Source organism: Oreochromis niloticus, linkage group LG3, assembly GCF_001858045.2.
Source record: "Oreochromis niloticus isolate F11D_XX linkage group LG3, O_niloticus_UMD_NMBU, whole genome shotgun sequence".
Lineage (NCBI taxonomy): Eukaryota > Metazoa > Chordata > Actinopteri > Cichliformes > Cichlidae > Oreochromis > Oreochromis niloticus.
Genome location: NC_031967.2, coordinates 71311101 through 71455279, shown reverse-complemented (window position 1 = coordinate 71455279; position 144179 = coordinate 71311101). Strand labels below are relative to the sequence as shown.

Genomic DNA, 144179 nt, shown 5'->3' with positions numbered 1-144179 from the left:
GAACAGTATTATGTTTGGACATTGCTTTAATTCCATATTCAGACTGTTCCATAGTTTCACCCCATGAACAGAAACACAAAAGCTTTTTCTTGTAGTACGTACCTTCCCTGATTTGAAGTTACAAAAACCCCTTAAATTATAACTTCCTTCTTTAAAAAAAAACATACTCTGAATATTACCTGGCAGTTCTTTATTTTTTGCTTTGAATAGAATTTGTGCTGTTTGGAATTTCACTAGATCATCCATTTTCAATATTTCAGACTGCAAAAATAGTGAGTTTGTATGTTCCCTATAACCTGCATTGTGGATGATTCGAATTGCTTTTTTTTGAAGAGTGAAAAGTGAATGTAATGTGGTTTTATAGTTATTGCCCCAGACCTCTGCACAATAACTTAAGTATGGTGAAACCAGTGAACAGTATAGAATATGAAGTGATGTTCTGTCGAATACCTGCTTTGCTTTGTTTAGTATTGCAATGCTACGTGATACTTTGGAATGAATATATCTTACGTGAGCTCTCCAGTTAAGTTTTTCATCTATTATTACCCCCAGAAATTTATTTTCACTGACTCTTTCAATATCAACACCATTTATTTGAATCTTTGCATTTGTATTTAAACTACTATTTCCAAATAACATAAGTTTAGATTTTTTCAAATTTAATGATAATTTGTTTTTATCAAGGCAGAACTTCACTTTACTTATTTCATTAGTCATATCCTCCAATAAATTCTGCAGATCATCACCAGAGCAAAAAATGTTTGTATCGTCAGCAAAGAGTACCATTTTTAATACTTTGGACACTTTACAGATGTCATTAATGTACAAGTTGAAGAATTTTGGACCCAAAACTGACCCTTGGGGTACACCACAAGCAATGTCCATACATAAGGAGCAACCACCATTTAATTTCACAAACTGCTTCCTGTCACCTAAATAACTCCGGACCCAATCTAAAACTACACCTCTGACACCATAACGTTCCAGTTTTCTTATTAATATATCGTGATCTATAGTGTCAAATGCCTTTGACAAGTCTATGAATAACCCAGCCACATATTGCTTTTTGTCTATGGAATTTGTGATGTATTCTATTGAATCTAATAGTGCCAATGATGTTGATCTGCTTGATCTAAATCCGTACTGACTCTCGGTGAGTAGTTTATGTTTATCTATAAATTTTTCCAGCCGGTTTTTAAACAGTTTTTCAAGAATTTTTGAGAATTGAGGCAGTAAAGAGACAGGCCTGTAGTTTGTGAAATGGTGTTTGTTGCCAGATTTGTATAGAGGTATAACTTTTGCTATTTTCATTCTATCTGGAAATCGACCAGTTTGAAGTGATAAATTACAGATGTATGTAAACGGTTTTATAATAGCCTCAATGACTCTTTTAACCACTATCATGTCAATATCATTACAATCCAAAGATTTCTGATTTTTACATTTTTTGACAATTTCAAAAACTTCATTTTCGTCAACGGCTGTAAGAAACATAGAATATGGATTTCTGTCAATCAGTGTATCCGGTTTTTCCTGTGCTTTCCCAGGATCAGTGATTGTTCTTGCTAAATTTGGTCCAGCAGTTACAAAGAATTCATTGAGACTATTTGCCACAACATCCATATTGTATTCTTCATGGTCATTACAAATGAAATACTTGGGATAGTTATTTTGTCCAGTCCCACGTTTTATAACACTGTTTAGTATTTCCCATAATCTTTTATTATTATTTCTATTTATATCTAATTGCTTCATATAATAATCCTTTTTACTAAATCTAAGTATATTAGTTAACCTATTTTTATATCTTTTGTATCTGATTTCAGCATCTTTAGTTCTCGTTCTTAAGAACTCTCTGTATAGAGCATTTTTCTTTATACATGCATTTTGCAGACCTTTTGTTGTCCATGGACAGTCCATATATTTATGTTTCCTACTATATTGCTTTATTGGACAGTTAGTATTGTACAGTAATGTAAATATTCTAAGGAATTCATTATATGCACTATTAACGTCCTGTTCCTGATATACTTCACCCCAGTTCTCTTTCAATAAATCTTTTTTAAATGCATTCATTCTTTCTTCTGTTCTTACTCGTCTGTACTCTTTTTTACTGTCCATTTTATTGATCTTGTAATTCCTATCATAGATTGTAAAAATTGGAAGATGGTCACTTATGTCGTTAATCAGGAGTCCACTTACAGTCTTATTTTCAATGTCATTTGTAAAAATGTTGTCTATGAGAGTTGCACAATGTGATGTGATCCTGGTAGGTCTAGTAATTTTAGGGAATAGGTTCATACAGTACATTGTGTTTATAAATTCCTCAGTGGTTATATGTTTATTTGGGTTCAGCAAATCTATATTGAAGTCTCCACAAATGAAAACTTTTTTGTGAGCTATTTCAATAAATGTTTCTTCTATCCAGTCTTTAAATGTCTCAATACTACTACCTGGAGCTCTGTATATACAGCTAATGATTACATTTTTACTTTTTTCTTTACAAATTTCAACTGTAATACATTCTAGTACATTATCAATCACCATCGTCATCTTTTTCACCACATTAAATTTCAAGGATTTGTCCACATACAAGGCCACTCCTCCTCCTCCTTTGTTTCGCCTAGTTATAAATGTGAATTCATAACCCTCCAGTTCAAAGTCTGTTCCTTTTTCCATATTGATCCAAGTTTCTGATAAGGCAATGACACTAAATGGATGTGAAAACTGGTTAAGATATTCTTTGATATGATTAAAATTAGCATAGAGACTTCTACAGTTAAAGTGGATAATTGATAATTTATTCTCAGTTTTAATCCTCTGATTGTAGTCTTTATTTGTATAGTAGCAGCAATTGTTATTGTTAGATGAGAAGAAGTTGATGTCTGGATCTATTTCATATTCCAAGTCCTGTGTATTGTGATCTATATAGTTAAATGTTTTCAGTTCCAATTGATCATATTCTGCAACTGTCTGGATGATGCAGCTGTTTCTTCCAGATGTATCTGAGTTCTTCCTTCCAGTGTGTGTCATAAGTGAGTGTGTGGTTGTCTGTTACCTTGTTTGCCGTCCAGATCGTGTTGTTCACTAATATTTTTCGAGATCCACCATGTTTTTAATGGTCAGAACTTTGGCTTCCTCTGGTGATCCGTTTAGTTTAATGAATATTTTACAGTTCGTTGTCCAAGTGCTTTGGATTTTTCCCAGCTTCTTAAGGTGTCGCGCTTTTTTGGCTATTTCAGCGTTGTGTTTGGTTAGATGTTCATTGATAAAGACATTGGATCCTTTTAATTTTCTTCCTTGTTTCAGCAGCGTAATCTTGTGCTTCCGATTTACAAACCTTAATATAATAGCCGGTATGTTGCCGTTCCTCCTGGGAAGAGGGTGGCATGCTTCAACAGAGTTACAGTCCAGGTCAATCCCTTTGGACCGCAGGAAAGCAGCCACCTGGTGTTCCGTGTAGCTAACTTCAAGCTCTCCAGGATCCTCATTGCTGTCAGCGGTCACCGCCTGAGCGTATGACCGGGGTTTAATATGGAGCCCAGTAATGATGACGTCGTTTATCCTGGAGTATTGTTCCAGGTCAGCGACCTTACTTTCCAGGTATGCAATCTTTTGATCTTTTTCGGCGTTTTGGATGCGAAGGAGCTTTACCTCCTTCGCATGTTGGCTAGCCTGCAATTACCTCGTTAACTCCGTTAGTCCAGTCCAATATCCTGTGTCAAAGTCTTAATCCAAACAGGGTTTTACCAAAGTTCCAACAATTTGAGTCTTTGCTCCAGAAATTGATAGCCAAATTTCAAAAATCTGTTCAGAGAGGTGTACTGTTTTCCCTCCTTGTAAATCTCACATTTGATGATGGACCACAGGTTCTCAATGGGGTTCAGATCAGGTGAACAAGGAGGCCATGTCATTAGTTTTTCTTCTTTTATACCCTTTCTTGCCAGCCACGCTGTGGAGTACTTGGACGCGTGTGATGGAGCATTGTCCTGCATGAAAATCATGTTTTTCTTGAAGGATGCAGACTTCTTCCTGTACCACTGCTTGAAGAAGGTGTCTTCCAGAAACTGGCAGTAGGACTGGGAGTTGAGCTTGACTCCATCCTCAACCCGAAAAGGCCCCAGAAGCTCATCTTTGATGATACCAGCCCAAACCAGTACTCCACCTCCACCTTGCTGGCGTCTGAGTCGGACTGGAGCTCTCTGCCCTTTACCAATCCAGCCACGGGCCCATCCATCTGGCCCATCAAGACTCACTCTCATTTCATCAGTCCATAAAACCTTAGAAAAATCAGTCTTGAGATATTTCTTGGCCCAGTCTTGACGTTTCAGCTTGTGTGTCTTGTTCAGTGGTGGTCGTCTTTCAGCCTTTCTTACCTTGGCCATGTCTCTGAGTATTGCACACCTTGTGCTTTTGGGCACTCCAGTGATGTTGCAGCTCTGAAATATGGCCAAACTGGTGGCAAGTGGCATCTTGGCAGCTGCACGCTTGACTTTTCTCAGTTCATGGGCAGTTATTTTGCGCCTTGGTTTTTCCACATGCTTCTTGCGACCCTGTTGACTATTGTGAATGAAACGCTTGATTGTTCGATGATCACGCTTCAGAAGCTTTGCAATTTTAAGACTGCTGCATCCCTCTGCAAGATATCTCACTATTTTTGACTTTTCTGAGCCTGTCAAGTCCTTCTTTTGACCCATTTTGCCAAAGGAAAGGAAGTTGCCTAATAATTATGCACACCTGATATAGGGTGTTGATGTCATTAGACCACACCCCTTCCCATTACAGAGATGCAAATCACCTAATATGCTTAATTGGTAGTAGGCTTTCGAGCCTATACAGCTTGGAGTAAGACAACATGCATGAAGAGGATGATGTGGAAAAAATACTCATTTGCCTAATAATTCTGCACTCCCTGTATGCCTCAGCTTACTCTTGGAATTGGGTGGGGACCTTAAGAGCACAGCATAACATGAAAAAAACACAACGTTCTTGGTGGTACTGCTTATATTATTTAGGCAGGTGATTGCCAGTAGTGATCCCAGATGAGCTGGGGATCACTACTGATCACTACCTGATCATGGATTAATCTCTGCCACAGTGTTGCTGACAAAGCAATGTTTGGTGAACAGGATCTTCTTTTCATGACATTGAACATCATTAACATGCAATACTTCACAATCTGCCCACGGTTAATGGTTTTCATGCCTCTGCAATTAGTTCACTAACCACATAACTTGTTTTAACCGCAGCAAACTGGAACAAACATACTTCAGCATCCTTCTTTCTTCATCTTGTCTAGGGATGGGTACCGGATACCGGTGCCATTATGGTTACTTGCCCTGGGATTACTACATAAATGGTAGTAACCACACCGAAAAGCAGCACGCATTTCGGTGCTTTATGTCGGTGCTTTTTTTCCCTGAGATGTCATACACTTTGGATTCTAGCCAATCATTTTGGTACGTACATTCTTTTAGAGCAGAGCTACAGATTAAAAACGCCCAAGGCGAAGCGGTCAAAAGTCTGGCTGTACTTCACAGCAAAAGATGCAAATTCAGCAGCCTGCAACAAGTGCTTTAACAACTAAATTTATTGTCTGATCACTGGTTGGTCAAACCAGAATCTTTTTTCCCACAAAAATTAAACTGTTGTCCTGCAACCTAGAGAGTTAATTGTCAGCATTGGATAAATTCAGCATTTGATAACAAGCATCTGTTAAATTGACACTATTTTAACACTGATGAGAGATAACAAGCTGATTCATTGCATGTGTGTTTGTGTTATTAGGCAGGTTTTATAGATGTCTGTGGAGCTGCATCTCCAGCAGGGCATGTTCTTAAAGCTGCCTTTCCTACACATTTCTCTGCTATTATTTGATCATTTTGTAACTAATGTGCTATGAGTCCACTGATCTTTGCATCACACGAGGTGACTTGGACCAGAATGATAAACAGACTCACATGCTCAAGATGCTGCCTAATCTTCATGAGCTCTCTTGTGTTTGTGTTAGTAGGGTTAATGCATGTTTTGCTTGTGTGTGTGATTTTGTATACGTTTCTTTTTGCAGTGGTTCAGATTCCTTCACAATTTTCCACTTAAGCAGTCAGTTTTCTGTTTCCCAGGTTTGCTAACCCAAATTTTGATTTCCCACATTAACACCAGCATTCCTCTGTGTTCTCACCTACTGCTCTCACTCTGTTGTCCTCTCCCACTTCAACAGTCCAACAGCCGGCAGTTCTCCTTCAGCTTTGTCCTGTGTTCCACTGTCTCTTCTTGCCATTTTACTTCGAAAGTGGCAAATGTCAAACTCCAACAGTCTCCTCAAAAGTTCTTTCCACATGCACAGTGAATTTGCAGCTTGTTGGAAACACAGTGCCCGGTGTCGTGGAAATTTATTAACAAAGTCTGCAGACATGATGAGCAGTTAAAACCCAACACTGTATTTCTCATGCACGAGGAGAGACGTCAGTAAGGCGGCACTGAGAGTTGTCTCTCACAATGAACAGTTCAGGTCCCTTTTAAACACAGTCACAGAACAAAAGGCTTTTACAGTTGCAGTCCACACCTTGGACCTCCCTGAGCCTGGTTCTGCTGGAGGTTTCTTCCTGTTAAAAGGGAGTTTTTCCTTCCCACTGTCACCAAAGTGCTTGCTCATAGGGGGTCATATGATTGTTGGGTTTTACTCTGTATCTATTATTGCAGGGTCTACCTTACAATATAAAGCGGCGTGAGGCAACTGTTGTAGTGATTTGGTGCTATATAAATAAAGCTGAATCGAATTGAATTGAATTGAAACCCCAGCCGGATGTTGTGACAGGGCGGCCCTTAGCAACTGGATTTACAGTGAGGAAGACCGAAACGAATGCAGTGGAACAACAAGTATTTATTTTTCATGCAGCTCTTCTCACAAACAATTCACATGTCGAGCTTCTTCACTGCACAACAATAATCTCTAATGACACCTGGCAGCCTTAAATACCTTTCAGCTGTCACAGACTAAACCATTTTCCCACTAACAGGTATGTTTTTAAATCCCAACCTTCCACCACAGTATATAATACATCAATTTGAATAAATAAATACATTTCACATTTTCACCTTAATAAATATTTGACACTTTCACCTTATATGAAACTATATGGCACCCTGGGGCGCCTCTGTCAGTGCGCCCCAAGGTGGCTGTGGCTACAATGTAGCTGTCATCACCAGTGTGTGAATGTGTGTGTGAATGGGTGGATGACTGGATGTGTAAAGCGCTTTGGGGTCCTTAGGGACTAGTAAAGCGCTATACAAATACAGACCATTTATACCAAACCCAATATTATAAAAACCCAAGCACAAAAGATTCCCCACACTCCCTTAACCCATGGTCTCTCCCGGAACCTTTAAATGGTGTCTGGACCCCTGGGGAAACATTTGCCCAAACACCTTGAAGAGAACACAGGAAAGAAAGGTAAGTAATCACATCTTACGATCACTTCTTTGCATCACTTTTATCACTAGATTTTCCACAAACACACTTGCATTAGTTTTCCTTACTGGTAAACCTTATTTTCGCTCAATCACCATTCCTTTCTCCTCAGAGACAACCACCACATTCCTTAATGAGGAACAGCTGTGCAGGACCTGGAATAAAGGCTACCAACTGATTTTTAAAATACACAATAAATATTCAATACATAATTCAACTTCTTGTGTGCAAATCTATGTCTAAAGTGCGATGCCAAAAAAAGGGCTTCATAAGGTGCTTTTAACAAAGTGAAAGGGTGCTGTAAAGTCCTATACAGATAGTATAAATAATCATAGTAAGGGAGTCCTCTTCCTTACAGATGGCCAGCAATGCTCCAAAACATAATGGCCTCCACATTGTGCCATGGGGACTAGGACCTGATGATCCTGTATGCTGTTATGGCCTACAGGGTGACCAAGCACAGTAATACAGGCTTCACCTCAAACTTCATGATGTTTGGCTTAGAATTGAGCAAGCCAGCGGTTGCAGGTTCACCCCACGATCCAGACAACCAACCCTCAGCTCCAGAGTATGTGTAGCAGATGCGTGAGTGGCTGGAGCTAGCCCACCTCATCACCAGGGAAGCCCTGCGTGAGTCATTCATTTGTGCAAAGAGACAATACGACAATAACTGTACAAGATTGGAGATAATGTGTGTTATCTCATCAAAGGAACAAGATCAAAAAGTTCCTCCCACTGTATGAAGGACCATTCTTTGTCCTGGGACAATTGGATGACCTAGTTTATCGGATCCAGATGAACCCAAGGTCTAAAGTGAAAGTTGCCCAGCATGACCAGCTAAAGCATTATCGCTGCTGCGAGCCCCTGGACAATACCTGGGTCCTGGATCAAGCTCATCATTGCTCACCTACGGAGGTTCCACCACCAGCTTTAGAGGATGACCCAGCAGACTGTGATCTGGGTCTGCACAGTCTGTCCTCCACTGCAACTGGCAATGACCCCAGCTTCTCTCGGCCATCCGCCTCAGTTGCAGCCGATCCTGCTGCGATTGTGCTTGTCCCATCATTCCTTTTACCATGTAGACCATGAGAATGGTGGGGGTGTGGTGGGTGAGACCATCTGGGCCAGCAGTTTCAACGACCAACTCACTTAGCTTGGTTTATTTACCACGGACAGTTCCAAGTAGGACTAAAGATTTAGTTCAAGTTTTAAAACTTGGGGACAACATGAGGTCTGTGTATCTTTCAGGTGACGGAGCCATGACCTGGTCCCCCTTAGCTTGTGACCTACTGACTGGCAAATACAACAAGAGAGCTCCCTGAGAGCTCAAGCAGCACAAACACCATCAATCTGAGCTCAGAGCAGCACAATGAGGCCATCTGTTACCCTGCTGATCAATACATGTGTGCGTGCAGGGCTACGCATGGCTGAAAGAGTGCCTCTGCAATGATGAGGGGAAGAAGCAGCTCATTAAAATCAAAGATCTCCATCTGTTGGCCAACAGGCTCAATTTCCTGTGGTTGGAAACTATTTTGTGCAACTTTTTTGCATTTACAGTTTTTTGAAGTATCGATAACCTTCTGAATTTTCTCTAATTAGAAATATATGTAAATAAAACAACAAAAAACAATTTCAATTTTTTAAATATTTTATTGCACTTTTTTTTTGCAGTTTATGTGGTTACTATGGACTTAATGCATACATATTATTAAAATTTGGGAAATAATGGTTGTGTAGCAACTTGAAATACTCCCCATAATGGCACTACAGCATGTAGAAATATAAAGATAAGCTCTGGCGGACTTGGTTCTATGGTAGGTCTTAAAGGGTTAAATATCCTCAGTAGATTAACTCCAGGTGAGGAGATGACAGCTCCGCCCAGGGGCAGACACAAGAAAACTACCAGAAGCTCAAACGGACTATGATAGTAACTGTTAACTCAATGAGTGTTTTCAGATCAGACCTATTTCACAGTAGCTATTTTGATATGAAATATCAGCTACATGTTATCAATTTCTTAAATCAACTGTCTGCATTTAAATAACGCAGAAGTTCAGTTATAGAAATTAGAAATAAGTAAACTTTTTCCTGTTTACTTATTTCAGGCTGCTGTGAAACATGTTTGTGCTCTGATGTAGTCATTAAAATAAGAAAAACCAACCATTAAAATGAGCTGGCTTTCAGTGCGTGGTCCTCTCTGCTGGAACAGAAGCTGATCATATCTAATGTTTGTTTACTCAAAGCAGCACAGAGATGCTATTGGTTCATTTTGCATCACAAACAAATTATTGAGGTGCTGAAAGCAGAAACAGTCAAATCTGCATGACTCAGACTTCTCACGCTCACCTTCCATTCATTACATAAATGCAAAGGTCAAGTCTTTTTTAGTGTTACATGAACTTTGTTCACATTAAATGGAAACTTTTTGCAGTGTAAACAGGAACACTTTGACTGACTCGGACACTGAGTCTAAGCAGACTCACTGATTCATACGGTGAGACAGTGAATTGGTCTGAAGTGTATGAAAAATCAAAACCGAAAAATGGTCATTCTTAGAAAATGCTGCATATTAATACAGTTTAAAAGCCTTCACATTATTTTGCATTTGTGGGAACAGCAGGGTGATGTGTAGAGTGCATTCACAGTTTTTCTTCCTTCTTTAGGGCTTTTTTAAAGGATTTTGGCTGTTAAGTAGGGCTGCCACGATTAGTCGACTAGTCACGATTACGTCGACGATTAAAATCGTCGACGACTAATTTAATAGTCGACGCGTCGTTTGAAGCTTTGTAAGATCCCAAAAGACGCAGGAATAAGTAGTAGTATTTAAGAGTGTAATAACGGACTGAAACAGAAGATGGCAGCACTGCATGTACAAGGATGCCAGCTGCCGTTAAACCCCGAAGAAGAAGAAGAAGAAACTGTGTTCCAGAATTCATAGCGCGGCCCAGCGCAGTTGTCAACAATGGCGGCAGCTAGTTAGTTTTAATATTACAATTATTATTCTTTCTGGGTCACAAAATAAACGTTTAACATATTTTCAGGTGAGAATGTAGCTGTGTAAACCTCAAATATCTGTTCAGTCTATCAAGACACCACATATTTTCAAAAGCGCTCCGACGTTTTAGGAGACGTCTGTTACCCACCAGCTCGATAGCGAGCCGGGGTTCTAGGCTCATTAGAGTCGGTGAGAACACCGGACTCCCGGCAAATCGTTTTAAAACTCACCGCCGTCTTTCGCTTACTCGGGTTAAACATGTAATATAAGTCACTTAGATAACTTAAAAATGTTATTGTTTGGCTTTTTTTTAGTATTTTATTTGTTCCTGAGTAAATTGGTTTGGCTGAGAAATAAAGTTATAGTTTTTGCACAGATGAATAAACGTCAAGCAGACAACTGATTATCAGAAGTGTGAGATGCTCGAGAATATGCTCCGGTGTCCTGTTATATTTTAGATAGCAAGGAGCAGACGGCTGAGTTTATTAAACTTCACTGAAACAATCTGCAAATTTCATTAAAAGTGTAATAAACTATCATCTTGTCTTTATTTTTAGTTAGCAAATACCTTAAACACTTCAAGCTGTAAGCTAATGATAGTTATATAAGAGCAGACGCATGCTGGTGCAATAAGCTGTACATTTTACGTCCAATGGATGCATGATCTGATTAGTCGACTAATCGCAAAAATAATCGGTGACTAGTCGACTATCAAAATAATCGTTTGTGGCAGCCCTACTGTTAAGGAAAATGAACTAAGCATTGCACACAAACTGAATTAAATGATGATAAAACAATCACTTATGTGGGCGATGTTTGAAACATCACATTTGATACAGAAATGTTTTAAAATACTGTTTGTGAGCTAAACAGATGGGATAAAATGACAATTTTCTTTGTTTTCTTTGCCTGACCCGTTTGATTCTTTAACCATCAGAATTGTTGTCTGAAGGCCAACAAAGATAGTCAACACATTTACTTTACCAAGTGGATCATCACAGCCTTGCCATACTGGTCCATTTGATCGACCTTTGTTGTTATTATTTATTTATTTTATTTTCAGTTGTTATAGATGGGACTGAAATGGCTGGCGTATGAAATGACAATTCTGCAGTAGCATCACAAAAATCCTAAATAAAGGATTACAAATGCTTTTAAACATGCAATCCTGAGCTTTACAGGAAGTCCAGAATAATATTTAAAGGGACAGCAGCAACAAATGTAACTATGCAAGAAGGAGGTCATTATAAACAAGCTAAAGTCTTAACTGAAAAACTCTTTATGGCCTGTTTACTTTTCCATGCTTATCATGTTACACGGCAACCTTAAATGTGTTATGGGGGATTTTGTGTGATAAACCATCACTAAGCATCCCAGGATTGTGAAGTAGAAGGAAAATTATCCATGGTGTTCAAAAGTTTTTACCATTAAATATGTGTAATGCATTTGTATTCAGCCCCCTTTGCTCTGCATAAGGCAGTCTTTTCAGACCAAACTAAACTTTTTGGCATTCATGCAATTCTCTGTGCTTTGGTTTACACCAGGCTTTTATTTATTATCACCCGTTGGACCAAAATTCAGCTGCTCTTCTGCTTTCTGAGCATATTAACAGAGTTTGGGCCTCTGTACATGGCTTCCTGCTCCTTACAGGATCCAATCTAAAATTTTACTTTTTGTTTTTAAATCACTCAACGGCCGAGCACCAGCTGACCTGTCTGAGCTCCTATTTATTTATGCTTCAGAAAGAACCATGACGTGCAGTTTAAAACTAACCTTAACTATTCCACGGTCTAAACTTAAATCTCGTGGTGACAGAGTCATCTCTGTGGCAGGTCCCAGACTCTGGAATAGTCTGCCTCTAAATATTAGATCTGCACAAATGCTGGAACATTTTAAATCGTTTTTATGATTTTTAACACACATTGACCAAAAATGTTTTGGTTTTAACAGCCTTAGTTGTTGTTGTTGTTGATTTTATTTATTTGTTTTTCTATATTTTATGGCATCATTGTTGTGAAATTTATTTATTTTACTGGCATTCTACACTGTTAAGCACTTTGTGCAGGATGGAGTGTTTTGAAATAAACACTAAGAGTAGTTGAAAAATCTAACATTCCACAGAAACGTGAACACATCATCCCCACAGTGAGGCATGGTGGTGGCAGCATTTCCTCAGCAGGGATGATGGATGGCAGGGCTCGCAAAATTTCAAAATCCCTGGTAGCCCTTCGGGCAGGGACTCTTCAGTTTTTGGTAGCCCAAAATAAATTTAAGTAGCCCGAATAAAAAAGAGAGCAATTTTTTGATTGAGGTTTTGTTTCCTGTTTTGTTTCCTTTACAATATTATACATTAAAGTATAATATTGTAACGGAAACAAAACATTAATCAAAAAAATTGTTGAAACACAAATAACAACATTGTATCAAAATTACAATCATCAACTCAAATACTTGGTTCTAATTGAACAGAAATTTCTATGAACTTGTAAGAACTGTAGAACATGAATCAGTCTGTGTCAGATCCTGAATTTGAAATTTCCACTGAAGTCACAGGTAAGTGGAACCAAGATCTAGGTGTGGTGTCGCGAAAATGAGATAACCGGGGACGGTTACTAAAGTAGTGACAACGCCACCTGGGGGAGAGCGCCACAACCCCAGGAAAGATTTCTCTAGCCAATGAGAAGACTGCACTGGCTACCAAAGCCCACAGACTCGTTATTTAAAGGCAGAGGTGAGACAAAGAAAGTTTATAATTCAAAAGTTTATTTAGAGGAACTACTAAAACATAACTAAAAGATTAAAAAGACACCTAGGGTAGCAGGGGTAAGAGAGTAAAATAATTAAAACACTTTATTACCGAACAATGATTAAAACGACATACTCCCTACCACAATGCTACACTAAAACAAGCACAATATGTTAAAAGAGGCAACTAGACAAAATGGTGGAGACCGGCCACTTGAGGAGGCAACCTACAGGGAGGAGTGCCCAAGGGTGCCACCAATTACTCACCCGTGTGATTTCACAGCAAACCTCACTCACACTAAACTCTAAATGGTGCAATCTGCCTATGCCCGGTGTGTACACTCGCATGCATCGGGGAGGGGATTCCACCTCACGTGCCTAGCCTCTAAACAAGCGGCCGCACCTCCACTAAAGCAATAAAAGAAAAGATAAAACGTTAAACAATCAATAAAAGATCTACATAAAACCACATCCCAAATCACTATACGTTATAAAAGTAGTGCATAACAAACAAAACAGCATCTGGCAAGACAGCAGCAGTCTAATGCACACCTGCAACAAGAGAGGGAAACAGTAGTCAGAGTCCACCCTACTATGCCACAGTATGATAAACAAAAGTCGCACTTACCACTCTCTAAGGGCAACTGAGTAGCTTTCCTTAAGAGATATGTGGAGCTCAACTGCCTAGTGCTGCAGCCACCTTAGATTGCCAAGACTGCCAAATGCCTTCTCTCAGTAGTGAAGCGCAGCTGTTTCTTATAGCCGGGTAATTGTCAGCTGGAAGGTGTGGATGTCAGTGGTGCGTTTATGGACATCATGTAACATCCCAACCCAGAATCTACTTCACTACATAGGCCATTTGCTTTTTGAAGTTTGCAAAGACTGCTAAATTTTGCCACATAACATTGCTCACATAACGCTCAGCGATTCTCTGCGCGATCAACCTCTCACATGTTTAAGCTTGCTGCGGGAGATTTCACTTGTCATGTTTGATAGTAAGCTAACGATTGATAAGACGATGTCAGAGGAATTGGTGCGCAAATTATCGTCACTCACCAATCAGTACTGTCGCTCTCTATACACAGTTCGCGCGATTGCAAAGTGAAAGCAAAAAACAAGCGCAAATTCAAACGCGATTTCAATATGTCACATATTGACAGTGGTTCACCGATCCCAATGACATAATTACCCGGCTACTTCCGAAAGAATGCAAAAGCATTGACATATATCTTTCCTTCCTATGATAGCCCGACGGGCAGGGCTGAGATAGATTTTGGTAGCCCGACTGGAAAAATCGCTAGCCCCGGGACGTCGGGCTAGCGATTTTGCGAGCCCTGGATGGAGTTAAATATTCTGAAAACAAACCTATTAGTGTCATGAACCTTCATGAACCTATGGTTCACACCATAGCTGGACTGGCCATCGGGCATACCGGGCATTTTCCCGGTGGGCCGATGGTGATTTTTCGTTATTATGGGACGATGTTTTGGTTTTTTTGTGTAACGGTATAAACAACGAAAGATGGTGCATTGGCCAGATGCTGGCACATGTGTACTACTAGCTAGCATGACGGAGTTTCTATACAGCTGGGTGGGTGCTACGATGTTACTGATAGTGAACTTCATTTTATTCATAAGGTTAGTTAGTAGAGTTGCCAACCGTCCCCTAAAAAACAGAATCGTCTCGTATTCAGAGAAAATATTACGCGTTTCGTATTGAGCCGCAAAGGAACACAGTTTGTCCCGGACTTCAGCTAGAATGGAAAAAAACACAAAGCTGGAGTTAGTATGCATCTTTATGCTGTCAGCTGCCTCTTCTTCTCTCATTCTCCCCCCTCCCTCTCCTGTTTCTACTTCAATCATGAAACTGATCAATGATCAGCTGATCGGCTTTTCTCTCTTGTTTGTTTATCGCCCACTTTGCGCCAGAAAGAGGAAACCAGCAGATGTCGTGCTAAACAACAGCAGCACGTTTAAGCTTGATCAGCTGTTGTTAGAATTTATTTAATATTAATTTCTAGTATCAGCTGATGTTTGCTGGAGCCACAGCTGTAAAGCTGCTGGCCATGATGTCGGTTTGGATATGTGGTGAGAGGGAAACATGAAGATGAAACCAGGAGATGTCCTTACTGAATCATCAGAGCTGAACAGGTGATGGAGAAACAGGTTTACCTTTTAGGTGACATGAATGAGTTGAAGGGAAGTTATGAACTGTTTCTGAGAGACAAATAACAGGATCCTTTTCTAAGTAGCTGACAGCTGGTAACTGTGCAGGGGCGGGTCTAGCAAAGTTTTGCCAGGGGGGCCAGGTAGGGCATTAACAGGGAAAGGGGGGCACAAAGAAATACTTTTCTTTCTTATTCTCATTTAAAATGTCTAGCTTTTATTAAATAATTATCTGAATCTTACAACCAAAGTTTTTATCTAATGTAAAATGTATAGAAATCCATTATATACAGTGGAGAGCAGAAACCAGAATGAAAGGCGGTTTCCATTGAGAGATGGATCTCAGAAAGGGAACAATGGAACAGGGAATTTGTATGTCGGAGACGGTGTTTTCTTACTTGGAGGTCCAGGTCAGAAGGCCCTGCGGAGGTTGTCCGCGGGAATGTTACCAGCATGTCCAGAATTGTCAGAGCAGGCAGGCAAGGAGGTAAGATGGAAGAATGAAGAATGAGATAACGGCAGTAGGTGAGTTCACTCGGTGGTTATGAGAAGCTTAGCTGTGAACAGCAGAACGAGCTCATGAAGAGTAGCAGGCAGCACCAGTTTAAGAAGCTATCTTGCTAATGATTGTAGATGAGCCCCAGGTGAGAAGCTGGCAACTCCACAGCCGAAAGGGTGGACAGAGAATAAGCCTGACACAAGTGGAAAAACCTAGCAACTCACAAGAACCATGACAGTTAGAGGTTGGGGTGAAGGTTCACCTTCCAATGGATAAATGACCCTAAACATAGAGCTAGAATTACAATGGAGTGGTTTCAGATCAGAGTATATTCATGTGTTAGAACAAAGTCCAGATTATGATACTGCTGAAAATTTATGGCAAGACCAATGCTCTCCATCTGATCTGGCTGAACTCCAAAGATTCTGCAAAGAAGAATGGACAGAAACTTCCGTCTGTAGCTCTGAAAAGCTGAAAGACAAACCACAAAGACCTGCTGTCACGGTCCTGGGTCAGTGAGCCGGGTTTATGTTTTGGACTGTCAGTAAATGATATTCTAAGTTGGGTTAGATTCTCTGAGTGGTTTCTCTGAATGCAGCTGTATTCATCAGTGGACCTGTACCGCCGGTCAGAGGAGGAGACGAGAGATTCAGCAGGTTGTTTGCACTGAATAAATGGCTTATATCAGCATGTGCTGACCACTCAGTGCATTTAATCAACAATTTTAAATTGTTTTGGGAACGCAGGCATCTGTTTAAAGCAAATGGATTTAATTTTAACAAGTCAGGGGTGAAACTGTTCACCTCCAACTTGTTTTATTCCACACCTGATCCATCTGTGCTTGGTGCCAAGGCTGAGATAAACGAGGAGTTACTCCAAAAACAGACAAAGCCCAGCAGAAACCTTGAGGAGGAGCTTCATCTGCCCCCACCCGGGAAGAGCTTCAGAAAGGAGAGACATCAGAGGCAAGAAGAGGGGTCCCTATTTTCCTCCAACTCTCTCATCAACAACACCAACGACCGGGACCAGGGACCACGACCTTCCCCAGTCCTCCAAACCCCTGACAGGCCATCACCCTCCTCCCCATCCCTTTCTCCCTCCTCCCCACACCTGAAATTCACTGAGGAAATGATGGAGCGGGTCAATGCTGGGCTCAGATCTACCCCCCCGGCCCAATCCCTTTTTGTCCCCCATAAACCCCCCACCAGATTGGCCAAAGGTTCGCCATCGAGCCCCGCCCTCAACAGAGCAATCGAAGTTACATTGCCCAGCCCCGCCCACCTTAGTTCCTCCTTACCATCTTCATGCTCTGTCTCCGCAGTCTGATGTGTGATGTGTGGAGGGTCCGGGCTGCGAGGATTATGGCAGTGGTGACTTTTCCCAGGAGAAGCTGGGACCCTGTTTATTAGAAGGTTTTAAAATTTCTGTACTTTTAGGTGACAGAAGGAGACATGTGGCCTGGTCAAAACACAAAGAGCTGCACTCTAAAAGATCTTTAAATATAGTAAACATACCTTGTGTGCCACAGACTGCTCCCAAACACGAGTGGGCAAATAATACCTCTAAAACACTTAAGTTGGCTTTATTAAACGTTAGATCTTTAGCTGGGAAAACATTTTTAATTAATGATTTAATCACTGAGCACAGCCTTGATTTTATGTTTCTAACTGAAACTTGGTTGGACCAAAGTAACAGTGGAGCTGTTGTCATTGAGACGACCACCCCTAACTACAGTTTTATCAATGAGGCCAGGGTGAGCAGGAGAGGAGGAGGGGTTGCTGTCTTATTTAATGACTCATTTCAATGTAAGCAGCTATCTCCTGGAAGTTTTCAGTCTTTTGAATATGTGGCTTTACAGCTGAAGGCCCCATCCAAAGTTGTGTTTCTTAATGTTTACAGGCCCCCCAAATACTGCACAGACATTTTTAATGACCTCAGTGAACTGCTGTCTGTGATCTGTGTTGATTTCGACTGTGTAATTATTGTTGGGGATTTTAACATCCATGTGGACAACCCTCAGGATAAAGGGACTAAAGACCTGAGTAACACTCTGGGCAACTTTGGGCTGACTCAGCATGTAACAGAGGCCACACATAATAGAGGACATACTCTTGACCTACTGATCTCCAAGGGCCTGAGCATTTCAAAGGTTACTGTGTCTGATGTGGGCCTGTCTGATCATTACTGTGTTTTCTTTGAAATTTAAAATTTCAGCCCACACAAATATATCAACAGCAGTGATCACAAAACGGTGTATAACTGAATACAGTTGTGAGATCTTTAACCAGGTCTTCCCATAACACCTGACCTGTCCAGAGGTTCATGTAATGGACACTATTGCTCCCATTAAGGTGAAGGTTATCTCTGGAAGGAAGAAGTCTCCATGGAGAAACTCCACACTGGTGAAAAATGAAAAAAGAGAGTGTAGGAAAGCTGAGCGCAGATGGAGAAAAACAAACCTCCAGGTTCATTATGACATCTATAAAGAGAAACTTCACAATTATAATTTACAACTGAGGAGTGCAAGGAGGTCCTACTTCTCTGACATCATCACCAAAAACAGTCATAATGCTCGGGTCTTATTTTCTACAGTTGACAGGCTAACAAACCCTCCTGTGTCAGTGGCAGCTGAACTTCATTCGACCATGGCCTGCAATGACTTTGCCAAATTCTTCACAGAAAAAATCCAAAAGATTAGACAAGCAATTAATACATCAACAGCAGATCCAGGAAATGTACTGTGTCCACCGAAAAACTGTTTAAACACCATCAAACAGTTTCACCCTATAAACAGCAAAGACCTGGAGGACATCTTAGGTCAACTGAACTCCTCCTCTTGCTGTTTAGATGTCCTGCCAACAAGTGTTTTCAAAAAGGTCTCAAAGACTTTGGAGTCAGACCTGTTACAGATCGTCAAATTTCTTTAATGTCAGGTGTGTTTCCACAACCACTAAAAACTGCTGCAATTAAACCTATACTGAAAAAGGACAATCTTGACAAGACACAAATGAACAACTACAGGCCGATCTCAAATCTCCCATTTTTAAGTAAGATCATTGAAAAAGCAGTTTCTCAACAGCTCAATTACTTCTTAACACAGAATAACTGCGATGATGCCTTCCAGTCAGGTTTTAGACAGAACCACAGCACTGAAACCGCTCTAATCAAAGTGTTTAATGACATTTGTCTAAATACAGACAGTGGAAAAATGTCAGTCTCACATGTGGAGTTCCCCAAGGTTCCATCTTGGGACCCCTTCTGTTTAACAGTTACATGCTCCCACTGGCACAGATTATAAAGAACAACAAAATAAACTATCATAGCTATACAGGTGACACACAAATATATATCACAATGTCACCAGGAGACCGAGGCCCTGTACAGGCTCTTGGTAAATGCATTGAGGAAATTAATTACTGGTTGTGCCACAATTTTCTCCAGCTAAACAAAAACAAAACTGAAGTAATAGTCTTTGGCGCCAAAGAAAAACGATTACAGATCACCAGAGAACTTCAATCTATACACCTAAAAACCACAAACCAGGCGAGAAATTTGGGTGTAGTGATGGATGCAGACCTAAACTTAGAAAAACACATTAAGACAATAACAAAGTTAGCTTACTATCACCTCAAGAATATATCAAGGATAAAAGATCTTTAGTAGGCTTGATTACTGCAACAGCATCTTTACAGGTCTACCTAAAAAAAAAAAAAAGTGGACCACATCAGTCCAGCTCTGAGGTCTTTACACTGGCTGCCTGTCTGTCAGAGGATAGACTTAAAGTTCTGATGCTGGTCTATAAAGCTCTGAATGGTTTAGGACCAAAATACCTCAGTGACCTCCTGACCCAGTATGAACCTTCCAGATCCCTCAGGTCATCTGGATCCTGTTTTTTATCAGTTCCCAGAGTCAGAACCAAACACGGAGAAGCTGCATTCAGCTTTTATGCTCCATATATCTGGAATAAACTCCCAGAAAGCCTCAGCTCAGCTGAAACACTCAGTTTATTTAAATCCAGGTTGAAGACTCACCTGTTCTCAGCTGCATTTGAATAAAATGTAACACGCAGACATTAAAGCAGTCGCGCCAGAATGTCATGCTAAAAAGAAAGATTCTTTAAAATACAAGGGGGAGCAAGCGAGTTAGATACCACAGGCACAGAGATGAATCAGGTCTGATCAGAAACAGTTTATTACTAGGCCAGGGAGCACAAATAAAAACACCCTTAAAATGTACCTAATAAAATGTTGTCAATCTACTAAAACTAAATAAAACAATTCTAAAACCCATAAAACTACCATTTTCTACATTCACTAAAAAAAAACCCCTGCTATAATTATGCCAAATTTTCATTATGGGTCCATCAGCAGGCCAGGAATTCCTTCTTTAGAGCGGAGTCCACGCCAGCCACGTCTTCGGCAGACAAGGAAGAGCCTCCCATCTTCTTGTCCTTCCACTGGCCCATCACATCCCAGCCCAGCTTGCGTTCTGCACCCGAATCCATCATGCGACCACCGCCACAGCTCCCCTTGCGTCGGTGTCCTGTAAAATAACAAATAGGGGCCAGAACAATGGTGCCAGAAGCGGGCCTGGCTCATGGCCATGGCGACCCTCTCCCAACCCAGCTGCACCCAGTAAACAACAGTAGAGACCCTACTCACAAATGCAGGCAGAGGTAAACCTCTGCCCTGCTGCCAATCGCACGGGTTGTCTCCTACTGTTGCCGTTCCATGAGGTCAGGACTGGGTTGCCGTATGACGCTGGCCATCTAGCATTAACCTTCCAGTCTGGGGCCTCTCTCCTTCAGTGCTCAGCTAATATGCTTTTAAAAGGTATTTACACAGCTGATAGGCCACCTCTGGATACACCCATGCCTCAGCAGGTGGTCCCTATCAGCTAATTTGTCCCATGTGTAGCCAGTCCACAGTGGATTTAAAACTATGTCACATAAAACACTAAAAACCATGCAATAGAAACAGAATAAAACCATGCAAATAAAATGACACTCATAAATGAAAACTAAAAATCAGAATAAAAACAATATACAAGATAAATACAAATTTCCACTGTGTGACAAAAACACCAAATCCACACTGTTTTACTTTTAAGCTTAAATTTCAAAACTTAAACATCTGCTTAAACCAGCAGATGTCGTGCTAAACAACAGCAGCACGTTTAAGCTTGATAGGGTCTTGTTAGAATTTATTTAATATTAATTTCTAGTATCAGCTGATGTTTGCTGGAGCCACAGCTGTAAAAGCTGCTGGTCATGATATCGGTTTGGATATGTGGTGAGAGGGAAACATGAAGATGAAACCAGGAGATGTCCTTACTGAATCATCAGAGCTGAACAGGTGATGGAGAAACAGGTTTACCTTTTAGGTGACATGAATGAGTTGAAGGGAAGTTTTGAATTGTGTCTAAGAGACAAATAACACCAGGATCCTTTTCTACGTAGCTGACAGCTGGTAACTGTGCAGGGGCGGATCTAGCAAAGTTTTGCCAGGGGGCCAGGTAGGGCATTAACAGGGTGGATTATATCCAGTGGGTGGATTATATTCTTAAACTTAGTTACTGCGCTTTCAGAAAGACATCTACTGTGATAAAGTCTACTCTCCACTGCTGTGTAATCAATTATTGTAAACATAAATGTTATCAGGAAATGATCAGACAGCAGAGGGTTTTCAGGAAACACTGTTAAATGTTCAGTTTCTATGCCATATGTTAAAACAAGATCTAGAGTGTGATTAAAGTGGTGGGTGGGTTCTTTTACAGTTTGAGAGAAGCCAATTGAGTCTAATAACAGATTAAATGCCATGTTGAGGCTGTCATTTTTAGCATCTACATGGATGTTAAAATCACCCACAATAATTATTTTATCTGAGCTGAGCACTAAATCAGATAAAGAGTCTGAGAAATCAGACAGAAACTCAGTGTAAGGCCCAGGTGGACTATAGATGATAACAAGTAAGACTGGTTTCTGAGTTTAAACTGGCCAACCCTGTAGGATGGGCTGGATCATGATATATTTTATGCAATGTGTTTCCATGATTTGCAAGCCACAAATGACTAAGATGTTGATGTTAACAAGTCTTTTTATTTCAATTTTCACACACACAGACAATGAATACTGAACAACACACATTAAACCAGGTGTCTCCCAGCCCAATCATGCGAAGCATGGCTGGTTTAACGGCAAATTGGTATCGATACAATCGATATTTGGATCGATCTGTCCACCACTACTACTCGTGCCTTAAAGGCTTTTTTCCTAAGAGTTGAGGCTTTTTCTTAAAACGCACTTCCGGTGCCATCTCGTAAGGCAGCCTGTCTATCATGCTTTCTACAGTTGAAAATTACTTTCCCCTTTCTTTCTTTTCCTCCTGCGGGCCATCACTGGCCTGAGACAAAAGAGAGGTGTTGGGATGAATGGGGATGTCGAAAGTGCAAACAACCTAAATCTGCACTTCAATAGGTTTGACTGCCCTGCGTCTCCTGTCTCCACACCCAGCTCTTCCCATCTTCTCCATTCTCCTCCCCCCTCTCCTGCCCCTCAGACTGTCTCACCCTGTCCCTCTCAGCAGATGACATCAAAAAAGAATTGGGCAGACTCCACTCCAGTAAAGCTGCTGGCCCTGATGGTGTCAGTCTCAGGGCCCTCAGGTGCTGTGCTTCCCAGCTGTCTGGAGTTCTACAACGGATCTTCAACATGAGTCTGGAACTGCAGAGGGTCCCATCAGTCTGGAAGACATCCTGCCTGGTTCCTGTCCCTAAAAAGATCAATCCGTTGACCCCCGGTGACTACAGCTTCAGTGGTTCTGACCTCACATGTCATGAAGACGCTAGAGAGACTCATCCTGAAACATCTGCGTCTGCTGGTGGAGCCTTGGCTGGACCCCCTGCAGTTTGCTTATCAACCTCAAATCAGCGTGGAGGATGCCATCATCTACCTGCTGGACCAGGCTTATTCTCACCTGTTGGGAGCGCTGTGAGGGTCATTTTCTTTGACTTCTCTGATGCTTTTAACGCGATCAGGCCATCATATAAGCTCACAGAAATGCAGGTGGACACCCCACTGATAGGTTGGATTACGGACTATTTAACAAGTCGACCACAGCATGTCCGACTGAAGAGCTGCCGCTCAGATAACATCCTGAGCAGCACAGGGGCACCGCAGGGGACGGTCCTATCACCCTTCTTCTTCACCCTCTACACATCTGACTCCAGGTACAAGTCTCAGTTATGTCATCTGCAGAAATTCTCGGATGACTCTGCCATTGTGGGCTGTATCAGGGATGGACAGGAGGAGGCGTACAGGAGTGTGGTGGACAGCTTTGCCGAGTGGTGTGAGCTTAACCACCTGATTATGGACTTCAGGAAGCAGGCTCCTCCTCCTAACCCTGTCACCATCAGAGGGGCTGATGTGGAGATCGTTGAGGACTACCGGTACCTGGGGGTATAGAGATTGAAAATGTGACGTCATTCAGGGGTAAAACTGCAAAGGATTCTGGGAACTCGTGGCAAGAGGTACTAGCGCACGCAGGCTTTCAATTGAAATCAGTTACAGCGATAAAAAGAAACACAAAAAATGGCAAGAAGCTGTTGTATTATTAACTGCAATAGCCGGTTGCATGACAGCCACGGGAAGCCGACGTTTAAAGAGATCGGTTGTTATCGGATTACGTCGTTGAAGAGAAATTGTTCAAGCCATTTTTCCTAAGTAACAAAGAGCCGACGGATGGCCTGGATTGCAGCCATTCAAAGACCAAATATAACGTCCCAGAACACTCCAGCTCACATGTTAGTCTGCTCCAAGCATTTCCACAAAGGTCAGTCTTCTGTTGTAGTTAATACGTCATTTTTCTTAACATAATTGGTGATATAGGTTACAAGCAAGTCTGGCGCTGAACAGAAATTGTCGCGCTATGCTCCTTTGTTTATTGTGCATAAATAGTGAATTGTCCTGACACAATATTGCGTTTCGCTTCTGTTATTACCATGGTACATTGACAAAAACATATACTTTTATTCACAGGATAAAACAGTTTTTTTGTATCACTAATTGCCCAGTACGATTACAGCATACAATATTATTGTCACTGCTACATTTCTGTTGTGCTGAAAATAATGATACCAAACAAGGCAAGAAAAACATATTTTAAAGGTGAAATATACAGGTAAAATCAAAAGTAGTCAAAAACGGCCAATTATACCCTGGACCCCAGAGGGTTAATAAAAAAAAAAGAAAAAAGGGACGCTAAATAGGACTGAGTTTTGAATATGGGCTTTTTTTTCACTAAGGATTATTTTACACGTACAAGGAGTTGAGAGCTGTACGAAATAATTTAATGGGTTACAAGCAATGAGAAATGCTAATATTGGCTGTTGACTCCTTAATGTGTGTAGAACAAGGCCGTTTTCTTTTAGGGTTTTCTGTCTAATGACAAAAACCTGCTGTAAAAGTAGCTCAATCATGAAGAAAACCTTGGTCTGAGAAGGAGTGGCTGCACAAAACCAAAACATACCTCATCGGGGTGTTTTAACCCTTGTGCTCCCCTTCGGGGCAGCCCCAGACCCCGGGGGTCCCAGAGTACCCCACCCTCAGTAGAGACAGGTGAATGAAAATTAAAAAAGCAGAACGATCATTTGGGGTCAAACAGTGCCCCAGAGTGATTCTAATGGGTTCGTCAGGGGATCGGGACAGAAAACGTAGCACTTGGGGACCACGCACTGGGGTATCAATGAGCGTGGGGGTCATTGATACCCCAGTACATGAAAACGCTTCTGAGTTTTATTTTATTTTATTTGAAATTACACTCACGATACAACTGAGGCAATCTGGAAGGCAAAATAAAAGTCAACAACGGGGTTGAATCAGCCTTTCAAGACAAACGAATCTCAGTAGATATGTCAAGAACAGGTTTACATGAAAAAAAAAGGTTTACATGAAAAAATATCAACTAACTGTCCGTGTTTCAGGCGCTCGGTGCTGTACAGCGCCTCCTGTGGACGAACGTCATAGAGCCTGCCCGAAACTAGGAGAAAAATTGAAACGGGAGTAGCAGCCACAGAGGGAAATGATGACCTATCCAGGGCATACCATTTAGGGACATGCGCAATGGGGGGGTGCGTTTTTAAAACTGCGTTTCTTTTTATCTCCCTTGGTATTGAGCAAGGTAGACGGTTTTGACAAAAAAAAAGCTTCACAACGAACGAGACAATCGCCTTCTATTGAAAATACTAGAAAGGGGGGCTTATTTTTGTTGTTGTTGTTATATAGTGACTTCATAGAACAGCTACAGCATAGGCAAACATTCAGTGAGTAAGTAAGTAAGTACATAGACTGCATTAGAACTAGAAATCCTAGAAAACAAGTGAAATGAAACTCAGCCTTCATAGTGTAACAAGAAGAAACGGGGTGGGTTTAGCTAAGCGAACACTGCCAGTGTACAATTTAACTGAGAATATCCAAGGGCTCCACCGAGCCCCATGAGAACATAAGATGTAAAGTACGCTCCTGCGCCAAATAATCCCAGGGAAGCGAGGCCGAAGAATTTACACCGCTCCTTCAATTCGATCCTCTCCTCTTCTTCCCTTTTTCTTTGCTCTTCCTCCTTTCTCCTCTTCAGCCTTTCTCCTTCGAGTTTCTTCTGGGCCACCTTATACATCTCATTGGTGTAGTGGTTTCCTCCATTGAAATCCACCATTTCATCTATTTCATCCAGAAGACTTTCGACTTGGTTTCTGTTTTGCTTCCAATCGTTGATGAGCGAACGGTACCTTCCTCCGCACTGGTTTATCAGTCGTTGTAGATCTTTACTTTCTTTCACGTAGTCTTTCACTGACTTGCTGTCCTGCAGCAGGTCCCCGTGCGTAAACAGAACTACGACGTAGGTGGAGGTATCTTCACCAAAGTTGTCTCGAATCCACTTCACGGCATCGCGTTCCTTTTGCGTGAACCTCGACTTGAGGCTCACCGCTAAAAGGAAAGCGTGGGGTCCGGGAGCCGACAGTTCAACGCACTCCTCGACTTTCGTTTTCACCTGGTCTCGCGTTTTGGTCATGTCAAACAGTCCCGGAGTGTCGATCACAGCGATTTTTCTTCCATCTTCACCCTCTGCCTCTTTTCTGAGTCAGCCGTCGGTGACAGACTCAGGCGAAACGTCCTCTTTGAAAGCGTTCGCATCCCCCAGGATGGTGTTTCCGGATGCACTCTTTCCCGATCCTGTTTTACCGACCAGAAGGAGTCTCAGTTCTTCACGGGTCGCAGAGCCTGCGGGGTTGGGGAAATGATGGTAACATTTGAATCATTCAAGAAGAAAAAAAAAACATGAAACACTACGTTACACTAGGCTATTCTTTTGTTATCTTTGTATCGATGTTGACAGCAAGGAGTTTGTCCACATAAAGCGAGTACCACAAGCAGCACACATCCCTGGATCCGGCCTTTGGTCGCCAACATTTTCAGTAAGCTAAGAAAAGGAGAAAGAAAAAAGAGGTGAAATTAAGGCACATTCAAGGAAAGTCTTTCAGATCAGATTAGCAAGTTAAACCACACTGAAAATACACGTTAAATAAACCATGGCCCCAAACTGGTTGGTTGTCCCATGTGTTTCCCCATAGCTGCTCCGGGCGCACACACAATGAGCCCTGGTTTCGCGACGCAGGCGTAGCAACAACCTCCTTCTCCTCCTCACTGCCTCCTGTGTGTGTGTGTGTGTGTGTGCGTGTGCGTGTGTGTGTGTGTGTGTGTGGGAGGTACTGGGTTCCTCACAGACGGTGGTGTTTGCGAAACCCGCCCTCCCCAAAGCTAAGGGCTCGCCAGCGGGGCCCGTGAGAGTGAGGGTCCGAGGTCCAAACGGAGGGCTGTGTTCGCGTAAACCCGCCCTCCGCAGAGCTAAGCGTACGCTAGCAAGGCTCTTGAGAACGATGTAGAGGGAGCAAGGATGAGGAGGAGGCAAGGAGTGTCTGAAGTCCAAACGGAGGGCGGTGTTCGCGTAATAGGCAGGCCAAGCAGCTGCTCTTTCACTAGCGAGGCCCAGGAGAACGATGGAGAAGGAGCAAGGAAGACGAGAAGCAACAGTGAGCCCGAGGTCCTCACTTAGGCCCATTTACGCGTAACTCGGGGCCCATCCGGCTAAGCGCTCACCTGCGAGGAGCAGCAGAACGGAGCAGAAGGAGGTAGGAGGACTAGGAGGCAGAGATAGTCCGAAGTCCTCACGGAAGCCGGTTTACGCGAACACTACCGAGAAGGAGACGATGATGATGATGATGATGATGATGTGAAGTTGAGAGTTGTTTCCTCCGGCGGTTCGGGGTCCCTCCAGACCCCAGTGTTTGCCATCGTAACTTACGAATGTGCATTGGGGTTGCGAAATACCCAATCGCGATTCCTAAGGGGTCACACTACCCACGGAACACAGAGCGCCCGAGGTCCCCACTTAGGACTGTTTACGAGTAACTCGGGGCCCATCCGGCTAAGCGCTCGCCTGCGAGGCGCAGGAGAACGGGGCAGAAGGAGGAAAGAGGACAGGGAGGCAGAGAGAGTCCGAGGTCCTCACTTAGGCCGGTTTATACGTAACCCGGGGCCTATCCGGCAAGGTGCTCGCCTTCGAAGAGCAGGAGAACAGAGCAGAAGGAGGAAGGAGGACTAGGAGGAAGGGAGAGTCCGAGGTCCTCACTTAGGCCGGTTTACGCGAACACTGCCAAAAAGGAGACGATGATGATGATGATGATGTGAAGTTGAGAGTTGTTTCCTCCGATGTTTCGGGGTCCCTCCAGACCCCAGTGTTTGCCATCGTAACTTACGAATGTGCATTGGGGTTGCAAAATACCCCATCGCCATTACTAAGGGGTCTGTTGTCCCCAATTTTGTGTTAAAACTTCTCAAAATTTCTCCTCTAATTCTCTCCTCGCTGCTGTCTTTTCCACAGCTGCTGATTCTTGCTGGGTGTGGTTCCCATTACTTATAATTTTGCTTCGGCCGCTGTGCTTGTGGGGGCAGTTGGTCCAGGTCCGTAGCTTCCTGTATTAACACACTAAGAAATTTATTTAATATCATTTTCATCACTGTTAAACAGATAAGCAGGCAACACGCCCACCTTGACAGCGCAAACTGCACGCCAGTCTCCCAACACATTCCTCTCTCTGCTTCTCAATAATTCTCCACTACACACCTCTTACTCTCTCTCTCTCCTTTTTTATTATTTTTATTTTTATTACACCACAGAGTAATACATCCAATTATGCCCGTCTATCTCTATGTGGCTCCAAATTCCCTCTTTATTCGTAATTTCACGCTATCAGGGGACAGGCACACAACAATTTTAACCACTGAAACGTCACTGAAACGAGGACTCTAACCTCTATTTTTTTAAACAAGGACTCTAACCTCTGTTTTTCGACTAATATAGAACTCAACCTTAGATGTCAAAGCATTCTCTTGTTCTATTCCAGAATAAATGTGAACCCGTGACTACACAGCGGTTCCAGTGTTACTCTGTTATCGTTTGAGGGCCCTGAGTTCTCAGGTGATAAACCTGGACCTCCAGACGCCGCTGGTCCGTGCGTCGCGTCCAACACACGGTGGGGGAGCCAACCCCAGGACAAACTTAATTTCCACAGGTACACTAGGCGTCAACCTTTGATCTTAAAGCATTCTCTTCGCACTAATGTCCTCCTATTCACACATCAACCGCCACTGTCACTGTGTTCACTCTTCACACACAGAGCGCGCCCCACACACAGAACAACACCCAGAGCGCGCCTCACACACACAGCGCGTTTCACCAGCAGTGAGACTCACAGAGAGTGCTTTTCATCAGCGGAAATTTACACAGAAACCTCTGAGCTCAACTGTTAGAACTCTTCCGAAGCACAACCGCACCATATACCAGGTACCCCTTTCACTGCGCCTATGACCGCCACCACGGGGCAAAATCGCATCATAAAACAGAAGTGATGCTCGTCCCCGAGGCTCAAAACCGACACCATAAACCAGCGTCTACTTTACCTTTAATCGGGGTGAAGTAAATATTTTACTTATAATTTTATGACCGCAGCCCTCGAGGCTTAACCGACACCATAAACCACCGTCTAACCTCTATTCAATGTGCTGAAACCAGCAACCCCTCACTACTGCACTTACGACCGCATCACCAGAACACGGCCGCATCATAAACCAAAACCTACGGATGTGTTTCGCATTACGCGTTGCTAGCGCTTAACCGACACCGTAAGCCAGTATCTGCTTAACGTTAATTTTATACTAATTTTATGACCGCATCAACGAGGGCTTAACCGACACCATAAACCAACTTCAAAACCTCTATTCAATGTACTGGACTTATGGCCGCGTCTCCAAAAGATTCTAATGTATTATTGCTACAGAAGCCAGTCTTAGACAAAGTTAAATGTGGAAGGTAAAGTGGGTTGCAACTAGCTCAACGTAGTATATTATTAGTTTCTTGGTAGAAGCAGTTTATCTAACACACTGGAATTCAGCCTCAACTTTTGTTGTTAGTATCTTGCGCCAAAAACCAGACACCGACAAATTTAATCTGAAAATACGTGTAACTCAGCGAACAGATTAATTTGGAAAGCCCAATATGCACATTTGGTATTTATAATACAACAGGCTGTGCTTACCTTTCTGTTTAGGCCGGCCCTCTGTTCGCCTTGCCGCACGATCTCACCACAGGCCAAATCTGCCCCTCCTCAGCACGCCAAAGATCCGGGTCACGGCACCAAGTTGTTAAAAATCCCAGTTCTTTTAATCTTTGGGCTGAAGGAAGGACAATACTCGGTGTATAAATGCTCAATCAACAATCATTTATTTCCATACAATTCAACACTTAAGAGCATAAGAACCATCATGATGGGGAGACCTGCCTGCAGAGGGTCACAGCAAGTCTCAAAATGGTGACGGGTTACTCAGCCTTTTATAGCCCCTAGTGGCCCCCACCTAGTCATAAAAGCCTAAACATTCACATTCTTTCTCTCTTACGGCGCCTAAGTTATGACCTCGGCTCCCTGTCTTTCTGCTCTCTGCAAAGGTGGGGGTATGGAACGTGGTCTCTCTTCTATTATCGGCACAAGGTCTTCTGCACACAACATTCTCTTCATGATTCAGCAGTATGAAATGTCAAGAAACAGTGTAACACATTCAACAGTGTCGAGTAATACAGGTCAATCCAACAGATCTAATGATTTTCACACTCTTTTAAGTCAGAAGTATAATGCAAACTAAAACTACATACTGATCACACACTCTATATTAAGGGGTATAATATGATCTACAGCAGTATCATAATTCAACTACTTTGATTACATATATAAGGTAACATATGATAACAGAATAATCTCACAAGTCCAGCAAGCTTGTGCAAGTAAGGAACGTCGCTCTCACCGGAGACCACTGGACTTCGGTGAACAACGATAATTACTTGGGGGTCACGGCGCATTCTATTGATAACGACTGGACTGTGCAATCGTTTGCACTAACAGTGAGTAAAACTGAAGAGAGACACTATGCTGAGGCGTGTGCTGACCATTTTCTGAATGTTGCAAACGAATGGAAAATCAAGGACAAGGTAACCACGCTTGGCACCGACAGTGATCGTAACATGGTTGCAGCCGCCAGACTACTTCCATTTGAACACATGCCCTGCATGGCCCACATTCTGCAAAGAACGGTCACAGTTTCTCTTAATGACAGCGCATTTGAAAGGGCTTTGGCCAAATGTCGCAAGATTGTTGGACATTTTAAGCATAGTCCAGCAAACGCTCAGGAATTTCAGCATACATTCTTTGTGTTTATTCTGCATTTACTTCATTGTATTGCATAAATGTCTGTTACAATCTTAAAATATAAAGTTGAAAAAATGTAATTGGATCCAGGCTATTGATCAAGTAATTGCGATTAATCGCAATTAATAACAGAAAATTGTGAGATTAATTAGTTAATTTTTTTTAATCTATTGACAGCACTAATTTAAAGTTATAGAATGTATGGAATTCATAATTTAACTGTATATTTGCTCTGCAGCATTATGAACAATGAACTAAATGTTTCCTTAACTCCATTTCTCACTTTCTAGCTTCATCAAGTAGACTGGCCCAAGTGATGAAATTCTGGGTTGGCTGGGAGATGCTTCCTCCTAAGCTTAAAGTGGAGATCTCTGGGGGCACCTTTCCTACAGCCTCCACGTGTTTTGAAACTCTAAAGCTGCCAGCTCGTTTCCAAACATTACAAGACTTTGAGGAAGCACTTATTTCTGCCATAAATAGTGCACACACAGGTTTTGGACTTGTTTAAGAGTTTTCAGGCAGAGAATTTGCCATGGTTCATACAGAAAGCTAAGGGGAATGAAACACATGTTTAATGTTTGACACGTTTATAAACAGCAGTTTTACATTTTGATAGAAAATGGGAGATACAGTTATCAGTTCTGCATCCCCAGCTTTCATGTCTTTCTTTTTTTCATTTACAACAAACCAAAGATTATAATTTTATGTTAATCAAAAAGTTCAATGTGACAAATGTCATGATGGGAAAAACTTGAAAGAAAGGGACTTTAAAACTTTTGTGAGGAAAGCAATTTTTTTAAGTGCATGTCTGTTTGTCGTAGCATGCTAAATAAAAAGCCTGGGTTGTATATTAGTCTCCTATGGTTCTTGACAGAATTTGGACTGTCTCCAAGTATGATCCAATTGCATCTGTTAAAGAAACTCCTGAAACTGGCAAAGTAGCAAGCTCTTCATCTGATAGCTCACGGCCCAGCTGAATGTCAGGTACTGATGTAGTGCCTCCATGGTGAGTGTGAGGCCCGTTCCAGTTGATCCCATAGTCTTCAGAAACCTGAACATAGAATAATCTTGATTAGTGTTGTAGTTACAACTAATTTAATAATGCTTTAGGTCATTGCACAACCTATTTGGAACTTTTTTGTGGTCCGTATGTTGGTAGGTATTTTAATGATATATGTTAACAATGAAATATTGTAAAACAGTACAATTCTGCATAGGCTAGAAGAATGTACATGCGCCAAAGAAATCTTAGCTCAGAAAATGTTGGAGAGCTTAGGTTTGAATCTCTGAGTATCACCTTTAGCACATGGTTTTTCTCCCCTTTGCAAAAACTGAGATCAGTATGTAGCCTTTTTTTTTGTTAAAAGGCTGTTGTTCTCTAACCTCTGAAGGATCCTCCATGGGGCCTTGGTCTCTGTATCTTATCCAGAGTTGCTGTGGTGATTGATTCCGTTCAGTTCTAAGACCATGACTGTTCCATGCATCTCTGAAAGAGTCGAGGTTGCTCTGTATGAGTGGAAGGAAGATGGATTAAGATGGATTAAGATTAAGATTAAGCATTAAAATGGATTTCTTTGTCTGGATTAAGTGTTCCCTGATGTTCCAGTGAAGTGAAGATCTGATAGAAACGGTCTAGGGCATGCTCGTAGACATCTCTCCACATCCTCTCTATTCTGTGATTAAAACGAAATTGAAAATGTTTATGTAATGTAATTTTCACAAAGCATTAAACTGGTATAGTCTATAAGACAGCAACAAAACATATCTTATTTACCACTGATTGTGGACACTTCTGCCTGTGATTTGAGAGTTCCTGTTGGTACCTCTGCTCCTGATCATGAATTCAGCTACATCTGCATTCTCTCCACCTTTATCAGACCGAACCCTTGATGGCAGTCCATACTGCTCAACAACAGCAATAAAGCTCTTGTTACGGGTCCGAAATTGAGGATGAGAGTAAAACAATGATGGTCCAGAAGAGGTCAATCAAACAATTGATTTTAATGAATGCACGCAGCGTGGAGAGGTGCAAACTGCAAAGCAGTTGTACATCTCTACCCAAAATACACTCTAGATTGCTTTTATAACATCAGGGTATTGTAACGCCCCTTCTTGCGTTTACAAGCACATAATTTGCATGTACAGAACATTCATGTATTTTAAGAATTAACTGCAACATAGAGGTTCCTCTTTCTGGCATCCTCTTAAGAATATGGTGATGATCTAAGGCCTTTGAGGTCACCATGGGCTGGACATCCTTCCGTCACCTGTAACTAGGCAAACTCAAATGCAACAAGAAGCTGAATACATTCAGGCCTTTGCTCAGCTACTATTTTACTGTAACAATATACTCAGCATATGAGTTATGATATATATATATTTAACTCAATCATTTTAAAGTAGTTATAACTGCACCTGTAATAAACATGTTAATATTTAATTATGATAACCCCTATAATATAAATTATAACATAATGCCAGCAGCTTCAATAAACACTTTGATGAAATGATAATTAATGCAATGATAAGATGATGGTTATGTAAAATAATCCCTGTAATTCCACAATTCCCCCTTTTGACGTCTTCCAAAGACGTCACTACACCATTCCCAGGTCCACTACCTTCGCTCTGACCCTCTCTCGCGGCCCCCTGACTCAGCAAATCAGACAACAACCTCATGTCCTCTAGGTGGTCCAGCAATAAAACACCAGCTCCCACTTGAAAACACTTCATGCTTAAGTGGTCTCTGCTCCTTTTCTGGGTCCCTCTCTAGTGGAAATCTTCTCCTGTAAGGGATAGAAAACAAACAACCTTTCTCTGCTACACCTTACTAACTTACTGTGTTCATCTAAGGTTCCTGTCATTATTCAAAGTTGGTTCCCAATATCATATCAGGCAAAATGATAAACCCTACTGCCACGTCTACTTTGTTAAGCTCTTCAGCTAGACTCTGTACCGGTTTGCCAATCTGTGTGTACATGTCTCTACACTTTTAATGTCTAAATGCACATCTGGATGTATGTGCACTTGTATGTCTATCTGCATCTATGAGTCAATGATTTGTCAGATATAAGGCGTTAATGTGAGAAATGTTTCCTGACTATTAACTCCTGATACTCAAGGAACTTTCCTGTTTGCCGAACTTCCTAGGTTTGGCCTTTTACACTTTTACTAAAGAAATTTTAACAAAGCCCAAAAAGATTTTTATTTTGCTCCTGTGCTTGACAGGTTAAGCGAAGTTGTTTTTTGTTTTGTTTTGAAATTTTTCCCTTCTGTGTGTGTGTGTGTACATAAGTAAGAATATGATAATCAACATAAGATCCCTGGTTTGCAAATGATTTTCTGCCCCCGCTGCAGGGCAACATCCTACATCATTTTGTGGTGAGTCTATGTTGGCTAGTTTAATGCAAATATGTAACAGTTGCTTCATTACATTGCCCACTCAGAGTTGCGCAGTTTCAAAGTATGTGGAGAGTTCAATACACATTTCTTGGCTAATTATTTTCCCAATAAAAGTGAAATCACACATTGCATTTGATTTCACTTATATATTATCATGTTCTGGGCTCTATCCATTATATTAACTTTATTCAATCTCCATACTCTTTATGTGTGTGAGCAACGCTTTTAGTCTTATTAAACACAACCCAAGTAAAATGCACACCATCCCCATGTCAGCCTAAATCTCCGCTAAAGAGCACACTTCAAAATTTTCTATCTGGATTTACGCCTCTTTTGGCCTCAAGCATATACATAACATGCAAAGGTTACTGTTAATGCCCGTTAGACAAGTTTCCATTATCTACAACATTTTGTTTCACCCGGCTCACCCTCACACATTTCCTGTTCACTTATTGCATTTTTATCTTTAACACCATTTACCTCAGTAGTTGCTAAGCAGAAACAAAGCAACCTGTGGTCCACCTTTACCCTGTAAAATAAACCCCTGTTATGATTGTGTCTGTAAGCATGTTTTGCATTCATTCATTACACTCCACGCCATTCCTACAAGTTAGGAGCTGTAAAGTTGAAAGCTACCTCAAGTCCAGGCCTTTGGCCTGGCCTATATTTAAATCATGTGTGTTTGTAAGCGCGCATGCAATTCACCTGCTATGTTCTCATCATCCCTCAACATGTATCACCTGGACACTCTCACCAGTGAAGCTTAAAACCCTCTTGGATAGAACATCAACTCTAAACAAGCACAGTTATGGATTGTGTATAAAATTAACTCAACCTCATGCTAACCTACATAAGTACCTGTCTTAAGAGAGACCTCTGCACAGCTCAGACGCCAATTGCAAGAGCTCTCTAACATTAGAATCATCAACTGTGACTTATATAGTGTTATTTCGGTACTTTATACTTCACACATTTTGAACGTTGTTTATATGGGGAGTTCCTCTTTTTGTGTCTATATTTATTAATATGCCTTGTGTACTAAAGCTTCCTGTTTTTCAGTCTGGCTGAGCACTTGTTTGTGAGTATAAACTGGCCTCTACAAGCCTTCATTAGCAGATACACATTACAAATACTTCATATATACAGAGAAAAACCCAATAATCCACATTTCACTATTTTGTTCTTTGGTTCAGATTTGGATTCTGTATTGTTCTTTATTTATTATTATTTATATTCAGATTGTTTTTGCTAGTCTTGGTTTGTTGTTGTCTGTTTGGGAGCTGACATAGTCTCTATAAATAAGCTTCTTTTGGTGGAGTAGCATCAGGAGAGAAGCTCCAGAGAGGCATCTTCCATGTTAAACACTAAAATATAACATAAGAGATCTTCTCAACGTGTTATATATTTTAATATTTCCTTATTATTTTGTCATAAAATAAATCAACCAAATAACTTAAGCTGTGTGACAGCACCTTGCGTTTACGCCAGGCTGTGAACTGCCCTAAATCTACTTGCTTCACCCCCTTTTCACCTAGTTTAATTTTTTCAATCCTAATTTAAACTATTCCTGACTTCCCTCAATGCACACTGTAAAGTGTAAAAGATACAATTAGCTTTCTCCTGGTAAAAGGTCCTACATTATTTTCTCTACCTTTGGAAACATCCTCTATCGAGTTAACCCATTTCATTTTCCAAACTTAGGCCTGATTTCTTCGCCCCCTTTAACGGGTAGCGCATATCCGGTCTGAACACTGTGTTTGGGCAATTTACGAATTGTTGCAGGATTTCTATGTTATGTAAAGTTCCTCTCATCCCTTTTATGCTTCCATTATAACCTGTGTCTAACAAGCTTTTGATCTTCTTTGTAATATAAACAACTAGGTGTATTTGTGCTCTGTTCTTCTCCTTTCTCTCGTCTGATCATCTCAAGTACGTCCTGTACCAAATTTGCTTCCTCTTTTCAAGCCCCACATTTAATTACAAGCTCAAACATATTTGCCCTATATTGCTGTCTCGACGTGTTTCCTGTCCACTTAACAGAGTTATTCTCAGAACTCAGAGCTGAGGTTCCCCTTTTCTAAGTCTGTATGTTCTACAAGAAAGCAAGTCGGTAAACAAGTTTCTCATCACAAAGGTTGTTAGGTAAAGGTCACGTAGACATTTGCTTAGTACCCCTAAAAGAGCACCTTTCATGTAGCTAATCGCATATATTAACACCCCCCTTTTTGTGACACATCTCATGTGTTACAAACTCAAAATCCTTCACTCAAGCTTAGGAAATTAAAAGAAAAAGGTTAGTCCTATCATATTAGGCATAAATGCTCCGGAGCTTCAAACCTGTATTTAAGGAATGAAATCAAATTAATCATCATGTCAAATCCTTTCTTGGCTCCATCCACAGCCTGCATCCTTGAAACGTCCTATAAACAAAAGCCTGTGTGTTAACCAGAACATCACCTTTTATACTCACTTTCTCCACTGATGATCCAACCTGTGTTATAACCCAAAATAAACTTACACAGAACAGTTATTAATCATGTGTCCCCTCCGTTCATGGTAACTTAAATCACATCAATGTTTCCCTTTTAGCATTTAGCATTCTATAATGTAATAACATAATCCAACCCCAGTAAATAATTTTCTCAACGCACACATCAATATCCCAAAATCAGCATCCCCAGATTTAAGTCTCCCAGTTGTCCTGTTTGTCAACCTGTTATTTATTTCCCCTCTTGGTCCCATCACTCACATTCACTCCCATGCATTCACACGTGATATTTTTGCTGATCTGCAGCCCTCTGCGCACGTCATCAGATGCTCCACATCAGCAAAATGAGCTCAATCATTTGTTTTATTTCGTTTTCCTTTTTAGGAAAATAGTTCTCTATAGTTTTGACTGGATTGAATCGATCAATCCATTTTTAGACAGAGACTTGCCGCCAATCAGTCTCTGATTGTAATCAATTATAATTCTGTAATGCCCACCTGATTTTCGTACTTGGTAATTTTGTCAACGCCGTCCGTTCACTCTCTTCCAGGCCTGCTTAGAACAAAAATGAAAAAAGAGAGCTGATTATTAGCTCATCAAAGTACAAAACAAAATCACCTGACAGGTTTTTTCTAAGTGCACTGTTATAAAACCCCTTAAACATGTCCATGTTTATTAACACTCCCTCTTTAAAACTAAAACAACAACCTCAAAAATCTTCAACAATCTTAAATTTCACCCATAGAACACACCCAAAACGTAAAAAGCTACACCGTTTTGTACACGAGATCCCCTTTAAGCACTTTACCAAACTCACATTCAACCTTAACATATAAGCACGTTCTCACAATATGTCAACACTAATTTATAAACCTCTTAATCAAATTTGCACCTCTGAACAATCTACCCCTCCTTTAAGGCCTCAATCACACACACACAGCAAGCTCCTCTGTCCACATTCACACGAGCTCTCAAACTTTTTCCATACTCAGCCATATCTCAACAATTTAACTTGGCAAAATAAATACATGTTTAAACTTTATCACATTATTCGATTATTTTCATTTTCTTTCTATACTAATCACTTACTTTGATCAATCAGTGCAAGAGCACTCCTGAGTCACTCTTATAAACACTTCTCTTTTGTTTTTCCATCTATTTTATGAACCATTCACACCATTCTCTCACTCATACAAGCAGCAAGCAGATCTTCATTGCATATGCTTATGTTCTTAGCCAGGTTTTTAATCAATATCTGTTCATTAAGCTTCAGGAGCTTGTCTTTATAAGGTTAATGCATTTTCTGTTTGTGTGTGTATGGGTATATGTTATTTTGCATCTATGACTTCACAGTCTCCCAGACTTCTTCCCAACTCTCCAGTTAAGCAGTCAGTTTTCTTTTTCCCCGAGTTACTAACCCACATTTTGATTTCCCACCTTAAATTACCGCCCTCCTGGTCTTCAGCCAGGAGCTGGGGCTTGCTTTTCAGGTTCCTGGACACATCATGCTGTGAACAATTCAACCAGAAACTTGCCTTAACTTATCCATAGATGTTAACCTCTAACTTTCTTCCGACTGCTGCTGTGGAGAGCCGGTCCAAGTCTGCTTTACTCCTGAAAATAACAAAACTAAGACATTTTCATTATTATCACCAGTGGTTAAATAACCCATTTCTCTGTCTCTGGTCAGAAACACCAATTATGCCAGGCATGTAAGCGTGTTCTTCCCTGCATTTTATGTTAATTGGGTGTAAACTGCTTCTTCATTAAATTAATTCATTGAGTTCTTCGTTGCCTTGCGATGTATTCATGTTAATGTACACTACGTGTAAGCTGTTTCTTCATTGCATCCTATATATTCATATTTAATTTATGCATTTCACCACTGAGCTTTAGATTCAAACTATCTCACTTCTGATTCATTTCAAAAATAATCTCACATGTAACAATTTGTATGTGTGTTTTCTATTCATTAAGGTAATAACAATTATTTCTTTCATTATTCTTACCTTTTCTAATGTTTACCTCTTTGTTATGCTATGGTGGACATCCCTAAACAATTCATGAGTTCAGGTTTCAATTTTCAATCCAATTATATCCTATATTCTCGCAGTCAAACTCGTCCAGCTTCATCTCTCACTGGTCCTCTCTGCACAATGTCCTGTTCGGGCTTCAAAGCTCCAGCAAACACAGTCTCAACTCAGCTGCTGTCTTCTTCTCTGTTTCTTTACAGTCTTTCTTTCAGATTAAGTCCCAGCATGGCAAAATATCACTCAATGTGTAGTGCTCTTCCACAATTCTTTATCCCACTGTTCAACTGCCCAGCCTGTATTTTCACAGTACATGTTACATTACACTTACATGCTGCTGCTGGTCGTCAGTCGTCATCAGTGTTAATGGATCAGTGGCACTGTCGTTTGCCTGCTGTATTCAAGTCCACGATGTTCTATCGGTCTTCATCAGGCGATTAACTGTCCTTTGAACTTCTTCTCCGCTTCAGGGACAAAGTGAGAGATCCAGCCGCACAATTTCGAGCCAAAGACTGGCTTATTTTCCCAATTCTTTTAATCTACTTTTCTGCTACTGAACTCAAGGTTGCAAAGTTGAAAGACGCCCACCTGTATTGACACACTAAACCATATAATTAGTATTATATTCATTTTTCTTAAAGGCTTCATTTGCTTCATGTGCCTAGAATTAAATCTCTCTCTCTGTGTTCTTTCTGTACACACTCAGTTCCCATATATGGGCATGCACAGTTCCTGTTCACTATTTCCTGTCGCTGCAGCCCCGGTACACAGAGCAATATTTCCTGTTCCTCAAACTAATCTAACTCCTTTGTTTTTTGTTTTCTTGAATTAAAAACACTTTCAAACTTTAGCACATCCTACTTTTCATCACACAAGAAATATATTTCACACTCCTTTATTCCATACACACCTTTTAAATGCTCTAACCTCTTTCAGACGCCATAAATCGTCTCACACGCACTGCCTTTCTCTCTCTCAGACTTCCCCTTTTCACTTACTCAGACAAATCACCCAGTCACTCAAATCAAATACTGACAGCATTCACACAGTTAAAATCACACAAAATACGCTTTCATACGAGTATTTTGGACATGCCTTCCATGATCAGAAAGAGCAAGTCAAAAGAAAAAAGAAAAAGAAAACTGAAACCTCTCATAACATCCCTGAAGGTCAAATATCTTCATAGACCCAAAAGTAAGCATATTATTTCCCTAGTCAAAAGTCAAACCGTTACTCACAGTAATTTTAATCTCACAGCCTTTGTGTTTTGAAACTAAAAAGAGGAAGGGACAGCGCCCAATTTAAAGTGCGCATGTTGTCACTCAACAACACACACACAGAAAATGTAACTGTATATATTATCTCAAACTGAAACAAAACCCATCTAAAAATCCTAAAACATCTTACTTCGACACCCCAAAACACACATCGCTTACAGACATCTTTATTAATTAAATTATCTCAAATTCAATTTCAGTTCTCAGAACCCAGGTAACGGTCTTAAGTATCAACAGTTTATGTATCCTATCTCAAAACCCCTCAAAAAGTCATACAGTCATGGCAAGAAATAAAACTTTACTTACATATTGTAATAAACAAAACCAGCATCTTAAGTACATGCACCAGCAATGTCTAGCAGTCCCTATTAACTTCCTCATACTCTATTGACCTCTCAGCTGCCTTATTTGCATTCTCACACACACACACACAGTCTAAAAATAATACCAGCCTGACTCACAGACTCAGACAAGTCTCTTAATATATTTACACAGACGTCCTATGATTACAACTGCCCAGATTTTAGGCTTCTCATTCCAAAACCTACACAATTTAGACAATTTTTAAATTAACCCTCCAAGGGACAAACTCCCTGAGTTTTTTGTGATCAATTTAACCAGTCTCGGCCCCGGACCGTGGTCAAATATCTAAAACCCTACACAATTTAAAAGCGTCAACCAACTCAACCCCTGCCAAAAAGCTCTGTTTTGGGGACATTTCACATCCCAGGCTTCCCCGAAGTTTTAAGTTAAAAGTTACACGCCCGAAACCCGGTTTCTACTGACCAAAAAAGTGCAAACCACCGCCCCGGACGGCAAACTGACCCAGTCAGTGGCTATTTTGGAGTGTCGTAGTTCTCCACACTTGCCAAGTGAACTATCCCTCCCCGAGGAAGATGTCGATCGTCACCGACAAATTGGAAGCGTCACCTTCCGACAAATGCACTTGTTAGACTCCCAGAGTCCCGTTCTATACAATTTAATTTTTTGAAGACACCCCAAAATCACAAACCCACCATATCGGTGTCCAAGCCCGGCTTTATATTCAATTGAGACTTTAATGTCACAAACTTCACCAATTACCTATTATTCTAAATTCTCTTTATCCTAAATCCTCTTTATTCTTATTCCTTTGGGACTTTAACCCGGTACCTTTAGTGAGACTCTAACTCACTTTTACTCTTTTTCTTATCATTACTTCAACTTCAACTTCTCATGAGATTTTCACCAAAACCAAAACAGACTTTCACCAGTAATTTTCAGTGAGTAGACTTTCAATTTTGTCAGAACCAATTCAGCACTGTTTGGAAATAATTCAACAGGTAGTGCCTTACCTTTGAATAAGCCGGCTTATGTCCACTCACTTCGACCACTGACTCGTGTCTGCCTGTTTGAGCACCTTGGACCCTCTCAGTCTCAACCTCCAACTTTTCTCCCTCAACCGGCCAATGCACCAAATGTTACGGGTCCGAAATTGAGGATGAGAGTAAAACAATGATGGTCCAGAAGAGGTCAATCAAACAATTGATTTTAATGAATGCACGCAGCGTGGAGAGGTGCAAACTGCAAAGCAGTTGTACATCTCTACCCAAAATACACTCTAGATTGCTTTTATAACATCAGGGTATTGTAACGCCCCTTCTTGCGTTTACAAGCACATAATTTGCATGTACAGAACATTCATGTATTTTAAGAATTAACTGCAACATAGAGGTTCCTCTTTCTGGCATCCTCTTAAGAATATGGTGATGATCTAAGGCCTTTGAGGTCACCATGGGCTGGACATCCTTCCGTCACCTGTAACTAGGCAAACTCAAATGCAACAAGAAGCTGAATACATTCAGGCCTTTGCTCAGGTACTATTTTACTTTAACAATATACTCAGCATATGAGTTATGATATATATATATTTAACTCAATCATTTTAAAGTAGTTATAACTGCACCTGTAATAAACATGTTAATATTTAATTATGATAACCCCTATAATATAAATTATAACATAATGCCAGCAGCTTCAATAAACACTTTGATGAAATGATAATTAATGCAATGATAAGATGATGGTTATGTAAAATAATCCCTGTAATTCCACACTCTCTAAGACTGTTCTAGCTCTGTTGTTGCCAGCCAGTGTCAAGTAGACAATTAGTCGACTGAATCCATCCATGCCACCATGGACAACAAATCTCCATCTCTGACTCAATATGTAAAACACAAAAAAGCACAACCTTTTTGTAGAACAATTATTAAAATATCTATAATATGGTGCATTATTCATATGCCAATACCACTGATACCTTATTAGCTTATGGTTACCATCAATGTGCCATAAGGAGTTTGGACCTGGAACAGAATACTGCCGTCGTCTCAATACATGCAGCCGCAGACGTCTGCATGTATGTACACTTCTTCTGCATCGACTCTGCGTAAAGACTCCCGCAGTCTTGAGAGTGAGAGGTGGGCAAAAATAACCACAAACTAACTGGCCACTTCATTAGAAACACCTACATTAACCAACCGACCAATATTGGAAAATATCTACCAGTAGAATTTCAAGTATTCATCAGTTACTGATACTGTCATAGTCACTTTTGAGGAAATAGTGTCAGTGTAATAACCTGCATAACAAATCATGGCGCTTAGGAAAGGATACACACACAAACATGAGCTTAACTTTAGCTTGGTTTCTGTCGACTTCACTTACAATACGATCCAACTCCTCATCAGCAACAGATGAATAGAGGTCTGTCTTTCTTTCTACACAGATTAAAAACACTCAGTAATATTGGAGTTTACTAAAGATTATTTCAGACTGGTCGACAATCAGTTCTATGATGTGATGAATCCTGTTTCCACGTTCAAACTACTCTGTGTTTATTAAGTCTGTTGTGCTTTTAACATGTTTTAATGCTTTGCATCTTGTTCTATTTAATCCCAACAAGCCCCTAAAATCAGTCAGTGATCACTGTTGCCCTCTCTCAGTTATTATTACCACTGTTCATTTTAAAGCTCAGTTTTTAAAACATTACAATGTAACTACAGCCCAGCCCGTGCAGCAGTATATTAATGACTAACCTCGTATTGTGGATGGATTATCTCAGTTGTTCTCCTGACTGAAGTTTGGTCCGTTTACAGCATCATGCCATGTGATTGCATTTGTCCCTAACCATCGGGAACCCTCACGTTAATTTTTATCGAGTGGAAAAAAGTAAGCGTTCATCCTCCAGCTTCACCGTGTTTATGTTATGCTGTGTAGCTAGCAATCACATAGCACATCATTATATACCAGCTAGCCCAACTTCAGTAACCACACAAAACGTTTACTTTCCTGTCCTCATTTATGTTGGAAGTGATAGCAGGGCTGTACCTCTTAATTTGTTTCAAAAATCCCTCAGTCTGAACATGCTATATTATATTTAGATGGAAACTAGCGAGCTAACTCCCTGCTAACTTCTAACTCCGTTAAATTTAATAAATTCTATTTTCATGGGTGCCTGCATGTTAACCTTTTTTTTTTTTTTTTGTCCTGTCCCGTTTGGATCTTTAGCCATCAGAATTGTTGTCTTAAGGCCAAGAGAGATGCCAAGCGGATTTACTGTACCAAGTGGATCATCATGGCCTTGCCATATTGGTCCATTTGATTGACCTTTATTATAATTATGTATTTATTTTATTTTCAGTTGTTACAGTCGGGACAGACATGACTGGGGGATAGGACAGGGAGAAAGAATGAAAGAAAGAGAGGGAGAGAAAGAAAAATAGAGGGGAGAAGAGATGGTGAGAAAGGGGAGAAGAAAGAAAGAAAACAAACAAAACACCTGGATCACCTGTATGGAGAAAAAAAAACAGAAGAGAAAACAAACAAACAAAAAAACAGCAACATAATAAATACAGCACCATCACAATAAACTAGCTAACAGTAGATAACAGTAGATACTAAATATTAAATGTTATTGTGGAGCACGCAAGACAGACAGCACACAATGTGCTTTTGAGGTAGCAGCCAAGAAAGGTGTAGTTTGTGTCTGTGAACACCCGTGTGTACACCTGTGTGGATAAGCATGCTTGTATTCCAAAGGTTTCTCCATGTAACGATCTGCTAGGGAGTGTGGGGAGCCATAGCCCCGTCCCCCAGGGCATGAAGCAGGTATGGAGGAGATCCAGGCCCCAGACAACCAGAGGCCTCAGAGTATGAGGACCCAAGGAGGACCACCAAAGGGGGGGAACCGTGCCACCCTCCTGGGAAGAGCTGAGTAGAGCCCCAAACGAGAGGTCACCCAGCAGCCACAGAGCAGAGGCCAGAGGGGGTTGCAGTGGCGTGCCCGCGGGCTCTGCCGGCAGCCAGCTGCGCCAGAGAGGACCGAGCTTCAGGCCCAGAGGCCAGAGGCCTGAGGGCACCCCACCCCCGGAAGGGGCCCAGCCGGGCCACAGGCGCCAGGCCCTGCCAATCGGCCACCAGAAGTGAGCCGGTACATACATGAGTGCCCAGACCCAGTCGACAAGAACCACCAGCACACCAACGTCTGAGGGCATCAGCCACCGGCAGGGAGTGTGGTGAGGGGAGATAGGCCTCCGTACTTTGGAGGGCCTGAGATGTTCCCAGAGAGGTCGAGTCTAAGGCCCAACCTGACATATAGACACAGACGAACAGGCGCACACAGACTCAAACGTGCATTCCCACCCCCATATACACAACCAAATACTCGGCACTTACCCAACATGTAGACAGACACAAATAGACGCTGCACAGAAAATCACGCTCCCCAAACATACTCTGTATCCCAGGTCCAGGTACCCCCGCCCCCAGAGGGGCAAGCCGCACCTAGACCCAGGAGGTGTAACCCTTCTCTCTGGGGTGGAGGCAGGCGGACCGCCCCCTTATCTGCAGTAGCAGGGAGGCCCCGCATCCCAGACCCCAATCTGACGGCCAGCAGCTCCTCCCAGCCCCCCAGCCCTGACGGCTAACAGAACCGGGGTGAGTGAAGACCCCAAACCTTCCCCCGCCCGCTCATATGTAGTGTTGCTGTGTGCTGTTCTAAAGTGCATTTAAAACACAGGAGGGCATGGTGCTTCCTGCCAGAGAGCAGCACAGCTCCTCCCGAAAACCCTCAGTGTCTATATGCATTAAAATTGAGGGTAGGGCACCAGCGCCAGAGGTGGGTTGGAATACACCGACCATCCTCTGGATGCTGTAAAACGTGCCCACCTCCAAGGCCCTATATGTATGTGTTATGTGAGAGTGTGAGTAATGTGGATGTCTAGGTTGCAGAATAAAATTGAGGCACAGGTGGCCAGAAGGGGACAGAGGGGGGGAGTGCCTCCCCTGCACCCTGGTGACATATCTGCACCCAAGCCCTGTGTGTGTGGGTGGGTGTGGTAGAGCGGGAAGAGGGAGGTAGCTGAGGATGGGGAGGGAAGAAAGGGAGGGAGGCATGTTAAACTTAATTGTTGCACCTGGTAAAGCAGCAACGCTGATCATTTTATTACAGAATTTAGACAGTTTTTCAACTCTCAGTGATGCCGCAGTGATCGTTTGACTTTGGAACCTGCAGCACAGTTTGGGCCCAGATACAGCTAATGATGTCAGACTTAAAGACCAGATAGGAGTTAGTAATAGACAGGATAAAACTCATTACTGTGGCTGTAAAGACCTTAAGCCGCTTTGTTCCATACGCCTCCTGATTGTCCTTTCAGACACTCCGAACCTCTTCGCAATTTCCCTCGCTGTTAATCCACAAAGAACATGTTGCTCTAGAATGGTAATCGGTATGTCAAAAGGTGGGCGCCCTGTTCCGTGAGTTTGCCGCTGTTCCGTGATGCTTTGCTGGAGTACTTCGTGCAAGTTTGCAGTCACTCTACCATCAATGTCTTGGTTGGAGAGTGCAGAAATAAGTCCAAGAATTTCAATAAATTCCTCAGTTTTATTTGTCACATGCTCCAGCTGAGCAATTCCTGCTTCAACATTATCTGCTAGGTCTAAAATATTGCTTACCAACTCAAGAGAAATTTCACGAAATTCCCCGATGACGGTAGCCATGTTTTGAAAGGACCCACTCCAGACCAAAGCAATAGTGTTGACTCGATCAGCATTAACCCCGCCTCTTTGCCTTGATGGGTGAGGCTGACAGATAAAATGAATTTAAGATGAGAGTCAGGCGTCAGGACTGCCAAAATGAAATGAATGAATATATCATTAAATAATTAATTAAAATGTGAAATACATAAATAATTATTTAAATGTGTCAATAATTAATTAAAATGTGAAATACATAAATAATAATTAAATGTGTCAAAACTATTTATTTAATTAATTAATTCCAATTTTAATTAATTATTGCCACATTTAATTAATTATTTAATGGTGTATTTAATTAATTCATTATGTCAGTCCTGGCATTCCATAGAGATGAAGTGCAGCTGCGAAGAATGTACTTTTTTTCCGTTTGGCTATGGCAGGCAATGATGTGCGTTTAATGTCTCTCTGTTAATTTGAGTTTCCATGAAACCGCAATAAACAGGTATTTATGTTGTTTTTTTATTAATATGCCAACCCTTTTTAGTTTTGTTAGTATTAGCTATATGGAGAGGTCTTAATTTTTCAAATTTCAAATTTTAATTAGGCCATCCAATTAAGATAGATTTTATGTTGCTGGTTGTAAAATCTGGATGAATATTTTAGTTTATTCTTTATTTCTATTTTTTAGTTTTATTTTTCAAGACTTTGTGAATTCTCTTTTTTTTTTTTTATAACTGGGCCTACCCTTTTTAGTTTTGTTAATACTGGCAATAGTGAGAAGTGTTATTGTTGGTTTCAAATATGTTCGATATAGGCTATCCAATTAAGGTAAATGTCATGTTTTTAGTTGTTAGAATCTGATGAGGAATATTTTATTTAATTTTTGTTTTTTGCTTTTCTGTTTTCCCCTCTGAGGGATCGCCACCTTAACCTGGTCAGGGGGTTTGCGTGCCGTAGTGACCATAAAAGCTTGACCAGCAGAAGCTTAGCCTTCAGGTGGGACACCCAAGTTGGCCAGGTCTGACGGTAGAGGCCTGACAAAATGCAATCCAATTACATGACAAAAACAGGTATCCAGAGTAGGGAAGCCACGATTACGTCGACTAGCCAAATCATCAACGACTAATTTAATAATCGGCTCGTCCTTTGAAGCTTTGTAACATCCTTTTTTTTTTTTCCCCTGCCTGTCCCGTTTGGTTCTTTTGCCATCAGAATTATCGTTTAAAGGCAAAGAAAGATGCCCAACGGATTTACTTTACCATATTGGTTTTTGCCGTATTGGTTTATTTAATTCACCTTTGGTTTTATTGTTTATTTTATTTTATTTTCACTTGCTAAACACGGGACAGACATGACTGGGGGAAAGAAAAGAGAGAAAGAAAGAGGGAAAGAAAAACAGTGGGGAAGAGGAATGGTGATAAAGGGCAAAAAAACAAAAACCAACAAAACAGACAAAAAATACATATATCAATCACCTGGATCACCTGTTGAGAAAGAAAAAAGAGAAAACAGGCAAAAAAGAGAGAACAATATGATAAACAACATCATCACGATGATCTATGTGAATATAACAGTAAATACTAAATATTGAATATTATTGTGCAGCACGTAGGATCGACAGCGCACAGTGTGCTTTGAGGTAGGAACCAAAAAGGGTGTAGTTTGTGTCTGTGAGCACCCGTATGTACACCTGTGAGCATGAACGCGCTTGTATTTAAAGGGTTCCTTCATGTAATGATCTGTTAGAGGGTGTAAGCTTTGTAACATCCTGAAACACGCAGGAATAAGTACAGTGGAACCCCGACTTATGAAATTAATTCGTTCCCGAGGGTCTGTAGTAAGTCAAAAGTTTTTATAAGTCGAAGCACCCATCGCGCGTTTTGACTGAGGCGATGCTGAACGATAGGCTATAGGCTAATTGCTAACTAGAACAACAATACGTCATTCAAGTGGAACAGCGAAGCGCAAGTACCGAAGCCAAGAGGTTGTCGGAAGGCATTGTGGGCATTGTAGGCTCAGCCAATCAGAGCCAGCGGATTTCGTTACTCGGGCATTTTGCCGTAACATGGGCAAAAATATTGCCGTTCAGTGCCTTCGTAACTTGAATTTTTCATGAAACGGGGTATTCGTAAGTCGGGGTTCCACTGTAGTAGGATTTAAGAGTGTAATAATGGACTAAAACAGAAGATGGCAGCAATGCATCTACAAGGATCCCAGCTGCCGTTAAACACCAAAGCAGAAGAAGAAGAAGCAGTCTCCGGTATCGTAGCTGTTTCCAAATTTATGGGCCACATCCTTCGGAGGCCACATTTGAAGGCCGATTGCGTTACAGTGACATGACGAAGGTTGTCCAAATTCAAAGACTCCTCCAAATGCAGCCGACAAATGCATCTTCATTTTCGCCAGATTTGAAGGATCGGCCAGGTGTATCCTTCGTGGCTCACCTATCCCAGAATTCATAGTGCGGCCCAGCCAATTCAAGTTTCCAACAATGGTGGCAGCTACTTAGTTTTAATATTACTCTTATTATTCTTTCTGAGTCACAAAATAAACTTTTAAGATATTTTCAGGCGAGAATGCAGCTGTGTAAACTTAAAATATCTGCTCGATTTATCAAGATATCACATATTTGTAAAAGTGCTCCCACGTTTTCAGAGACATCTGTTACCCACCATCTCGATAGCTAGCCAGCAGATCAAGGCTCACTAGAGCCGGAGAGAACACCGGACTCCCAGCACATTGTTTTCAAACCCCCCGTGGTCTTTCGCTACTCAGGTTAAACGTGATATATAAGTCACTTAGATAACTTAAAAATTTTATTGTTTGGCTTTTTTCAGTGTTTTATTTGTTCCTGAGTAAATCGGTTTTACTGAGATTAAAGTTATAGTTTTCACACATTCAGTTTTCAGCTGAATAAACATCAAACAGAAAACTGATCAAACAGAAGTGTGAGATGGCAGAGAATTTACTCCAGTGTCCTGTTATATTTTAGATAGCAAGGAGCACACGGCTGAGATTATTAAACTTCACCGAGACAGTCTACAAATTTAATTAAAAGTTTAATAAACTATCATCTTGTCTTTATTTTTAGTTAGCATATACCTTAAACACTTCAAGCTGTAAGATAATGATAGTTATATAAGAGCAGATGCATGCTGGTGCAATAAGCTGTAGTTTTACGTCCAGTGGATGCATGATCTGATTAGTCGACTAATCGCAAAATAATCGGTAACTAGTCGATTATCAAAATAATCATTTGTGGCAGCCCTAATCCAGAGCACCCCACCCAACCCCCACACCTTTCTCGCCTCCATTGCCACTATGTGCCCCCTTTACATTTCTGTCTGCCCCCTCATATATGCCTGTCTAGAACCGGCCCAGGCTCAGACCAGCCCCTTCTGGCACTAACAACAATGCTGTGCTCAAAGTCAATTCAGTCTCCTTTGTTCCCATTCTGATGCTCAGTTAGAACCTCAGGAAGCCATACTGACCATGACTACATGCCGCACTTTATAGGCAAATCCACTTTATCAGAGATCCAGTCACCGGCACACAGCTTTAAAAACTCCACTGAGTTTTAGCTGTCAGTGGAGGTTTAACACTGGACTTAATTCACTCAGGTTCTGTCTGTTGGGTCACGTTTACTTCACTGTTTTATTTACAACTGAGGAAATCGCTTTGGCTCAGATTAAAGTTACGTTTCATAACTGCATAGTTTTACTGAAGATTAATGTCTCACTGGCACATGTGTTAGACTGAACCATTTGCTTTTCTTTATTATCTGGTGTGTTTTGGATTTTTTAACAGTGAATTTTGAGATTAAACTGACTTTTAAAATGTTGTTTTTATACGGAGAGGAAAGAGAAGGCGTATTTCCACCGAGTGGAGCAGCGTTTACAACAGCATGTTCATCATGAAGACTGCAACCTGTACAGAAATATTACATCATCTGTTTTTTAAATAGTTATTCAACTGTATTCTAAGCACCAGCTGTCTGTTAGAATTTTCAGAGTTTACTAAACTAAAAATAAATGAGGTTAAAATATGATTTGTGTGAGTTTTTTTTTTTATGTTGGTTTTTCAGTCATGTTATGTTTAACTGTCAAAAGCTTGTTAGAAACTATGAAACACATCCTGCAGACTTCTGGATGTTAGAACAAAATTACTGCTCATGAATTAAACTAAAGGCAGGAGGGTGTCCTTTAAAACTAAACATGTTAATAGGACCTCCACATTTATATCATAGTTTATTGTATAGCACGTGTATTTCAGTAATAGCAGTGTATTATGTCAGTGTAGTGGTGTACAGTCACACAGCTCAGTGGGCGTTATCTGTGATACTCCTTAACTATAATTTATCCAAGTTAACTTCAGTTAACCATTCAGAGAGTTCTTTTGTCATGAAAAACATAAACACTCGATCACATCACCGGTAAGTTTCCACAGTACAAGCTGTTTAATTCACAGCTGCTTATGCAGTAAAAATGGTAACCACTGACTCTGAGCAGCTGGATCAACGCAGGTCAGACAACAACAGGACACAACCACTGTAAGTGCTGACCTCATATCAAATGTGTACGTAGACTGAGTCTATGTTTGATGTTTGTTTTATATCTAATCTTCGCTCTCAAACATTTAAACAGCAGCGAGTCTGCAGCTGAGGGAATACAAACTCAGACTGTCGGAACAGATTTGATTTTTTCTTGCATGTATTAATTTGGTGATTTATAAACGTATGAATGTTATTCTAATCTGCTGCTGAGTCTCTTATGCTGATGAAAATGCAGATAACACAGATCACGAACACCTGTTCAACCAATCACATTCATTCCACTTTGATCTGAAACAAACTGAAGCCTTCATCTCTTTCATAACAGTGTTGCGTTAGACTGCTATATTTCTTGTGTTCTTTATACTGTAGATTTCCACGTCTCCGGAATAGTTGGCAGTAATAAGGATGATTTTCTGTAAAATAATATTGATATGACCCATGAATTTGATTTGTAGATGACCGTTAGATTAGTTTGATGCTGCCGACACATTCATATGACCCAGTTGGGAAACTCTGGGTTAACTCAGAGAGCTGAAGATCGTGGGTAGCCAATCCTTTTCTGTAAAATACCTGGATGTTAGGCAAGATTTAGTCACCCCATAATACCAAAACAGCGCCCCAAAAAGTACAGTGTACTTACGATGTAAAATGGGAAAATATTGGTTGTTATTCCCGTGAAATTACCCAGTAATTAAATTTAGTCGCACAGTACTTAAAATTACTTACAATATAATATGTGTCTTCTTTCCTGTAAGATACTTATAATTTCAAATAAAGTACCTTGAAATAACATTTAATTACAGGGTAATTACGTCCTTAGCCGTCGGTGGTATTATAGAGTGCTACCACTGTCCTTACAGCTGTACAAAATATAGTGAGTGTGCATTACTTTATATCTTCCCTGTTGGAGTCAAATTGTTAAATGTTGCCATTATTGTACTTACATTTGTAAGTCTTGGTTCAAATTGTATGATCAAAGACATTCCTTTGTTTCTGACCCCCTCCCCAGCCTTTGAATGGTGGGGGAGGCTGTAGCGTTTTATTATAGGAACATCCTATGTGAAGGTTCTGTTTTCTTGTTTAGTAAACTTCCTGCCTTTATGAACCTTTTGTGAGCAGGAGGTCACACAAACGCACCCCCAAACACAAACACAAACACGCACACACACACACACACTCATGTGCACATGAATACACATACACACACACACGCACACTTACATACACATACACACTCAATGCCTTAGGGCAGGGGTGTCAAACTCCAGGCCTCGGGGGCCGGTGTCCTGCAGGTTTTAGATCTCACCCTGGGTCAACACACCTGAATCAAATGATTAGTTCATTAACAGGTCTCTGGAGAACTTCAAGACATGTTGAGGAGGTAATTTAGCCATTTGAATCAGCTGTGTTAGATCAAGGACACATCTAAAACCTGCAGGACACCGGCCCTCGAGGCCTGGAGTCCAACACCTGTGCCTGTGGATTTATGATGCACCTAAACTGTGTGTCACAGAAATAAAAGGCTGCAGGGGAAGCTGGTTCTTTGCAGTCGTTTGACACCGAGGGCAGAGGACTGCTGCCGTCCGGCTCCCCTTGCTATAGCATGTGAAAATCAATCGATCGCTGTTCGTCTTGCTTCGTTAACGGGAATAAGTCTCTAAACCAGCGGGGCTTGTGGAAGCGCAGACCCAACATTCGACACTAGGCATTGGTGGGAAGAGCTGCCTGCCAGTAGCTGGCAGACCACTGCCTGCTGGGAGTTGGTGCTTTCTCTTTCATTTCTGGATAAAAGAGAAAACACTGACAAAAAAGAAACAGGGCACCAACTGCCAACCTTAGCTACGTTAAGCCTCATTATTTGTGTGCTGTATAGATTCATGGTTACATATACCAACAGATTATAACAGCATATTTGGAATCAAATCGACATTCTACCTGCTTTTTTAGAACTGCAAGGTATAAGAAGATCATTTGTAACCTGCTGTTTCTGTGCTGTGTTGAGCTCTGAAACCTGACTGAAACTAAATAAAAAATAAAACATTCCTCTGCAGATGATCTGTTGGTGTTTGACAACTACTCTTGCTTTTAAGCAAAGCAAAATGTTGGGAAATCTAAGGTAAGATTAAATCAGCCATTACAATATGTTAATTCTGTGCTAATATGCTAAAAATCTGACAATATTATCTTATTATTATTATGACGTTACTAACATTTAAAGCCTGTGTGAAAATTCAAATGCACAAATATTACCTCCTTGTTACTAACAGATTATCATATTGTTAAAAAGGTAATACGTTACTATTACTAAATGATGATTCTTCATTGGCCACATTATTACCCCCAGTTGTGTCCCCTTATTATTCAGTTAAATAAATTTCAGTGTAATATTACTCCGCTGTAGCCATTGTTGCTACCTTTATATTACTTGGATATTTTCTGTTAATTACTTCCGTAGCTTGTCAAAATTATCACAATTGTTGTTTGTTGGTAAAGGATGTGAACTTTTATAAGCTGTGTGCGCACTCAGTCAGTGTTCTTATCGTTTATATGTTTTATTTAGTCCTAAAAACATTTGACAAAAAAGTTAAAAGTATTTATTGATAAAATGTTTAAAAAGACATATTGGGTTTTCATGTAATAGACCACAAACAGTTAATGTCTTTTTAACCAAAAAGAAAGAGGACAGAATAAAAAATATACAATAAAATTTAAAAAAAAAAATGGGAAGGACTAGTTGTATCAGACCTGAACCTAGATTAAGAGCTTCTATTTACAAAAATATTCATCTGCTGTTTTTTTAGGGTGATCAAGGTAACCTCTTCTTCAGAGCTACTGTCAGGATGCAGCAGTGATGACTCTGTTTCCGGTAAGCTTGCTGGACATTCCTGCTTTTTATGTCATATCACAAGCCTTTCAAATCACATGATATCATTAATCATGTGATATATCTAAGATAGTAATCCATATAGAGAGTTAAGAAATCAACTGTATTTTCTAAAATAACCAAAAGAATGTCAAGTGTGATATAGTGAAATAATGTGTATTCTTGATATTTAATCATTTGAATGAAAAATGTAGAGTTTGTACTCTACACAGGTGTCTCGGTCTGCTGTGAAGATGCATAATTCAGTACTTCTCTAACTGCTTTCCCAGCTGATGTTAGTTTTCCATAACAGTATCGCAGCATTGTCTGTACTCCTTCATCAATTCCGCTTCTCATCGCCAGCAATTTCTGGACCTTTCCCGTGTCTCCTTTCTCCTCCATCTTCTCTATCAGGAGATCCAAATGAATGTGAGTGGAAACTGAATTAACATTCAGGGCAATCTGTTGCAGCTTGACAACATGTTGGTAGGCCTCATCCAGCAAATGATTCTTCTCCACTTCATGCTCTTCTTTCTGTTTTTTAAGAACCATCAAAAGGGTCATGTTCTCCTGTTGCTTTACTTCATATGTTTTCTTCAACATTTCCATTGTTTTTTTCACTTTCCTTGTTTTAGTCACATAGATACACTTTTCTTTCACATGATGTGATGCATGACACCTGTTGGTACAAACAATGCAGCATCCGTCTTTCATCACCTCACATTGTTCAGGTTTCCAGGCCATTGTGCATCCAGGATAGTGACAGTTCTCCTCACAGACTGTACAGCAGACAGCTCCTTCAAAAAACATATACCACCATATCCCACCTGCGACAGGTTCTTTTTCCTTGTAAATCTCATCAACTTCTACAGTGAAGTTTTCATCTTTTTTCAAGTCTTCCTCATATTTCTTCAAAACTTCCTCAGCCTGTTGGATCTTTCTGTGCTTTAAATCAATCAGCTCAATCCGCTGTTGCAGGTTGTTAAAGCAGGCTATCAGTGTGATACGTGTATTTAAAACATCCACAGTTGTGCCCAGCTGTTGAGGTTCAATTCCTGTTATGAAGTCCATCCACTGATACATTCCTTTTTCTGTGACATCATACGAATGCTTCAGTTCGTCTAGCTCATCCTCTGTTCGGTCTTCGTCCTGGCAGTTATCAAACAAGAAATGAACTGGCTCATTCTTTTTATTTGTGGCACATTTAAGTTTTGCCACGTTAAGAGCTTTTAGAGCATTTTTAGGTCTTCTTCCATCTGAGTGTGTGATCAGAGCTACAATGTTTTTCTCTAAGTCTTTTCCAAACAGAGACATCACTGAATCAAAGATGTACCTCTGCCTGTCACTCAGTCGATTCTCACTTGCCTTCATCACCAGACCCACTGCATGAACTTCATGAACTCCATCCTCTGATCGAAACAGGTCAAATAATCTTTGGCTGACAATGACATCACGTTCAATCCCTTTGGTGTCTCCATATCCAGGAGTATCGATGATGGTCAGAGAGTAGGGCAGAGTTTCATCTTCAAAACCAAAGATCTCATACACGATCACATCTGTTGTCTGACTTTGACAGTCACCCCCTGTCTCCTTTTCTACGATCTGAAACCAGACTTCATCCTCAAACTTCACTCCCATGCTGTAGTTGAACAGAGCGTTGATCAGAGTAGATTTTCCAGCTCCTGTTTCACCCACAAGTAAGATGGTTTTATTGGTCTTGTTTGGATTTTTCTCACCAACAGTCATTTTTGTCAGAGTTCCAAACTTCTCTTTCTTTGGTCTCAGCTGGTAGATGGCAGGAGGTCCTGCATACATTCGAATACTTCTGGAGACAATGTCATCATATTTAGATGAGATGTTGGTGTTCCTGTGGAAAAAATAATTTGTTAACATCAAATTTAAAACATATGAGCTGATGAATGATGTTTTGCTTTAATTTTATTATGTGTTTTCTATGACCCATAAGTACTCCATTTAACTCACATCATTTTAAAAAGCCAGTGTGTGTATATATATTTATATATTTTTTTCTCAAGCCTTTCCTGTGTGAGAAGGTTTTGCCATTAAAAAAGGGCTGCCATCACTTGGGCAGCTAAGGCAGTCAGCTAACCGCGAGACACACGCCCAGGATTGATCAACCCGTGGTGGGCCTGCCTCAACAGGGGGCATCAAAAGGGTAAAACATAACATTAGAAATTTTGCTGGTTGACTGATACAGCTGTCTCAGGGCCTCCTGGGGACTGTGCAGTTAACCTCACGGTAGCAAAACCAAAAGGGGCATTGAAAGAAAAGAAAAGAAAAGAAAAAATGTTCTGCTCTTCTCCCCTCTGCTCTTCTTCCCTTTTCTGGGAGGCAGTGAAGAGGTAGAGCGTACAGCCCAATCAGGCAGGGAGGTGTGGGAAGCCAGATCGGGCGCCCCCCTTCCGGCTCTCCTCTCTGCTCTCTCCTATCTTGTCCCTTTTGTCTTACTTCTCTCTATCACCTTTTCTATCCCTTTGACAAGGTGAGGCTCCATAAATGTTAAAGAAGTAAGTATTATTTCTCAGTTGCAGTGAATAGATAGTAGAAAATAAACTGTAGAAAACTAAACAGAAGAAAGAAGAAGTAACAATTTAACATAAACCAGTGACACACTCCGGGGCCTGAGCAACCCTGGCAGGGCCTCCTTGGATGAGGGTGTCTAGTGATAAAGGCCGAAACACCCGATGAATCCAAGGTCCACTACTGATGATGTGTCACAAATTTTTAATATGATAATCTAGATCAGATCTCTAATCCCTAAACCTAAACAAGGAAGGAAAAATGGCAGATCAGCTTGGGTAAAAGACCGAAAGTTGAGGCACACAACGACGTGTGCCGCTGGTAAAGTTTCTGGGCTGCCTTTCCTCATAACAGCCACCCCTCAAGATTTTCTCCACTTAAAGCAATGCATTATCAGGGATTGTAACATCTAGTCCTTTTACTGAATTAGAATGTGTTTTCTATGACCCATAAGTACTCCATTTAACTCACATCATTTTAAAAAGCCAGTGTGTGTATATATATTTATATATTTTTTTCTCATGCCTTTCCTGTGTGAGAGGTTTTGCCATTAGAATTGAGACAAACACATTTTGCTTTTCCAAGATGAGCTCTATAATTTCTCTATAGGCTCCTGTTGTTGTTGTTTATGTGTTTCTTTTATGTGTATATTTATTTATTTACATTTGTGTCACTTCTGTTATTACAATAGATATGCAATATGGTGATGTCCAAGAATGGCAGAAAAAAAGAAAGAGAAAGAAAAGTGAATAACCTGAGTTAAGCAATGGACTAGGGTGGACAGCCTATTCAGCTGATGAGGCTTAAAAGACATAAAGTGGTACCTTGACCTATGAGTGTCCCAACCGACCGTGTTTTTCGAGATACGAGCCATCTCACTGATGATTTTTTTTCTTTTTTTTCTTTTAACAGTTTGATAATAAATTGTGAAAACTTATAATTTGAGCATATTTGTCTTCGCTCATGAAAAAACACCAACAATTTGGCGCACCAACGTGGAGCTTGATTAATTTGAGGAGAAGATCACCACTGGTGAACAGAACCAGAGCAACTGCATTTTGAGCCTCGATAGATATTCTATCAGGGTTGTGATGTTCTCCTCTGTCTTATAGTGGACACAGATTATTTTTTGGAGTGGCACAAATAATTTGTGTGGCATCTTATTTGATGCAGAACACCTGATTGTTCTGTAAATAGTTTGAAATAGTTATTTTTTAAAAAAAACGTCTTTGCTGCATTTTTAGGTAAATAGCTGCATATAACTTTGTTTGCAAAACTTGTGCATAAGTTTTGGTGGGTGATGGACTCCGCCAGGGCTGCCCTTTGTCACCACGGAAGACGTGCCAGACGTGCCACTGTCATTACCACCACGACAGGCACCAACTACCTTCCGGCCGCAGCTCAGTGCAGTGGCTTCGGCAACGGAGATGCTGAACATGGTCCATTCAGACTCAATGTCCCCAGTCTTCCTCGGAATGCTGTTGAAGCTCTGCTGGAGGTGTGAGTTGAAGATCTTGCGGACTGGGGCCTCTGCTAGGCATTCCCACCACACCCTCACTGTGCGTTTGGGCGCGCCAGGTCTGCCCAGCATCCTGCCTTGGTACCTGATCCAACTCACCACCAGGTGATGATCAGTTGACAGCTCAGCCCCTCTTTTTTCCCGAGTCTCCAAAACATATGGCCTCAGGTCTGGTGATATGATTACAAAATCGATCATCAACCTGTGGCCTAGAGTGTCTTGGTGCCACGTGCACTTGTGGACACTCTTATGTTCGAACATGGTGTTCGTTATGGCCAACTGTGGTTTGCACAGAAGTCCAATAACAAAACACCGCTTGGGTTCAGATCTGGGAGGCCGTTCCTCCCAATCATGCCCCTCCAGGTCTCGCTGTCATTGCCCACGTGAGCACTGAAGTCTCCCAGTAGGACAACTGTCCCCAGTAGGAACACCCTCCAGTGCCCCACCCAGGGACTCCAAGAAGGCTGGGTACTCTGACCCGCCACTCGGCGCATAAGCGCAGACGATGGTCAGGAAGGCGGAGGAAGCGAAGGGAACAAACCCTCTCGTCCACTGGGAGAAACCCCAACATACTGGCAGCAAGCTGAGGGAATACCAAGATACCCACCCCAGTCCGCTGCCTCTCACCAGGGGCAACTCCAGACTGAGACAGAGTCCAGCCCCTTTCCAGAAAGCTGGTTTCAGAGCCCAAGCCATGCATTGAGGTGAGCCCAACTATATCTAGCCGGTACCTCTCAACCTCATGCACTAACTCAGGCTCCTTCCCCACCAGAGAGGTGACATTCCATCTCCCAATTGCCAGTCTTGGTAGCCGGGGATCGGTCCACCAGGAACTCCACTCCTGGCCGCCGCCCGGCTCACAATGCACCCGACCGCTACAGTGCCTCCTGCGGGTGGTGAGCCTGCAGGAAGAATTGCCCATATCCCTTTTTCGGGCTGTTCCCGGCTGGGCCCCATGGACTAAGGCCCGGCCACCAGACGCACGCCCTCGGGCACCCTCCCCAGGCCTAGCTCCAGGGCGGAGCTAGGCCCGGGTTACTTACTCTAAATGACTCATTGTGTCTTTTAGACTCACAGTGATATACAAAGCAATTAAATAATTTTCAGGGTGAACTGTTCCCTAGATGGTCTAGTCATATGGGTCTTCTGAATCAAGCTTTGTCTGGTCCCTCACCCAGAACCAATTTGTCATGGGAGACCCTACCAGGGGCCAAAAGCCCCCAGACAACATAGCCCCTGGGATCCCTGGGACACACAAACCCCTCCACCATGATAAGGTAGCGATTCGCGGAGGGGAATCATTTTTTTTAAAAATGCAATAGTTACTTTTCCTAGTAATTATTTACTTTTAGAATATTGTAATTGTTCAGTTACTTTTTGGAAGATGTAACTGGTAACTATAACTAATTACTTTTTCAAGTGACTTGCCCAACACAGGTCTTGAGTTTTCAAGACCTGTTTAGGTCCCAGGGAGACAGATCCTAAGTCTGTCTCCCCACTATCTTGTTTATAGTGTTGTGTCCTCTGTGGTTAAGTCTCCCTTGCTCTTTTTATTTTCTAGTTTTCCTAGTTTAGGTCTAGCTTAGTGTTGAGTTCTTTTGCCTCCCCCTTTGTTTTGTATTCTTTATCAGCCACAATAAGCCTAATACCTTAATTTAGTTCCTGGCTCACTAGTAATAAAAACTGGGAAAAATACAGGTGAAATAAAATGCTTAATTTTAATGATACAAAATTAAAAACCAAAAAACTAATAACAATGCATAATGTTATCTAAGACAAGTCAATATTCAAAGAAGACTCAGTATATAACATAAAAAGTAAGACTGAATGCTGTTTCTGTTAAACATCAGCCTGTTTATTAGATCTGATCTTGTTGTTGCTTTTACTTTAATCATTTGTGGCTCTGGTTTACACTGTATAGTAACATTACTGTCTAATTGGAGTAATGCCTAGGTGTTCCCAGGCCAGTGTGTCCTGTAACCTTGTAACCTTGTAAATCAAAATATCTGAAAATTTTATGTTTGTGCATCTATAGATGAGAATTTGTGTGTGTAAAAAGGATTTGTGTTTGTAAAAAAATATTTACATAAGTTGGTCTGGCGGGAAGGATGAAGAGTCAGTCATGAGATAGTAATGAAGTCAGACATGGCAGCAGACATGAGAACAGACATGCAAACAACAGTAATGTACAGAAGGAATGCACAATGATGACTGTGCAGATATGGAGAAACATGGAAGAGTTCAAAGGCAATCTTGCCAGAGGAATTAGGTGAAGAGGAGGGGAATCCTGTATTGGAGTGGCTGGGAAGCAATAGGACAGCATTACAGACTCCATTAGAGACAAAAGCTAAATGGCTGCTGACAATAGGAGAACAGCAGCACCCACAGTTTTGAGCTCTGCCCACCCATGCTGAATACTGGTTCAGCAGTGCCCAGGAAGGAGAAAGCTGTTAGTTGTACTCCTAGCCTCCCAGTATTCCTTTTGAGATACAGTGGCTTGCAAAAGTATTCGGCCCCCTTGAACTTTCCCACATTTTGTCACATTACAGCCACAAACATGAATCAATTTTATTGGAATTCCACGTGAAACACCAATACAAAGTGGTGTACACGTGAGAAGTGGAACAAAAATCATACATGATTCCAAACATTTTTTACGAATAAATAACTGTAAAGTGGGGTGTGCGTAATTATTCAGCCCCCTTTGGTCTGAGTGCAGTCAGTTGCCCATAGGCATTGCCTGATGAGTGCTAATGACTAAATAGAGTGCACCTGTGTGTAATCTAATGTCAGTACAAATACAGCTGCCCTGTGACGGCCTCAGAGGTTGTCTAAGAGAATATTGGGAGCAACAACACCATGAAGTCCAAAGAACACAGCAGACAGGTCAGGGATAAAGTTATTGAGAAATTTAAAGCAGGCTTAGGCTACAAAAAGATTTTCCAAGCCTTGAACATCTCACGGAGCACTGTTCAAGCGATCATTCAGAAATGGAAGGAGTATGGCACAACTGTAAACCTACCAAGACAAGGCCGTCCACCGAAACTCACAGGCCGAACAAGGAGAGCGCTGATCAGAAATGCAGCCAAGAGGCCCATGGTGACTCTGGACGAGCTGCAGAGATCTACAGCTCAGGTGGGGGAATCTGTCCATAGGACAACTATTAGTCGTGCACTGCACAAAGTTGGCCTTTATGGAAGAGTGGCAAGAAGTAAGCCATTGTTAACAGAAAACCATAAGAAGTCCCGTTTGCAGTTTGCCACAAGCCATGTGGGGGACACAGCAAACATGTGGAAGAAGGTGCTCTGGTCAGATGAGGCCAAAATGGAACTTTTTGGCCAAAATGCAAAACGCTATGTGTGGCGGAAAACTAACACTGCACATCACTCTGAACACACCATCCCCACTATCAAATATGGTGGTGGCAGCATCATGCTCTGGGGGTGCTTCTCTTCAGCAGGGACAGGGAAGCTGGTCAGAGTTGATGGGAAGATGGATGGAGCCAAATACAGGGCAATCTTGGAAGAAAACCTCTTGGAGTCTGCAAAAGACTTGAGACTGGGGCGGAGGTTCACCTTCCAGCAGGACAACGACCCTAAACATAAAGCCAGGGCAACAATGGAACGGTTTAAAACAAAACATATCCATGTGTTAGAATGGCCCAGTCAAAGTCCAGATCTAAATCCAATCGAGAATCTGTGGCAAGATCTGAAAACTGCTGTTCACAAACACTGTTCATCTAATCTGACTGAGGTGGAGGTGTTTTGCAAAGAAGAATGGGCAAGGATTTCAGTCTCTAGATGTGCAAAGCTGGTAGAGACATACCCTAAAAGACTGGCAGCTGTAATTGCAGCAAAAGGTGGTTCTACAAAGTATTGACTCAGGGGGCTGAATAATTACACACACCCCACTTTTCAGTTATTTATTTGTAAAAAATGTTTGGAATCATGTATGATTTTCGTTCCACTTCTCACGTGTACACCACTTTGTATTGGTCTTTCACATGGAATTCCAATAAAATTGATTCATGTTTGTGGCTGTAATGTGACAAAATGTGGGAAAGTTCAAGGGGGCCGAATACTTTTGCAAGCCACTGTATACTGCTGCCATCAAATTCAAAATGAGCAAATATTTTCATGAAATGTTAAAATGTCTCAGTGTGTGTTCTGATGTGAATGAATGGATTTATCATATTTGCAAACCATCACAGTCTGTTTTTATAAGGAAATGTCTTAACATTGTCTGAAATGTTAAGACATTTCAGACAATGTCTTAACATTTCTGTTATTGATAAGGTATTGTCTAGTGTTACTTACTGTGTTGCCATTATTATCCAGACTGTTCAACTGAGCAGAGTTCACAAATATGTTGATTTCTGGCCTGTGGATGAAGGAGAAATTACACACTTACATGTATTCCTGAAACTTTAAAATATATCTGGAATCCACACATCTTGTATCTCAGCACATGAAAACGTGCTCTTTTTGTAACTTTTTGTAACTGCCTTCAAAATATATATTGCAAATCTAATTGTTCCACACACTGGAAATAATTCACTGGTACAAATATAATGAAAATATAATCTAGAAGATATCATTAAAACTTCACCAGCTGATTATGGAAAAAAAGACTTTTTTTGGTAATGAGTCACCCCTCATCCCTTTCTATTTTTCTTCCAAGGAGCCAGACTTTCTTGTAGTTTTTCAATGTTTGTCTTTGGACATTAGCTTCTTGTATTATACATTTTTGGTCCAATACTTGTACTTCAGTACGTTCAACTACGAAGTTTTGTTTGGTTTTTTTTTTGCTTGTTAAGCCATTTAACTTCAGGAAACTGAATTGAATTTCATGTTCTTTTCATACTTTTCATTCTTAAACCATTAAAATATAAAAACTTCATTCATCCATTTCAACCTAATCAATTAAATAGATACAATTTAAAAGAAAATTAAATACAGAAAAATAATATTCTTCGAGATGGGAGGTTATGTCTGAGATTGGTTGTTACTTATTCAGACTTCTGTTTGAATTATGAGCATGACCTACATTTTTTTCCGTTTTAACCTTGCATGGATACAAATTCAAATGTATTGGACCAGTGTTAACTTGATGTGTGTGCATGGGTGTGTAACTCCTACCCACTGTTTGGGCTGAGTTTTGTGGATTTGGAATGATGTCTGGAAATGTGCAACAGGACTGACCAAAAACACGCAACCTCACGGTGCTTTCCAGAAAATGAGGCATTAGAAGTCTACCAAAAACGGCAGTCTGGACTACTTTGTGAATTCCAGAGAGTTAGGGTTTTCTGACTTGATATTCAGCTTTTGTTGCATCTGTTGAAACCTTCAGTTTTTACGTCCAGATGAACAGAATCAACTTTTGGAGAAACCTTCAGTTTGTTTGCTGAAAACAGGGTTTTTTTGACTGAGAGGCCCTAACTAAACTAAATGGTTATATTCTGACTTGTTAAATCATTCCATTAAGTAGAAATTACTTCTGCATGTTTTTAAATTACACTCTCTTATAAATTCCATGTGATGTCACAAAGTTTGCAGATGTCTTAACGTTAGCATACTCTGGACTGCATTGCTTTTAAACGCTGGTTTCCAAAAATAGTAATCTTAAAATCTTCATCACAAATCTTTTGTGATGTATTTTATGACAAAACACATCAATGGCATTCACTAAGAAAGTTTTACAGACATTTGAAGATTGGAGGTTGCTGCTTGTCTGTAGAAGGCTCTTATTTCATTATCATTAAGAAGTGATCATAATTTCAATGTGATGCAAATTTAGTGCAACAGCTGAATAACAAGCACTAAATTGAGAAAAAACAAAAACCCTTATTTTAACTTTGACTTAAAGTTCTTGAAAGTACAAAGAAGAGGCTTGAAGAAGAGATATCATCTTTTCAGCATGTCCTGGGTCTGGCCTGGGGCCTCCTCCAGGTGGGACATGCCCAGAACATCTTATCCAGGTGGCGCCCAGGAGGCTCTGAGCCCCTCCTGGATGGCCAAACTCCTCACTCTGTCTCTAAGGGAGAGGCCAGCCAACATTTGGAGAATGTTATATTTCTACTGCTTGTATTCATGATATTGTTCTTTTAGTCACTACTAGTGATGGGATTTCTGGCTCTTTTTAGAGAACCGGCTCTTTCGGCTCGACTCACTAAAAAGAGTCGGCTCTTTCAGCTCCCAACCGGCTCTTCAGGTTGTTTTGTTGCTTTAATGAATTTATTATTAACAACAATATAAAATTATGCACAAAAGGAATTACTAATGTAAAAAAAACCTGTGGTTTTATTTATATATGTTTATATATAAATATATACGGTGGCCCCTAGAGACAAAACACGTACCAACTCCAAAAAGCACGTACAAACTCCAAAGCATGTACAAACTCCAAAACACATTTCTAGCGTTAACTGAACTTCCAAAACAGAGCTACCTAGATCACTTAAATTACACAATTGAAAGCATATGTGTATTGTTTGTGTATTTATACACAAGCACTCATATATATTCAAATAATTCAAAAAATGTTCATTTACCTTTTGCAACCACACACCAAATCCGGTCGTTGGTACTTCCTGGCTTGTGTGGCCACTGGGAGTTTGTACGTGCTTCGGGGTTTGTACGTGCTTTGTCTCTAGCAGCCACTGTAAATATACTTTTATTTATTCACTCCACATAAAATGTAATAAATAAATCATATAATACAAAAACCAACTATTTACATTTCAACTTTTAACTATTTAAATTTTCAGCTTTTTCCTTTTAAACAAATTTAAAGTGAAACAACACAAAACCCTGCAAACCACAACACAATTAAATATAAATTAAAATATGAAAACAAAAAGAAGATGCACATTCTCTGTCATATGGGCCTGCATGAATAAACTTTCTGAATCCTTTATCATCTGCAACTGAAAATAGTTGTGGATGATTACTATACCTTTCTAATGTGACGTTATTGTCCCTGGCTCTCTTTCTCTCTCTTTCCCTCCCGCTCTGTTCCTGTACTCTTGAGAGTGTAACTACCGCCCCTCCCCCCTCTTCTCAGCGCAAAGCACAAGGCTCGCATGCGGAGTGAAGCGGAAAAAAAGTGCAAGAGACGGGGTGAAAGAAAGAAAAAAAACCCCACGGCTCCCAATAAGGAGCCAGCTCGCGTCGTTCACTTCAAAGATCCGGCTCTAAGAGCCATTTCGTTTGCGACCAACACATCACCAGTCACTACCCAAACCTTGTGACCATAGGGTAAGGGTTGGGGCATCGATCAACCAGTAAATCGAAAGATTTACTTTTACATTCAACTCTGTCTTCATCACAACGGCTCTGTACAGTGTCTGCATCACTGCGAGTTGTCAATCTCCTGCTCCCCTCACTTGTAAACAACACTGTATCTGACGTTCATCTGACTCTCCTTTGCAGCACACTGGCATAGACTTTCATGGGAAGGCTGAGGAGTGTGACCCCCCTATAGCTGGAACACACCCCCCAGCCCCCTTTTTAAAGATGGTATTACAAAATACCATCAAGCCTATATTCTTACATTGACCTAAGGACTCACTTGGCTCAGTTAAGGTCAGAGATCATGATTCAACAATTAGAAAAGGACTGGGCAAAAATTGCATCTATGGGTGACTTTCAAGGAGAAAAACACTGCTCACCAAAAAAGAACACAAAGGCTCATCTTACATAAAAACAAAGACAAAAAAAACCCAACCAAAACAGCCAAAGACATCTGGGAAATATTCTGTGGACTGACGAGACAATAGCGGAACTTTCTGGAAGGTTTGAGTCCCGTTACATCTGGCATCAAACTCACTTCATAAAAAGAACACTATAACAACAGTAAAACATGTCAGTGTTAGTCTGATGGTCTGCGGCTGCTTTGCTCCTTCAATAATGTATTCTTTCTTTAAAAAAAAAAGATGGTATTTTATTAATGAGATTAGGTTAGATTAAATGTATATTGCAGCAGAAAGCATAAAATTCTTTCTGAGTTTCACTTTCACTTTCTTAGCAATTTAAAACTGAATTTATCTCTTTGTCAGGCCTCCTTTCTCTTTCATTGCTGTCTGTCCTTCAAGCCTCTGTCTCCTACCTGCTGCAAAAAGTTTGATATCATGAGCTGATTCTCACCTTTTTTTCTGCAAAAGTTGTGACTGAGCAGCTCTGAGGAGTCAGTCTTCAAAATGTCGGCGCAACTGAGACTTCCTCATTAAAACTCTCTATGACGTTGCCTAACTAAATAGTTTTTTTTTTCTGTTTTCTTAAACTTTATCGACAAAGCACAGTGACGCAGAATAAATGTCTTGCTGTACCACATGAATAACCGAATAGGAACCATTCAAACACAATATAAATAAACAGCACTGAAGCACAAAAAGGACTTGAGGCAATCCATTCGACACACAAAGAAGAAAGAAAAGAAGAATTGCAGGGGGGTTTTCAGCTTCCCAGAAACATCAACCAGTAGAGCAGCCATATCTTTAAAATTCTTCATTCTGAACCTGCCCACTTTTAGCAGTTTGGTGATTAGATTGAAAACAGGACTTTGGTCTTCTTTAGTGATAAGAATCCAGTTCCTTGAAATTGTTAAGTCTGCCTGTGTATCGATCCTTATTTGTTCTGGCACTCTTGCTATGGTCACCTGATTTCTCCTTTCGACGTGGAGGAGTAGCGGCTCTACCTTGAGCCCCTCCTGGATGGCCAAACTCCTCACTCTTTCTCTAAGGGAGAGGCCAGCCACCGTTTGGAGAATGTGATATTTCTACTGCTTGTATTCATGATATTGTTCTTTTAGTCACTACCCAAATCTTGTGACCATAGGGTAAGGGTTGGGGCATCGATCAACCAGTAAATCGAAAGCTTTACTTTTACACTCAACTTTGTCTTTATCACAATGGCTCTGTACAGTGTCTGCATCACTGCGAGTTGTCAATCTCCTGCTCCCCTCACTTGTGAACAACACTGTATCTGACGTTCATCTGACTCTCCTTTGCAGCACACTGGCATAGACTTTCATGGGAAGGCTGAGGAGTGTGACCCCCCTATAGTTGGAACACACCCCCCAGCCCCCTTTTTAAAGATGGTGTTACAAAATACCATCAAGCCTATATTCTTACATTGACCTAAGGACTCACTTGGCTCAGTTAAGGTCAGAGGTTATGATTCAACAATTAGAAAAGGACTGGGCAAAAATTGCATCTATGGGTGACTTTCAAGGAGAAAAACACTGCTCACCAAAAAAGAACACAAAGGCTCATCTTACATAAAAACAAAAACAAAAAAACAACCAAAACAGCCAAAGACATCTGGGAAATATTGTGTGGACTGACGAGACAATAGCGGAACTTTCTGGAAGGTTTGAGTCCCGTTACATCTGGCATCAAACTCACTTCATAAAAAGAACACTATAACAACAGTAAAACATGTCAGTGTTAGTCTGATGGTCTGCGGCTGCTTTGCTCCTTCAATAATGTATTCTTTCTTTAAAAAAAAAAAAGATGGTATTTTATTAATGAGATTAGGTTGGATTAAATGTATATTGCAGCAGAAAGGATAAAATTCTTTCTGAGTTTCACTTTCACTTCCTTAGCAATTTAAAACTGAATTTATCTCTTTGTCAGTCCTTTCTCTTTCAGTGCTGTCTGTCCTTCAAGCCTCTGTCTCCTACCTGCTGCAAAAAGTTTGATATCATGAGCTGATTCTCACCTTTTTTTTCTGCAGAAGTTGTGAGGCTGAGCAGCTCTGAGGATTCAGAGACTTCCACATTAAAACTCTCTATGACGTTGCCTAACTAAATAGTTTTTTTTCTGTTTTCTTAAACTTTATCGACAAAGCACAGTGACGCAGAATAAATGTCTTGCTGTACCACATGAATAACCGAATAGGAACCATTCAAACACAATATAAATAAACAGCACTGCAGCTCAAAAAGGACTTGAGGCAATCCATTCGACACACAAAGAAGAAAGAAAAGAAGAATTGCAGGGGGGTTTTCAGCTTCCCAGAAACATCAACCAGTAGAGCAGCCATATCTTTAAAATTCTTCATTCTGAACCTGCCCACTTTTAGCAGTTTGGTGATTAGATTGAAAACAGGACTTTGGTCTTCTTTAGGGATGGGAATCCAGTTCCTTGAAATTGGTAGTCTGCCTGTGTATCGATCTTTATTCGCTCTGGCACTCTTGCTATGGTCAGCTGATTTCAATTGTCAGAGGAGGAAAATAGTGATGGAGTCTCCAGCATGGATATGGACATTACCTTTGCACTCTCGTCCTTTAGTTCAACAAAAATAAAAGTAAAGTTGAGACTGCTCCAGGATAGAAGTCTTTTTGTGCTAGTTTCATCTTTGCTTTGTGTTCATACCTAAATACTAAGAGAAAGATCACGTGTGTCCTCATTAGGATAGGGATTTGTGTTGGTGTGTGGGGCTGCGGCCTCAGGTAGGTCTGGGAGATATGAGGAAAATCTAATATTAAGATATTTTTTGGTTATATTACAATATGTTTAAATAACCTCCAAAAACAAATGTTATTTCCAACTACATAGTGCCTAAAATTGCACTGGTATACTCATTCAAATTGACCATTCAATACTTTTTTTCTACTTTGAATACAAAAAATCGAAATGAATTGAAATGTTTTATTTTAACCATGTTTAACCATCAGTTACAAACAGACGTTTTTCATGAATGACAATACTGTCACAGTAAGTCTCCTCCTGTGGTCAACACTAAACCTGTAACAAACACAAGATCACAGCAACAAAAAAGGACATCAGGTAAGAATTAATGAGACAAATGATAAAACTGAAATCAAAAAGGTGTCACGGTTCTGGGTCCATCGGACCCAGTATTTTGAGTTTATTATGTTTTGGTTTATTTTTGAATGATGGATTTCTTATTCTCTTGTTTTGCTGATTATAGTGGTGGTGGTGGTGGTGATGATGATTACTTGGTTCATGTTTCTGTTTATTCGTGTTTTAGGAAGGAGTGTGCCTCGTATTAGTGTGTGCAGCTTTGTTCCCCCTGTCTCGTCAGTCCTGATTTCTCCCAGCTGTGTCTCCCTTCTGTTGTCCATTCCCTGATTACTTCCCTGTGTATATTAGCCCCGTGTTTGCCCCTGCTCAGTGTCGCGTCGTACCCTCAACTAGCTGTGTGTTTTGCCTCTGTGTTTCCAGTGTTTTGGTCTCCAGTTCCAGTTTAGTATTTCTGTTCTAGTGTTTTAGTTCTCGAGGGTTTTTGGTTGCTTTTTGGTGAGTTTAGTTAATTCAAGGTTTTGTTCCCAGCATTAAAGCTGCGCTTTAAGTTGAACCCCCGTGTCTGAGTCCTGCATTTTGGATCCACCTCTCCTGCCTGCCTGCCACACAGCCAACCATGACAGAACGACGCGACCATCAAATGGATCCAGCAGACTCACTGTTCCTTGCGCAGCTGTGGAATTATTGCCGGGACGTTATCCACGCTGAGAACACCCCCAAGAGACTCATTCAGGTTGTTTTTTTTGACAACTTTCTGTCTTCCACCCTTTGTACAGCCAGCTTTTTGGACATTAAAAGACTAACTCAAATAATAGCAGCTCTGCGAGCCAGGTGTTGCTTTGAGCTGTTTGGCATGGGTGGTCCAGGCAAGGAAGATTCCACGGCCCTTCTGGACGCCCTCGCAGCCTGGTATTCTCAGCGTCAGCATCTTTTCCAATCAAGACTAACCAAATCCTTCGATCCTCCTGTCAGTAAGAGACTGCATCCTCACTGTCCTACGCAGCCACTCTCCACTCAGTCTCCAGTGTCAGTCGCTCACTCACCTGTAGTTCAGTCTCCAGTGCCTCCAGTGTCACCTGTAGTTCAGTCTCCAGTGCCTCCAGTGTCACCTGTAGTTCAGTCTCCAGTGCCTCCAGTGTCACCTGTAGTTCAGTCTCCAGTGCCTCCAGTGTCACCTGTAGTTCAGTCTCCAGTGCCTCCAGTGTCACCTGTAGTTCAGTCTCCAGTGCCTCCAGTGTCACCTGTAGTTCAGTCTCCAGTGCCTCCAGTGTCGCCTGTAGTTCAGTCTCCAGTGCCTCCAGTGTCGCCTGTAGTTCAGTCTCCAGTGCCTCCAGTGTCGCCTGTAGTTCAGTCTCCAGTGCTCCAGTGTCGCCTGTAGTCCAGGCCCCAGTGTCGCCTGTAGTCCAGGCCCCAGTGTCGCCTGTAGTCCAGGCCCCAGTGTCGCCTGTAGTCCAGGCCCCAGTGTCGCCTGTAGTCCAGGCCCCAGTGTCGCCTGTAGTCCAGGCCCCAGTGTCGCCTGTAGTCCAGGCCCCAGTGCCGCCACCTGCAGTTCAGCCTTCCCCAGTGCCGCCACCTGCAGTTCAGCCTTCCCCAGTGCAGTCACCCGCAGTTCAGCCTTCCCCAGTGCAGTCACCCGCAGTTCAGCCTTCCCCAGTGCAGTCACCCGCAGTTCAGCCTTCCCCAGTGCAGTCACCCGCAGTTCAGCCTTCCCCAGTGCAGTCACCCGCAGTTCAGCCTTCCCCAGTGCAGTCACCCGCAGTTCAGCCTTCCCCAGTGCAGTCACCCGCAGTTCAGCCTTCCCCAGTGCAGTCACCCGCAGTTCAGCCTTCCCCAGTGCAGTCACCCGCAGTTCAGCCTTCCCCAGTGCAGTCACCCGCAGTTCAGCCTTCCCCAGTGCAGTCACCCGCAGTTCAGCCTTCCCCAGTGCAGTCACCCGCAGTTCAGCCTTCCCCAGTGCAGTCACCCGCAGTTCAGCCTTCCCCAGTGCAGTCACCCGCAGTTCAGCCTTCCCCAGTGCAGTCACCCGCAGTTCAGCCTTCCCCAGTGCAGTCACCCGCAGTTCAGCCTTCCCCAGTGCAGTCACCCGCAGTTCAGCCTTCCCCAGTGCAGTCACCCGCAGTTCAGCCTTCCCCAGTGCAGTCACCCGCAGTTCAGCCTTCCCCAGTGCAGTCACCCGCAGTTCAGCCTTCCCCAGTGCAGTCACCCGCAGTTCAGCCTTCCCCAGTGCAGTCACCCGCAGTTCAGCCTTCCCCAGTGCAGTCACCCGCAGTTCAGCCTTCCCAGTGCAGTCACCCGCAGTTCAGCCTTCCCCAGTGCAGTCACCCAGTCACCCGCAGTTCAGCCTTCCCCAGTGCAGTCACCCGCAGTTCAGCCTTCCCCAGTGCAGTCACCCGCAGTTCAGCCTTCCCCAGTGCAGTCACCCGCAGTTCAGCCTTCCCCAGTGCAGTCACCCGCAGTTCAGCCTTCCCCAGTGCAGTCACCCGCAGTTCAGCCTTCCCCAGTGCAGTCACCCGCAGTTCAGCCTTCCCCAGTGCAGTCACCTGCTTCACCACCGTTAGCAGCCAAGCTCCCACCTGAACCATTAGCCCAGGTCCCTGTAGCCGCTCAGTCCCCTAGTCAGCGACACATTAGCTCACCTGGTCCTCTACACATTCGGCCAGGGGTCCCTATACCCTCTGGTTCTACGGCAACACTTGCTGGAAGCTCAGATGAGTTCATCCAGCACTCCGCGGCTCCCACGCCGCCACCCGTTTCCGCTGGAGGGTCCGAGGGACCGCTCCGGCCTTCGTCTCTAGTCTCCGCTGGAGGGTCCGAGGGACCGCTCCGGCCTTCGTCTCTAGTCTTCGCTGGAGGATCCGAGGGACCCGTCCAGCCTGCAGCGCCTCCGGCTTCCACGCCGCCTCCGGCTTCCACGCCGCCTGCTGCAGCGCCTCCGGCTTCCACGCCGCCTGCTGCAGCGCCTCCGGCTTCCACGCCGCCTGCTGCAGCGCCTCCGTCCCCGGCTTCCACGCCGCCGCCAGCTGCAGCCTCTTCGTCCACGCCAGCTGCAGCGCCTCCGTCTCCGGCTTCCACGCCGCCGCCAGCTGCAGCGCCTCCGTCTCCGGCTTCCACGCCGCCGCCAGCTGCAGCGCCTCCGTCTCCGGCTTCCACGCCGCCGCCAGCTGCAGCGCCTCCGTCTCCGGCTTCCACGCCGCCGCCAGCTGCAACGCCTCCGTCCCCGGCTTCCACGCCAGCTGCAGCCTCTTCGTCCACGCCAGCTGCAGCGCCTCCGTCTCCGGCTTCCACGCCAGCTGCAGCCTCTTCGTCCACGCCAGCTGCAGCGCCTCCGTCTCCGGCTTCCACGCCGCCGCCAGCTGCAGCCTCTTCGTCCACGCCAGCTGCAGCGCCTCCGTCTCCGGCTTCCACGCCGCCGCCAGCTGCAGCGCCTCCGTCTCCGGCTTCCACGCCGCCGCCAGCTGCAGCGCCTCCGTCTCCGGCTTCCACGCCGCCGCCAGCTGCAGCGCCTCCGTCTCCGGCTTCCACGCCGCCGCCAGCTGCAGCGCCTCCGTCTCCGGCTTCCACGCCGCCGCCAGCTGCAGCTTCACCATCCACGCCTGCAGCACCCTCCGAGTCTTCAGCCCCGCCTGGTCCAGCCTCCGAGTCTTCAGCCCCGCCTGGTCCAGCCTCCGAGTCTTCAGCCCCGCCTGGTCCAGCCTCCGAGTCTTCAGCCCCGCCTGGTCCAGCCTCCGAGTCTTCAGCCCCGCCTGGTCCAGCCTCCGAGTCTTCAGCCCCGCCTGGTCCAGCCTCCGAGTCTTCAGCCCCGCCTGGTCCAGCCTCCGAGTCTTCAGCCCCGCCTGGTCCAGCCTCCGAGTCTTCAGCCCCGCCTGGTCCAGCCTCCGAGTCTTCAGCCCGCCTGGTCCAGCCTCCGAGTCTTCAGCGTCGCCTGGTCCAGCCTCCGAGTCTTCAGCCCCGCCTGGTCCAGCCTCCGAGTCTTCAGCCCCGCCTGGTCCAGCCTCCGAGTCTTCAGCGTCGCCTGGTCCAGCCTCCGAGTCTTCAGCGTCGCCTGGTCCAGCCTCCGAGTCTTCAGCGTCGCCTGGTCCAGCCTCCGAGTCTTCAGCGTCGCCTGGTCCTACCCTGTCGGGGTCTGCAGCTAACTGGCCACTTTCCAGGCCACTGGCCAGGCGACATCGCCGTCGTGGGCGGCCCCCGGACCGCCTTCACCTGAGTCGCCGCCATTGCCTCCCTCACGGCCGGCCCCCTGAACTGTCCGGGCTCCTGTGTTATCGGCCCCCGGGCCGGCCCCCTGAACTGTGCCCGCGTCGGCGCCGCTGCCGTCCTCACGGCCGACCCCCTGAACTGTGCCCGCGTCGCCGCCGCTGCCGTCCTCACGGCCGACCCCCTGAACTGTGCCCGCGTCGCCGCCGCTGCCGTCCTCACGGCCGACCCCTGAACTGTCTGGGCTCCGGTGCTGTCGGCCCCCTGGCCGTCCCCCTGAACTGTGTCCACGTTGCCGTCCTCACGGCCGGCCCCCTGAGGTGTTCTGATTTGGACTGTTTTCTTGAGCTCTGGTGTGTTTCTTTTCTTTTGGTTTTGGGACTCGTGTTTTGTTTTTTGCTGTCTAGTGCACCTGTTTTGTTTTGCTCCGAGCCCTCCATCCTGGACCCCCGCCGCCCGCCCTGGTCGGGTTTTCTGTTTTTCTGGCGGTTTTGTTTTTCTTGTTGGGCTGTCTGGGGCCAGCCCTTCAGGGGGGGTACTGTCACGGTTCTGGGTCCATTGGACCCAGTATTTTGAGTTTATTATGTTTTGGTTTATTTTTGAATGATGGATTTCTTATTCTCTTGTTTTGCTGATTATAGTGGTGGTGGTGGTGATGATGATTACTTGGTTCATGTTTCTGTTTATTCGTGTTTTAGGAAGGAGTGTGCCTCGTATTAGTGTGTGCAGCTTTGTTCCCCCTGTCTCGTCAGTCCTGATTTCTCCCAGCTGTGTCTCCCTTCTGTTGTCCATTCCCTGATTACTTCCCTGTGTATATTAGCCCCGTGTTTGCCCCTGCTCAGTGTCGCGTCGTACCCTCAACTAGCTGTGTGTTTTGCCTCTGTGTTTCCAGTGTTTTGGTCTCCAGTTCCAGTTTAGTATTTCTGTTCTAGTGTTTTAGTTCTCGAGGGTTTTTGGTTGCTTTTTGGTGAGTTTAGTTAATTCAAGGTTTTGTTCCCAGCATTAAAGCTGCGCTTTAAGTTGAACCCCCGTGTCTGAGTCCTGCATTTTGGATCCACCTCTCCTGCCTGCCTGCCACACAGCCAACCATGACAAAAGGTGCTTTTTTTCTTCTTACAAACATATAAAATCAAAATGAAATAAATAAAATGTAAATGTGTGTGGAGACATTCACATGCGGAATTTAAAACATTCTTCATTTTGCACTGGATGATTTTTCAGCTGTTGGAATAAATTCGTGGCACTGCTACGTTTTGCGACAATAGTTTTACGGCATGTTTTGCAACTTACCGTAATTTGTTCGACAGCCTCCTGTGAAATACAAAGAGACCCTTTCTCAATTCTCAAGTACGCCAAGTTCGCCGAGACGAGAATGCGAGTATGGACTCGCGATTTCTACAATTGGAACACCAGCGTACTTGATGTCACAGGTCCGGAGTTTTTATTTAACTGTGATTAATATGTTATGAAGCTTAACTTTAATCTCAGCCAAACCGATTTACCCCGGAACAAATAAAACACTGAAATAAACCAAGATGAGAAAGGAGGAGGGTTGGGCGTGGAGCTAGCAACCCCATCTTTTAAAAATAAACCATGCTACAGAAACTGCAACAACAACAAATACATCCCAACAACTGCCTGGACGGGAAGACTCCTCTTCAGCGGGGCTCATGACGCATGCCGGTGAAAGCCTTCGGGAAGCCAGCTCGCCGACAAGTCTTCTTACTACCAAGGCCAAGACCAGGATAGGGACCTTGAACATCAGAACCCTGTATGAAAGTGTCAAGTCAGTACAGGCGGCCAGTGAGATGAGAAGATACAGCATCAAGGTTCTTGGACTATTTGAGACCTGCTGGAATGGAAACGGCCAGACCAGACTGTCTTCAGGTGAAACCATAATCTACTCCGGGCACGAGGACGCGGACCACAATCACACCCAAGGAGTTGCGCTTCTCTTGGCGCCAGAGGCTGCGAGGGCGCTGATGGCATGGGAACCCATCTCACCAAGACTTATGATAGCCAGGTTCAACTCCAAGGGCAGGAAGATCACCATCATCCAATGCTAAGCACCCACTAGCGCAGCACAAGCAGAAGAAAAAGAAGACTTTTACAGTTCCTTGCAATCCCTTTTCAAGCGGACTCCACGAAGAGACATAAAGATCGTCATGGGCGACTTGAACGTGAAGGTGGGAGGCTTTTGTTCCTTCAATGACCTAGTTATAGGTGGCACCATCTACCCACACAGGAAGATCCATAAGACCACTTGGACTTCACCAGATGGGAAGACTGACAACCAGATCGACCACTTCACCATCGACCGCAAGTGGAGACAAAGTATGCTGGACGTCAGAGTAAGGTGTGGCGCAGATGCAGCCTCAGACCATCAGTTGCTAGTGGCAACACTGAAGACCAAGTTGAGATCCCTCTGCGACTCTTCAGGAAGACCACACCGTAAGTTCAACATACAGTTTTTGAAAGACGGCAAGCAAGTAAAAGAGTTTAACTGTGAAGTCAGGAACAGGTTCGAGGTTTTGGGGGATCTGGTCGAAGAAACAATAGAGAACCACTGGACAGAAATAAAGAAGACCTGGAAGGCAGTTTGCACCAAAGTCCTGGGGAAGAAGGAGAGGGAGCAGAAAGAGTGGATGACAAACGAGACATGGGAGAAGATAGATAAGAGGAAGGAGGTGAAGCAGAAAATTAACAGATGTCAAGATCAACAGGAGAAAACAGACCTCAGAGCACAATATTGGGAGGTGAACCGAGAAGTGAAGAAGAGTGCCAGACGGGACAAAAGACAATTTGTGCACAGTATGACAGAAGAGGCAGAAAGAGCAGCCAAGCAGAACAACATGAAGAGAGTGTATGAGATCACCCGGACTTTGTCAGGAAAGAGTTTTAACCCAAGTAAGCCAGTCAAGGACAAGAATGGGAAAACCAGCACAAGTGACGAAGAGCAAAGAAGAAGATGGGTGGAACATTTTGAAGAGATCCTGAATCGACCACCACCGCAAACAGTTCCTGACATACTACCAGCAGAAGAGCCCCTCTGTATCAACACCAAACCACCAACCAAGGCACCAGGGCCTGACGGCACCCCTCCAGAAGCTCTCAAGGCAGACGCGGCAGCAGCAGCGAAGATGCTACATCTGCTCCTAGTGAAGATATGGGAACAGGAGCAAGTGCCTGCCGACTGGAAGCTTGGGTACCTGGTGAAGCTCCCCAAGAAAGGCGACCTATCCCAGTGAGGCAACTGGCGAGGAATTTTTTTTTTTATTTTTTTTTTTTTATAATTTTTTATTTTTCCATTGACATTCAGAAACAGACATTCACAGCATTTACATCACATGAGAATACTTCTTGCATCTGTTGTCTGCCCTTGTTGCCAAAATAGTATTTTAGCTTATATCCAGGTTATAAGAAGAGAGAAAAACTTACAGCCATAGCAACAGTTGAAACAAACAGGCAAAAAAGAAAAGAAAAAAAGAAAAAAAGAAAAAACAAAAACAAAAACAAAGAAACAAAACAAAAAAAACCCCCAAAAAACTATGTACTGATAGGGAGTGATCTTACTCTTGCATACTCTCATACATCATAACTACTAGTTTGTGAAAATAAAATCTGGCCTATGAGGCGTGACATATTTGACCCAGTTTTCCCAATATGATGTAAATTTATCCAATTTGTGATTAACAAAGGCTGTTATCTTTTCCATTTTATAGATGTCCATTGTGATGTCCATCCATATATTTATAGTTGGGCTCTCCGGTGATAACCATTTTCTGGTAATACCCTTTTTACAGGCCATCAGCAAAATATTTACTAAATGTTTATCACTTTTCAGCCATTCCTGAGGTACATGTCCAAAAAACATAGTCTTACTCTCAAAGGGTATTTCACATTTGAAGATATACTGTAGAGCGTTATGTATTTCTCTCCAATAGTCCCTCAAAACAGAGCAATCCCAAAAAATATGGTAGTGGTTTGCACTTTGGTTTCCACAGTTTCTCCAGCAGACAGGGGAGTTATTATCATAGTGAGACTTCTGGGAGGGTGTTATAAAGTACCTAATTAGGCTCTTCCAGCCGAATTCCCTCCATTTTTGGGAGCTTGTACACATCCATTGATACCTCCATATTGCCGTCCATTCTTCCTCAGATATACTTATCCCTCCTTCCTTCTCCCATTTTATTTTAATATATGAAGTTGAATGTGATGTCAAGTCCAAAAGACCCTTATACAGACATGAAACAATTCTATCAATAGTTTCTGAATTATAGCTTTTTTATAAACAAATCGATCAAACGTGTGCCTGTCTTTGTTGCATTTTTCATCTTCGTATCAACATAATGCCGTAGCTGCAAATATCGGTAGAAATCTTGTTTTTCTAATAAATATGTCCTTTTAAGCGTTTCAAAACTGAGCAATTTTCCATCTTTCATTATACTACATAGGTCTGTTATACCCTTAGCTATCCAATCCTTAAATCTATAATGTTGGCCTCTAGTTTATGTTCCTTTATAACAGTTTTCCATGTTTTAAGGGTCCGTTTCACCCATGGGTTATCCATGTTATTTATGTAAGTTTGTAAATTATTATCAGCTAGAATTGCCTGGATGGGAATGGGCAACATTTTTTCCTCAAGGTTTTTCCATTGGGCAGTGTATGACGGGTTACACCAGCATATCACTGCTCTCATCTGCACTGCAAAATAGTAATATCTGAAATAAGGCAAGCCCCATCCTCCCTTTTGCTTAGCCAGCTGTAATGTTTTGAGGCGAACCCTTGGTCTTTTACCTTGCCATATATACCTAGATAACATTTTGTCCCACTCGTTAAACTGATTTTGGTTAATCTCTATTGGTAGGGTTTGAAATAGATATAAGAACCTTGGCAATATATTCATTTTAATAGAGTCAATTCTTGAGCTAAAGTTAAAGAAAGGAATTAAATTCCATCTTGCTATGTCGTCCTTTATTTTTTTATGTACAGGTAAATAATTCTGTTCAAATAATTTTGTAAGATCTTTTGATAGGTTGATGCCTAGGTATTTAAAAGACTCTGTTTGCCATGCCAAGGGGTAACTACTTTTTATTTCTTCTGGTGGGCTATAATTATATGAGAGTAGCTGGGTTTTACCAATATTGATTTTGTACCCAGATAATTGGCCGTATTGTTCGAATGAGTGCATCAATTTAGGTAAAGAGTACGTTGGGTGTCCCAGATAGACCAGAATATCATCCGCGTAACAGGCCAATTTATATTCCGTCCCTTTAATAATGATTCCCTTGATGTCTTTGTTTTGTCTAATGAATTGAGCTAGTGGTTCCAAATATAATGCGAAGAGTAATGGTGACCATGCACAACCCTGTCTGGTACCCCTTTCTAGGGTAAAGCTGTTAGATAAATATCCATTGATTTTAATCCTAGCGGTAGGGTTGTCATATAGTGCCTGTATAGTTTTAATAGTTGTATCATGGAAGCCAAATTTGTATAATACCCTGTAGAGAAAATTCCAATTGACGGAATCAAAGGCTTTTTCAGCGTCTACGCTTATCACAATTGCTTTAATTTTGTTTTTTTGTATATGGTCCATAATATGTAGTGTCTTTCGTATGTTGTCTTGTGTTTGGCGTTGATGTATGAAACCTGTCTGGTCGTTATGTATCAATGTTGGTAGAAACTCTTCTAATCGTTTGGCCATAATAGACGTATAGAGTTTATAGTCCACATTAAGAACGGAAATTGGCCTATAAGATCCACAGTCCATTTTATCCTTGCCTTCTTTTGGTATGGCTGAAATTATTGCCTCCTTCCAACTGGATGGCGTTTGTGCCTTTTTCAAAGCCCAGTTCAATGCGGGAAGTAGAACAGGTATTAATTCTTTTTTAAATTCTTTATACCACTCTGCGGTGTAACCATCAGATCCTGGTGACTTGCTTAATTTGAGCCTACTAATTGCAGCTTTTAATTCTTCTTCAGTTATATCCGCTGTCATTGTTTGGTTTTGTTCTTCATCGAGAGTGGGCAGATCTAGGGAATTCAGAAAGCTGTCCACCTGAGTTACCGTCCCACCAGGGACTTCAGAATATAGGGTTTTATAGAATATTTCAAAAGCTTCCTGAATTTCATTTAATTTATTTTTTATCACTTTTGTTCTTGGGTCCCTAATTTTATGAATTGTATTTTCCGCTATCTGTTTTTTCAGTTTCCATGCCAGTATTTTCGTAGATTTAGAGCCGCTTTCATAGTGTCTCTGTTTCAGAAACATTAGATTTTTCTTAATTTCTTGTGAGGCTAGATTATTAATTTCATTCCTAATATTTTTAATTTCTCTTAATGTATCCTGTGCAGAATCTATTTTATGTTTTCTTTCTAGTTCCTTTAGTTTGTTTTTTAGGTCTTCTAATTTCCTATTCCTATTTTTTTTCTTGAATGAGGATGTTGCTATAATTTTCCCTCTTAGTACGGCCTTCAAAGTATCCCATAGTACGGGAGGTGAGACCTCTCCAGTATCATTGAGCTCTAAGAAGAGACTGATTTCTGATTTAATTTGTGCCTTAAAGGATGGTCATTTAACAGGCTTGAGTTCAGTTTCCATGTATTATTTTTAAACCGTAGGTCAAAATCAATAGATAAATATATTGGTGCATGGTCACTTAAATCTATTGTCCCGATTCCACAAGTATGTATTTTATGCTTATCTTCTCCAGCATATTGTAAAGTAACCACTGACCTGATTGCCAGTAATACAGTCTGTATGTCCAGTTAAATGGGCAGCTGTGACTCAGAACCAGTCGCAGTTAAAAGCCCATCTGTGGGCACACAAGGAAGGATACACAGCTTGAAGGAGAATGTAACAGATACATAAGGATGGGACCCTCGATACTGACGCTTCAAGACTGTGTCGATTTTCCTAATTACAGATGTTTTAAAACACTTCTTTAATGACTGTGAGCAGCAGCTGTGTTATTGTCACTGTGACAGGGAGACACTCTCAGACACAGCGCTCATGTCAGCTTGTTCTCATGCAGGAGGATCAGGAGCTCCATGTTTGTCTTTATGTTTGAATCATGATGTGTTTGTGCCATCAGAGTCTGTCATGAGTACTCAGGGTTTCACAGCAGCTCTTCTGAATGCTGACGAGGACTCCAACCTCATGTTTCACCTCTCTGAGCTTCTGATGTCTGTGAACACTCGTGTTTCTTCTCTGGGCTCATCTGGACAAAAACACCTTTCTGTGTTTGGCTCCAGCCTCATTCTAACTGACAGGAAGTGTGTTATCCATGAGCTGCACTTCTTTGAGAAAGTTTCCTGCTGTGTTTCCTGTCTGTGGACAAACACGAGTGTTTCAGCTGAGGACTTGGTTCCTTCCACCTGTCCATACAGGACATCACGCTGTCTTTTTGATTTTTCTGACTCGTGTATTATGAGCTAAATGTATCCTGATACACACAGAGATGGATGAGCAGAGGTCACATGATGAAAGAAAAAACATGGAGTCTCTGATTTATTTAGATATTTATTGATGAATGCAAACAAACCCTGACCCTGAACCATCGTCGAGCTTTCACAGAACAAACCTGATCACATGACCTGCTGACGCAGACCCAAACAGTGAAAAGCTCCATGGCAACAACAACAAACAGCCTCACATATGTTAACAGAGGCTGTTAGAAGCACAGAGTCTTTACAGTCTTTCTCCTGTTTGTACACAGATCTCTTTGATTTATAAAGAAAAACAATGAAACAGCTTCTAAAAGTTTGACATCAAAGCAAATCTAATGTCTGTCACCAAATCCCAGCAGATTCTTCACCAGGATGTCACAGTTTTCATGGTTCATACAAACTAAGGAATCATTTAGAACAGTTTCAAACATCAACTGATTGAATCCATGAATCTGAAAACGTGTTTGTGAGTGAAAGAGACAGACATGTACAGACTGAACTATCTGTTCAACAGTCAGAGTGTTTCTCTAACAGGAGACACTCTTTACACTCCACTCAGCACAGGGACACTGAGGAACCAGACCAGAACATAAACCCAGGATAAAGAGTTTGAGTGAATGTGGTGTTGAAGGTGTGGAGGTGGATCAGAGTGTCAGAGGAGACTCTGTAGAAGGACAGAGTGCCAGCAGGACAGTCCACATACACTGCTACTCTGTTAGAGACAGAGGAGGAGGAGGAGGAGCAGATGGATGTTACTCTGTTATCATGGAGGACAGACTGAGGAGCACCATTATTGCAATACAGACTCCAGGACTGATCATTCCATCCAAACACACAGTCATAACTGTCTCCTTTCCTTCTGATGCTTCTGTAACTCACTGATATATAAACGATTCCTCTCCACTCGACCTCCCAGTAACAGCGACCAGTCAGACCATTTCTACACAGCAGCTGATAAACATCAAATCTGTCTGGATGATCAGGATATGACTGAACCTCCTCCACACGTGTCACCTTTCTGTTGTTGTCAGACAGTTGGAGCTTTGTGTTCACTGTGTTTGTGTCGATTGTGAGTTGACAGGAATCTGATGGAGAACAAACACAATCCAGCTGCAGTTATTGATCCATCATCTGTTCATTGATTGACACTTTGATGATGACTCCTGACATAAGAATGATGAAGATGGTTGAATGTGTGCTGCTTTGTTTTCATGAATCCCATTAAAAACACACTTACACTTCCTCAGACCTGGTCTCAACCATCGGACTCCAGCAGGCTCCACCCTGAAAGGAGGAGGGGGGTCAGAGCAGCACAGTCAGCATGCACACATGGACATTACATGGCTCTCATACACATGAACATTCACAGTGTTCATCAAAGTGAAAGCCCGGGGGAATGAATTGTCTGTGGTGTCTGTTATTTTGTTAACAACACTCTGTATCATCTGCCTGAAGGAAGAAATGTGAACAGTTTATCTCCATGATGTGAAAGGTCTGTAGAGATGTTTTGATGCATTCTCAATCATCCAGGAAAGTAAATCTCCAAAAGTTGATTCTGTTCATCTGGACGTAGCGTTTTGTGGGAGAAACGTTTCGTCACTCATCCAAGTGACTTCTTCAGTCTCAGCTGACTGCAGGTTTCCCCAATCTTATAAACAGTACATTTGCATAATGACTGAAACCAGCCCACTGAAGGAACAATGGGCTGGGAGGTCAGTTCCTTACTCATAATTATGCAAATTCTCATGACCATTGATCAACAACCACTGATCAAAGACCACTGATCAATGGCCATGAGTACCATTCACAGAGAGTTGGGGAATGGCTGCAATCACAGCGTTGTAAGATGGTGAAAGATGTACCCTTAGGCCCCCTCCTCCATTCAGAGATGGTCTTACCCTTTTCACGTAAATGGCCTCCTTGACTCCGCGCTCAAACCAGCGTTCCTCCCTGTCCAGGATGTGTACATCCTCATCATTGAAAGAGTGTCCACTGGCCTGTAGGTGTAAATAAACTGCAGAGTCCTGGCCTGACGAGGTAGCTCTTCTGTGTTGTGCCATCCGCTTCGCCAGAGGTTGTTTGGTTTCCCCAATGTATAAATCCTGGCAATCCTTCTGGCACTTAACAGCGTACACTATGTTACTCTGTTTGTGTCGGGGGACCTGATCCTTGGAGTGGACCAATCGACCGGACCTCATACCACAGGCTCTACCCAGGAGAGTATACACCAAGTCTGTATGGTTTACCGAAAATACATAAGCAAGGTGCACCTTTAAGACCAATTGTCTGCATGATCAACTCTGTCACCTATAACATCTCCAAGTTTCTGGCTTCCATCCTCAACCCGCTGGTGGGCAGCTCTGAACACCACATCCAGAACACCCTGGATTTTGTTGAGAAGGTGAGAGATGTCGTGATGGAGGCAGATGAAACTATGGTCTCGTACGACGTTACATCTCTCTTCACTTGCATCCCAGGTAGGAAGCATTGGAGGTAGTCCGTAAGAGATTACAGGATGACACCAACCTCAGCAACAGGACCACTCTCAGTATTGACCAAGTGTGTTTGAACTGTGTCTTCATTCCACCTACTTCACATACAAGGGTCAGTTCTACAGGCAGAAACATGGGTGTGCCATGGGCTCCCCAGTTTCACCCATCGTGGCCAATTTGTACATGGAAGAAGTGGAAAAGAGGGCTTTGCTATCCTACCCTGGAACACCACCAAGCCATTGGTTCAGATATGTGGATGACACCTGGGTGAAAATCAAATCTCAGGACGTACTACACTTCACGGATCACATTAACTCGGTGGGCCGACACATCCAGTTCACCAGGGAGGATATGAAAAGTGGCAGGTTAGCTTTCTTAGACTGTGAGATTTCCATCAGTAATGGGGGACATCTAAAAGCTGACGTGTACCGTAAATCTACTCATACGGATCAGTATCTAAGGTTTGACTCTCATCATCCACTGGAGCACAAACTGGGTGTCATCAGGACGCTACAACACAGAGCGAACACCATCCCCACTGACACAGCGGCCAGGGAGGCAGAAGAACAGCACATCAAGAAGGCCCTGAGTAAATGTGGTTATCCCAGCTGGACTTTTGTCAAAGCGGGAAAGGCATCTAAAGAAAGCTCCAGCCGATCCAGGAGAGAAGGACAACCGCTGCCTAAGAGAAAACCTGTAGTAATCCCGTACATGTCAGGAGTATCGGAACAGTTGAGACGCATTTTTTCTAAACACCGGGTCTCTGTGGCTTTTAAACCCCAAAACACGCTGTGCCAAAAACTGGTCCACCCCAAGGATCGGGTCCCCCGACACAAACAGAGTAACATAGTGTACGCTGTTAAGTGCCAGAAGGATTGCCAGGATTTATACATCGGGGAAACCAAACAACCTCTGGCGAAGCGGATGGCACAACACAGAAGAGCTACCTCGTCAGGCCAGGACTCTGCAGTCTATTTACACCTACAGGCCAGTGGACACTCTTTCAATGATGAGGATGTACACATCCTGGACAGGGAAGAACGCTGGTTTGAGCGCGGAGTCAAGGAGGCCATTTACGTGAAAAGGGAAAGACCATCTCTGAATGGAGGAGGGGGCCTAAGGGTACATCTGTCACCATCTTACAATGCTGTGATTGCAGCCATTCCCCAACTCTCTGTGAATGGTACTCATGGCCATTGATCAGTGTTCTTTGATCAGTGGGTTTTGGTCAGTGATTGTTGATCAATGGTCATGGGAATTTGCATAATTATGATTAAGGAACTGACCTCCCAGCCCATTGTTCCTTCAGTGGGCTGGTTTCAGTTATTATGCAAACGTATTGTTTGTAAGATTGGGGAAACCTGCAGTCAGCTGAGACTGAAGAAGTCACTTGGATGAGTGACGAAACGTTTCTACCACAAAACGCTACGTCCAGATGAACAGATTCAACTTTTGGAGATCTGTAGAGATGTGTTTGTCCCCCATTCTGGACCTTTACAGGTCCTGGATGGAGGAAAGACAGCACAGATGAGCCTCTCTAAAGACCTTATTGTCTGGCCCCGTCATGCTTCATGACGGAGGCCAAGCAGACAGTGATTGATGGAAACGGGACAGACTGGATGATGCCATTTCTCCAGACTGCACAGGATTATATCTTTGGATTAGTTCTGACACATTCATCAACACCATATCTCCAGTCATTGGAGGAAATATCACAGGAGAAAAAATGCAAATTTTTACTGGAAAAACATGTTTAACCAATCATTTTGTACATTTTAAAAAATGATGCACAAGTTTTGCAAACAACTATTTCCCTAAAAATGCAGCCGAGGCCTCAGGAGGTTTTTATATAAGCATTTCAAACTATTTACAGAACAATCAGCTGTTCTGCATCAAATAAGAAGCCACACAAATGATTTGTGCCACTGCAAAAAATAGTTTGTGTCACTATAAGACAGAGGAGAACAGCACAGGGATAAACCTGCAGGTCTGACAGCAGGAGGTGGATCACTCCTGTTTTCCATGTGGAGACGGCGTTTACACTGCAATCTGCCTTTGGTGGCTGTAAGGCAGTAACTGTGACGTTCACTATAGAACTGACACACAACCACTACACTACACACCAACTACACACTAACTACAGCCTCCAAACACACTAAACATCACAAATCTCTCACATCTCTCTCTCTCAACATTACATGGCTCTCATACTGTTAGACACTGAGCTCAAAGCATGGTTCCACTGTTTTGGTTACATGAATATGCACAGGTTCATATACATATGCCATCTTACATAGGCATGCATGTGAACAAAGAGTACCAGTCTGTGCACAGTGTGTGTGTGTGTGTGTGTGTGTGTGTGTGTGAGTTTGATATGTGACCCTGTGAAGACTCCTCAAGCTGGTGCTAGGAGCACAGCGGTCCACCTAAACAAAAGGCTCTTATACTTAAACAGATACAGAGTAGGTGTCCTCCTATAGTAAACTACTTGGATTATTTTTCTTAAAAGGTCAGAGAGATAAGATGGAGCTAATCCATTCAGAGATTTAAAGACAATCAACAAAATCTAGAAGTCGATTCTATGACGTACTGGTAACCAGTGTAAAAAGCTGGTTTCAATAACAGAATTTATTTGTTTCTCAAATGAGAAAGAGCTATCGAGAAACACTCCTAAATCTTTAGCAAACAGAGTCCTGAACTTTTCCATTGAGCCAAGGTCAACATTATCCGATAATTCTAACACTATTTTCCCTTTCCTTATAACAATGTGAACAGCTAGTGCTAGGTAGGGTGATGTTAGCAGCTAATGCTATTTTGATGTGAATTAGCATTATGCGCTAATGCCAACACTGTTTTCCCTTGGTCTATAACAATGGGAGCAGCTAATGCTAACACTATTTTCCCCTGCAGTATAACAATGTGAGCGGCTAATGCTAAGTAGGCCGCAATTAGCACCTATGTCTAATTTAAGGCAAATACGCATTAGAACCTAATGCTCATATCGTTTGATTTGCTTTATAACAATAGCTGTGTCCAAATTCATGGGCTGCATCCTCCTGAGGCCGCATTTGTAGGCCGATTACGTCACAGCGACGCACCGAAGGCTGTCCAAATCCGTGGACTCCTCCAAATGCAGCCGACATTCCTTTTCCCCGAATTTGAAGGATGGGTCGGGTGTGTCCTTTGTGGCCCACCATATCCCAGAATTCATAGCTCGGCCCAGCCAAACTCTAGTTTCCAGCAATGGCGGCCGCTACTAAGTTTTAAAATTACTCTTATTAATCTTTCTGGGTCACAAAATAAACTTTTAACATATTTTCAGGCGAGAATGTGGGTGTGTAAACTTCAAATATCTGCTCAGTTTATCAAGACATTGCATATTTGCAAAAGTGCTTCGACGTTTTCGGAGACGTCTGCTACCCACCAGCTCGATAGCTAGCCGAGACCTCGAGGGTCACTGAAGCCGCAGAGGACGGCACAACTCCCGGCACATCATTTTCAGATCACCACGGACTTTCGCTACTCAGGTTAAACGTAATATACAAGTCACTTAGACAACCTAAAAATGTTATTGTTTGTCTTTTTTCAGTGTTTTATTTGTTCGTGAGTAAATCGGTTTGGCTGAAATTAAAGTTATTAGATTAGATAAAATAAAACTTTTTTAATCCTCCGGGTGGGTTTGTTAATACTAACTTTTCCCTCGCATTATAACAATGTGAGCAGCTAATGCTAAGAAGGCTGCCGTTATTAGCTAATGCTAATTTGATACAAGTTAGCATTATCCGATAACACTAACAATGTTTTTTTATAATTTTTAACACGCTAATGCTAACACTCTTTTCCATTGCGTTATAACAATGTGAGCAGCTAATGGGAAGTAGGCTGCCGTTATTAGCTAATGCTACTTTTAGGTGGATATGCATTGGCAGCTAATGCTAATACCATATTTTTTGCATTATAACGATGTGAGTTAATGCTAAGCAGGCTGCCGTTATTAGCTAATGCTAATTTGTAATGAATAAGCATTATCCACTAATGCTAACAATGTTTTTTCTTACTTTTTAACAATATCCGTAGCTAATGCTAACACTATTTTCATTTCAATTAAGACTATTTAGCACTATTTAACTTCATTTAGCATTAAGAAGTTAATGCTAAATAGGCTGCCATTAGTGGCTAATGCTAATTGTCAGTAGATAAGCATTGGCAGCTAATGCTAATACCATATTTTCTTGCATTATAACGATGTGAGCAGCTAATGCTAAGTAGGTTGCCGTCATTAGCTAATGCTAATTTGAGGTGAATTAGCATTATCTGCTAATGCTAACAATTTTTTTTCTTACTTTTTAACAATACGAGTAGATAATGCTAACACAATTTTTCTTTCAATTTTAACAATGTGAGCAGCTAATGCTAACACTCTTTTCCCCTGCGATGTGTAGAGTTAATGCTAAGTAGGACGCCATTAGTGAGTAATTCTAATTTTAGATGAATAAGCATTAGCAGCAAATACTCGTACCATTTTCCTTTGCTTTATAAGAATGACAGCAGCTAATGATAAGAAGGCTACCGTTATTAACTAATGCTAATTTGATGTGAATTAGCATTATGCGCTAATGCTAACACCGTTTTCCCTTGGTTTATAACAATGGGAGCAGTTAATGCTAACACTATTTTCGCCTGCAGTATAACAATGTGAGCAGCTAATGCTAAGTAGGCTGCAATTAGCACCTACGGCTAATTTAAGGCAAATATGCATTAGAACCTAATGTTCATATCGTTTTCCTTTGCTTTATAACAATAACAATAACAATGTGTAGAGTTAATGCTTAATTGCTTTCTACAATGTGAGAAGCTAATGCTAAGTAGGCCACTTTGCTCTGCTCAGGATTTGTGTGATCATGATCCACTCTGACAAACTCTACATTCACAGCTGAATTGTCAATAAATGTGTTCTCAAGTACATATTTTTTGTTATTGTTGTCAAACAACAGAATGAGAATGAAATATTGATTTTAACACGGCCCATTAGCAGCATTAGCTTATCAGAGTTTCCAGTATTTAAGCTTCCATTTCCAAATGTTAGCTGCTCCTGTCTGTCTCTTTGTCACACACACAGACTGAAATGATTCACAGCCTTGTTTCATCCTTCTATCAGTGTCACTGACTGTCACTGTGACTGTGGACATACAGCATGGGAAACATACACATGGCTGACACTTTATTAAGGCACACAGTCGCCACTATCTCAGGTACACCTCTGACCTAATAAAGGGTATCTAAAGTTGTCTCTATCCAAATATTTATGGACCTAACTTTTAATGAAACTCTCAACATGACTTATCAGTTCTCATTAATGTTCCAGCAAACAGACTCCTTGGAGACCCCCTACATAAATATCCATGTACTATCCAACTAGACTAGTGTGTCTGTCCCTGAAAATATTCCTGAATGTGTGATTGTTCATGTCTCATCTGCAGGAAACAAACAGGAAGTGAGTGAAGGACACAGGAAATGTTTCCAGCTCTTCCTCCTCTATCAGACATTCTCTCCATACCTGAGAGTGTCCAGTCTCCAGCCTGGATCCTTCAGTCCTGCCGACAGCATTCCTGAATCACCTGGATGATTGTAGCTCAGGTCCAGCTCTCTCAGATGGGAGGGGTTGGAGCTCAGAGCTGAGGCCAGAGAAGTACAGCCTTCCTCTGTGATCAGACAGCCTGACAAACTGCAGACACACAAAACAACAATCCATCTTTTAATGATCATTTTCTGTTTGTCACAATAACATCTATCCATGTACATCCATTCAATGTAACTTTTAAATAAGTGACAATTGCCAACAGACAACAACAGTCATCTCAAGCTGTTTAACAGTGTAAGGTAACAGCCTCCAATATTAGAGAGAAAGCCCCAACCATCAAGCTTTATCAAAAAGGAAAGTTTGAAGCTGATCTTCAAAGGAGAGAGGGTGTCTGTCTGTTAGATTAGTCCAAAGTAAAGTCGGAAGTGCAAATGTTGAAAAACTATCCAAAAGTTATTTCTAAATCTGATATTAAACTGTTTAAATGGTGAAAAAAGCTGTAAAGAAAACAGAAAGAGTCAATAAAAGCCTCTTTAGAGGGTCACCACTTTAAAACTCAGACATTTAAACTGGTGATTCTCCTTCTCTGCTCCATTTCCTGTCTAGACTTCCTGTTCCTAGGAGGGATTTGATTGGCTGAACGTCCTTTTAGCCTTTCTTTAGTTCTTTGGGTGCTAATCAAAGAGGAAAACACACGAGTCATGTGACGTGACGGGATTGACAAACTATGGTGCTGTTTGCAAGCTTAGCTTTGCAGAGCCAAGAAGATCTCTTAAACAGGGATGAGACGCTCCACACTGACGTTTCCACACTTTGGAGCTTCTGAAGTGCAGATGTTTGGAAACGCTGCTCCAACGCGTGGTTCAAACACTCAGATCACATGACCTCAGCTGCCACAGGTGGCATACGTGCTGCTTCCATGTTAGCATGTTAGCTTCAACAGGTGGTCAGTGTGAGAGCAGAAGATGATATCAGTGACATCCAAACAAGGAAGGAAGAGACTGTTGAAGGCAGCGAGCTGTGACTGCTGTGAACAGTGTTCTCACACTATTTTCTCCCTGTCTCAACATACATGACACTGTTTCAGCTGCAACACACCACAAACACCTTTATACAACTAAATATACTGAGAGCACACTGCTGTGGTTGCTGTGGTAACCATCCATATATCCAGCTGTTTGGGGCCGAGTCTGCTTCCTCATCCTTGGGAAAAAACCCTCAAAGTTTGATGTGTTTTTGACTTGACGCTTGTTGGGATTTGGTTTCAGTTCAGTTCAGTTCATTTTTATTTCAAACATGTGCATTCACAGTCATTACAAAATATAATTCCATTCTTTTGTTTGAAAAGGAGTAGGCAGAAGTATACACTTATTAGTCCCTACCCCCTCAAATTTTACCTCTAATTGATTTAATTTTCTTTTAGCCTTTGTCAGGAAGAGAAATATTTTACTGCTATTATTGGCTGCTATTTTTATAATCATCATTACCATTTCATGATTGAGAGTGATGTTGCATTCAGATGCATTCAGATGTTCAAATATATTGGTATTATATTAGTCTTTATTACAGGTTCAGTGAGAACCACTTTAAATGGTTGAGTTGAATCTATAATTTTAAAGGTTTTTGAATGTTTTTATATTCTTACACATAGTCTTCAGTGGGTGAGAGACGGAGTTGCAGGCTGACAGGAAACATGTGAAACTGAAAGCAGACTCTGAATGCAAGTACTGTGAGTAGGATATGAAACTGTATTAAGCTTTTAGTAGAGGCTTTTGATTAAAACATTTATTCAAACATATATACACGAGAGCGGCTTCTGTCTCTCTGTCTGGGGAAGGTCAGGAGATATTCGGCAGGTGAAATGGGGTGCGATTGTGGTTAGCACATAGACATACACGTAACCACACATACACTTAGTTAGAGGGATCACTGATAGGGGAAAGTTCAAATTGTTTTGCTTAGGGTTGCTTTTAGACTATATTAGGAGGAGCAAACATATTGGCAGATCTGAGAAGGAAAAACCTGTGTTATGAAAATGATTTTAATCTTTTATACATGATTGCATTTGAGCTTATTAAAGAGCTGTGGCTCCTGGTCAAGTGAAGGTCAGAAACTCTTGGCGGGTGTTAATGATCAGCCAATACAAGCTGAGGGGGACAGGAGCTCTGAAAGGAATTGCAACACACCTGCTTACATGACATATGCCTGGAGTTATTTTTATCTTTTATTACTTATATCCTTTAGAGCTAAGATTTAAGTTTGTATCATTTATCACTTATATCCTTTTAAGTAAGTTTTAAGGTTCATTTATGTTCAGTTTAAGTAAGTTTCCTTCATGGTTTGAGTATCATCATTTGAGTGTGACATTTAGTCCAGAAGTCACTCATAGTTTAGCTGTGTATGAGCTCAGGCCTTATGTCTGGCTATGACAGAGGTGTGAGGTGAGCTGGTGGCAGGAGAGGTCATGACACCTACATAGCCTACACACCAGGCACACACACACTCACGCACACACGTACACACCATAGTAGATTGACTTGAGTAGGTGAAAAGTTAAGATGTATTTTCGCTGCAAGTGCCAGTCGTGCCGGCATATTGTCAGATGCTTACAGGAAGTGCACCAGATGTCCCAGAGAGAAGCGACAGCGAAGACGAGCTGAGGGGAAGCACCGACCCGAAGACAATGTTCTTTTTAAAACTATGTTAAAGGTTGTTGACAGAACATTAGTGGTTTTGAGTTGACGTATGCTGTATTGTGTCTGAGAGGGGGGGAAGCAGTATCACCCCCAACCCTATAAAACCTTTGTGCTGACTATTGTAAGTTCAGTTCGACGCTGAAATCTGCATAGCGGTCGGACTCACACATGTGTTCATTAAAATGCCGTCTAATTGCACCCGGCTGGATCTGTGGTTATTTTTAGATTCCTTCTCTCAACATTTGAACCCTAACACCTTAAATTAAACAAACTACATATAAAGTAACAGTAACCAAAGACTAAACAAACAAACAAACAATTATAAAACAAATAAACAAGCACCACCACAATATAGCTACTTTCATTTACATAAGGACTGAGTGGGAATGTTTGCAGATTCACAAATTATAAGATAAACAAACGAAAACACTATTACGAACAACATTACCGCCCTGGGTTAACCCTGTTTTCTTCATTCTTATATTCTTATATTATTTTTATTTGTTGTTCTACACACTGTGAAACAAAGCTAGAAGCCACTGAGGTACAGTGGGGGACTCAAACCCAGGGCCCAATCTGCTCCAACAACAGTCAGAAGGATTTTATTAAGTCTCATTTTCTGTTCATTAGGAAAACATCAATAATGAAGAGAACATGTTTATAGAGGCCCATTTAGACCGATGACAACAGTCCATTCACACTTACCTCCACCTTTTTTAAATGTGAGTAAACACATCATGGTTCTGGTGCTGATGTGGTATCTGGGACAGGTGATGATGATTTTGAACTCAGTCTGAGGTTTGATTACACTGAACCTGCACTGCTTTCTCCTCTTTATGACACATTTATACCCAAAGTCTCAGCTGGATAACAAAGAACGAGGAAAAACACATTTGTTGAGAGAATTGTTAACAAATGTGGTGAGAGTGTTGTAATTGTTACAGACAGAACTATGATTTATATGTGTTTGACTGATGTTAACACAGCTACACAAACACCTGAAACTGATCAAATACAACCCAACATATTAAACATGAATATGTTCCAGTTACCACAACTTATATAACTTATACTGAGGGTTCATTATGCTCAGTGTCTCAATACTGGCATGTTGAATAGAAACAAAGATCAAATTGTTGAAGTTAACCACTATAATGAATCAGAAAATAGAATAACAGTGATTCTAATAACAGCCTCACTTTGTAAAGAGTCTGACCTTGGATGTGAGTGTGTGGTGCAGGATGTGGGTGAAAGTTACACAGATTATGGGGATCAGAGCATCTTTAGGCCTGACTGTGCTCATCCTACCTCCAACCTTTCCTCACCACTAAATCAGCATTAGCTCATTGTAGGTTAGTTACATAATCAAAGTCATTTCATTAGTTTTTGTCATTTTTACCATTTTTTTTTTGCTCCTGCTGGATTTCTCCATTACAATTTCATGGAGCCCCATGCTCCTGGTACCGGGGGCAAAAGGAGGAGATCCCGTTTAATCGGTTATAACACAAGTCCCGACATGTGTGGTATCCACAGAAATCTCAGCTAAAATCTCATAGAAACCATTTCTACAACCACCAAACACAACGAAAACGAGCCATGATTAAAAGAGCGGTTACGTAAATGTGCAAAACAAAACCGAACCAGAAATTCTCCAGACTTCATGTAACCGGCTAAAGAAAGGCTAGTTAGCTTCCAGAGCTATCGCTGATTCCAAACACCAAGTTTCACCGCACTCTGACTAAAATTCACTGGAAGAGCCGCAAAAGAAAACCACAAAAATACCCAGCGGCGCAAATGCGCTAAAACACAAACTGGCTTACCGTCCCGATTTCCTCCCTAATTTTTGCCGATAGCATCGTGATTATCGGCAGCTACCACTGCTAACTAGCCGAATCAGAACCACATCCGTCAATAACCACCATTATAGGCCCAGCTACGGACACGTGACTGGACAGATGCCACATGCAGTCAATTTGGGCCCACGTGGGGTTTGGCCTTGCAACTTCTGATTGGTTGAAGTGATGTGGACATGGCATCGTACTGTGATCCTGTTGGATCAAACGATTAAAAAGAGTCAATCATGTAAATTGGCCAAAAGAAACCAAAGTTACAGAGTTTAAAAAGGGCCAGAGGCCAATTAAACACTGCATGTGTAAAAAAAAAAAAAAGCCCATGTAAATGTGTGGTATGGGCAGGACTTTGTGCCATCACAAACTCAATATGAGTAAGTTAAATGTGAATCTGAATTTCTTAATTTGCATAAAAACTTTTAAACTGAATTTGAACGAATTTAAAGCTGAAATAGGCAAATAGCTTTGATTTGATTAGATTCATGTTTCAGCTCAGACTGACAGAAATATTTGAACTGCTGCTGTGTTAAAGGGAACACTGCTGTTAAAAAGCACCTGATTTGTTTCTGCACACTGAATGTTGCACTTCTCATACTGCAGTACTATTAAAATAAGTACACAATACACTACTTTTGAACTGATGATTGAATGTCGCTGTAACAATGCCATTAATGGTGATTCAAAGTGTTCATGGTTGCCCAGCACTACAAATGATTGTACAAGTGTGGCTGATCCACTTTCTAATGTGTGTGTAGCCCACACTGTGTGTCACTGTGTCACAATTGAGTCTATGTATCCAGGTTCTATGAGGAGAACAGGATATAGTGAATTAGTCCAGCAGCTTAACACTAGAATTACTGAGCCTTTTTTCCCTGGTGCAAGTCCCTACTACTAGATTTACTGGCCTGCGCAAATTTGCGTAAATTCCCCCCGACCTTAACACCTCTTGGCACCCCGCTGAGATTTTCACAGGTCGTCAGCTCCATTGTTCTCCTGCTTTTGTTGTGCAAACACACCCTCCCCCAACCCCTAACCATGAGAGATTCAAGTTTTTCCTTCCCTGCAAGGCTACTTTCCTTCCTTACCTGTCTGCATGCCTGTCCATAAACATATATACACAGAGTTGTACATATATTTATATATTTATATAGCCACACCTTATATAATATGCATAAAGTCTAGTTATACACACAGACACATCTATATCATATATACACACACACACATATATATATGTATATATATATATATGTGTGTGTGTGTGTGTGTGTGTGTGTGTGTGTGTGTATATATACACACACACACACACACACACACACACACACGTAGATAGATAGATATGTGTGTGTGTGTGTATACATACACCAATATTTTTTAATACACGTGTCCATATTTATGTTTCCAGATTATTTGTATAGTGCACTTTCTATACTGTGCTCTGTCCACTTTTTTGCAATGACAATGCAGATTTTCCACTTGTGGGACAAATAAATGCAGATTTGCTGTGTGTGTGTGTGTGTGTGTGTGTGTGTGTGTGTGTGTGTTTGTGTTTGTGCAACATTGGCATTTGTTTACTTAGATCCAAGGCAGGCCAAACCTCTGTGTTACAACCTACATACAAAAGACAGACATTCACAATATATGGGTACACAAGTCTGTTTTATTTCAAAGTGTTACAAACTTTGAAACGAACCATTTCTTGCAGCTGGCAACAACGGTCGTGCATTCAGTATAGTTGTGACTTCCGCAAAAAATGTGGTCAAAATCTCATGAGTAAGTTGAAGCATTTCTATCAGGCATTTCTGAAAGTTGTAACACAGAGGTTTGGCCTGCCTTGGATCTGAGCAACTCTGAGTGAGCAAATGCAAATGTGCCAGGCCTCAAGGACAATGGGTGGTTTGCACAACAAAAGCTGTAGGAGAAACAAGCTGACGACCTGTGAAAATCTCAGCAGGGGTGCTTAACACCTCGGGACTTGCACCAGAAAATAAAAAAGCCAGTAATTCTAGGGGGTGTTGGGTTTAGGGAAGTTACGCAAATTTGCGCAGGATAGTAAACCTAGTGTTAAAGTCTGACTCCATCCTCCATTTTAGATAACTCACACCAACAACTGAATAGCTTTGCCTTTGTGTAGCTGACACTTCATTTTAATGTCCTTCTATTCTGGTTCATCTGGTTTCAGTTTCTATAAGCACACAGGTTTCATCAGTGACTCTATGACCTCAGTAATCTTTGCTGGGCCTTAATGCTCTGAACAAAGCTGCACATCACAAGACTAAATAGAAATGAATCAGTCTTTCATTTCTCACTTCTGTTTGACTCCAGCTCTCAATGTCCCACCATAACCCATGGAAAGAATTACTGTCCATCCGGGCTGGGATGGGATCATAAAATTATTTGAAAGAAGACAGAAATGTCCCATAGACAGCAAGTGCAGTGGTAGAGACCAGGTACACAGAGAAACGGGGAGCTGTATTTAAATGCAAGCGTGTCAGGAAAGAGTGAAAACAAAGTGAGCAGCATCTGGTTGCATTTCAGTGATATTGGAAACCACAAAGCTGAGTGCAGAATTTATATAGGACATATACAGGAGAAGCTGAGAGTGAAACTGATAAAATTAGGAGCTGGCTAAAGTGATACCCATTTTTATTTTCACCCATTTTCCAATGTGGAGGACAAAATGTTTCAAACTTGTCCAGGTCTTAAACCTTACATGTGCTCATCCTAATAGTAGTAAATGGATAAAAATAAGGCTTTTATGCAAACACTGAATATAAATTGCTGCCTTTAAAAAGACTAAATGTACAGTTCAGTATTGAATAGTACATAAAATAAACTATATACAAAGTGTGTTTAAATGGCATAGATGCAGAAATGTGTGCATATTGCACAGAGCCACGGCTCAGTGTCTGAATGAGTCTCACAGACCTGAATGTGCTGTTGAAGCCGTTTATAATTATAACGTATAATTCTTAACTGGTTTGATCTGCTACTTACCACAAGCAACCAGACGTAGAAGGTTTTGAACTTTTAACTATATTTTCTTACGTTTTACAACTTTTCTTACTGTTAAAAACCTCCATTCATACTATACAAAGCAATTAGATGTGTGGTATCTAAAGAAATATCAGAATCTCAGCTAAAAGGTCACAAAACCATCTCAACAACCAACAAACAGCTAAAACAGCAGGTGAACAGACCCCACAAAAAGATGTAAACACAAAGTGCGGATCCCCCTGATCATCTGTTTTTTTAAACATGAAGCGTAGTTTTGGACTTTCATTTACTGCTGGTTCAGTGAATTTTGGTTGGACAGTGATGAAACCTGCAGTCTCAGAATCTGTGAGAAGTCTGCTTTCAGCACGCAACAGCATTGTTGTGTTGTGTGCTGTGGATTCACCTCTGCAAACTCATCACTATTTTCACCATTCAGGTTTCTACTTACACAATAACAAAACAGGAAGCAGTTCCCAGGAACTGCTTCCTGTTTTAGAACTTTTCAACATAAGAGTATGTTGCACTTTAGAAGACCTCCACATCTCCTCTTAGTAGAGGGCTGCCTTATTATTAATTTGCTAATTCTGTCAGTTGATGAATAAACAATGCTTGATCTCACCTGAGAGTTTCCAGTGTACAGTGTGGACTCTTCAGTCCTTCAGACAGAAGCTTCACGCCTGAATCCTTCAGGTTAATGTTACTCAGGTCCAGCTGTCTCAGATTAGAGGTCTGAGAGCTGAGACCTGAGGCCAGAGCGTCACAGCTTCTCTCTGACAGGTCACAGTGACTCAGTCTGAAAAATAACAGATAAACCATTAAAAAAGACACGTTTGGTGAAGTGTAATGAGATACTATTATTTTTAGCAATATTTAATCTTGTTTTTGTCAGGAAAGTGAGCACTGATGCAGAGCAACGTGTGGAGAGAATCAGAGGAGAAGAAGAGAGAACAGCAGTAAAGCAACACTGAATTGTTCAGTGTGCTTTTGATATCAACAAAATGTGTCAAATTTCTTTATTTTATATTCGTTTTAGTAGAATTGATGATTATCACTTAGATAACAACCACAGGCCAGATCTACATGAAACTTTGGTAACAGTTACACCCAGAAATATTTCAGAAATGTGGACAATTTCTGCTGCAATGTATTCAGTATTGAACAAACTGAGCACTGATGATCACTTAATAGTTTTATAGATTTTAGTTGTTCCCACCTGATCTGTGTTAACTAGAATAAACATTTAAAAAGTAAAGGTATGATCACATATGTACTTACGGAGCTTTGTTTGAGGCTTTGACCACTGGCAGCAGCCTCAGAAAACCCTTTTTAAAGGCTCATGTTCTCACTTAGATCATCTATTTCTACTTACATTTCTTCCTGGGAGAAATGGGGATTACTTTGAAAGCAGGAACTGTTTTCCCCAATAAGCAGCCCTGGATTGTTAAATCACTCAAACATGTTCTCAGGCAGAAGAAGTTGTCTTGTTATGAGGGAGAGAAGAAAAAGATTGAGACACATAAACGAGAGAGATAAAGAAGCTAAAATCAGGTCTAAAGTAAAGCAGAGGATGAGCTGAATAAAGGACACTCAAGGCTGGCTTGGAAAGCAATGAAGTCCATGGTGGGGATGCAGAACAAGGACAAAGATGAATGTGATGCTGAATCAGCAGAAGACTTGGACTCATTTGATTCCAGCTTTGATATCATTGATTTCAATGCAGAGCTTTGTGATTTTAGGAAAGGGCTGGTAGCTCTGAGAGTGACACTGAGGAGGTGTCTGTGAAGGTTCGCAGTCATCTAAAGAGCTTAGAAAAAAGGCATCTGAACTTCTTTAAGTTTCTTGAAGATGTTTCACCTCTCATCCAAGAAGCTTCTTTATTTCTAGGGTCAAATGGTGGAGAGTCCCAGATTTAAGCCCTGTGGGAGAGTCCGCCAAGGGGGTCATGATGACCCCTGTTGACCCTCTACCGAATCACACAAGCCAAGGTGTGAAAATGGGCGTAGATCAAAATAAGCCAAGGTTGCGGAGAGCTCATTGTGAAACCTAGCCCCACCCTATCATGTGATTTCTTGAGGTTAGCCTCTGTACAAACAGACTTCAGCCATATGAGAGTGTGTGTGAGTGAATGAGAGCACACACAGGACACTCTGATCTGTGAATGTGTGTGACTCAGTGAAAAAGGGGATTGTACTGGATATACTGTGACTGACAAACAGAGTTTAAAGAGAAAGGTGTTTGGATTAAAATGGATTATGTTAAAGTGAACGTGCTACTGAAATCTGAACTGACTGAAATGTGAAGGGAAGACAAGTGTGGATTTAGAGTGTGGGACGACTCTCCACAGTCTTTGTGGAGATCCACATTCTGCATACTACCTGTGAGAAGCTGCACACATTTCTCCTCCAAATCCACTGAGCAGCTGCTCGTGGTGGTATTAGCTTCATGTGTGCATGTTAGCATTAAGCCTCGGTCACACTTTGCTGTGGACACAGTCACGGACAGCTGGACACGTGATGGCCGAGTTGTCCTTTCTGTTAAACTTCTTTGAGGTGAACTTGAAGCTGCTGCTTGGGGCACATGCACAGCTGGTTATTGTACTGGAAATGTTCTGCAGACGAGTGCACGCGCTCACAACAAAGCTCAGTGTGGACGACGCTGTGTGCGCTCCAATGCTGATTGGTTGTAAAGTGGGCGAGAACAGGGAAGAGAGCGAGAACAGGGAAGAGGGCGACAGCAGCGTTCAGCACAAACATGGAGGATCAAAGAAGAAGAACAGATGGAGAACTGAAGCTCTAATGGGCTCAGCCTTTATCTCCAAAGAAACAAGGCTGATCATGGAGACTCAGCAGGTCAGCTGATCTGTGGACAGCAGCAGCATCTTTAACTAAGTGTGAGAGGTGAGCAGTCTTTGGAAGCCTTTACTGTCTGATAGTGATGTTTAAACCATGACTCACAGCAGGATTTGGATCATTATTTTGCTTTTCTTCTATTATTATGTTTAGCTTCTGCTTCACAGATGTTCTCTGAAATGTTTCCCACTGTGGGACAAACAGTTTCTTCATGAAGGAGGTCTCCTGTGGAGTCCATCTGTGATAATATGTTAAACACTGAATTATGATTCATATCTGAATGTACTGACTGTTAATCAATGATGAGAACATAATCAGTAAATGTAAAGATTGTCATGGTCCTGGGTCAGTGACCCAGTGTTTTTGGTTTTGTACCTTTTCTTTTGATTTCATTACGAAGTATGACTTTCCAGTTTGGCAGTACTTCCTGAGTTCTTGTTTTTAGGTTTTGTTATTTGGTCTCCCAGGGTTTATTCTGTGCTTGCTCTTCTCTGTGCTCCTGTCTGTCCATGGTGTTATTTTGTCTGCTCATGAGTCTGCGTATGTTAAGTTCTGTGTCTCGTGTGGATCTCTCTGTCTGTCGTGTACTTCCTGTTTTACTTTGTAGGTCTGTGCCTTATGTCTGTGCCTTCAGCTTTGTGCTCTTCCTGTCTCGTCAGTGTAATCAGCGTCAGCCGTGTCTCCCAGCTGTTTTCTCTTAGCTCCCTTCACCTCTTGTATTTAGTGTCTGCGTCTTCCACTACTCGTTGTCGCGTCGTACCCTCATGTTAACTGTGTGTTACGTCTGCTCGCCTGCCTGCCTGCTTGGTTTGTTTTTGTATTCTCAGTTTAGTTAAATTTCTGTTCTGCTGCTATTAGAGATGGACCGATCCGATATTACGTATCAGTCCGATACTGACCTAAATTACTGTATCGGATATCAGAGAGAAATAAAAAATGCAATCTGGGGTCCGTTCTTCGTACCTTGCTTACTACATCCAAGATCAAATGACACATCCAAGATCAAATCATCGCGCCAACTTTGAGCTCGCTATTCCGGTTCTCCGAACACACCTGTTGTTGACGATTAGTACAGCTGGATGAAGTAATGTGAGATCACTGGGTGGCTTAAAAGGGGCTACGCATCGATAGTAGAAACATTGATCGGCAACCCTTTGATTGGTCGGCGAAAATGTCGAAGGAGCGCGCTCAGTATTTTTCGGCAGCAGAGCAAGAACTCTTGATTGAGGGATATCAGGAGTTTCAGAGTCTAATTAAAACGCAGGGGAACACCGCAAAGGCTGCAAAAGCAAGGAGAGAGGGCTGGCAGAAAGTTGCTGACAAATTAAACTCGTAAGTAATTTATTATATTATATTCCATTATATCCTCTTTCACATTAGAGCCACAACAGGACCCACTAGAACATGGGAACAAGTAAAAGTGAAATATAAGAATATTCTACAGAATGGTCATATTTATCACTTATATTGCTTTTAGTCTCTTGAAAAGAGACTCTGAAATAATCTGTTTGTTTGTTTATAACAGCAACCAAGAAAAGGGCAGAGCAAATAAAGACAGGTGGTGGTCCTGCACCCCCTCGTCACACCCCGGCAGAGGAGCTGGCCCTAGGGTTGAATGCTACCAGACCCATTGTTGAGGGCATCCCTGGGGGCAGCTCTTCCTTAGACCAGCAGCCGGGGTGCAGTAGCAGCAGCACCTTCATAACTGGTAAATGAGCTCATAATTCTATTTGTACAATGTAAAATATTTGGTTGTTGCCTTAATTAAAATGCTTTTTGTACTGTGACATTTATTGACATTGTGGGTTTTTTTGTGTGTAGTTTTACATAACACTCCATCACTTTTACCTGTTCCCATGCAAGGGGTGACTGAAGCATGCACAGTAAGTTGGGATATATACATATATATAGATATATATATATATATACACACATACATACATAATATATATATATATATATATATATATACACACATATACATATATACACACATATATATATATATACATATACATATATATATATATATATATATATATATATATATATATATATAGAGAGAGAGAGAGAGAGAGAGAGAGAGGGAGAGAGAGAGAGAGAGAGAGAGAGAGAGACAGAGAGAGAGAAAGTAAATAATACCCTCACGGGAGAATCGATATCTCGCTATGAGCACACTGTCACGCTGAGCTAAAGGATCCTGTCTATCCCGCAATATACGCTAAATTCTGTAAACTCTCCTTATCAATCTTGCACCTTCCTTGCTCGCGTACAAACGGACAGGACATGGCTGCGACAGACTTCCCAAATCCACCTTCGCTTTTTTAGCCGTGGTCTGTCATCTTGATTGAACGTAGTAATTTACTATTACTACTCTAAAATATGAATTACATCTGACATGATCTACTACATGTAATAGAATGATTAATAGTGCATTTCCCTTTTTTTCGGAAATGACCTGTATGTATCTGTATGAAATCAATAAAAGAATCAAATACTGCGTTATCTTTAGTTACATTGATAATATTTATTTATGGACAAACAGTGGAGAAATATCGCTGTTGCTTTCGTATAAATGAAGCGGACATACCTGAGTGGCCGCGATCTAATCCTGTTTACATAAAGTAAGCCTGCTCCCAAGCAGGTTTACGCTTACGGATCTGTTGCTATGACAGCAAGTCCCGGATGAGCTTCGGAGAACCCAACGATCCAAGATCACGCGAAATCGTCAACAATCAAATCCAGCTAACTTACTTAGCGAGGTACGAAGAACGGACCCCTGATCCGAAGTATCACAAAATCACCTCACAAAACGCGCTAGTTGGCGTAACCCAGCTCATCAGAGCAGTATGTGTCACGTGATAGAGCGGCTGTTGTCTGCGAGACCTGTCCGTGGTCTGGTGGAGCATTTGGAGCCTCGAAATGCTTCCAGAGAAGTAAAGCAAGTGTGTAAGTGCATGTCTGAATGTTTGCATAGTATTTCCACGTTAAGCTTAACAACCGATATATGGAGCCACAGCTGGACTGGCCGTCGGAGTTTCATGCTGTGAAAAGGAAGCGATTTGTCCCGTACTTCAGCTAGAACGAAAAACAAAAACACAAAGCAGGAGCTATTCCGTCTTTGCAGCAAAGCTGCCTCTTCTTTCATTCCCTCCCCCTCCCTCTTCTGTTTCTACTTCAATCATGAAACTGATCAATGACCAGCTGATCGGCTTTTCTGTCGCAAGTCCGTCTCTCTTGTTTATCGCCCACTTTGCGCCAGAAAGAGGAGACCAGCAGATAAACAACAGCAGCACGTTTAAGGGTGAAAAGCTGTTGTTAGAATTGATTTAATATTAATTTCTAGTATCAGCTGATGTTTGCTGGAGCCACAGCTGTAAAGCTGCTGGTCATGATGTCGGTTCGGATATGTAGTGAGAGTAAAACATGAAGATGAAACCAGGAGATGTCCTTACTGAATCATCAGAGCTGAACAGGTGATGGAGAAACAGGTTTACCTTTTAGGTGACATGAATGAGTTGAAGGGAAGTTATGAACTGTTTCTGAGAGACAAATAACACCAAGATCCTTTTCTACGTAGCTGACAGCTGGTAACTGTGCAGGGGCAGGTCTAGCAAAGTTTAGCCAGGGGGCCAGGTAGGGCATTAACAGGGAAAGGGGGGGACAAGGAAATACTTTTCTTTCTTATTCACATTTAAAAACTTTGAATAAATACTTATCTGAATCTTACAACCAAAGTGGTCATCTGATTAAATGTATAGAAATCCATTATTGTATATAGTAACTAATATGTCTAATTTACACCCTGGTAAGCTATAGTACTTTTTCCTTTGGGAAGGCACCATCTGTGCAGTCTGCAGTTCTGTTGAAGAAATATAAATATTGTAGAAAAATAATTGATTTCTGTGCATTTGTTTTACACGTACATTAAATTAAAGTTGATTATGTCGATTAAGGATCATGAGGTGGAGGGCGGAGGGTGGTTCCCTAATATTTTGGCTGGGAGTTTGCAACCCTATTAGTTAGGTTGTTTAATATTTCTGCTAAGTGCTCTTTAAAATACCAGAATAGGGAGGATGGTGCAGGTTTAAGTTTGTTAGATGGATAAGTTTCGCTGAACTATAAAATATTTTGAGTACAGTGTATTTTTTGCATACAGGTATAACAGAATAGCTTTAGTGTTTTGTTTTTTAAAACTTGAGTATGAACTTACACAAAATGCAGCAAGATATTTATAAAAAAAAAAACAGTTTTATAGATTAAGAAATAAACTATCTTGGATTCATATCGGTATCAGCAGATATCCAAATTTATGATATCGGTATCGGACATAAAAAAAGTGGTATCGTGCCATCTCTAGTTGCTATCCAGCAATAAAGCTGAGTGTTTTGAGTGTTTTGAGTTTACGAGTCCTGCATTTTGGGTCCTTTCTCCCTGCCTGCCTGCACACAGCCATGACAAAGATGTCTGAGTTTGGCTAAAACGATGAATCAGAATAAAGTAATAAAATAATGATTTTAGAGACAGGCCCAACTCAGGCCAGCTGACAGCCTGTGTACAAACTCAGTCATATGAGAGTGAGTGTGAGTGAATGAGAGCACATACAGGACACTCTGATCTGTGAATGTGTGTGACTTAGTGAAAAAGAGGATTGCATTGAACATACTGTGACTGACAAACAGAGTTTAAAGAGAAAGGTGTTTGGATTAAAGTGGATTACGCTTAAGTGAATGTGCTAATGAAATCTGAACTGACTGAAATGTGAAGTGAAGATTGCACTGAGCTGGAACACGTCTACAGTGCTCTCACCACCAACCTCTCTGTGTACATTCACTTTTTAAGCCTTTGTGAAACAATAAAGATTTAAATCTGAGTATTAATCTATGTTAGTGCAAATACCTCTAATAGGTTGCTTTGGCCTTTCCAAGTCATATCTTCCTTTGGATCTGCGACCCAGGCTTCTAAAACCATCCTAGCTTAACAAGCACTACAATCTAGAGGAGAGCTGCACTAACAGGTGTGACTGATAAGATCTGACCTGCAAGGATACTCATGTTTCTCCAAAGTTGATTCTGTTCATCTGGACGTAGCGTTTTGTGGGAGAAATGTTTTGTCACTCATCCAAGTGACTTCTTCAGTCTCAGCTGACTGCAGGTTTCCCCAATCTTATAAACAGTACATTTGCATAATGACTGAAACCAGCCCACTGAGGAACAATGGGCTGTGAGGTCAGTTCCTTAAGCTTAATTATGAAAATTCTCACCATTGATCAACAGCCACTGACCAGATACTCATGTTTATTTGTATCAGGACAAGCAGGGAAGACATCAAGACTGTCAGGCTGCCCGAGTCCCCTCACCCACATCAGCTCAGAACTCTGCATTACCTACTGAGTAAGACTCACAGGATCAGGGATCAGAAGTTCTACAAAGAGCTGAACAAGACTTCCTGTATAGAGGTGTGTGGGCCTACTGATCCACAGTGTCAGCATAACTTTCACATCATATTCATCTCAGCACAACTAAAACATGGTGACTGACCTCAGAGTTTCAAATCGACATCGTGGATTCTTTAGAAGAACACACAGCTGCTTCACTCCTGAATCCTGCAGGTTGTTGTAGTTTCCACTCAGGTCCAGCACTCTGGGATACGAGGGGTTGGACTTCAGAGCTGCTGCCAGATAATCACAGCTGATCTCTGACAAACCACAGCTCACCAATCTGTATACAGAATGAAAGATGTAAGTTTATTAGAGAAAGTGTGAGTTTGAAATCATTCAGTGTTTCATCATCTGTTCAGAGCTGAAGAAGGTTCAGAATGTAGAAGTTTAGAAAATGGAAACTCCAAACAGCTGAAGCCAACAGGAAGCAGCTTCAAACAAACAAGAGAAAAAACTCTGAATGTTTCACATTAAAGTCGTACATTTATCATAAAAACAGGAAAAGTTGTCAAGTTTTACTGTGTGAAAAAAAAAAAAACCAGACCAAGAAACATCAGAGTCCAAAATAAAAAAAACTCCCAGTTCAGGAGGCCGACAGTGGGACTGTGTTTAAGGCTCTACACTAAAGCAACACAAGAAAGCTTAAGTTTGACGCTGAAACTGTGAAGCTGTGAGTGAAAGTGCTCCAGCGTCTGTCATGTTACAGGAAACTTTCTTATTTCCACACTGATGAAAGCATCATGCTTTTATTTCATGCTGCTTTTATTGAGTCACACTGTGAAACTGAGCCACAGCTGAACCAGCATCCCTGTACAGCAGACACTTACAGCGCTTGGCTGCTTCTACTGAACCCTCTGCACAGAGCTTCAGTTTCCCCTTGTGGTCCCAAAGTGCAGAACAACAAGGTTTCAAACAGCTTCGTTCCAGCAGCATCAGCCACAGAAGTGCAGAGAGAATCCTTTGCATCTCTTGGTTGTGTTGTACGACGCTGTGTTTGCATATCTGGTGTCTGTGTTGCTTTGTGAGGATGGATCACTCATCTACTGCAGCTCCAGATAAACAAGCTGGACCTGAACCTGGTAGCTTCACTTAGAAACACTTGTGACGGGAATGTGTGAGAAGTTTTGTGTAGCCAAATGTGGATTTAGAGTCTTGGACGAGCTCTCCACAGTCTTTGTGGAGATCCACATTCTGCATACTCCCTGTGAGAAGCTGGAGACATTTCTCCTCCAAATCCACTGAGCAGCTGCTCATGGTGGTATTAGTTTCATGTGTGCGTGTTAGCATTAAGCCTCGGTCACACTCTGCTGTGGACACGGTCACGGACACGTGATGGCCGAGTCGTCCTTACTGTTAAACTACTGCTGCTTGGGGTGCATGCACAGCTGGTTATTGTAGCTGTGACTAAATGTAGCTCCTACAGCAGTGATGGTAATAACTAGAGATGGACCGATCCGATATTATGTATCGGTATCAGTCCAATACTGACCTAAATTACTGGATTGGATCTCGGACAGCAATAAAAAATGTGATCTGATCCGAAGTATCACAAAATCACCTCACAAAATGCGCTACTTGGCGTAACCCAGCTCGGTGCATCAGAGCAGTATGTGTCACGTGATAGAGCGGCTGTTGTCTGCGAGACGAGTCGGCGGTCTGTTGGAGCATTTGGAGCCTCGCTACATGCTTCCTAACCGTGGCATTTCATCTCGGCGTAAACTATCCCAGAGAAGTAAAGTAAGTGTGTAAATGCATCCCTGAATGTTTGCATAGTAATTCCTCATTAAGCTTAACAACTGATATATTGAGCCACAGCTGGACTGGCCATCGGAGTTCCATACTAAGGCGAAAAGGAAGCGATTTGTCCCGTAATTCAGCTAGAATTTAAAAAAAAAAAAAAAGGCACAAAGCAGGAGTTAGTCTGTCCTTGCTGCACAGCTGCCTCTTCTTCTCTCATTCTCTCCCCCTCCCTTCCCTGTCGCAACTTCAATCATGAAACTGATCAATGATCAGCTGATCGGCTATTCTGTTGCAAGTCCGTCTTTCTTGTTCGTTTATCGCCCACCGTTTGGATATGTGGTGAGAGGGAAACATGAAAATGAATCCAGGAGATGTTCTTACTGAATCATCAGCTGAACATCCATCCATCCATCTTCATCCGCTTTATCCGAGGCCGGGTCGCGGGGGCACCAGCCTAAGCAGAGAAGCCCAGACCTCCCTCTCCCCAGCCACCTCCTCCAGCTTATCCGGGGGAACACCAAGGCGTTCCCAGGCCAGCCGAGAGATATAATCTCTCCAGCGTGTCCTGGGTCTGCCCCGGGGCCTCCTCCCAGTGGGACATGCTCGGAACACCTCTCCCAGGAGGCGCCCAGGAGGCATCCTTGTCAGATGCCCGAACCACCTCAACTGGCTCCTTTCGATGTGGAGGAGCAGCGGCTCTACTCTGAGCCCCTCCCGGATGGCCGAACTTCTCACCCTATCTCTAAGGGAGAGGCCAGCCACCCTTCGGAGGAAGCTCATTTCTGCCGATTGTATCCGCGATCTCGTTCTTTCGGTCACTACCCACAGCTCGTGGCCATAGGTGAGGGTAGGGACGTAGATCGACTGGTAAATTGAGAGCTTCGCTTTTACACTCAGCTCCCTCTTCACCACGACGGACCGGTGCAGCGTCCGCATCACTGCAGCTGCAGCACCAATCCGTCTGTCGATCTCCGGCTCCCTTCTCCCATCACTCGCGAACAAGACCCCGAGATACTTGGGGCAGGAACTCATCCCCGACCCGGAGTGGGCACTCCACCCTTTTCCGGCTGAGAACCATGGCCTCAGATTTGGAGGTGCTGATCCTCATTCCCGCTGCTTCACACTCGGCTGCGAACCGTTCCAGTGCGAGCTGGAGGCCTTCACCTGATGAAGCCAACAGAACCACATCATCCGCAAAAAGCAGAGATGAGATTCTGAGGCCACCGAAGCGAAAGCCCTCCGCCACTTGGCTGCACCTAGAAATCCTGTCCATAAAAATTATGAACAGAACCGGTGACAAAGGGCAGCCCTGGCGGAGCCCATCACCCACCGGGAACGAGTCCGACTTATTGCCGGCAATGCGAACCAAACTCTTGCAACGGTTGTATAGGAACGAATGGCCCGTAGCAATGGGCCAGACACCCCATACTCCCGCAACACCTCCCACAGGACACCCCGAGGGACACGGTCGAATGCCTTCTCCAAGTCCACAAAACACATGTAGACTGGTTGGGCAAACTCCCATGCACCCTCGAGTATCCTTGAGAGGATAAAGAGCTGGTCCAGTGTTCCGCGACCAGGACGAAAACCGCATTGTTCCTCCTGTATCCGAGGTTCGACTAGCGGACGAACTCTCCTTTCCAGCACTCTGGCATAGACTTTCCCAGGGAGGCTGAGGAGTGTGATCCCCCTGTAGTTGGAACACACCCTCCGGTCTCCCTTCTTAAAGATGGGGACCACCACCCCGGTCTGCCAGTCCAGGGGTACTGCCCCTGATCTCCACACAACATTGTAGAGGCGTGTCAACCAGGACAGCCCTACAACGTCCAGAGCCTTCAGGAACTCGGGGCGGACCTCATCAACACCAGGGGCTCTGCCACCAAGGAGTTGTTTAACTGCCTCAGTGACCTCGCCCCCGGAAATTGGCGGGTCATTCCCCTCATCCCCAGACTCTGCTTCCTCCTCGTAAGACGTGTCAGTGGGATTAAGGAGGTCCTCGAAGTATTCCTTCCACCACCTGACAATTTTCTCAGTCGACGTCAGCAGCGCTCCGCCAGCACTATACACAGTGCAGGTAGAGCACCGCTTTCCCCTCCTGAGACGCCTGACAATTTGCCAGAATCTCTTCGAGGCAGTCCGAAAGTCTTTTTCCATGGCCTCTCCGAACTCCTCCCACACCCGAGTTTTTGCTTCAGCCACTGCCCGAGCCGCATTCCGCTTGGCCTGTCAATACCTGTCGGCTGCTTCCGGAGTCCCACAGGCTAACCAAGCCCGATAGGACTCCTTCTTCAGCCTGGTGGCTCCCTTCACCTCTGGTGTCCACCATTTGGTTCGGGGGTTACCACCACGGCAGGCACCAACCACCTTGTGGCCGCAGCTCACTGCAGCAGCTTCGGCGATGGAGACGCTGAACATGGTCCATTTGGACTCAATGTCCCCAGTCTCCCTCGGAATGCTGTTGAAGCTCTGCCGGAGGTGTGCGTTGAAGATCTCACGGACTGGGGCCTCTGCTAGACGTTCCCAGCACACCCTCACTACACGTTTAGGTGCACCGGGTCTGTCCAGCGTCCTCCCCCGCCACCTGATCCAACTCACCACCAGGTGGTGATCAGTTGACAGCTCAGCCCCTCTCTTTACCCGAGTGTCCAGAACATATGGTCGCAGGTCTGGTGATACGATTACAAAATCGATCATCGACCTGCGGCCTAGAGCATCCTGGTGCCACGTGCACTTATGGACACTCTTATGTTCGAACAAGGTGTTCGTTATGGCCAAACTGTGATTTACACAGAAGTCCAATAACAAAACACCACTCGGATTCAGATGAGAGAGGCCGTTCCTCCCAATCACGCCCCTCCAGGTCTCGCTGTTGTTACCCACGTGAGCATTGAAGTCTCCCAGCAGGACAACAGAGTCTCCAGATGGGGCACCTTCCAGCACCCCCCCCCCAGGGACTCTAAGAAGGCTGGGTACTCTGAACTGCCACTCGGTGCATAAGCGCAGATGACAGTCAGGACCCGTTCCCCGACCCTAAGGCGCAGGGAACAAACCCTCTCATCCACCGGGAAAAACCCCAACGTACCAGCAGCAAGCCGAGGGGATATTAGAATACCCACCCCAGCCCGCCGCCTCTCACCAGGGGCAACTCCAGACTGAGACAGAGTCCAGCCCCTCTCCAGGAGACTGGTTCCAGAGCCCAAGCCATGCGTAGAGGTGAGCCCGACTATATCTAGCCGGTACCTCTCAATCTCACGCACTAACTCAGGCTCCTTCCCCACCAGAGAGGTGACATTCCATGTCCCTATTGCCAGTCTTGGCAGCCGGGGATCAGTCCGCCAGGGCCTCCGCTCCTGGCCGCTGCCCAGCACACAATGCACCCGACCCCTATGGCGCCTCCTGCGGGTGGTGGGCCTGCGGGAGGATGGGCCCATGTCTCCTCTTCGGGCTGTGCCCGGCCGGGTCCCATGGACTAAGGCCCGGCCACCAGACGCTTGCCCTCGGGCACCCTCCCGGGCCTGGCTCCAGGGCGGGGCCCCGGTAACCCTATCCCGGGCAGGGTAAACTGTTCCCTCGATATTCTCTTCATAAGGGTCTTCTGAATCGCTCTTTGTCTGGACCCTCACCCAGGACCAATTTGCCATGGGAGACCCTACCAGGGGGCAAAAGCCCCCAGACAACATAGCCCCTGGGATCCCTGGGACACACAAACCCCTCCACCACTCCACTCCAACTACGTATTATATTTGAGAGGGGTGAGTTTGGCTCTGAGGACCTGCAGAGCCTCCAGGACCTTCCCATCCTCCAGATATTCCAGATATCAGCTGAACAGTGGTGGACAAACAGGATTACCTTTTATGTGAATGAGTTGAAGGGAAGTTATGAACTGTTTCTGAGAGACAAATAACACCAGGATCCTTTTCTATGTAGCTGACGGCTGGTAATTGTGCAGGGGCGGATCTAGCAAAGTTTTGTTGGGGGCCAGCTTGGGCATTAACAGGGAAAGGGGGGCACAAAGAAATATTTTTCTTTGTTATTTCATTTAAAACGACTAACTTTGAATAAATACTTATCTCAATCTTACAACCAAAGTGGTCATCTGATTAAATGTATAGAAATCCATTATTGTATATAGTAACGATTAAGTCTAATTTACACCCTAGTAAGCTATAGTACTTTTTCCTTTGGGAAGATACCATCTGTGCAATCTGCAATTCTACTAAATAACGATGTTGAATCTATTTAATTATTCTTGAAAAATAATTGATTTCTGTGCTTTTTTTTTTTTTTTTTTTTTACATGTGCATTAAATTAAAGTTGATTATGTCGATTAAGGATCATGAGGTGGAGGGCGGGGGGTGGTTCCCTAATATTTTGGCTGGGAGTTGGCAACCCTATTAGTTAGGTTGTTTAATATTTCTTCTAAGTACTCTTTAAAATACTAGAATAGAGAGGATGGTGCAGGTTTAAGTTTGTTAGATTGAGCAGTGTTGCTGAACTATAATATATTGTGGGTGCAGTGTATTTTTTGCATACAGGTATAACGGAATAGCTTTAGTGTTTTGTTTTTTAAAACTTGAGTATGAACTTATACAAAATGCAGCAAGATATTTATAAAAAAAAACAGTTTTATTGATTACAAAATACGCTATATTGGATTCATATCGGTATCAGCAGATATCCAAATTTATGATATCAGTATCGGACATAAAAAAGTGGTATCGTGCCATCTCTAGTAATAACTACTGAAGCTAATTCAGTATCAAAGCTCAGGAATCAGCAGCTCCCACCTTGTTTCTTTGAACAACTATTTTTAGCTGCTGTGTATTTGTGTTTCTGCAGACCTCAGACATCCTGCTGCTCTGGAGAACTGAAGCTCTAAAGGGCTCAGCCTTTATCTCCAAGAAACAAAGCTGATCATGGAGACTCAGCAGGTCAGCTGATCCGTTGACAGCAGCAGCATCTTTAACTAAGTATGAGAGGTGAGCAGTCTTTGGAAGCCTTTACTGTCTGATAGTGATGTTTAAACCATGGCTCACAGCAGGATTTGGATCATTATTTTGCTTTTCTTCTATTATTATGTTTAGCTTCTGCTTCACAGATGTTCTCTGAAATGTTTCCCACTGTGGGACAAACAGTTTCTTCATGAAGGTCTCCTGTGGAGTCCATCTGTGATAATATGTTAAACACTGAATTATGATTCATATCTAAATGTACTGACTGTTAATCAATGATGAGAACATAATCAGGACACTCTGATCTGTGAATGTGTGTGACTTAGTGAAAAAGAGGATTGTATTGAACATACTGTGACTGACAAACAGAGTTTAAAGAGAAAGGTGTTTGGATTAAAATGGAATATGTTAAAGTGAACGTGCTACTGAAATCTGAACTGACTGAAATGTGAAGTGAAGATATTTCAGATGTAAAAGAGAAAGATAGAGGGTGATGATAAGGTGGGGCTGATCAGTGAATATGATGTAAACACCTGACTGGCTGAGTGGATATCAGACCGACAGTTTCCCAGTTTTCCCTGAGGATTATAACTTTAAGAAGATGTGACATTTATCAAGGAATCCTGCTCTCGGGATTATTTCCATGAACACTGAGCTGGAACACATCTACAGTGCTGGAAGTGCCCATCTCACCACCAACCTCTCTGTGTACATTCACTTTTTAATCCTTTGTGAAAAAATAAAGGTGTAAATCTGAGTATTAATGTATGTTAGTGCAAACACCTCTAATAGGTTGCTTTAGTCTTTCCAAGTCATATCTTCCCTTGGAGTCTGCGGTCCAGGCTTCAAAACCATCCTAGTTTAACAAGCACTACACTCTAGAGGAGAGCTGCGCTAACATGACTGATAACATTTGACCTGCAAAGGCTACTCATGTTTATTTGTATCAGGACAAGCAGGGAAGACCTGGACATCAAGACTGTCGGGCTGCCTGAGTCACCTCACCCACATCAGCCCAGAACTCTGCATCATCTACTGAGTAAGACTCACAGGATCAGGGATCACAAGTTCTACAAAGAGTAGAACCAGACTTCCTGTATAGAGGTTTGTGGGCCTACTGATCCACAGTGTCAGCACAACTTTCACATCATTTTCATCTCAGCACAACTAAAACATGGTGACTGACCTCAGAGTTTCAAATCGACATCTTGGATTCTTTAGAAGAACACACAGCCGCTTCACTCCTGAATCCTGCAGGTTGTTGTAGTTTCCACTCAGGTCCAGCACTCTGGGATACGAGGGGTTGTACTTCAGAGCTGCTGCCAGATAATCACAGCTGATCTCTGACAAACCACAGCTCACCAATCTGTATACAGAATGAAAGATGTAAGTTAATTAGACAAAGTGTGAGTTTGAAATCATTCAGTGTTTCATCATCTGTTCAGAGCTGAAGGTTCAGAATGTAGAAGTTTAGAAAATGGAAACTCCAAACAGCTGAAGCAAAACAGGAAGCAGCTTCAAACAAACAAGAGAAAAAACTCCGAATGTTTCACATTAAAGTCGTACATTTATCATAAAAACAGGAAAAAGACTTGAATAAGTCACATTTTTCCTTCCAGGAACCACATGACTTCACTTTTAAAGGTGAAGTGTGAAAGAAATGGACATATTTGAAGTCCCACACTTTTTTCCAGTCACATTATTAAAGCAGACAAACTACAAGCTCATTTTCATTCCAACAAGTCATCTTCTGACCTGGACTAACAACACTGGTCTCTATGTGCAGCTGGCTGTGAAACCAGTGCTCAGGGAACGTCTACAAAGTGCAACACTGAAAGAACATCACACATTAATTTGCTTCCAGCACTTTCACACAAACATCTACTGTCATTGTTGTCACCAAACTCTGTGGATCCTTTATTGCAAATTCAAATGGATTCAAACGTTCAGACAAAAGAGTGTATTAACCCCAATCCTTTTATCCCCATGACAAAACAGAGAAAACCGACTCATAGTGGGTTAAAACAGTTATATTTCTTTATTTAATCATCTTCCGGAAGAGAGAGACCTCTGCACAGCTCAGACGCCAGTTGCAAGAGCTCTCTAACATTAGAATCATCAGCTGTGACTTATATGGTGTTATTTCGGTACTTTACACGTCACACAGGCTTGAACACTGTTTATACGGAAAGTTCCTCTTTTCTATGTCTTGATTTATTAATATGCCTTGTGCACTAAAACTTCCTGTTTTTCAGTCTGGCTGAGCACTTATTTGTGAGTCAAAGGTGGCCTTGCTCTACAAGCCTTCATTATTAAAGTACATAAAACAATATAATGAGCAGATACACATTAAAATATTTATTTTATTCCTAACAAGGGTTATGAGAAAATATGATGAAATGTTGTGTATTTGCAGGAAGTTATTGAATCATTCTCCTCATAAACAAAACAAAATGATTCACAAACATGTTTTTACAAACTCAGTGTTGGACTTTGATTAGCAGGATAACCAGGGCTCGCAAAATCGCTAGCCCGACGTCCCGGGGCTAGCGATTTTTCCAGTCGGGCTACCAAAATCTATCTCAGCCCTGCTCGTCGGGCTATCATAGGAAGGAAAAATATATGTCAATGCTTTCGCATTCTTTCAGAAATGTAGCTGGGTAATTATGTCATTGGCATCGGTGAGCCACTGTGAATATGTCACGTATTGAAATCGCATTTGAATTTGCGCTTGTTTTTTGCTTTCACTTTGCAATCGCGCGAACTGTGTATAGAGAGCGACAGTACTGATTGGTAAGTGACGACAATTTGCGCACCAATTCCTCTGACATCGTCTTATCAATCGTTAGCTTACTATGCAAACATGACAAGTGAAATCTCCCGCAGCAAGCTTAAACATGTGAGAGGTTGATCGCGCAGAGAATCGCTGACCGTTATGTGAGTGTGTGTGTGTGTGTGTGTGTAAAAGCAGCAGGATATATATTTTAGTTCTGCTGAGCCAAATAAGACCGGTGAGGGTGAAGAAGTGACAGCCAAAGAAAAGCCTACCACAAAAGGAAAAGTTATGACAAATCAGACTATATATACTATACTATTCAGAGGTGATCTCCCCCAGCCTCACTTGTTGCTTTCTGTCTGTCAGGAAGCTGGTGATCCACTGACAGGTAGCTGGTGACACACTGAGCTGGGAGTGTTTGGAGGAGAGAAGTTCAGGCACAATGGTGTTAAAAGCCAAACTAAAGTCCACAAACAGGACCCTGGCATAAGTTCCCGGGTGGTCGAGGTGTTGCAGAGGGTGGTGGTGGTCGTTGGGTCTGGATTGGGGAGGGTGAGGGTGAAGGGGGGAGAGGTGAAAGGTGTGTTGGGGGTCAATGTCTGAAGCAATGTCTCTGGGGAGGGGAGGGTGAGGCGTTGGAGTCTGTCTGTCTCAAACCTGCAGTAGAATGTGTTTAACTCGTTGGCCAGGGCTTTGTTTGCTTCAACAGTGGGTGGGGGGCGTCTGTAGCTGGTGATTTCCTGCAGGCCCCTGACGCAGGGTCATTGGCTGAGAGCCGTTCTTCCAGCTTCTGGGAGTAGATCCTTTTAGCTGCTCCTGGCTTGCTTGTACAGGGTCCTGTCACCACTTCTGTAGGCGTCCTCCTTGGCCTTACGAAGATGTTGGAGTTTAGGAGTGAACCATGGTTTGTTGTTGTTGTATGTGCAAAAGGTCTTTCTTGGCGCACACACACGTCTTCACAAAAACTAATGTATGATGTCACAGTGTCCGTGAGCTCATCCAGGTTATCAGAGGAAGCTTCAAAAACAGTCCAATCAGTGCAGTCAAAACAGTCCTGTAGTTCCTGCTTTGCTGCATTAGTCCACTTCTTCACAGTTTTGACTACAGGCTTTGCACATCTGAGCTTTTGCCTATAAACTGAAATAAGATGGACCAGGCAGTGATCAGAATGTCTCAAAGCTGCCCGGGGCACAGAGCGATAGTGCGTTGTTCGCGTTGGCCTGAGGAGGGATGTAAACTCCGACCAGCATGAAGGAAGAAAACTCCCGCGGTGAATAAAACGGTTTACAATTGATGAAAAAACTTTCCAAGTGTGGGCTGCAGTGTTTCTGTAACACTGTGACATCAGTACACCAACCTCCATTAATGTAGAAGCAGACTACACCACCCTTTGTTTTCCCTGAGAGCTCCGTTTCGCGGTCCGCCCGGTGAAGTTGGAAGCCCGGCAGATTTAAGACAGCGTCTGGGACTCGCTCACTGAGCCAGGTTTCAGTGAAGCAGAGGGCAGCAGAGCGTGCAAAGTCCTTGTTAGTCCGGTTTAAGAGCAGTAATTCGTCGACCTTGTTTGGAAGAGAGTGGAGATTCGCGAGGTGAATGGAGGGGAGTGCCGTGCAAATAACATACTAAAATTAAACCTGAAAAATCTGTTTAGAACAGCGTACTATGTTGCAAAGAGTGAACTACCACTGGCAAACTTTAGCAGTCTTTGCAAACTTCAAAAAGCAAATGGCCTCGATCTTGGTTCCACTCTTATCTCTTACCCGTGACTTCAGTGGAAATTTCAAATTCAGGATCTGACACAGACTGATTCATGTTCTACACAGTTCTTACAAGTTCATAAAAATTTCTGTTCAATTAGATCCAAGTATTTGAGTTGATGATTGTAATTTTTATACAATGTTGTAATTTGTGTTTCAACAATTTTTTGATTAATGTTTTGTTTCCGTTACAATATTATACTTTAATGTATAATATTGTAAAGGAAACAAAACAGGAAACAAAACATCAATCAAAAAATTGCTCTCTTTTTTATTCGGGTTACTTAAATTTATTTTGGGCTACCAAAAACTGAAGAGTCCCTGCCTGAAGGGCTACCAGGGATTTTGAAATTTTGCGAGCCCTGACAACCTGACGTTTAAAGGCATTTTAGTCTCACTTTTCCAGTTATTACTCAATATTTATGGAGGATGTTTTTAAATTAGGCTGAAATATGTGACAGACATTTAATCCCATTTCAGTTTGGCCTCATCCTGGGCTAGATTATCCAACACACACTCTGACCACAGGCCCAGGGGCCACGCACAGCTGGGCTCCATCCAAGAGACAGGAAACAAACCATCACAATAATAAAGAGCACCATTTGATCTTCTTACATTTTAGCTCTTCGAGCCAAACACAGTAAAAACATGAGCTGTTATGTTTCCTGATAAAATGATGTGACAGGTAGAGTAAAGTGGTGGTGTTACAGCCTTTCTCCCCTCTGCTGCCGAGGCTGTTAGTCTCTCCCAAACTCAGCTACAGGATTTCCAAATGAATGAAAACAGCAGAAGTGGCTTTACAAATGAAAGAGGAAGAGGAGAAGAAGAGGAGAGGGAGGCCACCCTGACCATCACTCCAGCTGAAAACATCACACTTCCATTAAAGTTGGTGAGAAAATGTTGAGCAGGATGAGCTGCTGGCTAATCTGGAGGCTGTAGCAGCAGCTCACAGCCACAGTGGATTTCCACTCATGAAAAAGCTCTGGCTGCTTCATTTCTCATTTCATATCAGAGACTTTAAAGTTTCAGTGAAGCTTTACTGTGATGCTTCCTTTCCATATTCAGCCCGATGTGCTCTGTACTGTTTTATGCAGGTCATGTAAACAGGAATGAGCAGCTCATTTCACTATAAAAGGTTGGAACTGTAAAGAAAACAAATAGAGCTCATAAACTGAAACTGATTTCATTTTTTCAGCTGGAAAATTTCAGTTGTTCCTTTTTATACTTATACATAATTATATTTACAATAAGACATATCCCCCTTTTCCCTGTCAGGCACCACCACAGTTCACTTCAATAAAACTTAAGTTTTCATGTTTTGATCCAGCAATGGGAGCCGTTTCCCCCATGTCCAGTCCTTGTACTAAGCTACGCTAAACATGTCCAGTGCCTGTCCCTGTGCAGCTTTTAATCTGATGTTAATAAGGTAGAAATGGAGGAAGAAGAAAATGACTGGACCAATAAACATGCAGCTACCAACCCAAATGGTGAGGTGGTGGTTAGTTATTATTGATGATCCCCTACATTCAAATATATTCTCCAGCAAGAAAAGTGTTTGTGTTCCTAAAAGGATTTCATGAATGTGTTATTGTTCATGTCATATCTGTATGAAACAAACAGGAAGTGAGGTTTTATCCTTCATGATCACTGTTCCTGCATGTAAACCTGAGATCTGTGTGGAGCAGCTAACCTGTACGATGTGCACAACACAAACATTATTTACCATCAGTTACTGTGTGACTGAACCATGTGGGTGTATGAAACATCGCTTTTAGTTTTAATAGCACATGGCAACATTCAGATGTGAATCTATACAGTAACACTTTGATTTGTTACAGTGAGGAGACTGTTGAAGGGAACGATGAGGGGATACTGCAACAGCAGCAACAGAAACCCAGGAGACAAAGCTGAGGTCTGGGTTCCTCTATGCTACACACAGCCTCCTGCTCCTGTACTTTAGTAAACACACAAATATCTCCAAGTACACTTACTTCAGAAACTCTATTAAACTCATTACAAGTTCACTTCAGCTTTAAATTACTCACAACATCAGCACACATGAACAAACAAAGTAACTCACACAGCTACTGTTAAAATTTAGTAATCTTTAATACAAATATACCTCATTATTATGAATCTCACAGCTACCTGCTCATTGAACTGAACAATACTTATATCTTACCATTAAAACAAAATATGTGACTGTAAAAAATCTTCAGTAATTCAGTCTTAATTCAGTAATTAAGACTCTCCTAAGCCACCCAAAGATAAAGAAGAGGTCACCTGCCAATTCTATAAAGCTTGGTTGTTTATACAATAATATCATTCAATGATCAGCAGTGGAAATGTTTGGATCCTGACCTGAGAGTTTCCAGTGTACAATGTGGACTCTGCAGTGCAGCAGACAGAAGCTTCACTCCTGAATCCTGCAGGTCATTGTTACTCAGGTCCAGCTCTTTCAGACTAGAGGACTGGGAGTTGAGAACTGAGGACAGAGCATCACAGCTTCTCTCTGAGAGGTTACAGCCACTCAGTCTGGAAAACAAACAAATTAATGAAATCAGTCAAATGAAATGTTTTTTTAATGCCAGCATGCAATACAATTATTGGTTAACTAAATAGCTTCATTAAAACACAACTGTCCTTCTATATCAGCACTTACTCCTTATAAGCTCCACCTGCTCCATCTTCTGAGTCAGAAGACATGAAAACAAACTGCAAATCTAGCACAAACATAATTTCTCATGATTGGAAATGTAATCTTCTCAGATCCATTTGTATACATTTAGAGCCTGATCCTGAAATATAGCAGCACGGACATTCACAGCAGCAAAGGGTTCTTGCTGATCGGAGCTGGCTTGGTCCTGGCTTATCGAAGATTAAAGAAAGCGAAAACGGCTGTTCAAAACCCCACAAGGCTGCCTGCTGTGATTGAAACGATGGGACGAGTCGTGACTTCTCAAAATGGGCTCACTGAACGCTGATAGGTTTGTAGCTTGAACCTATTCGCTGGAACGTTGAAGACAATTTAATTACACAGCAAGCAAGACACGAAGTAGGCACAGTTCTTTATGTTTTACGTGCACAGGAGAGAACTGAACAAGCGCCGTTCCAAACGCAGCACTGATAAGATCTTGGAGAAGCTCGACGCTGTCGTGAGCACTCAGACTTTGCTCTTTGAGTGCAAAACTGATAACATCTGGATAACATCCGGCTCTCCAACGGGAGATTATGAGACGAGTGACGGACTGTTAGACCAACTGTGAAACTGACATGCAGTTGTTCACATCAAAGAAAACCACCATCATTTCATGCGGCTAACATACCAGCTGTGGTCTCAAGGCTGGAGGTGAACATAACAAATCTCACCCTGATAACAGACGGTGTTTAGACTGTTCCACCCCATCCTAAGCAAGGCCACCTGGGTCGGCTGGAAGACTGTTTACTTAGCCTGGCAGGGCGAAGGACACCGTCTCAGCTGAACTCAGGACACACACACACACATGCAGATGTACACTCATCCTTCCTCCCCTTCCAAACGCCTTCAATGCTTATTCCCTCCCGATGCAGACGGTGGATCAAAGGGGACCAGCACATACGCTGCAGGCCCGGATGTACTGTCTACACTGGCTGTCTCTCACCTTTTACCCATCCCTGTTGCTTGTCATGTGTTTCTATGGCGTATTAAGAGTTTTCATGTGCTCTGCGCTAAGGTCATTTTTTTCTGTTCTCAAACTGAGCTCCCTGTTGGAGCTCAGTCTGGGGGGAGTTCTTTTTTCTCCTCATCTTTCCTTATCTTGTGCATTTTCTGCTGTTCGGTTCCAGGTCGCTGCTTGTGTGGCTGACCGGCCAGCTACCTAGCCTGACCTGTCTCCCCAATGTGATGTTTGTGTATTGTATGTACGGTTGGCAAGGTCAGTATCCTAATTGCCCCTTGGGGATAAATACAGTGTTCTGAATCTGATTCTGAAAAGATTCAGTAAATATTACACTCATGCTGTCAGGGAATACCAAAGGTAGGTAAAACTCTGGTTGTTGCAGCCATCCAGTAAGACATGCTTTGTACTGCTCTGCTGCAGTTTGTGACACCTGGTTGATGAGTTGAGAAGGATGATGAAACAAACACTTCACTCAATGTTTTTATTCTAAACTGGATGTAACTTTGGCAGCCGAGAGTTTTTCACAATCTATCCCAGCGGCAAATAGGAACACAACAAATAAATAACTTTACCCACTTCGATCCTTATCATTCAAGATTGTAAAAAGATTCTCCACTCAGAGAATACTGGTGATTTTAGATGAGAGAGATGATTTGGAAGATGATGAAGGGGAAGAGTTTTCAGAACTTGAGGCCTTTTGTCTTCACTGTATAGGACAGAGAAAACAGGAAGGGAGGGAGCAGTGAGGAGAATGACACACAGGAAATGATGTTGGGGAGACTCAAACCAGGCCCTGGAGACACGACTCTAACCTTCAGTACATGGGTCACCTGCTCAGCCAGGTAAGCTATAGCAGCAGTCAGTAGTCTGTCAGTTAATTTGAAGTCAATGATGAGAATGACAACAAGTGAGGTAAAAAAAAAGAACTTATCATCAGCCAACAAGGGGAAAACAGTGAGCTTGAATGACTAAGCTTTGACCAAGGGTGGCTCACTCCTCGGTCTTCTTGCCCAACGAGTGAACCACCCTGCATGGCTATCAATGTCGTGCAATGAAGGCCATCATACAGTACAGGTCATCCAACCTGATTTTTAACTTTTCGTCCCAGATACCACCTTAAAAATCCTCTAGATTAGGATTTGTTGGCTGATCTGAATTGTGTGTGTCCAAGGTGAACAGGAAGAATATATACACATGCATAAATCCACAAAATGGATGCAACACACAGAGGAAAACTCTGCCCATCATCTGTTTTATAGACTGTTAGGAAAAGGTTATTGTTTCAATGGTGCTGAACTACGGACTGACATGGATCTGTTTAACTTCTAATTAAGATCAATAACATAACCAATAGTGATAAGAAGGTTTCCTTTAGACTGTGCTGCAGTTTATCATCAAAGGCTGACAAACAGGCACCATGCTGCCAATATATGGCATCAAGTTAGACTTAGGTTTTTTGTTTTTTTTGTTCTTTTTTTTTTTTTAAATCAAGATTAAGTTTTATACAGCCCGTTCTCACTCCCGAGGCGTAACATCCCGACGTTTTGTCACGTCCCGCGGCGTTCCTGAGGAACGCGTAAGGTGACCTTCCACGTTGTTATGGTACGCGGCGGGTTCCAGCCCTGTATTGCAGCCCTAAACCTAACCTTATCCCTAAGCCTAAACCTAACCTTATTCCTAACCTTAACCAGCACTTTAATGACGTGAAATAGTGTTTTCCCAAGCGATTTTAAGGGAAAAAGCGAAGATGTGTAGATTGAGTCCAAACGGTTCTCATATGTCCGCAGTTTTCCGATGTCGTCACGTAGGAACGCGTTGGGTGCCCGAAAACGTAATATGTTGACGATTTGTCACCTAGCGTAAAATGTTACGCTTAGGGAGTGAGAACATGTTGGTTTTATAGCAACCACAGCAGAGATGACCAGGGAAGGTGTGCTTGAGACGAAGTAGCTAAAACAGTTCATCTTGAATCTTAACCAGCTGAGGTGCTGCACACATCTACAGTGCTGGAAGTGCCCATCTCACCACCAACCTCTCTGTGTACATTCACTTTTTAATCCTTTGTGAAAAAATAAAGGTGTAAATCTGAGTATTAATGTATGTTAGTGCAAACACCTCTAATAGGTTGCTTTAGTCTTTCCAAGTCATATCTTCCCTTGGAGTCTGCGGTCCAGGCTTCAAAACCATCCTAGTTTAACAAGCACTACACTCTAGAGGAGAGCTGCACTAACATGACTGATAACATTTGACCTGCAAAGGCTACTCATGTTTATTTGTATCAGGACAAGCAGGGAAGACCTGGACATCAAGACTGTCGGGCTGCCTGAGTCACCTCACCCACATCAGCCCAGAACTCTGCATCATCTACTGAGTAAGACTCACAGGATCAGGGATCACAAGTTCTACAAAGAGTAGAACCAGACTTCCTGTATAGAGGTTTGTGGGCCTACTGATCCACAGTGTCAGCACAACTTTCACATCATTTTCATCTCAGCACAACTAAAACATGGTGACTGACCTCAGAGTTTCAAATCGACATCTTGGATTCTTTAGAAGAACACACAGCCGCTTCACTCCTGAATCCTGCAGGTTGTTGTAGTTTCCACTCAGGTCCAGCACTCTGGGATACGAGGGGTTGTACTTCAGAGCTGCTGCCAGATAATCACAGCTGATCTCTGACAAACCACAGCTCACCAATCTGTATACAGAATGAAAGATGTAAGTTAATTAGACAAAGTGTGAGTTTGAAATCATTCAGTGTTTCATCATCTGTTCAGAGCTGAAGGTTCAGAATGTAGAAGTTTAGAAAATGGAAACTCCAAACAGCTGAAGCAAAACAGGAAGCAGCTTCAAACAAACAAGAGAAAAAACTCCGAATGTTTCACATTAAAGTCGTACATTTATCATAAAAACAGGAAAAAGACTTGAATAAGTCACATTTTTCCTTCCAGGAACCACATGACTTCACTTTTAAAGGTGAAGTGTGAAAGAAATGGACATATTTGAAGTCCCACACTTTTTTCCAGTCACATTATTAAAGCAGACAAACTACAAGCTCATTTTCATTCCAACAAGTCATCTTCTGACCTGGACTAACAACACTGGTCTCTATGTGCAGCTGGCTGTGAAACCAGTGCTCAGGGAACGTCTACAAAGTGCAACACTGAAAGAACATCACACATTAATTTGCTTCCAGCACTTTCACACAAACATCTACTGTCATTGTTGTCACCAAACTCTGTGGATCCTTTATTGCAAATTCAAATGGATTCAAACGTTCAGACAAAAGAGTGTATTAACCCCAATCCTTTTATCCCCATGACAAAACAGAGAAAACCGACTCATAGTGGGTTAAAACAGTTATATTTCTTTATTTAATCATCTTCCGGAAGAGAGAGACCTCTGCACAGCTCAGACGCCAGTTGCAAGAGCTCTCTAACATTAGAATCATCAGCTGTGACTTATATGGTGTTATTTCGGTACTTTACACGTCACACAGGCTTGAACACTGTTTATACGGAAAGTTCCTCTTTTCTATGTCTTGATTTATTAATATGCCTTGTGCACTAAAACTTCCTGTTTTTCAGTCTGGCTGAGCACTTATTTGTGAGTCAAAGGTGGCCTTGCTCTACAAGCCTTCATTATTAAAGTACATAAAACAATATAATGAGCAGATACACATTAAAATATTTATTTTATTCCTAACAAGGGTTATGAGAAAATATGATGAAATGTTGTGTATTTGCAGGAAGTTATTGAATCATTCTCCTCATAAACAAAACAAAATGATTCACAAACATGTTTTTACAAACTCAGTGTTGGACTTTGATTAGCAGGATAACCAGGGCTCGCAAAATCGCTAGCCCGACGTCCCGGGGCTAGCGATTTTTCCAGTCGGGCTACCAAAATCTATCTCAGCCCTGCTCGTCGGGCTATCATAGGAAGGAAAAATATATGTCAATGCTTTCGCATTCTTTCAGAAATGTAGCTGGGTAATTATGTCATTGGCATCGGTGAGCCACTGTGAATATGTCACGTATTGAAATCGCGTTTGAATTTGCGCTTGTTTTTTGCTTTCACTTTGCAATCGCGCGAACTGTGTATAGAGAGCGACAGTACTGATTGGTAAGTGACGATAATTTGCGCACCAGTTCCTCTGACATCGTCTTATCAATCGTTAGCTTACTATGCAAACATGACAAGTGAAATCTCCCGCAGCAAGCTTAAACATGTGAGAGGTTGATCGCGCAGAGAATCGCTGACCGTTATGTGAGTGTGTGTGTGTGTGTGTGTGTGTAAAAGCAGCAGGATATATATTTTAGTTCTGCTGAGCCAAATAAGACCGGTGAGGGTGAAGAAGTGACAGCCAAAGAAAAGCCTACCACAAAAGGAAAAGTTATGACAAATCAGACTATATATACTATACTATTCAGAGGTGATCTCCCCCAGCCTCACTTGTTGCTTTCTGTCTGTCAGGAAGCTGGTGATCCACTGACAGGTAGCTGGTGACACACTGAGCTGGGAGTGTTTGGAGGAGAGAAGTTCAGGCACAATGGTGTTAAAAGCCAAACTAAAGTCCACAAACAGGACCCTGGCATAAGTTCCCGGGTGGTCGAGGTGTTGCAGAGGGTGGTGGTGGTCGTTGGGTCTGGATTGGGGAGGGTGAGGGTGAAGGGGGGAGAGGTGAAAGGTGTGTTGGGGGTCAATGTCTGAAGCAATGTCTCTGGGGAGGGGAGGGTGAGGCGTTGGAGTCTGTCTGTCTCAAACCTGCAGTAGAATGTGTTTAACTCGTTGGCCAGGGCTTTGTTTGCTTCAACAGTGGGTGGGGGGCGTCTGTAGCTGGTGATTTCCTGCAGGCCCCTGACGCAGGGTCATTGGCTGAGAGCCGTTCTTCCAGCTTCTGGGAGTAGATCCTTTTAGCTGCTCCTGGCTTGCTTGTACAGGGTCCTGTCACCACTTCTGTAGGCGTCCTCCTTGGCCTTACGAAGATGTTGGAGTTTAGGAGTGAACCATGGTTTGTTGTTGTTGTATGTGCAAAAGGTCTTCTTGGCGCACACACACGTCTTCACAAAAACTAATGTATGATGTCACAGTGTCCGTGAGCTCATCCAGGTTATCAGAGGAAGCTTCAAAACAGTCCAATCAGTGCAGTCAAAACAGTCCTGTAGTTCCTGCTTTGCTGCATTAGTCCACTTCTTCACAGTTTTGACTACAGGCTTTGCACATCTGAGCTTTTGCCTATAAACTGAAATAAGATGGACCAGGCAGTGATCAGAATGTCTCAAAGCTGCCCGGGGCACAGAGCGATAGTGCGTTGTTCGCGTTGGCCTGAGGAGGGATGTAAACTCCGACCAGCATGAAGGAAGAAAACTCCCGCGGTGAATAAAACGGTTTACAATTGATGAAAAAACTTTCCAAGTGTGGGCTGCAGTGTTTCTGTAACACTGTGACATCAGTACACCAACCTCCATTAATGTAGAAGCAGACTACACCACCCTTTGTTTTCCCTGAGAGCTCCGTTTCGCGGTCCGCCCGGTGAAGTTGGAAGCCCGGCAGATTTAAGACAGCGTCTGGGACTCGCTCACTGAGCCAGGTTTCAGTGAAGCAGAGGGCAGCAGAGCGTGCAAAGTCCTTGTTAGTCCGGTTTAAGAGCAGTAATTCGTCGACCTTGTTTGGAAGAGAGTGGAGATTCGCGAGGTGAATGGAGGGGAGTGCCGTGCAAATAACATACTAAAATTAAACCTGAAAAATCTGTTTAGAACAGCGTACTATGTTGCAAAGAGTGAACTACCACTAGCAAACTTTAGCAGTCTTTGCAAACTTCAAAAGCAAATGGCCTCGATCTTGGTTCCACTCTTATCTCTTACCCGTGACTTCAGTGGAAATTTCAAATTCAGGATCTGACACAGACTGATTCATGTTCTACACAGTTCTTACAAGTTCATAAAAATTTCTGTTCAATTAGATCCAAGTATTTGAGTTGATGATTGTAATTTTTATACAATGTTGTAATTTGTGTTTCAACAATTTTTTGATTAATGTTTTGTTTCCGTTACAATATTATACTTTAATGTATAATATTGTAAAGGAAACAAAACAGGAAACAAAACAGGAAACAAAACATCAATCAAAAAATTGCTCTCTTTTTTATTCGGGTTACTTAAATTTATTTTGGGCTACCAAAAACTAAAGAGTCCCTGCCTGAAGGGCTACCAGGGATTTTGAAATTTTGCGAGCCCTGACAACCTGACGTTTAAAGGCATTTTAGTCTCACTTTTCCAGTTATTACTCAATATTTATGGAGGATGTTTTTAAATTAGGCTGAAATATGTGACAGACATTTAATCCCATTTCAGTTTGGCCTCATCCTGGGCTAGATTATCCAACACACACTCTGACCACAGGCCCAGGGGCCACGCACAGCTGGGCTCCATCCAAGAGACAGGAAACAAACCATCACAATAATAAAGAGCACCATTTGATCTTCTTACATTTTAGCTCTTCGAGCCAAACACAGTAAAAACATGAGCTGTTATGTTTCCTGATAAAATGATGTGACAGGTAGAGTAAAGTGGTGGTGTTACAGCCTTTCTCCCCTCTGCTGCCGAGGCTGTTAGTCTCTCCCAAACTCAGCTACAGGATTTCCAAATGAATGAAAACAGCAGAAGTGGCTTTACAAATGAAAGAGGAAGAGGAGAAGAAGAGGAGAGGGAGGCCACCCTGACCATCACTCCAGCTGAAAACATCACACTTCCATTAAAGTTGGTGAGAAAATGTTGAGCAGGATGAGCTGCTGGCTAATCTGGAGGCTGTAGCAGCAGCTCACAGCCACAGTGGATTTCCACTCATGAAAAGCTCTGGCTGCTTCATTTCTCATTTCATATCAGAGACTTTAAAGTTTCAGTGAAGCTTTACTGTGATGCTTCCTTTCCATATTCAGCCCGATGTGCTCTGTACTGTTTTATGCAGGTCATGTAAACAGGAATGAGCAGCTCATTTCACTATAAAAGGTTGGAACTGTAAAGAAAACAAATAGAGCTCATAAACTGAAACTGATTTCATTTTTTCAGCTGGAAAATTTCAGTTGTTCCTTTTTTATACTTATACATAATTATATTTACAATAAGACATATCCCCCTTTTCCCTGTCAGGCACCACCACAGTTCACTTCAATAAAACTTAAGTTTTCATGTTTTGATCCAGCAATGGGAGCCGTTTCCCCCATGTCCAGTCCTTGTACTAAGCTACGCTAAACATGTCCAGTGCCTGTCCCTGTGCAGCTTTTAATCTGATGTTAATAAGGTAGAAATGGAGGAAGAAGAAAATGACTGGACCAATAAACATGCAGCTACCAACCCAAATGGTGAGGTGGTGGTTAGTTATTATTGATGATCCCCTACATTCAAATATATTCTCCAGCAAGAAAAGTGTTTGTGTTCCTAAAAGGATTTCATGAATGTGTTATTGTTCATGTCATATCTGTATGAAACAAACAGGAAGTGAGGTTTTATCCTTCATGATCACTGTTCCTGCATGTAAACCTGAGATCTGTGTGGAGCAGCTAACCTGTACGATGTGCACAACACAAACATTATTTACCATCAGTTACTGTGTGACTGAACCATGTGGGTGTATGAAACATCGCTTTTAGTTTTAATAGCACATGGCAACATTCAGATGTGAATCTATACAGTAACACTTTGATTTGTTACAGTGAGGAGACTGTTGAAGGGAACGATGAGGGGATACTGCAACAGCAGCAACAGAAACCCAGGAGACAAAGCTGAGGTCTGGGTTCCTCTATGCTACACACAGCCTCCTGCTCCTGTACTTTAGTAAACACACAAATATCTCCAAGTACACTTACTTCAGAAACTCTATTAAACTCATTACAAGTTCACTTCAGCTTTAAATTACTCACAACATCAGCACACATGAACAAACAAAGTAACTCACACAGCTACTGTTAAAATTTAGTAATCTTTAATACAAATATACCTCATTATTATGAATCTCACAGCTACCTGCTCATTGAACTGAACAATACTTATATCTTACCATTAAAACAAAATATGTGACTGTAAAAAATCTTCAGTAATTCAGTCTTAATTCAGTAATTAAGACTCTCCTAAGCCACCCAAAGATAAAGAAGAGGTCACCTGCCAATTCTATAAAGCTTGGTTGTTTATACAATAATATCATTCAATGATCAGCAGTGGAAATGTTTGGATCCTGACCTGAGAGTTTCCAGTGTACAATGTGGACTCTGCAGTGCAGCAGACAGAAGCTTCACTCCTGAATCCTGCAGGTCATTGTTACTCAGGTCCAGCTCTTTCAGACTAGAGGACTGGGAGTTGAGAACTGAGGACAGAGCATCACAGCTTCTCTCTGAGAGGTTACAGCCACTCAGTCTGGAAAAACAAACAAATTAATGAAATCAGTCAAATGAAATGTTTTTTTAATGCCAGCATGCAATACAATTATTGGTTAACTAAATAGCTTCATTAAAACACAACTGTCCTTCTATATCAGCACTTACTCCTTATAAGCTCCACCTGCTCCATCTTCTGAGTCAGAAGACATGAAAACAAACTGCAAATCTAGCACAAACATAATTTCTCATGATTGGAAATGTAATCTTCTCAGATCCATTTGTATACATTTAGAGCCTGATCCTGAAATATAGCAGCACGGACATTCACAGCAGCAAAGGGTTCTTGCTGATCGGAGCTGGCTTGGTCCTGGCTTATCGAAGATTAAAGAAAGCGAAAACGGCTGTTCAAAACCCCACAAGGCTGCCTGCTGTGATTGAAACGATGGGACGAGTCGTGACTTCTCAAAATGGGCTCACTGAACGCTGATAGGTTTGTAGCTTGAACCTATTCGCTGGAACGTTGAAGACAATTTAATTACACAGCAAGCAAGACACGAAGTAGGCACAGTTCTTTATGTTTTACGTGCACAGGAGAGAACTGAACAAGCGCCGTTCCAAACGCAGCACTGATAAGATCTTGGAGAAGCTCGACGCTGTCGTGAGCACTCAGACTTTGCTCTTTGAGTGCAAAACTGATAACATCTGGATAACATCCGGCTCTCCAACGGGAGATTATGAGACGAGTGACGGACTGTTAGACCAACTGTGAAACTGACATGCAGTTGTTCACATCAAAGAAAACCACCATCATTTCATGCGGCTAACATACCAGCTGTGGTCTCAAGGCTGGAGGTGAACATAACAAATCTCACCCTGATAACAGACGGTGTTTAGACTGTTCCACCCCATCCTAAGCAAGGCCACCTGGGTCGGCTGGAAGACTGTTTACTTAGCCTGGCAGGGCGAAGGACACCGTCTCAGCTGAACTCAGGACACACACACACACATGCAGATGTACACTCATCCTTCCTCCCCTTCCAAACGCCTTCAATGCTTATTCCCTCCCGATGCAGACGGTGGATCAAAGGGGACCAGCACATACGCTGCAGGCCCGGATGTACTGTCTACACTGGCTGTCTCTCACCTTTTACCCATCCCTGTTGCTTGTCATGTGTTTCTATGGCGTATTAAGAGTTTTCATGTGCTCTGCGCTAAGGTCATTTTTTTCTGTTCTCAAACTGAGCTCCCTGTTGGAGCTCAGTCTGGGGGGAGTTCTTTTTTCTCCTCATCTTTCCTTATCTTGTGCATTTTCTGCTGTTCGGTTCCAGGTCGCTGCTTGTGTGGCTGACCGGCCAGCTACCTAGCCTGACCTGTCTCCCCAATGTGATGTTTGTGTATTGTATGTACGGTTGGCAAGGTCAGTATCCTAATTGCCCCTTGGGGATAAATACAGTGTTCTGAATCTGATTCTGAAAAGATTCAGTAAATATTACACTCATGCTGTCAGGGAATACCAAAGGTAGGTAAAACTCTGGTTGTTGCAGCCATCCAGTAAGACATGCTTTGTACTGCTCTGCTGCAGTTTGTGACACCTGGTTGATGAGTTGAGAAGGATGATGAAACAAACACTTCACTCAATGTTTTTATTCTAAACTGGATGTAACTTTGGCAGCCGAGAGTTTTTCACAATCTATCCCAGCGGCAAATAGGAACACAACAAATAAATAACTTTACCCACTTCGATCCTTATCATTCAAGATTGTAAAAAGATTCTCCACTCAGAGAATACTGGTGATTTTAGATGAGAGAGATGATTTGGAAGATGATGAAGGGGAAGAGTTTTCAGAACTTGAGGCCTTTTGTCTTCACTGTATAGGACAGAGAAAACAGGAAGGGAGGGAGCAGTGAGGAGAATGACACACAGGAAATGATGTTGGGGAGACTCAAACCAGGCCCTGGAGACACGACTCTAACCTTCAGTACATGGGTCACCTGCTCAGCCAGGTAAGCTATAGCAGCAGTCAGTAGTCTGTCAGTTAATTTGAAGTCAATGATGAGAATGACAACAAGTGAGGTAAAAAAAAAGAACTTATCATCAGCCAACAAGGGGAAAACAGTGAGCTTGAATGACTAAGCTTTGACCAAGGGTGGCTCACTCCTCGGTCTTCTTGCCCAACGAGTGAACCACCCTGCATGGCTATCAATGTCGTGCAATGAAGGCCATCATACAGTACAGGTCATCCAACCTGATTTTTAACTTTTCGTCCCAGATACCACCTTAAAAATCCTCTAGATTAGGATTTGTTGGCTGATCTGAATTGTGTGTGTCCAAGGTGAACAGGAAGAATATATACACATGCATAAATCCACAAAATGGATGCAACACACAGAGGAAAACTCTGCCCATCATCTGTTTTATAGACTGTTAGGAAAAGGTTATTGTTTCAATGGTGCTGAACTACGGACTGACATGGATCTGTTTAACTTCTAATTAAGATCAATAACATAACCAATAGTGATAAGAAGGTTTCCTTTAGACTGTGCTGCAGTTTATCATCAAAGGCTGACAAACAGGCACCATGCTGCCAATATATGGCATCAAGTTAGACTTAGGTTTTTTGTTTTTTTTGTTCTTTTTTTTTTTTTAAATCAAGATTAAGTTTTATACAGCCCGTTCTCACTCCCGAGGCGTAACATCCCGACGTTTTGTCACGTCCCGCGGCGTTCCTGAGGAACGCGTAAGGTGACCTTCCACGTTGTTATGGTACGCGGCGGGTTCCAGCCCTGTATTGCAGCCCTAAACCTAACCTTATCCCTAAGCCTAAACCTAACCTTATTCCTAACCTTAACCAGCACTTTAATGACGTGAAATAGTGTTTTCCCAAGCGATTTTAAGGGAAAAAGCGAAGATGTGTAGATTGAGTCCAAACGGTTCTCATATGTCCGCAGTTTTCCGATGTCGTCACGTAGGAACGCGTTGGGTGCCCGAAAACGTAATATGTTGACGATTTGTCACCTAGCGTAAAATGTTACGCTTAGGGAGTGAGAACATGTTGGTTTTATAGCAACCACAGCAGAGATGACCAGGGAAGGTGTGCTTGAGACGAAGTAGCTAAAACAGTTCATCTTGAATCTTAACCAGCTGAGGTGCTGCACCAAAGTCTGTACCAACATTTTGACAACAGTGTGAAAGAAAAACTGGAAGAAAAGCAGGTTCAGGGAAGGACAAACATCTGCTGCAACCAGTTTGGAGTGAGAGGAGAGAGCAGGCCAACAACAACAAAGAAACAAACACACTGTTGAAGACCGAGGCAGAGATTAAAGTGTAACTAAGGATGTTTCTATGGCTGCAATGATTCACTGAGTAATTCAAATGCTTTCTTTAATGCAGGACCCACCACGCATGTAAAAGCAAGTGTTTCACCAGTGTTTGTGACTAAAAATAGACCTGCAGTAGAAATGTATCTAGGAGCATGCATGTGAATATAAAGTATTACAACATCAGGCACATGCAGCCTCCAGATTTTAAACACAGACTGATAACACAACAGCAGCAGTGATGATCAGAGTTTATGGTGGATTCAGCGTCTCGAGTACACAGAGTACTTGAGCCATCAAAGAGGCTACAGTTCCAAAACTTTAGGATACAAATTCATACAAAGATAGAAAACCTGATGAAATAAATTACTGACACAGGTGGATGTTAAAAGTCCAGTATCAAAGCTCAGGAATCAGCAGCTCCCACCTCATTTTCTTTCAACAGTTATTTTTAGCTGCTGTGTATTTGTGTTTCTGCAGACCTCAGACATCCTGCTGCTCTGGAGAACCGAAGCTCTAAAGGGCTCAGCCTTTATCTCCAAGAAACAAAGCTGATCATGGAGACCCAGCAGGTCAGATGATCTGTGGACAGCCCAGGCATCTTTAACAAAGTGAGAGGTGGGCAGTCTTTGGATGCCTTTACTGTCTGATAGTGATGTTTAAATGATGGCTCAGAGCAGGATTTTGATGATTATTTTGCTTTTCTTCTATTATTATGTTTAGCTTCTGCTTCACAGATATTCTCTGAGATGTTCTCTGAAATGTTTCCACTGTTGGATTCAGCATCTCGAGTACACAGAGTACTTGAGCCATCAAAGAGGCTACAGTTCCAAAAGTTTAGGATACAAATTCATACAAAGACAGAAAGCCTGGTGAAATAAATTACTGACACAGTTGGATGCTAAAGTAAAGACATGAGTACAAATGTACTTACAGAGCTTTGTTGGAGGCTTTGACCACTGGCAGCAGCCTCAGAAGAGCCTCCTCTGAAGCAGAGTATTTCTTCAGGTCAAACACATCCAGATCTTTTTCTGATGACAGTAAGATGAAGGTCAGAGCTGACCACTGAGCAGGAGACAGTTTATCTGTGGAGAGACTTCCTGATCTCAGGGACTGTTGGATCTCCTCCACTAGAGAACGATCATTCAGTTCATTCAGACAGTGGAACAGATTGATGCTTTTCTCTGCAGACAGATTCTCACTGAGCTTCTCCTTGATGTACTGAACTGTTTCCTGATTGGTCTGTGAGCTACTTCCTGTCTCTGTCAGCAGACCTCGTAGGAGAGTTTGGTTGAACTTCACTGAAAGACCCAGGAGGAAGCGAAGGAACAAGTCCAGGTGTCCATTGGGGCTCTGTAAGGCCTTGTTCACAGCACTCTGGTGGAGAGATTGGAGTTTTGGTTTGTTAAATAATTTAGATTTCTTGGACGTAGTTTGTTGTTGTTCCAGCAGATTGAGTCCAGAGTTGATGAAGGTCAGATGGACATGAAGAGCAGCCAGAAACTCCTGAACACTCAGATGGATGAAGCAGAACACCTTGTCCTGGTACAGTCCTCTCTCCTCTTTAAAGATCTGTGTGAACACTCCTGAGTACACTGAGGCTGCTCTGATATCGATGCCACACTCTGTCAGGTCTGATTCATAGAAGATCAGGTTTCCTTTCTGCAGCTGATCAAAAGCCAGTTTTCCCAGAGACTCCATCATCTTCCTGCTCTCTGGACTCCAGTGTGGATCTGTCTCAGCTCCTCCATCGTACTTGACCTTCTTCACTTTGGCCTGAACCACCAGGAAGTGGATGTACATCTCAGTCAGGGTCTTGGGCAGCTGTCCTCCCTCTCTGGTTTTCAGCACATCCTCCAGAACTGTGGCAGTGATCCAGCAGAAGACTGGGATGTGGCACATGATGTGGAGGCTTCGTGATGTCTTGATGTGGGAGATGATCCTGCTGGCCTGCTCCTCATCTCTGAATCTCTTCCTGAAGTACTCCTCCTTCTGTGGGTCAGTGAACCCTCTGACCTCTGTCACCATGCCGACACACTCAGGAGGGATCTGATTGGCTGCTGCAGGTCGTGTGGTTATCCAGAGGTGAGCAGAGGGAAGCAGTTTCCCCCTGATGAGGTTTATCACCAGCACATCCACTGAGGTGGACTTTCTGGGGTCAGTCAGGATTGTAGTTTTGTGGAAGTCCAGAGGAAGTCGACACTCATCCAGACCATCAAAGATGAACACAACCTGGAAGTCTTCAAAGCTGCAGATTCCTGCTTCTTTGGTTTCAGTAAAGAAGTGATGAACAAGTTCCACCAAGCTGAACTTTTCCTCTTTCAGCACATTCAGCTCTCTGAAAGTGAATGGAAATATGAACTGGATGTCCTGGTTGGCTTTGTCTTCAGCCCAGTCCAGGGTGTATTTCTGTGTTAAGACTGTTTTCCCAATGCCAGCCACTCCCTTTGTCAGCACTGTTCTGATTGGTTCATCTCTTCCAGGTGAGGCTTTAAAGATGTCTTCTTGTCTGATGGTTGTTTCTGGTCTGTCTGGTTTCCTGGATGCTGTTTCAATCTGTCTGACCTCATGTTCATCATTGACCTCTGCAGTCCCTCCCTCTGTGATGTAGAGCTCTGTGTAGATCTCATTCAGAAGGGTTGGGTTTCCTGCTTTAGCGATGCCCTCAAACACACACTGGAACTTCTTCTTCAGAGCAGATTTAAGGTTACGTTGACAAACTGCAGCTTGAAGTTCTGAATGAAAAGAAAAATAAACACTCAATTCCAGAAAGAATGAATCTTTAAAACATGTTGCTCCGTCTCTTCAGACATTAGCGAATGTTTCATTCATCCAAAACTTTAAATCTTTAGATAAATCCTCTTACTGCTCTGCAGACGGTCAGCCAGCTCCTCCTGCTTCATTCTCCTCAGGAAGTCCACTGTGATCTTCACAAATGCCTCTCTGCTGCTGCTCCTCTGACTCTCTAAGCATTCTGGGTAATCTGGACTCAGAACCTTCTGGATCTTCTTCAGCTCATTCTTCACAAAAGTGATGATGTTGTCCTCCAGCAGCTGGAACAGAATATTTATGAATGAGCCAATCAGACTGAAATCATGGAGCCAAACATCAGATCCATGTTGGACACACTGACAATCCACTGGTCTACAAAGAGCAGCATGGAGATGACTGTGGACAGAATAGATGTAACAGTAGTTGTTGTACATGTACATACCATAAATATGGAGTCCAGCTGTGTTTGATGCTGCTGGGCAGACTGATCACTGGGAACCTCTGAGCTCTGCTGGTCCACTCTGTGGAGGAACCATGAAGAATTAGTTCAAGCACAGGATAAAGATCCAGTAGTTTCTTCTCAAATAACGTCATCTGAATCAACTTTGTCAAGATTTAAACTCTCAGATTCTGAAGATATAGTTTCTGTTTTCTATGAACTTTCTTTCTTGCTCAGAGGAAACTTTGAGACTTCATCAAACTGATAAATTCACTCACTGGAAGGTAAAACTGTGATGAACCATCAAGTAATGCTCTCAGGAGGACAAAGGTCCCTGAATGTAACTGTGCAGTAGATTCATCAAGTGTTTGAAACCTGACGACTTCCATATGTTTTCATTCTACACAGAAGAAGTTGAGTCCTTTTCTCATTGGTTTGATTTTAGTTTTCAATTTACTTTTTTGAGTCTCGTATTTGGAGTCGAGTCTAATCAATGATCTGACAGAAGAACATTAAATAGTATTTACCAGTGTCAAAATTAAGGCGTTAACACAGATTAATCTGTTATCATGATTAACATGATAAAAATCTTTAACACAACACATCTGGAGTGCAGAATGACTCAAAATCCCTGAAATGTTTCTATCAACGCATTTCGTGCACTTTGTCAAAGTAGAGCTCCCTTTGCACACATGCAGATGGGCAGTACATGTGTTAGTGACGGGCAGCTGAACCAATCAACTCAATATGGAAGATGATAAATGCACATTGGCCTCTTGATGGAAAATTTGAGTATTAAAAAAATAACAAGACGGACCAGTCGACCAACATAAAGTCTTATGCACATTGTACAAGAAGGAAGCTTCTTTTCACCGAAGCACTTCCAGCTTAAAATATCACAATGCAAAGCACTGATGACACAACTGTGTCACAACTGTGTCATCAGTGTCTAATGTGTCTAATGGCTCTGTGTCAAGTGGATTGCAACAAACTGCAGACCTATTTATATTGTTAATAACATAGTTTTGGTTCCTCGTTTCAAAGACTTGAAAAAGAGTGACAGAGTGTGTTAGACTGCTACATGATCAGTCCCACCCCGGCAGACGTGAAGAAAATGATTGTTTTACAGATGGGCTCAGATTCAGGATCAGATGAGGAGTTTGTGCCTGACAGAATCATGCACGTGTACAGAGCAGAGCCCATCATTGGTATGAAGGACTGTGCCTGGGGGGGTCGGTCAGCTCATACAGGAGGTTAATAAATGTTTACAGAGTTGTTCAATAAATATGTTAAGTGTGTAAATTTGCCCTTTTCTCTCGAGTCTGTTTGCTCATGAAATTAAATTTGATTAGTATACATTAAAAATGAATGATATTTAATCGTGATTAATCCAAATTAATCCACAGTAACCCTCTGATGAATCTGATTAAACATTTTAATATACAGCGCCTTGAGGCAACTTTTGTTGTGATTTGGCGCTGTATAAATAAAATTGAATTGAAATTTAATTTAATTTAATTTAATTTAATTTAATGTAATTAACAGCAGTAATACAGATTATAAATTATTATATATATATATATTATATATTAGTGTATACTTACCTATTAGTATATAGGTTTGTTACAAAGTTGTATTTCACAGGAGAGAAGCTGAGTTAAACGATTGAACAAAACTATTCAAAGTCTCTTTGAATTGAAGCATTTAACATTCCTTGTGTTTATTCTGCATTTACTTCATTATATGGTGTAAACGTCTGTTACAAGCTTAAACATAAAGATGAAAAAGTGTAATTACAGCCAGGCTATTGATCAAGTAATTGTGATTAATCACGATTAATGACAGAAAATTGTGTGATTAATTAGTCATTTTTTTAAATCTACTGACAGCACTAGTGTTTACTCTTGTGCCTCCAACTGTTTTACACCCTTTCGACACCTTCGTGGTCAAAAATGTACACGCACAAAATCTACAATAAAATCCTCATGCAACAATAGGACACACACACACACAAAGCCTCGATTTGTTCATATTTCATTTGTGGTGTTTTTATCTTCAGCGTTTTCAGTGTTGGTGCATTTTACACCAAAAATGTTTCCATTGATGAATCAGATTGATATGAATGTGTTTCACACACATCCATACAAATCACTCCCTGGTGGTCACATGACTCTATAACATAACAATAGTCATGTGACAAGAGTTTCATGCTGTGGCCTAAAATGTCAAAATGCTTGAATGTAGTGGAGTAAAATGTGAGATAACAACTACTTTTCTTCAATATGAAATGTTTGCAGGAACTGACAGGAGGTGGACGGACGCTCTGATCACTTCCTGTTTGCTGAAGTTGGTTTTCAGTTGTTTAGAAACCAAAGGCTTGTTTTTAATGGGATTGAGGGAATGACGTGTTTGCACTGCAGTTTATATCCAACAACATCAAGCAGTTAAATCAAAGGGTTCATGTTACTAACAGCTCACCTCTCTGCAGGCAGGGATTTAAATGCAATGGGGAGATCTTTAGACGTGTCACTCTGTAAGGACACAGAGCTGGGTGGAGGTCCAGGTGGGTTCCTGTGAATAATGATGGAGCAGTGATGTGAGTGCTGAGCTGTGACATGGAGAAGAGTCATGGACAGTTAGAGATGGTCGTCTCACCTCTGAGCTTTGGTCTGGCTCTCATGTTCCCCACACAGAGTGCTTTTAGAGGGAGGGACTCCCTCCTCTCTGTCCTCACACTGATCCATGCTGCTCAATTCACATCAGCTCACACACACTTTCTACCTTCACCTGCAGAGGAAACACAAATCATTCATGTGCACATCAACTGAAATCCTCCTTTCCATCATGTGTGCTGTCCAAATATCAGCTGCTTCTTTCCTGCTTCATCTCAGTGTCAGCTGAATGCAGTCAGACAGCAGTGTGAGGCAGAGAAAGCTGCCATCAGCTGCTCTACTATCAGTCCACTAGATGGAGCCGAGAAGCACACACGATGCATTCACTGACACACACTGATTCACTGTGACTGGAAGCTTCAGTCAGTCCAACACGTGTGAACAACATTTTAAACATTTCAGCTGATCCATGATTCAAAGAGGATCAGCAGAGTTCAACGCTTCACACTAATTATTCCTGCTGAGTTTGCAGAGAACTGCACACACACTGATTCACTGCTAATGAGAAGCTTCTTCCATCCAGTAATTCATCAACTCTGCTGCTGCTCTCAGTCCTGGATTCTGATCACAAACTAAAAGCAGCTTTTTAACTCGTGTCTGTAAGAACTCTTAGCGTTAGCTTAGCATCAGAGCTCTGCAGGTGTCTCGTGTGTAAATATTCATCACAGTGACAGGGTTGTGACGTCATCACGTATGCTGCGTCCTCTGTGGACTGAGTGAACTCACAAAGTACAAACTACAAGTACACAAACACGAACGTAGCTCAGACTGGCGGACACACTCGGCCTCGTTGGTCCAGCTGTGAGTCCGTTACCGTGAACTATGGAGCGGCAGATTTGTGCTGGAACTAAGCTGCACACAGCTGATGTTAGCCAGGAAAACATTACACACTGACTTTAATGGAGAGACCGGAAATACAAACACACACAGTTTGTTGTGTGAAGAAATCAAACATGAGCTGAACAAACAGTAAAGTTCCTAAAGACAAACTGTTAAAGGAGGAAACAAAGCAAACTTACAGTTTCTTCACACACCAACAACAAGCTCCACTCCACACCTGGACACTAAACAGGGACACACAGGTGAGCTGCTTCCTGGAAGGAGGCGGGACTCCACCTGAAGCTCAGCACAGGTGGGAGGGACTCAGCTCTGTGTGTGTTTGCTTGTTTAAAAATATGCAGTCTGACTGCTCAGACTGAGGCTGTGTCCCAATTCAGGGTATGCACGCTTGAAGTACGCATTTCAAGTGCGATTACGTCACCGCCACGCGACGACGGCTGTCCCAATTCAAAGTGCACTTCAAATGCATACTCCAAATGCGCCGTCGATTTCCCCAAATATCAAGCGTGGGCTGTGTCCCAATTCAGGGTATGCACGCTTGAAGTACGCACACTACGCGTACTACGTACGGTGCGTACTACAAGTACGGGAAGTGCGGAAGTGAGAGGCTTGTGAAATGGGACGGTCTAGCCTTCGTCGCGCTGTTCAGGTTGCCTAGCAACCATGATACTAACCGCGAGAAACGTTTCATACAGCTTTGTGTGACAGAAATGAAGGAGAAAAAATGTTTTGTTGGTCATTCATTTTTGTCATGACATCACTTTGATTAGTTGAGACCACAGGACTGTAAAACATGATAGTTGGGCTTCATTTCTGTACTGAACAGTCATTTCAAGATTAGTTAGTAAATAATAATTAGCTAATGTTATTCATGAGACTAAAGTCATCTCACTGTGGTAATGTTAATATAATATGGACAATATTATATGTATTGTCAGATTATATATATATATATATATATATATATATATATATATATATATATATACATATATATGAGCTTGAACTCTGGGTCAAAGATGCAAGTAGCAGTTATTTATATTTCCTATCACCTTAAATCTTCACTCAAAGACAAGTATCTCTGACAGTGTATATACAGATGTATTATATATAAGAGACAAACATTGTTCTTTCAATATGTTGGCATTACTAAATTTGGCTCAATGCTTACATATATGTGTAAAAAGAAAATGTACGAGCTGTGATAACTGTTTCTGATAGAATGAAGAGTAGACTGATATATGAAATATTCCTTTATTGGGTGAGAAAATCAGACCATGTCATAACTGCTTTAAGTCATACAGAATAGATATCAGAGCCTTAAACAGGCTGACTTCTGCTAAATGGGTCAAACTGGGCAGAAAGTCTACAAACACATAACATCATTATAGAATATGATGTAACACTATAGATCAACTTAGCTCAGAATATATAAAGCATATAAACAATTACAGCAATATGATGCAACAAACACAGCAGTGCTACTAATCCAAAATACTCAAAGCTTCATAGAACTGAAACAAACATTTATTTTTAGCTCCATTCTGCTGCTGATACATACTTTAGGTTTCTGAACATTAAACTTGTTGCTGCCTTTCATAGTGTGTAACTTGAAGGCCCTGAGTACTTTCTCCCACACTGAAAACACTGGAATGATAACATTATTTGAACATTACCTAATAAGACTGATTCAGGACAGACAATTAGTTATTTCAAACTTTCCTAGCAGTCCTTCACAAACAGGGAACAGTCTGTCTATTCTCTCCATCTGTCAGCTGCTGCTGGCTCTTCCTCCTCCTCTTCCTCACACACTGCTGAGTTTGTCCTGGTGGATCATCAGGGCTGCAAAGCCTCACAGATGATGTGCAGCAGTGGGTCCCTCAGTCTGTCCTCACTCTGGACACTTGCAGTTGTCACACATGGAAATCAAATGTGTGATAAGCTGCAGGATTCAAACACAAGTGTAACTTATAAATACATGTTCATACTTTTATTCCACAATCAGAGAGACATAATATGAGATAATAATAAGAGACACAATATAATATTGGCCATATTATATTAACATTACCACAGTGAGATGACTTTAGTCTCATGAACAACATTAGCTAATTATTATTTACTAACTAATCTTGAAATGACTGTTCAGTACAGAAATGAAGCCCAACTATCATGTTTTACAGTCCTGTGGTCTCAACTAATCAAAGTGATGTCATGACAAAAATGAATGAACAACAAAACGTTTTTTCTCCTTCATTTCTGTCACACAAAGCTGTATGAAACATTTCTTGCGGTTAGTATCGGTTAGTATCTTGCGGTTGCTAGGCAACCTGAACAGCACGACGAAGGCTAGACCGTCCCATTTCACAAGCCTCTCACTTCCGCACTTCCCGTACTCGTAATACCCACCGTACGTAGTACGCGTAGTGTGCGTACTTCAAGCGTGCAGACCCTGAATTGGGACACAGCCTGAGTCAGAGTAAAGTTCACATGCTGACGTGTGAAGACATGAAACCTTGTTGTAGCTGCAGGTGTGAACACACTGATCCCAGATCAGCTCTGCTGTATTGGTAACATGAACATTTCTGCTGCAAAGCTTCAAATGTTCAGCATGTTTATCTGTTTCCAGTCTATAGATCCAGTCACACTTTCTACCTTCACCTGTGCAGTAAAGACTGAGAGCAGAGCTGAAACCAACCGTCCAATCAGTGAGCAGCATCAACACCTGAGCTTCATTCAGACTCTGTTATTGAAGATGTTGTTGGTACAAAGTTCATCTGCTGCTCACATGAATCCATGAAAGATTTATTTCACTGAATGTTTCTTCAAAGCTCATTTCAACCTGTTGAAGTCATGAATGAAAGTGCAGACTGAGAGTGGATCACATGATGTTTAAGGTGTGTCATGTGACATGTTCAGTATTGTCACACATGTCTAGATTGTCCCTGATATCATAACTGCTCAAACACTGATGATTATATTTGAAGAATTATTACTGAAGGCAGCAAAGTTTGAATGGAGCTCTCTGTCTGTGCTGATTTGTCGCCCTCTGGAGGTCAAAACACAAACTGCATGATGTCACTGTAACCACCGCAGTGACAGGAAATGTTTTTAAATGATGAAATATATCAGTGATGCTGATAGTGTGTTCATCACAGACGTTCAGGCTTCATGTTGACATGAATCAAAGTGAAAGCAGAGAAACTGGAATGAATCAGGTGTTGTAGAAGATGGAGAAACAGGTTGGAGAGAGGATGCTGCTCCTTCTTTGAGATCAAACATGTCGTGTTGTTCACGTGCTGTCAGCGTGACGCAACCATGGAAACAACGGGCGTTTCTCAATATGCGTACTTGTGCGTACTTGTGTTCTTGTGTACTCGTGATACGTCATCAGTCGGAGACCAGGTACTGTTCCAATCATTGGCCGTTTATCAATGCCCAAGTACGCGAGTACGTACTCGCGTGCTCGGTGAGTACGTACTCGCCGAGAACGCACGGGAGTACGTACCCGCCGAGAACGCGAGCACGGACTCGTAATTTGTACAGTCGGAACACCAGCGTACGTGATGATGTCACAGGTCCGGAGTTTTTACTGCCGTCCCCTCCTAATTTAACTGTGAGTAACATGTTATGAAGCTTAACTTTAATCACAGCCAGCCAAACCGATTTACTCAGGAACAAATAAAACACTGAAATAAACAAAACATTAACATGTAGAAGTGATCTAAGTGACTTATATATCATTTTTAACCTCAGTAGTGAAACCTCTATTAATAAAAGTAGTGTACATGTACATACGTGTACATACCTTAATAAAAACAAGCAGGTGAGATGTTAGAACGCTTTTATTTCTATTCTAGTGGACACTCAATACTATAGACAGCTGCTGGGGTTTCTTTAACCTCAGTAGTGAGAAGACCGCGAGCGGGGGGGGCGATGTGCCGGGAGTCCGCTGTTGAGTTTTGGACGAAATGCATTCTGGGATATATAGCTGTACCAAGTCTACACCGATGCATGCTCGATAAAATGGGCGGATCGAGAACACATCCGGGACTTTTTCGCGTTCTCGGCGTGATGCGTACTTCGAATTGGAACAGTACTTGGTCTCCGACTGATGACGTATCACGAGTACACGAGAACGCAAGTACGCACAAGTACGCATATTGATAAACGCCCATTGACTGTAGAAAACATGGACGACGCCACAGCTCCCCAAAAATGAAGCCAAAACGTCTCTATCGCCCCCTGGTGTCTGGCTGCAGTATAGGTCATAAACCCCGCCTCCTCCATGTTAGCGGATGGGACTGGGGTCAGACTAAAATAAATTTATTCTCCTTAGATAATTTTTTTCCAAAGATTCTTTCTTTTGTTATCAATAGTTCTCATCATGCTCATTGATGTCCAAGGGGTCTCCTTTCCCATAAGTTTGATTCTAATTCCTACAGCGGCGATGTTAAATTGGGGTGAAACGTCATCATAGCAGCTTTGACTGGCAGCTGCAGTCACGGAGAAACTTGCGTATCTCTGTTCGGGAATAGCAGATAGAGCGTAGGCTCTGAGAGGAGGGCCAGCGTTTACGCTACGAAAACACGACCGAGTGTTTTAACCTGACAGCCTGAGGTGTTCTTCAGTAAACTGGACTACCCGACAGAAGGACCCGAGGCCCCGCTGCACTTTTTCGGTAAGTTAAACGTGTTTGTAAGCTAATCCGTAACTACCGTCCTTAGCTATGTCCTGAGACCTAGCTAGCTAAAATGAGCACTCGGCTGTCAGGGTTCGTTTAGCTAATCTGTGCAGGTGAATGAACTTACTAAAGAAATTAAGAGAAACGTTCCAGGCTAATCAGTCACTAATTACTGTTACTGTACTTTTATTACAAGTATTATACTGTAAAAGCAACAGGCTGCACCCTGCTGCAGCTCCTGTGCAGAGCTGAATATTAAATATGTGCAAACAGCATGTTTTCAGTCTCTTGCCACATCTGTAAAGACAGCAACATCTTTTTTAAAAGCTTGTACTTCAGTAACTCCTCATTAATCAGGAACTATGGATTAAAGTACTGTAGTGTACTGTAATACTGAAAAAAATGTAAGAGAAGAACTTCAGATCCTGAGTGTGTGAGGACAGAAGAATCAGCTTTATTTCAATTTTGAGGGATAAAATTTATATTTGAGTTTGATGGTTCTGTTGTCTTTGTGATTACAGGAGCTGCCCTCAGATTCAGACCTCAGCACCACCCAGTGACAGCAGACAGATCATCCTACATGTTAACTGCAAAATGAACTGATGAAAACAGTGCAAAGGTTAAAGTACCACACGTGCTGTAGTGAAAGCTGCAGCTGTTTTATTGATAAAGTTAAAGACAAAAAAAACAAAAGGTTTAATCACTCATGTAACTGTGTCACTATATATCAGCATTAACAGGACCGCGTCGTCCATGTTTTCTACAGTCAATGATTGGAACCATTGACTGTAGAAAACATGGACGATGCGACTCCGCCTCCTCCCATTGTGCAAAAATGAAGCCAAAATATCCCGCTTGTGGAGGCTGCCATCTTGCAAATTTGGAGCCAGAGTCTGCGCAGTAGTGACTTGAGGTGGAGCGACTGTGTAACGCTCCCGCCCACACACCCGCTGGACGTGACCACAAACACGCCCCCCTACACTTTTTACGTAGCCCGGCTGCTCAAGTTTTTTTGCTGGTTTACCGCGACTGACGACTCGTTTAATTAAGGTAAATACAACCATGTCACTGTTATAAAAAAAGACGCACAGCTTATCATCTTATAGTTCTAAAATCACTCTGTTGTTAATTCGTTAGCTAGATTAGCCGCTAGCATACGCACTGTGTTGGAGGCTTGTTGCTAGCTAGTTAGCGATGCTACACACCTGCTACTCTAATAGTCTGTGTTATTGAAGGATTCAGCACTTCTTATGTTTGTTTTTATCCATTTTTAGACAGCGATGAGATCATCTGCACACTCTACAGAAGCCCAGAGTTACTGTTAATATCAAAAATATAATGCTGTCCTTTGAGATTTTAACATAAGACTGTGAGTGTAATGGATCTAAAACTGTTTAAATCTTCAGAGCCCTCTACAGCCTGGTAACATGGAGACTTTAAAAACATCAGCAGAACGTTTCAGTAGTGTAGTGTGATTTATTCTTTTCATTTAATAATAGAGTCCCTATTATATCAACAGCTACATTCACCCTGGAGAGAAACTAGTGAGGGAGACCACCAGGACCAAGCTGGGTTTCCTGGGTCCAGAGGTTTGGAGAAACTTCTTCCTTTTCTTTCATCACAGATGTCCTGTGCCAGAAGTTCTGTTGACCCACTGAAAGAGGCATCATTTAAGAAACACCAGGAAGACTGAAGCTCATCACATAGATCAAGCAGGATTCATGATCTTCACCAGCAGCTCCCTCACAGGGAAATCTTCAGCACTCCTCCGTAGGCCCGATCCAGGAGATGGATAAACCCAGCATTTCATGAACACTGTGATGGAGACCTTTGGTTTGTGTAATGTTATAAATACTCGGATACTCCCCAGAGGCTCCAGACTTTTACATAAAGATATTATATTCAGTCCTGTAGAAAGTTATATATTTAAAAATATATGATCCTCTCTGGTTACTCTGGTATGAATAACTCTGAATCACTTTATGGTAAATAACACACTATCTGCAAAAAACTGTGAAAGAATTCCAGATGACAAGTTTGTAGTTCAACATACAAGTGACGACCTTTGACCTTCATCAGGTTTTATTTAATTGTGCCAGAGAAAATCTCATATGCTCTTCATGCAGCTGAGTACATCAAGTGTTTAAAACGGAAGCTGTGCAGGTCTGAGATCAGCAGCTTTGTGAAACACCAAACTGAGGTCCTGTTAATGCTGATATATAGTGACACAGTTACATGAGTGATTAATCCTTTTGTTTTTTTGTCTTTAACTTTATCAATAAAGCTGCAGCTTTCACTACAGCACATGTAGTACTTTAAACCTTTGTACTGTTTTCATCAGTTCATTTTGCAGTTAACATGTTGGATGATCTGTCTGCTGTCACTGGGTGGTGCTGAGGTCTGAATCTGAGGGCAGCTCCTGTAATCACAAAGACAACAGAACCATCACAAACTCAAATATAAATTTTATCCCTCAAAATTGAAATAAAGCTGATTCTTCTGTCCTC

The 144179-nt window shown here is 42.3% G+C and overlaps 3 protein-coding genes, 2 long non-coding RNA genes and 2 pseudogenes across 7 annotated transcripts; 2 read left to right on the top strand and 5 right to left on the bottom strand.

The window, feature by feature from the left end:
* Nucleotides 1–20292: 20292 nt before the first annotated feature.
* On the bottom strand, nt 20293–20579 carry LOC109201494 (uncharacterized). Its single transcript, XR_002061551.2, has 2 exons — nt 20537–20579; nt 20293–20417 (listed from the first exon to the last, which is right to left on the bottom strand). It is a non-coding gene; the product is annotated as an uncharacterized LOC109201494 (long non-coding RNA).
* Nucleotides 20580–24660: 4081 nt separating this feature from the next.
* LOC100689716 (GTPase IMAP family member 7-like) lies at nt 24661–26986 on the bottom strand (annotated as a pseudogene).
* Nucleotides 26987–31175: 4189 nt separating this feature from the next.
* LOC102080973 (uncharacterized) lies at nt 31176–32601 on the bottom strand. The gene is made up of 3 exons (XR_268359.3): nt 32458–32601; nt 32067–32356; nt 31176–31734 (listed from the first exon to the last, which is right to left on the bottom strand). It is a non-coding gene; the product is annotated as an uncharacterized LOC102080973 (long non-coding RNA).
* Nucleotides 32602–53063: 20462 nt separating this feature from the next.
* LOC100689988 (uncharacterized) lies at nt 53064–67156 on the bottom strand. Of its 3 annotated transcripts, none has more exons than XM_019357143.2 (3): nt 67093–67156; nt 61690–61753; nt 53064–55180 (listed from the first exon to the last, which is right to left on the bottom strand). In XM_019357143.2, exons 2-3 carry the CDS (start codon nt 61698–61700, stop codon nt 53539–53541), a joined length of 1653 nt encoding a protein of 550 aa, XP_019212688.1. In that variant the 5' UTR covers nt 61701–61753; nt 67093–67156; the 3' UTR covers nt 53064–53538. The 3 variants fall into 3 exon arrangements, with proteins under 3 accessions (XP_019212688.1, XP_019212687.1, XP_005465703.1); XM_019357142.2 differs by lacking the exon at nt 67093–67156 and adding an exon at nt 65518–65589; XM_005465646.2 differs by lacking the exon at nt 67093–67156 and adding an exon at nt 63924–63963.
* Nucleotides 67157–71307: 4151 nt separating this feature from the next.
* LOC112846011 (classical arabinogalactan protein 4-like) lies at nt 71308–72057 on the top strand (the record flags this gene model as incomplete). Its single annotated transcript, XM_025905214.1, has 2 exons — nt 71308–71448; nt 72007–72057. Coding segments are annotated over 2 exons (192 nt in total), but the record flags the coding sequence as incomplete, so codon positions are not given.
* Nucleotides 72058–74005: 1948 nt separating this feature from the next.
* On the top strand, nt 74006–75595 carry LOC102081293 (uncharacterized; annotated as a pseudogene).
* A 4744-nt stretch (nt 75596–80339) lies between these two features.
* LOC109196943 (NLR family CARD domain-containing protein 3-like) lies at nt 80340–134679 on the bottom strand. The gene is made up of 8 exons (XM_019351591.1): nt 134572–134679; nt 133480–133545; nt 133132–133318; nt 131200–133000; nt 126811–126984; nt 117276–117449; nt 81022–81068; nt 80340–80869 (listed from the first exon to the last, which is right to left on the bottom strand). The coding sequence occupies exons 1-8, from the start codon at nt 134677–134679 to the stop codon at nt 80340–80342; spliced, it is 3087 nt and encodes a 1028-aa protein (XP_019207136.1).
* Nucleotides 134680–144179: the final 9500 nt, after the last annotated feature.

Excerpts from the sequence above, each read along its gene's own strand:
- LOC109196943 (XM_019351591.1), bottom strand. The coding sequence starts at position 134,679 with ATGGGCTCTGCTCTGTACACGTGCATGATTCTGTCAGGCACAAACTCC. Across the intron at positions 133,319-133,479 it reads AGCTGGACTCCATATTTATG|CTGCTGGAGGACAACATCAT; the intron begins GTATGTACATGT and ends ATTCTGTTCCAG. Across the intron at positions 117,450-126,810 it reads TGTACACTGGAAACTCTCAG|ACTGAGTGGCTGTAACCTCT; the intron begins GTCAGGATCCAA and ends TTTGTTTTCCAG.